Genomic DNA, 131,961 nt, shown 5'->3' with positions numbered 1-131,961 from the left:
AAAGGACTTAAACCAGAAACATGCAGCACTTTAGCCTTATCTGGATCAGATCACTTTAACTAAGGAGCAAGGAGTAGCTCTGGAGCAGGCTGCGTACCAGTGGGATGCATATTCAAAGAAACTGAAAGCAAAGTACAAGAAGTTAGAGAGACGATGAAAGAATTCTTTAGCACAAAGACTTTCATCTACAAGAATGTTTTAACTGAAATAAGTGGGATGGAACTTATCACTGTGCTTCAATTCCTAAAAAGAAGTGGTGCTGCTGATCCAAGGAGAATCCCAGCCCCCACTTCTGGTTGGATGTGTAACTCTGGCCACCCCTCCACCATGTTTTCCTAAACCTGTACCCCCTGGAACCTCTTCTTACTGTGTGCTTTGTTGTGTGCCCTGGACAAATCAGGATCAACCCCATCTAGAGCAGACACAGATGAGAGGCTCTTGTCTCCCTGCCTCCTCCCTTCTTCCCTCTCCCCTAGGCCCCTCCCTTCATAACCTGTTCTTGAACTTAAATAATAAATGCCGACTATGACCCTGAAAAAAAAGGCAAAAATAGCAATCATGATCTCAGACAAAACAAAAGTAAAAATAGACCTAATGAAAAGAGACTTTCAAGGAAACCACAGCTCCCTTTCTTTTCCTTCCCAGATCACTATCTTCTTTCTCACTTTTCCCTCAGCTCCTTGACCTCCCTCTATCTCCTTAACCCCACTTTTCTCTCTATTCCTCAACTCCTCTTCATAGCCAAAGATCATGGGCTTTCTCCTGGGGCCATACTGGAAAATTTTCTGCAACTACCTGAAACTTGAGGCCTTTGTCAACAATCTAGCAACTCAAAACCAGAACTTCCTGGACCCAGCCCATCCTCAGGACTTCATCAACTACTCCCTGCTCAAGATGGAACAAAGTAACACATAAGAGGGAAAGCAATCAAGACTTGCTCCCAGACTTTGAAACAGTCTGAGAATAGACACAGCCTGGGCACAAATTCAACTAGACTTTCTGGAAGAAATAAAACTAGAGTATTTTAAAGAGTTTAAAATATTTTTATAAATGAAATGAGAATGCTAGAGGGAAAACAATGGGAAAGAAATGAAAGCTATAGAAAGGGAATCAAAAGCTTGGCATACAAAACCTTGCCCATGCAACAAACTCTCTGAAAATTAGAGTAGACAAAATAAAAACCAATGACTCTGAGGCAACCAAAAACATTAAATCAAAGTCCAAAGACTAAAAAAAATAGAAGAAAATTTAAGATATCTCATAGAAAAAAACTGCTGTTCTAGAAAATATATTGAGGAGAAAAAAATCTAAGAATCATTGGACTTTGTGAATACCACGATCATAAAAAGAGCCTAGATACCACATTGCAAGAAATACAAAAAGAAAACTGCCCAGATTTCTTAAAACCAGAGGGCAAAGTGGAAATTGAAAGAAATCCACCAGTCATGTCCTGATAGAAAGACCCAAACAAAAATCCAGTACATAATAGCCAAAATCTAGAACTTCCAGGTCAAAGAAAAAATGATACAAGCAGCCAGAAAGAAAGAATTCAAGAACTGAAGAGCCAGAGTCAGGATCATAGAATTTATATATATGAAGGAGCAAAGAATTTGGAATAGAACATTCCAGAAGGCAAAGGAGGTGGGTTTACAGCCAAGAATAACTTATCCAGCAAAACTGAGCATAGTCCTGAGGAGGAGATTGACTTTCAGCAACATGAAGAACTTCCAAGTGGAGCAGCTAGGTGGTGCAGTGGATCGTTCACCAACCTGGAGTCAGGAAGAACTGAGATCAAATCAGGCCTAAGACACTTACTAGCTGCAGAAAGTAACACTGGGCAAGTCATTTTACCCTGTCTACCTCAGTTTCCTTATCTGTGAAATGAACTGGAGAAGGAAATGGCAAACCTGTCCAGCATCTTTGCCAAGAAAACCCCAAATGGTGTCATGAAGAGTTGGACATGCCTGAAACAACAAAACAACAAGACTTCCAAGCATATGAGGTGAAAATCAGAGCTGTGGAGAAACTTTGAAGTTCAAAATTTGAAAAGAGAGTTACATATATTTTTTGAACCTAACAAAAGCCCTTGGGGTAGGTGTTGCAGCTCTTTTCACTCCTGATTTTACAGGTTAGGAAACTGAGGTCCAGAGAGTAAAATAATTTGTCCCCTAGGTCATCCAGATCACAAGGGAGACAGGATCTGAACCCAGTCCTTCCTAATCCCAAATTCAGTGCTTCATCCAGGACTCCATGAGCTCCCTGTTAGTGGAAGCCAAGTGGAAGGTGGCCAACCATGTCTCAGGGATGTCAGAAACAGGGTCCCAGCTTTGCCCTTTAAACTCATTTCTAGCTAAAGGATTCTATGATAATTGATACAACATCGTTAAAGGGTCCTTTCTAGGGTGGAGCCAAGATGGCAGCTGGAAAGCAGGGACTTGCTTAAGCTCACCCCCAGATCCCTCCAAATACCTGTAAAAATGACTTTGAACAAATTCTAGAGCTGCAGAACCCACAAAATAGCAGAGGGAAGCAGGGCTGCAGCCCAGGAAAGCCTGAATGGTTGCTGGGAAGGGTCTATCACACAGAGCTGGGAGCAGAGCAGAGCCCAGCGTGGGTCATGCCAGGACCAACCAGACCAGGAGCCGGGGGGAACAGGGTGTAGTGTCCTGAATCAGTGAGCTGTGACAGTTACCAGACTTCTCAACCCACAAACGCCAAAGACAACAGAGAAGGCTAATGGAAAGACTACTGGAAAGGAGTGAAAAGAGAGCGTGGTTGGCCTTAGCCCCAGGGGCGCAGAAGTGGTGCAGCTCTGGGGCTGCTTCCAGAGCACCAGCTGTGGTTGCTTCTGGCCCCAGGCCCACCAGGTGGGAGGAATTAAGCAGCAGATCAGAGTGGGAGTGCACAGCCTGCTTGGTTCTGGGTTGAAATCCAGGTTAGTTGTTCTTGGGGGAGGAGGAGTGCTGGTGTGGCAGAGTTTGCTGTGTAGAAGTAGTTCTGAAAACAGCAGTGCTTAGCCCCTGAAGCTTGGGACAAAGTACTCTCTACTCCACAAGCAGTCATACATAGACATAAAGCTCAAGGGTCAAGTAGTTGGCTGGGAACATGGCCAGGCAGTGAAAAAGGACACAGACTCAGATTCAGACTCAGACTTTGGAATCTTTTTTGGTGACAAAGAAGACCAAAACATACAGACAGAAGAGGTCAACAAAGTCAAAGAGTCTACATCAAAGGCCTCCAAGAAAAATATGAATTGGTCTCAGGCCATGGAAGAGCTCAAAAAGGATTTTGAAAAGCAAGTAAGAGAAGTAGAGGAAAAATTGGGAAGAGAAATGAGAGTGATGCATGAAAATCATGAAAAACAAGTCAATGACTTGCTAAAGGAGACCCAAAAAATACTGAAGAAAATAACACCTTAAAAAATAGACTAACTCAAATGGCAAAAGAGCTCCAAAAAGCCAATGAGAAGAATGACTTGAAAGGCAGAATTAGCCAAATGGAAAAGGAGGTCCAAAAGACCACTGAAGAAAATACTACTTTAAAAATTAGATTGGAGCAAGTGGAAGCTAGTGACTTGATGAGAAATCAAGATATTATAAAACAGATCCAAAGTAATGAAAAAATGGAAGACAGTGTGAAATATCTCATTGGAAAAACCACTGACCTGGAAAATAGATCCAGGAGAGAGAATTTAAAAATTATTGGACTACCTGAAAGCCATGATCAAAAAAAAAGAACTTAGACATCATCTTTCAAGAAATTATCAAGGAAGATTTCCCTGATATTCTAGAGCCATAGGGTAAAATAGACATTGAAAGGATCCATCAATCACCTCTTGAAAAAGATCCCAAAAATAAAACTCCTAGGAATATTGTCACCAAATTCCAGAGTTTCCCAATCAAGAAGAAAATACTTCAAGCAGCCAGAAAGAAACAATTTGAGTATTGTGGAAACACAATCAGGATAACACAAGATCTAGCAGCTTCCACATTAAGGGATTGAAGGGCTTGGAATATGATATTCTGGAGGTCAAAGGAGTTAGGATTAAAACCAAGAATCACCCACCCAGCAAAACTGAGTATAATGCTCCAAGGCAAAATACAGATTTTCAATAAAATAGAGGACTTTCAAGCTTTCTCAATGAAAAGACCAGAGCTGAACAGAAAATTTGACTTTCAAACACAAGAATCAAGAGAAGCATGAAAACGTAAACAAGAAAGAGAAATCATAAGGGACTTACTAAAGTGGAACTGTTTTGCTTACATTCCTACATGGAAAGATGATGTGTGTAATTCATGAGACCTTTCTTAGTATTAGGGTAGTTGAAGAGAATATACATATATATAGACAGAGGACACAAGGTGAATTGAATATGAAGGGATGATATCTAAAAAACTAATAAAATTAAGGGATGAGAGAGGAATATATTGAGAGAGGGAGAAAGGTAGAGTTAGAATGGGGTTAATTATCTCACATAAAAGTGGCAAGAAAAAGTAGTTCATTGGAAGGGAAGAGGGAGAATGTGAGGGGGAATGAGTGAATCTTGCTCTCATCAGATTTGACGTGAGGAGGGAATAACACATACACTCATTTGGGTATCTTACCCCACATGAAAGTAGGGAGAAAGGGATAAAAAAGGGGGGATGACAGAAGGGAGGGCAGATAAGGGGAAGAAGTAATCAAAAGCAAACACTTTTGAAAAGGGACAAGGTCAAGGGAGAAAATTGAATAAAGGGGGACAGGACAGGATGGAGGGAAATATAGTTAGTCTTTCACAACATGACTATTTATGGGAGTGTTTTGCATAATGATACATGTGTGGCCTATGTTGAATTGCTTGCCTTCTTAGGGAGAGTTAGTAGGGAGGGAAGAGGGGAGAGAATTTGGAACTCAAAGTTTTAAAAGCAGATGATCAAAAAAAAAGTTGTTTTTTCACACCACTGGGAAATAAGATATACAGGCAATGGGGCATAGAAATCTATCTTGCCATAGAAGAAAGTAAGGGGAAATGGGATGGGGGGGTAGGGGGAATGGGGAGACAGAAGGGAGGGCTGACTGGGGCACAGGGCAATCAGAATATATGCCATCTTGGAGTGGGGGAGGGTAGAAATGGGGAGAAAATTTGTAACTCAAAATGTCATGGAAATCAACACTGAAAACTAAAAAATATTAAATAATAAATTATGGAAAAATTTTAAAAAATTTTAAAAAATGTAAAAAGCGTCCTTTCTGGTTTGGTGAAGGAGCAGCCAAAAAGTTGTTCATTGACTGTGTCACAGGACACAGGTCGTTGGGCCCCTTCTGAGGCATCTTCCCCTTTCTGGCAAGCTGCCCCCCCTTTCAGTTCTCTCCATCCTGGAGCTAGGGCCTCTCCCCTTTGTCCAGGAAGGCTCAGTCCTATCCTGACCCCTAGGTCTCTCTCCCCCTCCTCAGTTCCTCCAGCCTCCAATGTGAACCTCACAGTCCAGTCCTGTTGTCTCCTCACACAGATGGTTTCTAGAGTTGAAGGGGGAAAATCTTATTTTACCAGCAGGCCTAAACATAAGATCATAAGATCAGAGACTGAGAGTTGGAAGGGCCCTCAGAGGCCATCTGGTCCAACACAATAGAGGAAACTGATAGGCTGAGTATGGGTGAAGGAGCTCAGTTGATCTGCCCAGCTGATATCTAATACCCATGGATAATAAGAGTCCTTTCCTGGACTGAAAAGGATTTCAGTTATGAAATGTCAGCCAAGACCCCTTACCTCAATCACTCCATCTGCAGTTCTGGGGCAAGCTTCACTTCTCCCCTTCCCCCAACCTTTCCCCTCTTGCCCACATCCTCACTCTCCTCAAGTTCCCTCCCCCTCCCAATCGTCTTAAGGTTTGAAAAGGAAGAATAATCTTTCTGTTTATTACCTGCAATGGACACAAAAGGTGGGGGAGGATGGAAAGCAGGGAGGAACAAAACATTTTGAGCTGAGACATACTCCCAAGTATAGAAAGCCAAAGTTTTCACCCTCCTGAGCCCATGATTTCTACCTGGGAGGTTTGATTAGAGATTACCCAGTCCAACTCCCTTCTCATTTTACCGATAAGAAAATCGAGGCCCAGAGATGTGTGATTTGTCTAACTGGAATTCAAACTGAGGTCCCTGAAACTCTGACCAAGTTCAGCACTCTTTCCATTGCCCAGTGTTGCCTTAGGTACAGGGCTCCTGTGTTCCACAGGCAGTCTCTGGTAAAGCAGCAGATTTAGGCGGCTGTGAAGTCAGACCCTTTGATCCAACCGTATCTCACTGAGGTCAGGGTCAATGGGCATCGGGGCAGAAATGACTGCCCTTCACTGACTCACATGATAGCCTCACATGTGTCTGGCCCCATGCTCAAAGACTGTGCTTCAGAGCTCTGCCAGATCTCTGATTCATTTCCGACTCTGACTCCAGGGCTTTTCTTTCTGGGGTCACAGACTCCAAAGTTGATCCATTCTCTATTCACACTCACTGATAGCGTATATACAGTCCCTCTTCAACAACAACTCCCACCTACCCTGGGCTCCTCTTGCCAACAATAGATATGAAGAAAGTTGTCCTGATTTCTGAGGCTCCTCTCTAACCCTGTGTCCCTCAATACATGGACTTAGAGAGGGGGGAACTAGGGATTTCACTGGAAGGATAAGAGAGGAAGGGCCATTGGGACCTGGGCCAGAGCAGGTGCAAATAATTGGCAATCCGGATTAGTTTCCCACTCTTACCTAATCCACCACTCCTCTCCCCACACTCTCCGCTAAAAAAAAAAAACAGTCAACTTCCTTCTGCTCCCTCCCTCCTGCCCAGACCAGTTGCCCAGAATAACACATGGCAGATATCCCTTCTGGGGATACTTCACAGGATGACCTGCTTGGGTAGAGAATCAGAGAAACTGGGTTCAAATCTCAGTTCTTAACACTGTCTGATGTTCATGTCTGCCTGGGAAGGGAGTTGGACTGGGTAACTTTCTTCATTTGCAAAACAAAGAGGTTGGAAATGTTCATATTTGTTGATAATCATTAAGTTTATAATTTTTTTTAAATGGAAAGTTTCAAAGAAAAAAAAGGAATGGCCAGTTAGAGGATTCCAACTCTAAATTCTAAGATCTAATAATTGCCTCCACCCCTCCACCAACAGATCAAAGCAGAAATGGCTCATTTATGGAAGTTTGGGGTAGAGATTTATTTATCCCATGCTTGGAATGCTCTCCCTCTTCATCTCTACCTCCTGGCTTCCTCGACTGCCTTCAAAGCCCATCTAAAATCTCGCCATGTTTATGACTTCGGAAATTTCCTCATGTGATCACAGTCTATCCACCTGTCCCTCTTGCAACCCAAAATCCCAAACCCTGTTCTTCATCAACACCCTGATTTCCAATCCCTTGACCTCTCAGTTCTTTCCCAGGCCATCACCTCTCCATGAACAACACTCTCCTCCCTTCTCCATCTTGACCCCTTGGTGAACCATTTTGACTCTACAATGTGCTCCTCTTGAGTCCTTTTCCCTTTATTGTATTACTGATCTTGTCTTACCAACCTCAGTCTTGGATAACTCCTACCATCTGTTACTTTCCCTCCTACATTCCTGTTGCTGAACAAAGCTGGAGAAAATCTTAAAACCCTGATGACTGGACCCACTACATATTTTATTATTATTAGTTGTTGTTTGTCAGTTACGTCTGACTACATGACCCCCATGGACAAATAACTGGACAAAGTGCATGGGGTTTTCTTGGCAAAGATACTGGAGTGTTTGCCATTTTCTTCTCTAATGTGTCCCCATTTTACAGATGAGGAACTGAGGCAAATAGTGAATTGTCCAGGATCAGACAGCTAGTAAGTGTCTGAGTCTGGATTTGAACTCAGATCTTCCTGACTCCAATGCTCTACCCACTGAGCCGCCTAGTTGCTCCTTAACTAAAAAATTTAGTTTACGTAACTTCAACTAGTTCCTCACTGCTACAAGGCAATTCTTTTACATCTCCCTAATTAACTCACACTCCTACTCATCACAGAGGCTGTTCCAAACCTTTTCATCCCTCCTTAAACCTCCCTTGTCTCCCCTGCCTTTACTCTTTCAGCTAAGATTCTTGCCTCATATTTCACTGAAAAAAACTGAAGCCATTCACTGAGAGCTTCCTCATCTCCCCTCCTCCTATTCTCACATCACCCAGATGCCTTCTGCTACTTTATCTCCTCCACTCCTGTCTCACATGAAAAGTTGGCTCTGCTGCTTAAATCCCATTCCATTCAGTCTTCTCTAGCAGACTTCCATATCTATCAACTCCACTCTCTCACTTATCTTCAGCCACTCCCTGTCTACATGTTGCTTTCCTACTGCCTATTAATACACCCATGTCTCCCCCATCCTCAAAAACAGTCACTTTATCCATCCCTTCCTGCTACTTATCATCCCATAGCTCTTTTCCCTTTTGCGGCTAAACTTCTTGATAAGGCCATCTACAATCAGTGTTCCCACTTCCTTTCCTCTCAGTCTCTTCTAGCCTCTTATAGTCTGGCTTCCACCCTCATCATTCAACCAATATTGGTCTCTCTTAAGTTACCAATGATCCCCTATTTGCCAAATCCAATGGCCTTTTCTCAACCTTCATCTTTCTTGACCTCTCTGTAGTCTTTGACACTGTGGATCATCCTCTTCCTGATACTCTCTTCTCTCTGGATTTTCTTGACACTCCTCTCTCTTGGTTCTCTTCCTACCTCTCAGACTGTTCCTTCTCAGTCTCCTTTAATGCAGCTTCATGCAGGTTACTCCCCCTAGCTTTGAGTGTCTGCAAGGCTCTGTGCTAGATCCTTTTCTTCTATGCTGTTTTGCTGGTTGTCTCATTGTTCCCCATGGATTCAGTTATCTTCCCTATGCTGATACTTCTAGGTCTACTCATCTGGTCCCAATCTCTCTCTTCCAACCTCCAGTCTCATATCTCCAACTGCCTTTCAGACATCTTAAACTCAATGTGTCCAAACCCAAACTTATTAACTTTCCACATCAGCCCTATCCTTTCCCAAACTTCCCTGTAGAAGATGATACCATCTTCCCAGTACCTCAGGCTCACAATCTAAAAAGCATCATGGTCTCCACACTATCTTTCCCCTCCCCCTCTCCTATATCCAATCTGTTGCCAAAACCTGTCAATTTCACCTTTGCCACATTTCCCAAATATGCTCCCTTCTCTCCTGTGACATTGCCACCCCTCTGGTACAGATCTTTATCACCTTGCACCTGGATTATAGTAATACCCTTTTGATGGGTCTGCCTGCCTCAAGTCTCTCCCTACTCCAATCCAGCCACCATTTAGCCACCAAAGTGATTTTCTTAAAGCACAGATCTGACCCTGTTGCCTCACACTTAATAAATTCCAGGGGTTCTCTATAACCTCCAGGACCAAATTATATACCCCCAGTCCTCACGTGCTCTGTGATTTAGTGATGCTAGCCACCTTGCCGCTTCTCAGACAAAACACTCTATCTCCCAATACCAAGTATTTCATTGGATGACTGAAAAACATCAACACATATATGATCCCATGTCTCAAAAGCACATAGAATGGCAAAACAAGGAGGGTCCTTGGGGTTCATCTAACACACCCTCTCCTCAAACAAAGGGGGAATTGAGTGGACTAGAGAAAAGGAGAGACATTCTAAAGTCACATCCAGTAAAAGAAGAGACAAAGCTGGAAGCTTCTTATCGGTTCTGGGACCCCCTACAGACCCATCTTCAGGCTTTGAGACACCACTCCCCCAAGTCCTGTTACTAAACATTGAAATCCCCAATCCCATCTCTTCTCTTTGAGACTGCCCAAGTCTTCATCTCTGCACACAGAAATCCCCCTAACTCTATCTCTGGCCTTTAAGACCCCCTGAACTCTTATCTCTGAGCATAGAGTGCCCCCTCCAACTCCCATCACTGGACCCCAAATTGCTTGACCCCAATTCTGGATCCTGAGAGCCTCCTGCAACCCATTTCTGGGCTTTAGGACCTTCTGAGCCCCCATTTCTGCACTCGGAGACCCTCTGAACCCCTGAAACACTCCTCAATCCACATGACTGGGTCCTCAGGCTATCAACACCATGGCTGGGATCTGAGAACACCATAGCCCCATCTCTGGGCTCTGTGATCCTGCTAAAACTTATATCTCTAGACTCTGGGATTCTCTGAACCTCCATCTCTGGAACTTGACTCTTCTCTGGTTTACTTTTGCAATGGGATCCTCAGTTTCTGAGACCCCACCTCACTCCACTCCCACTCTGTTTTCCCCTTTGATCTTAAGCTTTGACTACAGTCGTGGGGCCCAGGGGAGGAATGTGTTAGGATTGAGAATGTTATATAAGAGGGCTGGGACCAGTGCCAGGTGACAACCCCATCCCTGGGCATAAAAGGCAGGGACAACACCACCTAAACCCTACTCCTGATTCAGCACTTGCCTAACCCCAGACAACACTGCAGTTGGGGCCTCTGCCACTTCCACCATGCTGGCCTCCGGACTGCTACTGGCAGCCCTATTCTTTTGTCTCTCAGCCCTGGTGGTGCTCTCTGTATGGAAACAGAGGAAGGTCCGCAGCACCCTTCCCCCTGGGCCCACCCCCCTGCCTTTCATCGGCAACTACCTGCAGCTCAACACCCAGCAGATGTATGACTCCCTCATGAAGGTACTGAGGGTGGAGGGGCTGGAGACAAGAGGGAAAACATGGAGAGACTGAGGCAGAGAAACAGATTGAGAGAGACATAGAGAGAGAGACACAAGGAGCAAAAAGATAAAGAGACTGGGCGGGGAGGAGGCAGGTGCTCAGATAGACACAGACAGTGAGAGCCATGAAATCACAAACACAGAGATTGAAATCGATGGTCACCAAGGGTGGCAGAGACCGGGGATGATGCACAGAGATGAGGAGACAGAAAGGGAGAGAGTAACAGAGGAAGAGACTGACATGGATACTAACAGACACAGAGAGAAGGACTCAGAGACGTAGAGAGAGACAGAGAAACACAAGCACCAGAGAGATAGAGGTATCTCTCTCAGGTGCATAAGCAGGTTCTAGGGTGGCTGGAGGGAAGCTCTGCAATGGTCAGAGAGAAGGAGACATGGAGAAAGACAGAGAGATGGAGACAGAAAAAAGTCTCTGCTTCTCACTACAGATTTGAGAAAGGTCCTTTCCTCTCTCTGGTCCTCAGTTTCCCTCTCTGCAACATGTCCAGATTAGGCTAGATGGGCTCTAAGGGCTAAGTTTTATGATCTTTTGGGAAAGAGTCTCCAGGAAAAGGACAGAACCTCTTTGTGGGGAGGGATGGGCAGAGCTGGACTGCAAGAGACAATTCAGAGGAATGATGGAGAAGAGGCCAGAAGAACTGGAGAGCCAGCCTGAGAGCCTGAGAGAGAAGACCCGAGGGAGAGGGCAGGAGGTGGAGATGTGAGAGCCCAGAGAGATCTCTTGGCAAATATGGGGACTAGAGGTACAGCATCAAATGTGTTCTGTCTGGCTTGGCCACGGGGTTCATTTTTTGTAACTTTGCAGAATCGTTTAAGGAAGCCCAGTGTAGGTGAGGGGCTTGGAATAGATAGGCCCCATTAGACTGTCAGCTCCTTGAGGGCAGGGACTGTCTTTGCCTTTGCCTTTCTATATACAGTGCTTAACACACAGTAGGTTTCTAATAAATGCTTGTTGCCATGACTTGTCACAGAAAAAAAAAAGGGCAAAGGAGGAAAAAACCCAGCATTTTTTTAAATATCTTGTTAAACAGAGGGTCATGTGTTCAGAGCTGAAAAAAACACAACAGGCCATTAAGTCCAAACCCCTCACTTTACACATGAGGAAACTGAGGCAAAGGTTAAGTGACTTGCTCAGGGTCACACAGCTAGCATGTGAGGAAGGATTTAAACCCAGGTCTCACCATACTGCCTCTCAAAAGAAGAAAAATGTATATATAATGTATATATACATATATGTGTGTGTGTGTGTGTGTGTGTGTGTGATTCCGACTTCTCCGTCTCCTCCAGATTGGGCAGAAATATGGGCCCGTGTTTACAGTGCACCTAGGCCAGAGGACCGTTGTCGTCCTAACTGGGTATGAGGCCGTGAAGGAGGCACTGGTGGACCAGGCAGAGGAGTTCTCTGGGCGGGGGGAGCAGGCCACCTTCGACTGGCTCTTTAAGGGATTCGGTGAGTGTCTGGGGAGGGACACACATGCACACACACATACATACATACACACACACACATACATATGCACATGCACACATGCGTGCCTATCCCCAAGCCAATGTGGCTTCCTCTAGGCTGCTGGTCAGGGTTCCTACATCTTCTGTCCCTTCCCCTGACTACCATCGCCTCCCTCAACCATCTGCTCCTCCCTCTTTCTCCTTCTTTCTGTTTTTCCATTTCTGTCTCCCCCTCTGTCTCCCTGTCTTTCCATCTCTCTCCATTGCTTTGTCTCTTCATCTTTCTTTGTCTCTCACTGTCTCTTCATCTCTTTGGCTATTCTTGCATTCCTTTCTCCCTGTGTTTTTCCTTCCCTCCTTTGTCTCTCCTCTCCACACTTTTTCTTTCTCTTTCCTTCACCTTTCTCCACCTACCATCTCTCTCTTTCTTTCAATATCTCCCCTTGACTCTCCATCTCTCTCTCAACTTCCTTATCTTTCTATCTCTGTGTCTCTCTCCATTTCTCCCTCTATCTCTCTTTGTCTAACTATCTCTCCTGATATCTCCATGTGTCTGCCTTTCTGCTTCCCTCCCTATCTCTCCATCCTTCCCCGTTTCTCTTCCTTTTCTTGTCTCCCCACACCCCTCATCTCTCAAGCTTTCTCTTTTTTGTTTCACGATCCCCTCCATCTCTTTCTGTCTGTCCCTTTCTCCATATCTCCCTATTTCTCCATCTCTGTCTTTCCCTAACTGCCTTCCCATTTCTTCCCTCTCTCTCTCCACCTGTCTTTTCCTCTCTCCCCATCAGCCCAGTCCTTCTATATTTCTTTGTGTCTCTTCTTATCTCCCCATTTCTCTTTGTTTCTCATTCTCTCATTATGTTCCCATCTCCTCCACCTCTTTATCATTTTCTGTCTCTCCACCTTCTTCCCTGTCTTTCCATCTTCTGCCTTCCCATTTCCCCCCTTATTCCATCTCTCTGTCCCTTCTTGTCTCTCTAATTCTCTCCTCTCTCTTCTCCATTCTTGCTATTCCTGTCTCCTCACCTCCCCCATCTCCCTATTTCTCTGCCTCTCCCTATATCCTTCTGTTTCCAAACCTCCACTTGTGTCCTTACTTCCCCCATCTCTCCATCTCTTTGTTCTTCCCTGTCTCCATAACTTTCCTTGTCTTCTCTCTCTCCTGTTTTCTCCCTGGATATCCACCTCTGATCCCTTACCAGGACCTGGGATCCTGCAGAATCTCCAGTCTTCCCTGAGCTCCTTCCCTCCTTCTTGCCAATGAGCAGGTGTGGCCTTCAGCAATGGAGAGAGGGCCCGACAGCTCCGACGATTCTCCATCACCACCCTTAGGGATTTTGGCATGGGCAAGAGAGGCATTGAGGAGCGCATCCAAGAAGAAGCTGGCTTTCTCATTGAGGCTTTCCGAGGCACAAAAGGTGAGTGGGCCTCAGAAATATTCCAGAACATTGGGCCTGGTCAGCATCAACTATGTTGTTGCTCAGTCATTTCAATCATGTCCAACTCTTCAGGGCCCCATTTGGGGATTTCTTGGCAGAGATACTGAAGTGAATTGCCATTTCCTTCTCCAGCTCATTTTACAGATGAGGAAACTGAGGCAAACAGGGTTAAATGACTTGCCCAGGGGGTCACATAGCTAGTAAGTGTCTGAGGTCAGATTTGAACTCATGAAGATGAGTCTTTCTGATATCAAGTCCAGTGCCTCATCTGTAAAATGAGCTGGAGAATGAAATGGCAAACCAGTATCTTTGCCAAGAAAATCCCAAATGGAACCATGAAGCATCTGAAATGACTGAACAGCAATGACTTCAGGTCTGTGATCTATCTCTGTGTTGTTCTACATTCTCAGTCACCGAATATGTGATCTTGGTAAGAGTTTTCCCATCTGTAAAAAAAAAAAAAGGTTTTGGACTAGATGGGCACAAAGGTCCCTTCCGGCTAACATGCTAGATAAGGGGAAGCAGCCTGGGATCATGGACAGGGCCCTGAACTTAGAATCAGGAGAGCTGGGCATGGATCCCCACTTTACCACTTGTTACCTGAGCAAGTTACCTTCCCTGTCTAGGGTTTAGTTTTATTTCATTTCAGGTCTCAGGGCAACCCAAGAGTTCAAAGGAGGTGGGGGGAGATGAGAAAGATGTGTGTATATGTGCCTGTGTGTGTGTAAGTGTGTTTGTGTATGTGTGAGTGTGTGTGAGAGAGATTGACAGAGAGAGGAGAGAGGGAGAGAGAGATAGAAGGAGGAAGAGGGAAAGGGAGAGGGGGAGGGAGGATGGGGGAGGGAGGGAGACAGACAGACAGAAGGAGAAAGAGGGAGAGGAAGAGGGGGAAGGGAGGAGGGAGTGAGAGATGGGGCAGGGAGGGAGGGAGAGGGCAACTGCTCCTCTAGCATCTAATCTCCCTGCTCTATGGGATTTGGGGATGAGTCATTGACTGTCCTTTGGAGGAAGATATAAGAGCCAGAAACTGAGTCTATCTATCTGTCTCTCCCTTCTCTCTCTCTCTCTCTCTCTCTCTCTCTCTCCCTTCCTCCCTCTCCCTCTCTCTTTCCCTTCCTCCCTCCCTCCACTATCCCTATCCATCCTCTATGGATCCCCCTTCCCACAAAAATGCACCACCACCTCTTTTCTTCAACTTCATCTCTATCTCTATCTTTCTCAAATACTGCCCCCATGTCTCTTGGTCTCTTTACCTCTGTATGGGTCTCTGTTCCTTTTTAACACTGCTTCCTCTTTGACCCCTCTCAATCTCTCTACCTTTGTTCTCTTTCTTCATCATTCTCCCTCTGTGCTTCCTTATCTCTGTGTCTCTGTTGATCTGGCTGGGTTACAGGAGCTGCCATTGACCCCACCTTCTTCCTGAGCCGCACAGTCTCCAATGTCATCAGCTCCATCGTCTTTGGTGATAGATTTGAATATGAGGACAAACAGTTCCTGTCCCTGTTGCGTATGATGCTGGGGAGTTTCCAGTTCACAGCCACATCCATGGGACAGGTGACCCCCAAGACCTTCTCTCTCACCCACTTGAGTCTCAACTCACCTTCATCCCTTAATTCTCAGCTTTCTTTTCTTTCCTCTACTTCCTGTACCCTATTCCTCAGTCTGACTCTCTGCTCCCAATTTAACTCTGTACCCTGTTCTGACCACCCATTCTCCATTATGACCCTTCTTCCCTATCCTTAACTTTCATCTTTCATGATGATTACCACCACCACCATTATCTCCGCACCCCTCAGGCACCTACCCCTGCACCCTGTATCCCATGACTTGTTTTGTGCCCTTCCCAGCTATATGAGATGTTCTATGGAGTGATGAAGCACCTGCCAGGGCCTCAGCAGCAAGCATTCAAGGACCTGCAAGGACTGGACGATTTCATCACTGAGAAGGTCCGGCAGAACCAGGCCACCCTGGACCCTAACTCCCCCCGGAACTTCATTGACTCCTTCCTGATCAAGATGCAGGAGGTACTAGCCCAGTGGGCAGGTGAAAATGGAGGGGATGAGCTAAGACCTCAGACCAAGGGTGTTATGGATCCCTTGTGGAACCCCCAGACATTGGGAAGTGGGCTTCACAGACATGGGCAGCAGGTCTCAGAGGTTAGCAGGCAGACTCAGGCAGCGCAACTCTTCACTATGGCTTCCTTCTGCTAATAAAGCATCTACAGGTAGAAGGAGAGCCCCCCTCCCCTAGTCCCCTTAGAAGTCCTTTGGTGCCCTAGGAACTTGCCACATTAGGTGGCAAGTCTCTGCCTTCCAGAGGCAAGGCTCAAAGGTACCCTGTGGCACGTGTCAGGAGGTAGATCCAGAAACAACCCAGGGTCAGGCAGTAACCCAGAGCACAAATTCAGATATACCTAACACTTCTGAAGGTCATTGCCAACTTGGGGGTAGAATGGCAAAGAGAGAAAGACTGAATGACAAATGGAGAAAGTGAGACACAGAGATGTGGGATAGAGAATAACAGAAACAGAGAGACAGACAGAAAGATGGAGATACAAAAACAGACACAGAAAATGGAAAACAGAGACACAGGAAGACAAGGCCAACACAAAGAGACACAAATGGACGTTCCCCATTCTCCACGCTCCCTACCCGTCAGACATTCACAAGCTGGGAATAGGGGCTGGGGTGTTGGAACCCAATAATCTAGTCCCAGCAACCTTGCCTAACTCTACATAAGACATTGGGAAGTCCTTTCCTCTCCCTGGGTCCCAGTCTCTTCATCTATAAAACATAGGATGGAGGATATTAGATTTGTTTTCTTGGTCCTTGAGTGCAGAACCAGGAGCAATGGGAGAAATGGTAAAGAGAGGAATTTAGATGTCGGGGAGAAAAGACTTCCTGACAGTGAGAACTGTCCAAAAGTGCCATGGGCTACCCAGAGAACTGGTGGCTTCCCCCTCTTTGAAGGTCTTCAAGCAGATGCTAGACCACCACTTGTCAGGAAGTTCAAGGTGGGGGTTTCTTGGCTGCGGAGGTCTCTCCCAGCTCTACCATCCTGGGATTCTGGAAGGCAGCATACTGCAGTAGAACCCAGGCATTCCTGGGTTCAAGGTCCACCTCAGACACTTACTATGTTCCTCTGAACAGGTCTTAACCTCTCTGTGCCTTAACTTCCTCATGGGACTGGTTGGATTTGACAGTCTCTAAGGCCCTTATCCACACTAAATCTATGTTCATCTAAATTCTGAGGAGAGTAGATATGCATTTGGATCCCTTTCAACTGAGATATCCCCAGCTTAGGTGCCATTGATGGATTTCCCTTCCACCCCTGCACATTGCTAAGACTCAAGGAAATTGAGTTGGCATGAGGGGAGAGGAGGCCTTGGGGCTGAAGAGTCTAGAGGTGAAGAAAGTGTATGTATATAGGGTTAGAGCCCTCTGAGCCCTGTCTACCTTCTCCTCCCAGGAAAAGAAAAATCCCAACACAGAATTCTACATGAAGAACCTGACCATGACTACCCTAAACCTGTTTTTTGCGGGCACTGAGACTGTTAGCACGACCCTTCGCTATGGCTTCCTTCTGCTAATGAAGCATCCAGAGGTGGAAGGTAAGCGCCCCTCCCCTAGTCCCCTTAGAAGTCCTTTGGTGCCTGGGGAGCTTCCCAGAATATCTTACATGTATGCAGATACACATGTGAGCATACATGCACACATCACCATCATCATCATCATCATCATCATCATCCCTGGAATACAGATTATCCCCTTTGCTCCTCATCCCAGCATCCTCTTACCTAGCAGAGGTAGGGAACCTGCTGCCTCGAGGCCACATGTGGCCCTCTAGATCTTCAAGTGCAGCCCTTTTGCTGAATCCAAACTTCATAGAACAAATCTCTTTAATAGAAGTCTTTGTTCTATAAAACTTGGACTGGGTCAATGGGCTGCACCCAAGGACCTAGAAGGCCAAGTGTTCCCCACCACTGCCTCAGGGTATACTCACCTTCCACACCCCATCTGCTCTCTTGGGACTTCCCCAGGATCTCTCTGACACTCCTGAATCCTGTTTCCTTACCCCCACCAACCACAGCCAAAATCCATGAGGAAATTGATAGGGTGATTGGGCGGAACCGATCACCCAAGTTTGAGGACAAAGCCAAGATGCCTTACACAGAAGCAGTCATCCATGAGATCCAAAGGTTTGGAGACATGATCCCCATGGGTCTGGCCCGAAGAGTTACAAAGGACACCAAATTCCGGGGCTACCTTCTTCCCAAGGTAGGAGTCTCTCACTCTTAGCTCCCCCAACTCCCACACCTCCATCCTTCTACTCCAGAACCATCTCCATTGCTGTCAGCCACGAAATGCTCCTCTACCTTCCTGACCTCTGAGAGCTTCCCCATTCTCTTTCCCTAAATGTCTCCTCATCCTCCCTTGTGTCTCCTGGAACCCCCCTTGCACCCTAGATTAGAACGTCCATCCATCCATCCGTGTTCCTCCGATTCCCGGTATTTTTCTGTAATTTTGATATCCCTACTCAATTTGATGCGTGTTTTCTCAGTTCATTGTGATTTATGGCTCTCGGTGATTGTCTGCAAGTCAGATAAATAGTATAGAATTAGGTTTAATTGTTGGCATAAGAATTATGTAGGTTGGAATGAATTAACCCACTAAGTATTGATGATTATGTTGCTTTTAGTTGGTAGAGCTATACTACATTGATTTACAGTTTGTTATTTAGGCCCATATTAACCCGTGTTAGGAATGGACTGAGACTTGGTGTATTACCCCTCCCCCAGGCACCATAAGAGCAGCTATATACCGGAAAACACAGATTCTCCATTTTACTTTGTTCTTCTGCACTTAATATTCAGAATATGCCAGTGGAAAGTCCCAGAATCCTGCTGCTTATTGGGGAACCTGCAGCCTCAAGGCAACATGTGGCCTTCTAGGTCCTTGGGTGTGGCCTTTTGACTGAGTCCAAGTTTTACAGAACAAATCCTTTTATTAAGGGAATTTGTTCTTTGAAGCTTGGATTCAGTCAAAGGGCCATGCTTGAGGACCTAGAGGGCCGAATGTGGCCTCCAGGATGCAGGTTCCCCACCCCTGGACTAAACAGACATGATTGATGATTTGTGGAAGGCCTAATGACTAACCTTTGGTGACTGATGGATATTTCCCTTTGACCAGTCATTTAGACTGCCCCCTTTGGAATTGACCAATGGAAGAATTGTACCACCTCATTCTATTTTTAGTGCTGTCTCATTTCCTATAAATATTTGGAGCCTTCAAGCAGAGTCTTGGATCCAATTCATTAAGGATAACCAGTCTCCCTAATGGACTGATACATGCGCAGAGTTTTGCCTCAGTTTCCCTTTATTGCAGATTGGGTTTTTGTGGACCATACTTCTAATAGACCCTCAACTAACTTCTCTCTCATTCAAGTCATTTTACATACTTAAATTCAATGACTTAATTTCCTCATTTGAAAAGAAGGGAAAAATTATTTATTAAATGCCTACTATATGTGTTGGTCACTATGCTAAGTCCTTTACAAATATCTCACTTGATCCTCACTAAAACCCTGCAAGGTAGATGTTATTATCTTTGTGATGAGGATGACAGATGAAGAAATCGAGACAGACTGAGACTAAGTGACTTGCCCAGGGTCACACAACTTGTAAATGACTGAAGTAGAAATTGAATTTGGGTCTTCCTGACTTGAGGGCCACTATTCTACCCACTGCACCACTGCCTCTAAAATTCTGCAATATTCTCCTTTTCAGAATTAGCAAAAAAAAAAAAAGTATGAACCTCAGTGCTATCAAGTCAAAATGTGTGGTCATGAATTGTATTTATCCTAAAAGAGTCTTTACTATAACTAAAGGAAGATTGGTTGCCTAGGAATGATACTGCTCTCCAAGTTGTACTGATTGGTTGTCAAATGAGACACATTTTAAGTTTTGTCCATTGCATTTTTTATATAGTAAACTTAGCCTGTCTCCCAAGACACTTAGTTTCAGGATGTAGTAACAAAAGCTTTCTTAATAGCATTTCTCCTAGGAGGTAATAAACCTAAAATGTCATCAGTGTAAATGAACTATGAATTTGGAAAGAACCCAGGATGGCAAAGGATATTTAAATGAAGAGGAAGAGTGTCTGAAAGAAAGCCACCTGGTAGCTGAAAAATGAGGATGATAATAGCACATATTGTTGTGAGGCTCAAAGGAGATAATTTATTAGCATTTAGTACCCCCTCCAGGCTGCCCCTGCAACTTGAACTAATAGGTTGGGTCTCCAGGGAACCTCTAATAATACCCCAGGGTTCAAGATACTTTGTGAGTCCACATTCCTAAAACTAGAGCTCACAAGCCCCCACTGGTACACTTACCTCTTATAGTCTGCCAGTAGACAGTTAGCTCAAAGCAAAAATGTTTACTGAAATGATATCATAAGAACAATAGTAATAAAACATTCCCCACCCCTCCATGAACCTGGGACACACTCTCCCACAACCACACCTAGTTGTAACTGGAAAGAATGGCTATGTAATTAGAGTACATTGGAGAGACACACAAGCTTAGAGAACACACATGGCCAAGACAATTCACACCTCTGAGGCTACAGGGCCCCATTATCCTTTCCCTTCTTGTGGCATCTTCATGTTGCTCCTCCTGGGCACAGAGTGTACCATGGGGTCTCCTGAGGTCTCTGGAATGGTTCGTCTCTGAAGCTTGACTCAGCTCCTACCTTTGAGTTTTCATTCTAATCCTCTCTGCTCCCATCCTCCTACTCACTCATTAGTTGTGATACAAATCAATACGACCAAGGGGGTTGTAGGGAAGAGCAATATATTCCCTCTCCCCCTCCTTCTCTTGCCCCTTACCCTCTGGTAGAGGTGAAATTGGAAAAGCAAAGATTCTTAAGAGCTGGGTTATTTCTTCATTGCTGTCTCTCCTCTTGACTGCCAGAGCTCACACTCCTTGAAACTACTTCCTGTTTCCAATGTGTCCAGAGCAGAGAAGCTCCATTTTTACCACCAAGGGCATAGTTGTTCTTCTATCACTCAAAGGCCAGCTGCCTCTCCAAAAAATCCAAAGACAAATGGGTAACAAAGTGAAAATCCTTGTTGTCTTTGTGACTTGCCCCTTCTGTTGCAACTGAACTGGAGAAGAGGGAAATCCATGGATTAGGGGTGATGGCACCAAAACCCCCTCCCACTACACTTACCATCATCATTATTGGTGTTACTATAATTCATTATTATTAATTCTCTCTGCCAATCAACCATTCAATCACTAGCATTTCTTATGGGCTTACTATGTGTCAGGCACTGGAAATTGATGATGGGAATACAAGACAAAGAGGAAACAGTCCCTGACCTCAAGGAGTTTACATTTTACTGGAAGGGGACAAGTTAGGGCAAACAACATGTGTCTGTATAATTGGATACTAAATACAAGGATAAGGACTGGACTTAAGAGTTCATTGATACAGGGGCCTCGATGAACTGATTGAGGTTGGCACCTTCTCTGCAAATTACAGTCCTAAGGTTAAGTGACTTGCCCAGGTCACTTAGCTAGTATATGTTGGAGACAGCTTTAACCCAGGTCTCCCTGCCTCTGAGACTACTTTTCATTCTACTGTATAACCTTACCTTTTCAGAAGCAAAATATTTTCTCTCTCTCTCTCTCTCTCTCTCTTTCTCTCTCTCTCTCTCTCTCTCTCTCTCTTTCTATCTCTATTTCTCTCTTTCTGTGTCTCTCTCTGTCTCTATCTCCATCTGTCTCTCCCTCTCTGTCTCTGTTTTTCTTTCTCTGTCTCTATCTCTGTTTCCCCCCCTCTGTGTCTCTCCTCCCCCACTTTCTCTTCCTCTTTCTTTTTCTCTCCCTGTCTTTGTCTCCCTTCCTTCTGCCTTTCTTTCTAAACTTCATCCCTGATTTTCTTTCTTGTTCTCTCCCACCCCCAACTCTAGGGCACAGAAGTCTATCCCATGCTGGGCTCAGTACTGAGGGACCGCAACTTTTTTGCCTGCCCTGAAGCCTTCAACCCCCAACACTTCCTGGATGAAAAGGGCCAGTTTAAGAAGAGTGATGCCTTTGTCCCCTTCTCCATTGGTGAGCAGGAAAGCCCTTTCTCTTCCCCTCCATGAACCCCAACTCATCCCTAGTACCAACCAGTGTGGCCTGAGCTTGGTAAACCCTTCCTTTCCTCCAGTCTTCTCTTAATTAATTCTGCTACTCCTCAGGTCAATTTCAGTTGACCAAGCCTCTTAAGTGAGAGTAGATGATTCCAGAGAAGCTATGGATATGGGGCTAAGGGTTCCAGAAAATATACCCTGCAAATCTCCCCAGTGTCCTGCCTTCTTTAAGAAAGAAGCACACGCTAGAAAGAGCCCTGGCCCTGGAGTCAGAGGTCCTTGGTCAAGTGCCATCTCTAAAGCTTCCTACCTGAGTGACCTTGGGCAAATCTCTTCATCTCCCTAGGCCTGTTTCCTCAACTGTGAAGTTCAGACCTGGGATTCAGGGGTATCTGAGGTCCCTTCCAGATCAGCATCTATAATCTTGGGACAATATGAATCTGTAATTTTGATCAAGTCCCTTCCCTTTCTCTGGGCTTCAGCTGCTTCATTTGTAAAATGAGAGGTTGGACTAGATGACATTTAAGGTCCTTCTCAATTCTAACATTCAATCCAATAAGTACTTATGAGGTAGGGGGCAAAGACTAGGAAAAACAGTCCCTGCCCTCAAGGAGTTTACATTTTACTGGAAGGGGCCAAGTTAGGTAAATAAGAGAAGATAAGACAATTTGCAAATGAAGAGCACTGACCACTAGGAGAATCAGAGAAGGCTACCTATAAGAGGTGGTACCACTTACTTTGAAGGAAGTTAAGGAGCCTAAAACAACATGTGTCTGTATAATTGGATACTAAATACAAGGAGGGAGGGCACTCCAGTTTAGGAGTTTCTTTGATGAAAATTGAATGACCAATTTAGGCAACAGCAAATAACACCAATTTGTTTAGAATGTAGAAATCCTGATGAGGAATTCGGTGAGATTGAGAGGGATGGAATCCAGGGAACAGGAAGGAGGAGGGCCACCAGTTTGACAGACCATCGAACAAAGACAGAGAGAAGAGAGGATATTTTAGACAGCTTTTGAAGTGTTCCATAGGTTAGAATAGGGATCTCACAAGGGATGGCTTACATTTTCTCTTCAAAAGAGGCAAAGTACTCTGCTGAGAAGGCGGTATAGGAAGGTTGAGGGAAAAAAAGCTCCATGTTGCAAGGGCCCTTCTACCTCTGATATCCTGTGGTCTATACACACCCATACCTAGGGTGTGATAATGGGGCATTGACTTCAGGCATCAAAATTTAGTAGAAATTTATGGCATTCGTGGTCCTTCATTAGCTTAAAAACAAAACAAAAAAAAAAGCATAACAGATAATTACCAAGAAGAATAAGACAAAGTAGGAAGATTTCAGAATCTTTACTTGCTACAGATGAGTGCCTCCTAGAGGAAGTCTTTTGTGGCACAAGACTCAAACATGTTCTGTGCGACTTGTCTTTTTCTAAGCTATCTACCAATGCTGACATTCTCCCAGCTATGATTTTTCTGTGTTTTAAGGTCCCTTACAGGTCTGGCATTTTTTTTGTCCAAAAAGACTATAGACTTAAGGCCAGGAGTGACTTTAGGGGCCATAGAGTTTATATCTCTCATTTTGGGGCAGAGAGAGGGAAAGTGATTTACCCAAAGTCACACGATTAGTCAATATCTAATTTACTACCAGCCAATTCTCCATTGTACCTTCTAGTTTCCTCTCAGCTCTGACATTCTTCCCTCTAAGGAAAGGTCCTTAGCCCCTAGGAAAGCCCAGGACTGACATTCTGGCTTCTAAGGCCCCTCCCAGCTCTGACAGTTCCTGCTCTAAGGGCCTTCCCCACCCTGACCAGCTCTGACTCTGGCTCCTCAGGCAAACGCTACTGTTTTGGTGAAGGCTTGGCCAGAATGGAGCTGTTCCTCTTCCTCACCACCATCCTACAGAACTTTCGCTTCCAGTCTCCGCTCCCAAAAGAGGCCATCGATATCTCCCCCAAGATGGTGGGCTTTGCCACCATCCCCCGAAGCTATACCATCTCATTCTTGCCTCGAGGATGAGGATGAGCCCAGGCAGCCACAGCAGAAGCAAGAGGAGCCTGCAGTATTCCTGGGTGGGGTGGCTTAGGATGTATTAATAAAGTCTGAGTACCCAGGCAGCTCTCTCTGTTACTCTGTTTGGCTCCTGGAAGCTGGGCCACAGCTTTGATGTCATTGAATACAATCTCTTCAGGTCACAGATGAGGTAACTATGGGGAATTGATTTGTTCCAGGTCAGAGAGTCAAGAAAAAACTGAGAGTGGAAGTCTCCTAGCTTCCCAATGAGAGTTTTGCTTTGCATCATACCACCCACTTGTGGCCAATTCTACCTTAGTCTCTGTCTCTCTTTGTCTCTTTCTGTCTGCCTCTGTCACTCTGTGGTCTGTCTTTGTCTCCCCTGGCTCGTTCCTCTGTGTCTGTGTCTCACTGTCTATGAGTGTTTTTCTGCTTCTGACTCTTTCTCTGTCTCTCTCTTTCCCTATGTCTGTCTCTCTATGACTATGCCTCTGTCTCTATTCCTGTCCCTATATCTCTGTGTGTCTCTCTCCAGCTCTCCTATCACAGAGTAGATTCCTTTGGGAAGAAGAGTTAAGTCATAAATGTTTATCAACAAACATCTGACCACTCAAAGAATGACCAATACCTCTATATACAGACAGAAAAATTGAGGCCAAGAGAGGGGAAGGGATTTACTTAACACCAAGGGGGAACATAGGGTGGCATAGTGGATAGAGTATCAGATCCGAAGTCTCATTTTCCCGAGTTCAAATCCAGCTTCAGACACTCACTAGCTGTGTGACCCTGGGCAAGTCACTTAACCCTGTTTGTCTGTTAAATGAACTGGAGAAGGAAATGGCAAACCATTCCAGTACCTTTGTCAAGAAAACCCCAAAGAGGGTCATCAAGAGTTGGACACAACTGAAACAACTGAACAACAAAGGGGTCAGTCAGGCTGTATTACGTAGCGAGAGGGTTGAAGGAATGATTCTAGGTAGGGGAAAATATGAGTAAAGGGAGATGTGGGCTAGATGAGAGAGCAGCCAGGTAGACTCAGCTCTGGGTTAGAGGCAGGGTGGTGTAGTGGGTTGAGCATAAGACTTGGAATCAGGAAGACCAGAGTTTGAATGTTCCCTTCAGTTTCTGCTAGCTATCTGACCCTAGGTAAGTTACGTCCCCTCTCTGGGCCTCAGTGTCCTCATCTGTAAAAGGAAAGGGTTGGATTCAATGACCTCAGGTGATTCAGTCACCTCCAGCTCTAAATCTATGATCCTGTGATGCTCTGAATGCTTGGACCCAAAGAATAGTCATTAATAAGTACAAGTCACCTTGGAGGGATGTCTGCACTGGAGTGCCCTGGGGGTCTGTTCTTGTCACTGTACTATTAACATGTTCTTCAGTGACTTGGACTGTGACTCCCAGGTTTTGAGAAGACACAAATTAGGGATAGAGAGGTAACCAGTTGGATAGCAAAGTTGGGATTCAAAAAGTCTCAACCAGCTGAAATGTTAGTTAGGAGAAATCTATGATGATGAAATTTAATAAGGACAAAATATTATGTCCTGCACTTTTGTTTAAAAAAAATCAGCTCCACGAATACAGAATAGGGCTGATAAAATAGTTCATGTGAAAAAGATCTGAAGGGACTAGTACAAGTTCCAGATGAGGCAGCAAGGTGTCACTGCAGCCCCAAAGAAGCTGATTAGGACTTAGATATGATTAACAAAGACGTAGTGTCCAAAATGAGGGTGAAAATAGTTGGTTCTCTGCTCTACTCAGACCACAGCCAGAGTGTTGTGTTTACTTCTTGGAACTATAGTTTAAAAATATAACCTGTGGCCCAGCATTACAGACTATGTACTTAAATGGACTGAATCCAATCTTGGGATAAAAAAAAGTTGTCCCTGTGACTCATTTTGCCCCCAGATAGGGTTGCTTTAGTCAGAGCAGTGATTTTGAACCCAGGGACTCTAACTCCAAATCCACTTTCCATCAAACCACATACAATTCCATTCAATGCAACAAATAATGATTGAAATCCTACCATTATAGGGATAAGAGCAGCCACGTGACAAAATGGATGGAGCGCTGGGGCTGGAGTCAGGAAGACTCATCTTCCAGAGTTCTGATCTGACCTCAGACACTTACTAGCTGTGTGACCCTGGGCAAGTCACTTCAACCTCTTTGCCTCAGTTTTCTCATCTGTAAAATGAGCTGGATAAGGGGAATTGACAAGCCACTCTAGTGTCTGCCAAGAAAACCCCAAATGAAGTCATAATCAGAAATGAGCAAACAAGAGTTTCTTTCAGAAATCATAGATTATAGGATTGATAGAGCTCTTAACTATTAGTAAAAGGTTCCCAGTCCCTATTATTGTTGTTTGTCCTTCAATCTCAAAAAGAGCCATGACATCAGGAAGATGATGCCATGACTTGCAAGTGAATTGGATTTAAGTGAGGGAGGGCTGTGCAAGGTCACTGGCCTCACTTTCTTCTCCAGCACCATCTCAGTTCTGTGGCAACATATAGAGCAGGACAACTGGAGATAGCCCCCTCCCAGACCGTATATAAGTACTCAAGGTAAAAATACATAGCTGGTATAGGAGGGCATTTATTTCACCAAGTATCATGTACAAAAACCAGAAAGGATTCACATTAGCCTCTAAATAATCAAGACAACTTTCTACCCTGTCTAATAAGTCCTACCAGCCCCTCAGAGTCCTCCCAGACTCATAACACTACCTTGTGATTTGGACTTCCCTTGAAAGGGAAATGAACTTAGTGTCACTTGAGCAGCAATTCCTTCCAACATTCCAGTGAGTCTCACTTATACCCCAAAGGTGTCTATAGGCCTCTAGCCTTATGGAATTACCCTAAGGGCTTAGACTTATCCCAGAATAAAAATGATCTTGAAGTTGTGAGAAAGGTAAACCCCCTCCCTTGGTCTTGTGCTGGCTGAACTACAGGAATAGCAGAGGTTAAAGTCCAGCCCCCATGTTGTGGCTTTGTCCCTTCCTGCTCTTCCAACCCATGGGGCTAACAGAGTGATCCTCTCCTCTCCAAGGGGCTACAGGATATTCTCTCTCCTCCCTCTAGAAGAGTAGGTCCTGGCACTCTCAAAATACCCATTGCTAAAGAATTCCCAACAGTGTTCAGGATCTCCTCTCTTCTCTCTATAGAACTAGGTTCAGTAATCCTTACTACCTGACTGTGGGGATCCCCTCTCCCAGGCTGCCATCTCTGGGCATGAGATGATATGCAACTGCCATGTATCTCTATCAGTCAATCAACATTTATTAAGTGCCTACTATGAGCCAGGCCCTGGGCTAAGCACTGGGAATACCAAAAGGGCAAAGATAGAACCTGCTCTCAACTCTCAAGGAGCTCACAATCTAATGGGTTAGACAATAAGCAAAAAAAAATTGTACAAACGAGCAATATACAAGATAAAGAATACCTCTGTCCCAAGGGAGTGCCTTCATAGAGCAGGATTCTCCCCCACATTCCACTCCCTCTCCAATATGGACCCATGTCAGTTCTTAGTTCTGCTGTTCTCTGCCCAGAAAATGAAACAGAGGAGGCAAGTCTGCAACAAAAACCTCTTTTGTAGGGTCTCAGGACAAAGGAGAGAGAGCTCTGATCCATACCATTGAACCATACCAAGCTGAACCAGACTAAGATAATACTGGCAGGACCCAGTAGAAGTTCCCAGTCCTGTCACCTAGGCTGTCCATCAATGGGTGTGTGCACAGCCTCCACAAGGAGATAACAAGTAATCCAAAAGGGTCTCCTAATTATAAAAGACATCGCTAGGCTGGGGAAGATGGTGAGAGTGGTGAGGGGACTGGAGGCTATGAAGGAATGGGGGATACTTAGCTTGGAGAAGGGACAGGCAGACCATGGTAATTTTTATGCTCATACATTTAGAGGTGAAAGTCAATTATGAGGTCACCTAGGTCAGGACTTGTCCATTTTTGTATCCTGAATTCCTTGGACAACCCGGTGAGATTAATAAAGGTTTGTTTCCTTTACTTCCTAGGGAGGAAAAGAAAAAAGGTCTTAAGAGCTGAGCTAGAAAGGATCCTGCCTATGTCAGGCTCTTGGGAGATGGTAGAGGTGCCATTCCTCTTCCAGAGGACCCCCTCAGAATCCCAACATTTGAAAACTGGAAGGGACACCAGAAGTCAGACCCCTTCACAGATCATGTTTTAAATGCATAAAATACACAGAATTACGAAAGAGATCAATTATATTGAATTCCATATGAAAATATATTTTTTTAAAAGACAGATTTGTAGACTCCTTAAAATTTCCCCATGGACCCCAGGTAGCATGCTGGCACAACCTACTCATTTTGCAGACAGGAAAACTGAGGCCAAGAGTAGTAAAGTGACTTAACTATGGTCACATGGGGAATAAGGGACAGAGCTGGGATTTTTATCCAGGTCCTCTTGGTGCAGAGCACTGATCCAAGTATTTGAGGGGCTGCCATTTGGTCAAGGGACTGGAGTCCTCCAGAGGCAGTGCCTGGACCAGTGGGTGGAAGTGACTAATAGGGAGGCAGATTTAGGCTTGGCATGAGGAAACTCTTCCTAAGGATGAGAGCTATCATTTCAGTACAAGTGTTCAAGAAAAAGTTTGAGTGGCCCTGGTTTGGGATGGGGTAGGGAGCATGCTTGTTCAGGCACAGCTGGATTCGGTGACTTCTGGTGTCCTTTCCAGTTTTCAAATTATGAGATTCTGAGAGGGTCCTCTGGAAGAGGAATGGCACTCTCACCATCTCCCAAGAGCCTGACGTGGGCAGCATCCTTTCCAGCTCAGCTCTTCAGACCTTTTTTCTTTTCCTCCCTAGGAAGTAAAGGAAACAAACCTTTACTAATCTCCTTCCATGTACCAGGCACTGGTTCTAAGCCCAAATATTATCTCATTTGATTCTCACAACAACCCTGCGAGGTAAGTGCTGCTATTATACTCCTTTTATAGTTAGGGAAACTGAGGCAGACAGAGATTAAAGGGACCCTGATCATATAGCTAGCTGGTAAGTAGCTGAGGTGGGATTTGAACTCAGGTCTTCCTGACTCCAGGTTCAGAGCTCTGAGCCCGCAGTGGCATGAATATATGATGAAGTAATTGACCCAAAAAGACAAAGACATGGGGCTAGGTGAGTCGTATAGTCAAGCTATAGACTGACTTTAATGGATTTACTGACAGTATTTTATACAGGTTAATTACTGAGTCATCCTGACTTCAAAGAAAAGTACAATAAAGCATCCATTAAGTTTTTAATCTCCTTGTTCCTAGGAGTGAGACACTATTTTTCCTCAGGGCTAACCAAATTGAAACATTTATGTTCTCTCGCATATGGATAACCAGACTGAAACATTTCTGTCATCTACTATGTGGGTAATCAGCTACAAAGGCAGGTTTTCTTTGCCAAGTCTTCTTATCCTAAAACTGGCCTTGCCATGCACAGGCCCATTTTCAATTGACCCTGCCTTGCAGAGGTCTAAGAGGCCTAAACAGGATATAGCTGACTCCCCACATCTCCCCCGTTTTTATTCTGTAATTTTAAGTGGCTTAAACATAGCGTTCATTATCCTAAGGACACAAGGTAGACAAAAAATTACTATGACCAAACAAAGAATATAAGGTAGTATATGGAAAATAGTCAAAATATGTTATTAAATGGGTTAAATTTTTTGAAAATACCGATAATTGTTTTTGCTACCCCCTCTGGATCAATGCCAGGAAGAGGGGCATTTCACTCTTTCAGCATTCCAATCAATCCCCCCTTTCTCTTTTGTAGACACTTCACCATTATAGATACACGTGAATTCTTCCCCTTAACCATCACCCATTTAAGTAAATATGGGAAGGACTGATCGACGCATTGACAAATCAAAGGGGGTAGTCCCCTGTATGAATATAGATACATAGACTCAAAAAGAAATAAAAAATGCAATTGTCTTTTTAAAATTCAAAAAGTCCTTTCTTATACAGCTGTCTGGCCAGGAACATCGTTAATGAAACCCTCTGGTCCTTGGTATCTGTTCTGGCCATATCCAGCACAATACCTTCTTCTTCTTGTCTTTCTATAGGGATCAGCTTTCTGTCCATTGTCCTACAAGACTGATCTTAGCACAATTTTAAATTACCATTTCTAATCCTTATAATTCTGATCATTTTTACAAACTCAAAATTTGAACCATGGCCAATTGTCATATTTAAGAAATTCACATCAAAAGCCAGTGTCTTATACTTCACATACATCCATTATTAATTTCCTCACTAGGAGGATGAGATCTCACTTAAGGAATTAATAACAGGCTTCAATACATACATAAATACATTAAATTGTCAATTTTTAACACAATGCATATAGAATCTTAACCTTTTAGTCATGCCATGTTTCTTTGATGGCATTTACAAAGTATATCATAAACCCCTTTCTTTTTTTTAAGCATCATTAGTTGTAACAAAACTTTAGACAAGCATGATGTTAATCAAATAACAAAATAACATTCTCACATTGCTTAAGGAACATTTACAAAGTGAGCCCTAAGTGACTCGCATGCATTTCTACCCTTGTTCTTAAAGCTTTACTAAGTTGGTGAAAAAGTCCTTAAGTAACACTAATTCCAAAGTATTGTAACAAAGTTTCTAGTTATCACAAAATTCTTAGATATCACAAAGTTTCTTAGTCAAAGAGGTGTTGTAACAGAATCTCACATTGTTAGCAGTGAGAGACTGTTCACAGGAAAAATACTACTACTCTTAGAATCCTTTTTATCTATTGTACATAAACTTGCAGTTTCTCAGCAAGCCAAGTTCATTGTTTAGAATTTACAGAAATCAAACAAGTTCTTTTCCAGGGCTGATGAACTAGCCCACAAGGGTCTTGGCAATTTTACAAAATAAGGAGAAGTAGCATGAATCTCAGGAAGGGGTTAATAGAAAAACCTTGGGCCTGTCTGCTATCTTTTGCCTTTTTTTGGAGCATAATTATTCAAGGTCGAGGCTTTCTAAAAATCATGCATAGGATTTTACAAAACTTTTCTTCATAAAAATATGTCTCTTTCTCAGAAACAGCTTACAATTTATCCTGATATTATTATTGTTAATTTCTAAGTACTAAACAATTTTTAAATTTGATCACGAAAACTTTTCCACATAATTGAAGAGAAAAAAAAGAGAGAAAACTAAACACTGTTTTGTAAATACTAGACTTAAGCTTAATTAACAATCTCACAAATTCCTAAATGATAGCAAAACAATTAAAGACAAAATTTGCTAATTTATGATTTCTTAAATTACAACACTACAAAATATTACAATACATGGTCACTTAGAATGATTTAAAAGTTTTCTAACTCAGTACAATTCTTAGCCTAACAACATTTAGATTATAAAAGAAATTGCTTTTCTAACAACACAGATGATACAGTTGCTTACCAAGTTATACAACAAGGAAAATTTTAGAAATGCAACAATATCATAAACAATTATCATCAACTTCAAAACCAAAACCAATTAATTACCATTCCGGTGGCTTTACCTCAGTCAGATGTGATCCCAAATTGCCTGATACAGAGAATCATTTACCTCACATTGAAGAAAATTCACATAAAATTAATGAATATGAAGCAATTATATTTAACTTAAAACAGTCTACATTCAAATAGCATTTATTTTATGACAAGCATTGTGCTAAGCACCTTTATAATCATGTGATCTTCGTAATGTCCCTGGGAATGAATTCCACCACCATCCCCTTATTGAACAGTAAACTTAAAGTAAATAGAATTTTCTTGGGGCTGTATAGTTAATAAATTTCTCAATGCCAAAGAACAACATGTACCCCTTTTTTAATTATTCAAATATACATTTCTAAGTTCCATTCACATTTTTCTTGGGAAAGTTTTACAAACACTTTGGAATCAACTATTATAAGCAGGTCGGTTTAAAATGTGCTGGGCTAATATTCTAACTACTTCTTTTGGCCCAGGTAAAAAGGAAGCCTAAGGAATTTGAATCATTGCTAACAAGGTATGGTCAGTTTCCCCTCCAGGCAGAGGAGTTTGACAATTAATTGAACATTAATAATAATAATTCACAATAACCAATATCTTTACCATAGCTAATATTCATATTAGATTTAATAGAACCTACCTATGAATCTAGCCCAAAAGGTGGGAGGACATAATTCCTTCTCTCTCTCTAGAACTTTACTGGTTTTTAACATTAAGGCAGTAATCCCAAAAAACCTAGTTAACAATCTTACAAGTTTCATAAGTGCTGGCTGAATTGTTTTAGCTGTGACATTCTATTAAGTACAGGTAAAGGCAGGAATACCTGGTTTTTTAAATGTCGATTATAAAACATAAGACAGGGTTAGCAAGGCTGAGAAAGTAACTTAACCCAGTTTTACACAGTTGTTTCCATTTTTTAGTTTCAACAAAATTCAGATTAAAAATTGCTTTGTCTAACACTAATTTTAGCTCACAACATTCACTCAAGTTTTACAATACAGGAGAATTTTACTACAATTTAGAAGTACAATAATAATACAAACAGAAAAATTTCAGATGACATTAATTGCATTCCCAAATCATTACATATATTGGGCTTACCAAGCATAGAGGTTTTTCTTCTCTCCCCACAGTTGCAGAGTTTAGCTGTGGATTGGGAGTGGTCGAGCCAGGGATTTGGGAAAGGGGAGGAGGACTAAGGACCGGGGAGTGCTGGGAAGCTGTAGAGTCCAACACCTGAATTAAAGGTCTGAGGAGTCATTAAGGAGGGTCCCTGAGGAACCTTTGCTTCCTAATAGGAGTTGCTGGGCTTTGGGAAACTTGGAGCAAAAATTCCAGGTTCTGGTGGTGTGGGAGCAAGGACTTGGGGGCTTGAGAGGAGAGGTTCCTCTGCTTGCCTAGAAGCATGGGTGCCAGGGTGCCCAAGGGTCCAGGGCTGTTGTCAGTGGGGTATGAGAGGGCAACAAAGTAGCAAAGTAGAGAACAGGGAGTAGAGCTTTTGTTGCAACATGTATTTTCATTTTTGCAGTTTCAATGTTATTATAATTTAATTTACATTGAGGCTTTAGGTGAAAAAACATCAAAATAAAGGGCCTAAATAAGAAAAAACAGCTAGTAAGCGCGGCAATTTTGAAAAGGAGTCAACTCTCTATTGTATATTCACAGTTGAATCACTTTTTAAACTTTCCAAGTAGCAAACTTAGGAAGACCCCAGCAAGCTAGAAATATCTATTGAGATAATTCCTATTCTAAGAAATATTTTTGTTTTCTCAGGAATATAGTAAGTAACAGTCTTTTGGGTAAGATATGCTCAGATTGGCTCTCATTCTCTGCTTTTATTTCTCTATTTTGAAGGCTTTAAGCCACTTTTTTCAACTCAAATAGGAATGAGGGTCACTAAATTGCACATAAGGATCTCTGTAGTTGTATATTAAAAAACTACTTATTAACTCTATTGATTTATTTAATACCTTTATGTTATTAAATATTTTCCAGTTCTGTTTATAAGATCATTGCTGAAGTTCTTAATTCTACAAATTGGGAAAGCACATTCTAGATTTTTTTAAAGTCCTTTTCCCAGTTTTTTATTTATACTAGTCTCATGGTGATTCTTATTAACCATACAAGAAATAAAACATCTTTGTATATACTTCTGACATTGAGCTGGAATTCTTAACCCCCCAAGGAGTCTACAGATGGATTGGAGGGGGATATAGAAAAAATATATATCTTTTGTCATTTAAACTGAATTTTCTTCACATTCATAAGTGTATTATTATTTTCAAAAAAGTTTCATATGCTTCACCAGATTATCTATGGTTAACAGAATCTGCTAAAGAATTTTTAGCTGCTCTAACATTTATTGCAGCCCTGAAAAGATCTTAATAGTTCTAATTTTAACTTGAGTAAATTTTACTTCTGTGTTCACTCCTTAAAAACTTTTTTGAAAGTAAGAACCTTGAATCCTCCAGCCAAGGTGATTGGGACTCTGGAAAAGATCCAGTGGCACCTTGTCCCTTCTCCCCCATGCTGGGAAACTCAAAGTGTCTCTTTTTCAGATCTATACATTTTCCAAATTTGTCTTAATGCCAAATAGTATAATAAATTCTGACTTAAACATCAAATTTAGGAGTAACACATTTCACTTAACTCTAAGGGGAAAAGATCCCCGTTTTCTTTCTTATCTCTCTTCACATTCCAAATTTGGCCAGAATTGGAATGAAGGGAGAAAGAAAGAGCATTTTCTTTATTTCAACAGCTTTAACAACAAAGAGTCAGATAACATACTCTCTTCACACAGAGACACATAACACAAAACAAATACAGACAGAAAATTGACAGGATACACAAAAAGGATTTCTAGAAATCGGGCATTTTTCTTTTCCCTTTCTACTTTGGTAACTCCCAATTAGCTAGTCTACCCCCAGTGGGTTATTGTCATCCATCCCTGGGCTGAGGCTCACAAGATCTCTCCACAACTCCAACATCATGCTTAATTGTTCTTTGTACCATAGGAACTTTTCCTTCTGGAGTAAGACATATTTTTAAAATGTTCCATATGGAAAAGGCTGACATTGGGAAGTGTTCTGGTCCATCTTCCCTTAATCTTTTACAAATTCGTTTTCTGATAATTTCCCATCTTTCTGAATCAATTGTACCTTCTTGTTTTTGCTTTTCTGTTATACAAAAACCTCTTTGTTATAATTTTTCTTAATACTTGCAGATACAGATCCCTATCTTTAAATTGTATCTGTCCCATAGTTAAATTTGTGAAATCTACTTTTCTAACTCTCTAAATCTCTAAAATTTCTACAATCCCCCAGTAAGCCTAGTGGAATATTCCTCTTACCTCTCATTTGAATGTGCTCTAGAGCCTGTATTGGTAAGACATTACTTCATCTCAAGTCCTCAACTTGTCCCTACTCCTGGCGCCAACTGAGCCCACAATGGCATGAATATATGATAAAGTAATTGACACAAAAAGACAAAGACATGGGGCTAGGCGGGTCGTATAGTCAAGCTATAGACTGACTTTAATGGAGTTACTGACAGTATTTTATACAGGTTAATTACTGAGTCATCCTGACTTCAAAGAAAAGTACAATAAAGCATTGATTAAGTTTTCTATCTCCTTGTTCCTATGAGTGAGACACTATTTTTACTCAAGGCTAACCAAATTGAAACATTTATGTTCTCTTGCATATAGATAACCAGGCTGAAACATTTCTGTCATCACCCATGTGGGTAGTCAGCTACAAAGGCAGATTTTCCTTGCCAAGTCTTCTCATCCTAAAACTGGCCTTGCCATGCAGGGGCCCATTTTCAATTGACCCTGCTTTGCAGAGGCCTAAGAGGCCTAAACAGGATATAGCTGGCTCCCCACAGAGCTCTATCCACTAGCAGCCTTCATTTCAACAAGCACCCTTTCCTCAGCCAAAAATAATTATTACCAGATATTGTGAGTTCCTTGAACTTCTCCCCCCACCCCACCCCCACCTGACAGAGGTCAAGAAAGCCTATTACCAGCTTGCCCAATACAACCCTGACGTGCATATGGATGAGCCCAAGGCTAATGAGCTATTTTTAATTGACAAATGCCTATGAGATGTTTATTAAGTGATGAAGTGAGACAAATACAGTAATTACTCATCAACAGATTTTGACTCTGAAGTGGGAAGTTCCAGACAGAGCACTTGGCAAGGCGGTACCCCTATTGACCCAGAGGAGCTTTCTGGGTCCTCATTTGACAGGATGTATTCCATCAGCCTCAGGAGTCCCAACATGGGATCAACATCAAAGAGTTTCTAGTCCATATTTAATGACTTGGATGATGGCCCCAAAGGTCAGCGGTGCCATTACCGCAATGACATAGGGATGGGAACCGTAAATCCAGGTCCTTTTGTGAGGTGCTCAGCTCAAAGGCCATGTGGAATCCTCCAAGGATCTACAATTACTAATTACTAGCAATTTCTTGCCTGATATGTAAGGGGAACAGGCAAGCCAAATTAAAGAAGGCGGTGGTCTCAGTATCTGCAGGAGTGGAGGAAGGCCACCCTATCGAGGAATGTGCCTGTAGGGGAAAAAAATAAATTTTTATAACATTCAAGTCCAAAGAAATTCTGTTAGTTCAGTGGGATAGAGCAGAATTATCTTTTTCCATAACTCAATCTCTTCTTGCTGGAGTAATCAGAGCTCAGACATTATATGAGACCCTCAGTGTCATGATCCTCCCATGGAGTACAGGCTGAGCAAAAGGTCTTAATGAGTTATCCCCTGGATTAATAGCTATGATCAAGGTGATGGCTCCATTCACCGATGGCTCAGAGTTCCCAGAAGATGTACAAACACGATGCAGAAACTGACACTAAGCTATGTATAGGATGAGACTGACGTAGTGGGAGGGGCAGTAAATGATGTTACAAATCCAGCTGCTGGTGATTGTCCCCTGGAAACTAGGCCACAGGAAGTCACAAGGCCTTTTGGGCCCCAAGACGGAAGGACTCCAGAACAATAGCACAGTGAAACTGAACCCAGAGGCTCCCTGAAATACTGAAGGATTTCCACAGCAAAACACGTCAGATTTTCCTTTAAAGTAGGGTTAGGATATCATATTTTCCCCCTTTCCCTAATCTTCTTTTCTCCAAGCTAAACACCCACAATTCCTTCAACTGATTCCCATCTGGCCTGATCTCAGGCCCTTCCCAGTCATTCTTTGAATGTTCTTAAACTCTTAACAGAAGATGCAGCCTTCTCATGCATGGGAAGGTAACTCTGATCTTTCTGTCTGCACACAGAAGGACAGTGGTACTCTCCTCGTGAAGCCAACGTTTTCATTTGGAGTTGAATGTGATGAAACCATAGATGTGAAACTCAAAAAACCAAAAACTAATCAACAGCTTAAAATAAAGCCTTAAGCTACATCCAGCTGTGAACTAATTAACTTCTCACTTAGAAGGTTTTCTGAGTAATTGTCCAAATGGCTCTATACCTATAGGCTCTCTTCTCTAGGACCTCACATTCAGCATGCCTTGACAGTGTCTTTTTCCTTCTATGTCAAAAGCTATTCATTTTTCTCTTCATGGAAACCACTTCAGCACACTAGGATGGGTTTGAATCTGACTAGGCTGGAAAGGATCCTGCCCATGTCAGGCTCTTGGGAGATGGTCCAGGTGCCATCCCTCAGGGGCCGAGGTCGGGGTACCTCCCCAAGCCTGATGCAATAAGACCAGAGCAGGGCATACAGGGTCAGTGACTAGCAAAGGACCTTGGGCTGGCATGGGGCCTAGCCTTCACTTCCTACCTTCTGCTCAGCCTGTGGCACCACCAGATCTCCAGGGTGACCTTGGCCAAGGAGTGTGTTGGGTTTTTTTTCCAGAATCCTAGGGGGTGTGGCACATCTTGTAAAATTAGATTTTCAATCAGCCAGTCAATTAAGAAACATTTATTAAGTGCCTATTACATGCCAGGCACTATGCTAAGTACTAGGGATACAAAAATAGGCAAAAGACAATCCTTGTCTTCAAGGAGCTTACAAGGGTGGGGGGGAGTCGTGGGCAGGAAGAGGGAAGAACATACAAATATATGCAAAATGAGCTATGCACAGGAAAAATAGGAAGTAATTAATGGAGGAAAGGCACTAGACTTAAGAGGGGCTGAGGAAAGCTTCCAATAGAAGGTGGGATTTTAGTTGGGAGGGAGAGAGCATTCCAGACATGGAGGATGGCCAGAGAGAAAGCCCAAAAGCCAAGAGAGCAAGTGTCTATGAAGGTATAGGATGCTAGATGGTCTCCAGGACCTCAGAAGATTAATTAGGGGAGGAGGGTATAAATTTACTGATCACTTGGCACAATTAGCATTGTGAGAATGGGCCTTACAAGGGTATTCCTGTCATCCCTCCCACTTCCAGCCAGACTGCAAACTCAAAATACTGTCTGCATACTAAATGAGGCTATCCCATGCCCTCTAAGAGGGCCACAGTAAAGCTATGCCATTAAAACTGCTAACTCTGGAGTAGCATTCTCGGATCACCCTATTGACCTTGTCGGCATCATCACATTAGTATCTCGACTCTTTTTTTTCTTTTTCTTTTTTACATCATAACTTTATTATATATTTAAAAGTAATAGCAAGTTATACATAATAGATTTACCATTTCAAATACAATCATCTTTTTTTTCTATTCTACTGTGTTACGGAAATGCTTGTTTTATTTCTTTTTTGTTTAATTTATTTAATATATTTAGTTTTCAGCATTGATTTTCACAAGAGTTTGAATTACAAATTTTCTCCCCATTTCTACCCTCTCCCCCACTCCAAGATGGCATATATTCTGGTTGCCCTGTTCCCCAGTCGGCCCTCCCTTCTGTCACCCCACTCCCCTCCCATCCCCTTTTCCCTTCCTTTCTTGTAGGGCAAGACAAATTTCTGCGCCCCATTGCCTGTGTATCTTATTTTCTAGTTGCACCCAAAAACTTTTTTTTTGTTTCTGAACATCTGTTTTTAAAACTTTGAGTTCCAAATTCTCTCCCCTCTTCCCTTCCCACCCACCCTCCCTAAGAAGTCAAGCAATTCAACATAGGCCACATGAGTATCTTTATGTAAAACCCTTCCACAACATTCATGTTGTGAAAGACTAACTATATTTTGCTCCTTACTAACCTATTGTCCTTTATGGAATTTTATCCCTTGACCCTGTCCCTTTTCAAAATTGTTTGTTTTTGATTACCTCCTCCCCCATCTGCCCTCCCTTCTATCATCCCCCCTTTTTTATCTTCTTCCTCCTTCTTTGCTGTGGGGTAAGATGCCCAATTGAGTGTGTATGGTATTCCCTCCTCAGGTCAAATCTGATGAGAGCAAGATTCACTCATTCCCCCTCACCTGCCTTCTCTTCTCTTCCTACAGAACTGCTTTTTCTTGCCACTTTTATGCAAGATAATTTACCCCATTCTACCTCTCCCTTTCTCCCTCCCTCCATATATTCCTCTCTCATCCCTTAATTTGATTTTATTTCTTTTAGATATCATCCCTTCATCTTCAACTCACCCTGTGCCCTCTCTCTGTCTCTCTCTCTCTCTCTCTCTCTCTCTATATATATATATATATATACATATATACACATACATATATACATACATACACACACACACACATATATATATATATATATACACATACATATATATATGTATATATATGCATATTCCCTTCAGCTACCCTAATACTGAGGTCTCAAGAATCATACACATCATCTTTCCGTGTAGGAATGTAAACAAAACAGTTCAACTTTAGTAAGTCCCTTGTGATTTCTTTTTCTTATTCTTTTTCTTGATTACCTTTTCATGCTCCTCTTGATTCTTGTGTTTGAAAATCAAATTTTCTATTCAGCTCTGGTCTTTTCACTGAGAAAGCTTGAAAGTCCTCTATTTTATTGAAAATCCATATTTTGCCTTGGAGCATGATACTCAGTTTTGCTGGGTAGGTGATTCTTGGTTTTAATCCTAGCTGCACTGACCTCCAGGATATCGTATTCCAAGTCCTTCAATCTCTTAATGTAGAAGCTGCTAGATCTTGGATTATTCTGATTATGTTTCCACAATACTCAAATTGTTTCTTTCTAACTGCTTGCAATATTTTCTCCTTGATCTTGGCTAATTCTGCCTTTCAAGGCATTCTTCTCCTCATTGGCTTTTTGGAGCTCTTTTGCCATTTGAGTTAGCCTATTTTTTAAGGTGTTGTTTTCTTCAGTATATTTTTCAGTATTTTTTTGGGTCTCCTTTAGCAAGTCATTGACTTGTTTTTCATGGTTTTCTCACATCCTTCTCATTTCTCTTCCCAATTTTTCCTCTACTTCTCTAACTTGCTTTTCCAAATCCTTCTTGAGCTCTTCCATGGTCTGAGCCCAGTTCATGTTTTTCTTGTAGGCTTTTGTTGTAGGCTCTTTGACTTTGTTGACTTTTTCTTGCTGTATGTTTTGGTCTTCTTTGTCACCAAAGAAAGATTCCAAAGTCTGAGACTGAATCTGGGTGCATTTTCACTGCCTGGCCATGTTCCCAGCCAACTTACTTGATCCTTGAGTTTTTCAGCAGGGTATGACTGCTTGTAGAGTAAAGAGTACTTTGTTCCAAGCTTAAGGGGATGCGCCAGCTCTGCCACACCAGCACTCCTCCTTCCCCAAGAACCCCAACCCAGACTGGACTCAGATATTCAGCAGGCTCTGCACTCCTGCTCTGATCTGCCACTTAATTCCTCCCACCAGGTGGGCCTGGGGCTGCAAGCAACTGCAGCTGTAGTTCTGTAGCTGCCCCACCTCTGCTGCTCCGGGGACGGTGGCTGAACTGGGAACTCTATCACCCTGTCCCCAGCAGCTTTTGCCACTAACCTTCTCTGTTGTCTTTGGTGTTTGTGGTTTGAGAAGTCTGGTAACTGCTGCAGCTCACTGATTCAGGGCGCTAGGGCTTGTTCCGCCTGGCTCCTGGTCTGGTTGGTCCTGCCACAGCCCACACTGAGCTCCACTCTGCTCCCAGTTCCATGCAGGATAGGCCTCACCCAGCAACCATCCAGGCTGTCCTGGGCTGGAGCCCTGCTTCCCTCTGCTATTTTTTGGGTTCTGCAGCTCTAGAATTGGTTCAGAGCCATTTTTATAGGTTTTTGGAGGGACTTGGCAGGGAGCTCACACTAGTCCCACCATCTTGGCTCCGCCCCCCCTCAGTATCTTGACTCTTAAGAATCATTATCTCTGTTTTTTCTCTTCCAGGAGTCAAAATGATGGAATAAGCAGTAAATTGCTATAATTCTCCCATGTTCACCTCCAAAAAGCCACAAAATAGCACCCCAAAACAAATCCTAGAACAACAGAACCAGCAAAAAGCTGGGGTAAAACAATCTTGTAGTCCAAGAAACTTGGAAGATCAGCAATAAAGGTCCATCTCACTCAGGCAAAGGGAGAGAAAATTCCAGGGCAGGAAGTGTCCCAGCAAGCCAGCAGCAAGCCCCACCTCAGCAAACCAGCAGATCCTGAGCCCCAGTGTGGTAGAGCAGGCAAACGCCAACACCAGGACCCGCCCCCTCCACATTCCTTAGCATAGCCAGGGGAACCAGCAGAATCCAGCTCCAAGAATCATCACATGCTTCAATGTAGCCCAGGGCAAACAGGCATCCTCCAGCAGCCAGACCTTCATGGGCTAAGCTCTGGAGAAAGGCAGAAACACCCCACTGGGTCTGGCACATGCCACATACCAGCACTAGGACCCCAAGCTCAGCATGAGGTAGGTAAGGTAACAGAGCCCTATGGCCTCCAGCAGTGCAGGAGCAGTGCTCATGTAGAGCAGATGTTGGTTTGTTTTTCTTTTAAAGAGTAATGTAACCAAGAATCAATCCCTACTTTCAGCTCTGGGGCTAATGCTTAAGAAAGCAGAGAATCTGGGGGCAGAAAGCAGAGAATCTGGGGGCAGGATGCAGAGAAAGGGGGAGGAGACAGGCCTCCAACAGTCAAGATGAGAGGGTGAAGCAGATCTGAGATTGGGGAGCTGAGGGGAGATATAGCACACTAGTGGATTTCAATCTGACTGGGCCACCCCCAGGCCCTGGTAGGAATTGGCTGATTTGCACACCTACCCAAGCCTGACGCAACAGGCTGGGACAGATAAAGGGGCCAGGCCAGGACATACAGGGCCAGTGCCCAAGCTAGAGTTCCCTGGCAATGGAGCTGGGTGGGGGCCTGGGGCTGGTGCTGAGTCTGGTCATCGCTGCCTACCTTCTGCTCAGCATATGGCACCATCAGTTCTCTGGGCTGCCCCCTGGCCCAGCCCCTTGGCCCTTCTTGGGAAACATTCTGGGGCTGGATGTGGTAGACCTGCTGAAGTCTCTGAAGGAGGTGAGTTTAGGGGCCACATTCCATGAAAGAGTGGGAAGGGCCTGAGATTAGGCCAAATGAGAATTAGTTTAAGGAACTAAGGGTATTTAGCCCAAAGAAGATAAGATGGGGGGGGGGGGGGTGTGTGAAATATAATAGCAATTTTCAAGTGTTTGAAGGACTGGCTGGTAGAGGAGGGATTAGAATTCCTGAAGAAATCAATTTCAGCTTGATGTTTTGGGAAATTTTCCTAACAGTTAAAACTACCCAAAAGGAAAATGAGCTAACTCAAGAAGTTTTGTATTCTCACTTCCTAGAGGTCATAGCTTCATAGATAGGGTGCCGGAGGGGGCCTTGAAAGGCATTTCATTCAAACCCTTCCTTTTACAGATAAGGAGACTGAGACGCAGGAAGGCTGAGTAACTTGCCCAATAACAGGCAGAATTGGTATTTGACTTCACAGACAAAGTGATGAAAAGGTCTAAATCCTTCAACCCAGACATTCCACTGCTGGAATGACTTTCCCAAGAAAGTCAGTGATAAAAAGAAAATCCCCACATAAAACAAAATATTGATAGAAGCACTTTTGTGGCAGCAACTCAGAGGAAACAGAGTAGATGCCCATCAATCATTGTTGTTCGGCTGTTTTGGTTGTGTCTGACTGTCTTTGACCCCATTTAGGGTTTTCTTGGCAGAGATACTGAAGCAGTTTTCCATTTCCTTCTCCAGCTCATTTTACAGATGAGGAAACTGAGGCAAACAGGGCGAAGTGACTTGCCCAGGGTCACACAGCTAGGAAGAGGCTCAGTCCGGATTTGAGCTCAGGTCCTCCTCTCTTATCTACTGCACCACCTAACTGCCTTACAACAGTTAGGGAACGGCTAAGCAAAGTGTGCTACCTGGATGCAACGGAACATGATAGTGCTGTAAGAAACAACAAACATGATGAATTCAGAGGAGCATGGAAAGACTTACATGCAATGGTGCAGAGGGAAGCAAGCAGAGCCAAGAAAATAATATACACAATGACCAAAACCACGTAAATGAAAAGAACAAGGACCACAAAACAATCAAAGGTGAGTGCTGCGAATTACCAAGAACACACATGGCCCCCAACAAGTGGTATGAGGAGACACTCCGACCCTGCAGAGACTGCAGAGGAGGGGAGGTCAGGAGGAGTGGAACATTGCATGTATTTTCAAATTGTTTGATATATTGATTGGTTTGTGGATTTTTTTCTCTTCTTCCTCTTATAAATTTTCTCTTTTAAAAATTCCCTGTTACAAAAGAAGGCTCTGTATGAGGGAGATTTACATTCTTCCCTACGCTAAGATCTTTGGGGCAGAAATACATCACTACCACCACCAACCCTAGACAAGATTCAGTTCACGCATTTCTACCTTCCTGGGTCCCTTGAAATAGTCTTTAAAAGTTTCTGTGGACTAAGGTCCTCAACATGCATTTATTAGACAATCATCCATTATATTCAAGGTCATACAAATCTAACCACCAGGTGGTACTGCTAACCAGTAATTTGATCTAATTCAATGGGAAGTCTCAAATGTTGAGCTAATTTTATGCTAATCCCAATATTTATGGTTTTGTGCTCTGCTTGGGCAGAGTGGGGTGAGCCTGGAACAAGTTAGGGAAGTGACAAGCTTCCTATGGTTCTCAGAGAGTAGGTGATATTTTATCCCCCAGCTCCAATTCTTTATGGGTGACTGCACTGATTGTCTAAGTCGAAAGGACATGATTAGGGTGGATTTACCTAGTCAGAACCATCTCCATGCTACCCCACCCTCTCCTTAATATCTTCTGACTTTCAGAACTAGGAAAACAATTTATAAAAAGGGAGAAAATAAACAAAAACCTTTGAAAGACTTTAGAACTCTAAGTTATGCAGTGAGGAACCATAAGTTCAGGGAATTCAAGACAAAACATGTCATTCCATCCTGGCATAGAGGTGATGTATTTAATGTAGTATGAAGCACACATTCTTGGAAATGGCTGAAGTAAGGATGGGAGGATAGGGCAAATGATGCAATTTGTTCATTTTACTGTTCAAGAGTGGTAAGGAACAGATAATAAATGCTTGTCAAAAGTAGTTAATTAGCCTCTCTTCAAAGCTCAGCTCCAGTATCACCTCCTATAAAAAGCCTAGTCTGATTCCTCTCTTACCCACCTTTCCACACTGTTGCTAATGCCTTCCTCTGGCAAATTAATTTGTGTAGAATTTGTATTTAACTTTTTGTGTACTGCGTTGTGTTAAACCTGAAATTTGGTTGAAGGAAACAACAGAGCTAGGTGATAGAAAAATCCATATTGTTTATTATTCTCCCTTAAAGCATAGCGGAGCTAGCTTACTTGTACATACAAGGAGTCAGAGTATAAACTCTGGCTGCCTGAACAAAGCAATGAGAAAACTTATATACGTTATTTTAGCAGAGCTAGCAAGCCTGTATGACCTCATTTTTATGACACCCATGTATGTTTAACCATGATACAAGAAGAGGATTTTCCTTAATGGAATAGAGTTGTAAAGGATGTTGACAAAAGTCAGTTGAAACTACAGCCCAGCATCTCTGTGTCTCATTACATTCCATAACATAGTATATACTTGTAGAATATTAAGCAAGGTAATCTCTCTTGGGGTTAGGGTAATGTTCTTAGGTCAGTCTAATCTGGCCTTGTTGACAGAGGTAAGGGTATTTATTACCTGAGCAAACTTTTAGAGGAAACAAAGAAGCCCAGGTCCTAGATCTTCATCCAGTTACTCATTAAATCAGGCTCTGGGTCTACTTGAAATTAAAAATGATATAAAATAGTATAATATTTTTCACATTTCCTCCTTTTGGTCAAAGGTAAGCTGAAAGCTTCACCTGAAGACCAATTAAGGTATGGAAAAACCTCTATCTTCCTCAAGGGTGAAGGTTCTTAAAATCCTTATCTAGGTGGATTCAGGCTTTTTTTTTTCTCTTTCTGTGTTTGGACATCCCCAGAGATGGACAGTAATTGTAAACTACTTGTAAACAAGCAGGGGAAGCAAGTTACAAGGGGTATCAGTAGGGAGCACAATGGGGAAACTAGAGCACCTAAGTAAAATAAGCTAAGACACCAAAGGTACAACAAGTAAACAGTCTTGGGAACGCAACGGACTCAGGAAGAGAGTTGTCCTTCGTACAGGTTCTGGTCCACAGTCTCTTGGTAAAGTTGCCTGTGTCTGATGCTGTCCCCTTCAGGCTCTTTGAAACCGGAGGGCAAGGTGTCCTATGGGCTCAGATGTCCACTCAGGATCAGGGGCAGATGTGACAGAAGGATCAAGGAGTCCATATCCACAAGTTGGCAGCTGTAGAAGTAGTCAGATCCGACAGGAGCTCCCAGAACACATATAATTTGATAATTGAGAGAAAAACAGCACAACATAGGTCCCAGCCATGCAGGGCTAAGTTCAAACAAATACAATAAACGGTTCAGTATCCCAGTTACATATTTCCAATATCCATTTAAAGTCGCACTTTTTTCTTGAATCCCAGATGCCTGATTGTAGTTATCTGGTCCCTAGATAGTAAAAGAGAGTTCTGCTTCTCTGGTTCAGATCTAGAAATCCTCAGACAATTCTAACTTAATATAACTTAATCACTTAAATTTGGCTCTCCTTCTTTTAACTTCAGAGTATTTCAGTTCATATATCATCTACTGTTTCTGTCCTTACCTAAATTTTGTACCTGGTATAAGAGTCCTTTAAAATATAAAGGTCCAACCATAAATTGAACTCATCTTCCTTTTAAAATCATCAGACAGACACCTTAATAAAGGAGATATAATTTCACCTGTACCACTATCTTATACAATTTCCTTGTATAAAAATCCACATTTAAGATCTTATTACCAAAACAGACTTATTAGCTTGGATTTCCATGACTGATAAATTTTGGAGCCAATCATACACATCTGTATATAATTCTTAGAGGAATCAATTTGATCCTATTGCTTTTTCTCAAAATTTGCTATCCTATTTATTTAGACATTTATCACATTACATCTTTGCCTTATTACTTTGTCTAATCATTTCCTCCTTTTGGAGGATGTTATCTCTATATCCTTCTACTCTTTATTTGGTCATGAACATAGGTTAAAATTGTAAGCTATTCATTTCTGTATCCTATTATAATAACTCAGAGATATTCCAATATTCATCTATTACCTAACAGATTTAGCATAGTGCTTACAAAACTTCTTGATAATATAAATTTGCTATGAAAGAAATGAGGGACTATGTCATATATCTTAACAATAGGAAAGAACTTCCTTAGCTCTGTTTGATTCCAGGCATGAGTCATATCTGATAGCCCATCTTATAGTCAGCAGGTGCTAAAAGCAGTGCTTAGGAGTAACCAGGTGGGGATTTTCCTTTTCAGAAAGGAAATAGCAGAATTGGGAAATAGAGTCAGGAAGCTCCTACCTAGGTTGTGTCCAAGGTCGTCTTCAAGACTTTCTCCCAGGCATAGATATCCACCTTTAAGAATTCTCAGTCTGTAATGCTTGCCATTCCACTACTGGCTTCATGTGACCTATACCTGTAATCAGAGCTTAAAACAATATTAAATTGCAGTCCCATAAAATCTTAAATAGCAAATAAATATCCTTCAGATAGGACTGTCCCAAATTTCATTGAGCTAATAATTATCAAATCAAGCTACATAACTTTTCCATCTTCTAAATACTTTCTCACACTCTCAACTTATTTAAACCATTTGAAACTAGTATTCCTTTGGGACATGAGAGGCTTAGCAAACTCCAATTTGTCCCCAAACTTTCTTATCTGCCTTTTGTATTTCCAATCAAACCTTTCCAAATCTTTCAAACCCATTACTCAGCCTTCATTTCAGCCATAAGACAAAACAACTCATAAGTTAGTACTTTCATTGTCATAACTGTGTATACTGGAATCCCATTCCAGCTTCTTAAACACACAAAGACACAAAAAAAAGAGGGGGATTTGTTTTTCATGATAACTCATTCTAAAAAAAAAAGGAACACTTATTAGAGAGATCTGCCATCTCATCTCCCCCTGAGGGTGGGTTCTTTTCCATCAGAAAGCAAGCTTCACTAATAAGAACTGTATCGTTAAGACCCACATCCTCCTCGAAACCAAATCTTATCCTAAAAACGCATCACTTTTGCTGACTTTAAAAAGCCAGGTTTTTTTAGGCTTCTGACCCGTACTGTTCTTTCTTTCAGTAAAAACTCAAATCCCAGTAATTGTTGCCCCTCCCCTTTCCTTCCCCTCTGACAGGTGGGCTAAGGTGAATCTTCTTATCTAAACTAAGGGCGGGGAGGAGTAAGGAATTCAGACTGTCGTTTCCAACCTCCTTACTCAAAAAAGAACCTTGAATAAGACATTGAATGGGCGCTTCTATAGATAAGCATTAATTCTAGTAATTCTAATAAGGTTCTCACCCAGAAACTCTGAGAACTCACAATAGGTTTGAACTGCAACCAATTGGCTTACAGGTGGAAATTCAGCAGGCCTTCTAAAATTATACAAAAAGATTTTACAGAACATTTTCCAAAAGTATTTTCCTTAAAGCAAATTAACCCTTAAATACTGGAATTCATTAACTAAGTTGGTGCCAAATGTCCTCATTCTCAAATATTGCCCAGAATTCCTAGATATTACAAGTTCCTTAGTCAAAAAGTGTTATAATGTGGAGGACACTTAGTTTCTAAAAATTACATACCCAATTAATTAGCCTTATCACAATAACAGAGTTTACCAGGACTTTAAAAAAAAACTTTTTCCATAAGAATTCCTCTACACAGAAAACCACACAAGATTGATAAGAATTCATGACTAGATGGCTTCAAAAGTTCTTGTTTCACTTAAAACCCTCAATTTCTTAATTAACTACAATTCCTAATCTAATAACATCCAGATTATAAGAGGAATTATTTTAATCACTAGTGGTAACATTTTAATTTCTAAGGCCCAATACTTAGAAAAGATTATTGCCTTTAAAACCATATTTTTTCAATATTGCTGATACATCTGTTTGTCAAATTACACAATTTGGAAATGTAACAGTGCCCTAAACCTAATTATGCATTTTAAAACTTGAAACAACCCATTTATCAATTTAGGTGAACACATTTCTAAATCTCCATGCACAGAGAATCTTTCATCTCATCATTTGAAACTATAACCTTAAATCACCAGATATATTCTCATAATAGAAAACTTTTTCACCCAGAAAGTCTGTTCTTATGGTTAAATATCAGTATTATTAATTATTTACTTGTTATAACCACATATAACAGTTCCAAATTTTATCACATCCCTTTGGAAACCCAATTCACATATATCAAAATCAGTTTAAAATTGCTATGATATCATTTCTTACCACACAATGGTCTTCTCGAAGTCCACAATCTAAGAGAATTTTGGGAACACAATGCAAGTTTAGAAATACAGAAACAATAATTTTCAGATGACATCTATTGCATTTCCAGATTACCACATATAGAAATTATTCAGCTTATTACTTTTGGTATTTAAAAACCACTTCAAAAGTTAACAATTACATTAAATCAGAGAGAGATAATAATAATGTTGTATCTAACATATACCAGACTTTATGTTATGCATTTTACAATCATTATCATTTTGATCCTGTAACAATCATCATTATTACTTTCCCTTTAAAACTCAGGAAACAGGTCAAACAGAGATTAAAATACAGTTTTGCAGTTGGAACAAGAAGTGTGAAGTTACCTAGAGCAGAAGCTAGTGTCCCAGTGGTGACAATTCTGGGAGTCAGAAAGTCCAAATCCATCTACCTCACCCTTCCCCCACAACTGCAGAAGTTACTGAGCCTAGGGCGGTTTGCAGCTGCTGGGGACAGAGTGGGCAGAATGCATAGGACCTGGTGACATTTCCAAGCTTTGCCAAAAAGAATGGGCTACAAAGGTACCCAGGGGCACAGTACTGTCAGAATACTGTCAGTCTGTGAAATTCTGTCCTTCTCCTCCTTTTGCCAGGTGGGGAAAGATGATTTAAGTTTTCCCTACAGTTCTCCTGCATTCTCTTCTCCTAATCTGACCTGGGAGGAAAGGAGTTTGTTTTAGCTGCTCAAACTTTTACTGCAGCTCTGGCTTGGTCAGAGACAAGACAATGGTGAAATATCTCAATGATTGTAACTCAAGTAAACTTCATCTAAGTGATCAGCAAGAGTGAGCTCCTGGAGGGATTTTACAGTCTCAGGAGTTCTGTACCAAAATCCAACTAACCAATTTCCAAACTTTTAATGAATAATCAATCCCAGAATATGCTAAAATGTTTCAGCTCTATTTTTTTCTTCAAGTTTGGTTGGCCAGGCCAAACATTGAAAAAGGAAATAGAGTCTCTGTTTCCCTAACTGCAGCTTTAGAATTCTCTGGCTACCTGCATTTCAGATTTTACCCGGTATAGACATTTCACAGCACACGCTCTCACACAGACAATTAACAGACAATTAACAAAACAAATACAGAACAAATACAGACTGAGCTCAGAGTTTAAACAACAGAGAATTAGAAGCTTTCATGAGTTAGCTATTAGCACCCCTATGGTTTTTGGGGAAGCCTTGGCATTCCTGATTTTTCTGACTCTCCATATCCTATCCCTTAGGAAGGGGGAAACGGGAAATGGAGGAGGACTAGGACAGGTAAAGGAAGGCGAGGAGTAAGGATAAAATGCATTTATCTTCCCCATAATCAGAGCCTTCAAGGGAAGGAAGCAGGAATAGGGCAGAAGGCGAAAACAGAGCCCTTAAGGGAAAAGGGGAAAGGGGGGGAAGGGAGGAGAGAGAGGAGGCAAGGGTAGCAGAACAGAGTTACCTCCCTCAGGATCAGAGCCCTTCCTGGGAGGCAGAAGGGGAGGGAAAAAGCAAAGTGCAGTTTTTCTCCCCAGGACCAGAGCCTCCAAGGGAAGGAAGGAAGGGAGTGGAGGAACGGTTGGACTTCTAATTCTAGTTTTTGACTGATCCATAGTTAATTTTCTAGATCAATCAGTGTTTCCAGGGGATCTATGTGCGTTTGCCTGCAGATCTGATCCCTGCCCCCAGAGCTAGCTTAAAGGGAATTTTCAGACTTCAACCAATTTTGTGGGAGTTCTTTTTGGAAGCTGGGAAGAGAGACAACTTACCCCCACCTTGTCAAGGCCAAAATTCCAGGAAAAGTTAATCCTATGGCATCCAAAAGCGTTGGCAAGGTTGGGCTGCATTGTCCCGTTTCCATCATTTCCATCCGAAAGTCACGGCACCATAACTGTTAAACCTGAAATTTGGTTGAAGGAAACAACAGAGCTAGGTGATAGAAAAATCCATATTGTTTATTATTCTCCCTTAAAGCATAGCGGAGCTAGCTTACTTGTACATACAAGGAGTCAGAGTATAAACTCTGGCTGCCTGAACAAAGCAATGAGAAAACTTATATACGTTATTTTAGCAGAACTAGCAAGCCTGTATGACCTCATTTTTATGACACCCATGTATGTTTAACCATGATACAAGAAGAGGATTTTCCTTAATGGAATAGAGTTGTAAAGGATGTTGACAAAAGTCAGTTGAAACTACAGCCCAGCATCTCTGTGTCTCATTACATTCCATAACATAGTATATACTTGTAGAATATTAAGCAAGGTAGTCTCTCTTGGGGTTAGGGTAATGTCCTTAGGTCAGTCTAATCTGGCCTTGTTGACAGAGGTAAGGGTATTTATTACCTGAGCAAACTTTTAGAGAAAACAAAGAAGCCCAGGTCCTGGATCTTCATCCAGTTACTCATTAAATCAGGCTCTGGGTCTACTTGAAATTAAAAATGATATAAAATAGTATAATATTTTTCACAATTGTTTGCTTCCAATAGAATGCAAGTTCCTTGAAGGCAAGTGCTATTTAGTTTTTGTCATTACATGCCCAACACCTAGCACAAAGCAGGCATTTAATAAATATTTATTGACTATTATGAGTATATTACAAAGCACAAGTCATGTGACCTTGACATAATGGAGCTAACTCCCCACAGGAACAGACAGGAATACTTTGTTACTATCTACATAACGGCAATTGACTGTTGACATGGAATTAATGAAGGGAATAAAATGAGGCATATTAAACCATCTACCCCATGACTGCGAGCCTGTAGGGTCTCATCTTCATTCATTCACTTACTCATTGACTCATTCTCCCTAACCCAGGCAGATTTCCAGACAGGTCACCACAAACCTAGGTGTTCTAGAAAATGCACAGTTCAGTTTGCTTAACACCAACAGCAGCTAATGTTGGACTCATTACAATGTCAGTCAAACAGACTATACACAAATTAATTTCAAGAGGGAGAGATTGATAACAATTAAGGGAGGGAGTCAGGGAAATGCTTGTAAAGGCAGTGAGTGGCACCTGAGCTTTGCTCTGAAGGAAGCTAAGGATTCCAAGAGGGAGAGCATTGCAGGAAGGAAGGACAGTCTAGTCAAAGACTCAAAGGTCAGAAGGGGAATGCTGAACGTGGAGCTAACTTGATAGACTAGAATGGAGAATGTGGAAAGTGTGGTAATAGGAAATTAGACTGGAGATGCTGGCAGAAGTGCACTTGTGGCAGATTTTGTTGGTCAGCCTAAGGATGTAAAAATCTATCCCAGAAATAACAGAGAGGCATTATACTTTCTGAGGGGTTTGTGGGGGGGAGGCATTCGCTTCACATCAACAAGCACCTACTATGTGCCAAGCACTGTGCTAGTGGGGAGGAGGACACAAGGGGAAAATAAAATAAAATTGATCCACTGCCTTAAGTAGCTTATATTCTATGGAGAAAGATAACATAAAAAGAAATAAATGAATTCAAGATAATCAGAAGAGGGAGAGAGTGTTATCATGGCCAGATCTCCAGCAAAAACAGAAACCACTTTGGCAGTTATATAAAAGGTGAATTAGGGAGGGGAGGGACTAGAAGCAAGGTGGCCAATTAGAGGGCCGTTGCAATGGTCCGGCTGAGGAAGGACTGAAATAGGTTAGTGGTTTGTGAATGGAGAAAAGGGAACAGATGCCAGAGATGTTGGAGAGGTAGAACGGGCAATACTTGGCAACTGATTGGGCGTAGATGGTGAGGAAAGGGGAAGAACCAAGGATGACCCTGAGTTCATGATTTAGGAAACTTGAAGGATGAGATTTAGACCTTGGAATCATGAAGATCTGGGTTCAAGTCCCACCCCAGACACATAATGGCTCTGTTACCCTGAGTAAGTAGTTTAACTTCTCAGGGTCTCTAGGCATCTCTCTAAGACTGTAAATTGCAGAACAATTGTCAACCTAGAGTGTAAGAGTCCTCTCTTCTCTGACTAGACTTTGAGGGGCTGGGGGAAGTCTGAGCCAGGATTAAAAGAAGGTAAGGATGAGAGGAAAGTATCTCTGAACCAGATCTTTCTCCCCCCACCCCAATCAGCTCAGTGTCAAATATGGCCCCATCTACACTTTTCATCTGGGCTCCCGCCCATGTGTGGTGATTGCTGGGTACCAGACCCTGAAGGAGACACTCATCGACTGGGCTGAGGAGTTTGGGGGCCATGGAGAGTTCCCTGCTGTGCAAATGTGGAGCTTTGGGGATGGTGAGTCAGTTGTTTGAGTCGGTGAGAGGGTTTAAACTCAGATACTTAGAGATCCCCATTAGGGAAAAATAATCAATCCATTAGTGGATGCTGCCTCATCCTCCACAATGCCCAGCTCTGAACCTGGCCAGGGAAAGATTCCAATAGTCAGAGTAGGGGCAGCCCTAAGCCAGACCCTCAGCAAGGAAGCTTCTTGTCTGGCTGGAGAAATGAGGCCCTCCCTTCCATAAAGTGAACTGACTGAGAACCCTCCAGGTTGGAAGAGATGTCATTGCTGGAATGAGGGCTTGAGACAAAGAAAGGTCACTGCTATTCAGGCAAAAAGGTTTCCTGGAATGGGTGAGGGGAATGACTTAGAGGTCTAACTAGCATTTTGTGTTCAGAGGGCAACAAAACACAGCAAATCTGGAAAGGAAGAGAGTCCTTCTTCCACTGTGCAACAGAATACCCTGGGAAGAAAGAGACCACAGACACAAACTCAGTTGTGGGGAAAATAGAGGTGACGGACACCTGCTGAGGAGTAAACAGGGTGGGGCCAAGATAGCAGCAACCTCACAAGAGGTTCAAATTATTCTGGCAAGCTAGGTGCTCAGTTCAGTCCTTTTGTTAGCAGCGCCTTCCCTATTCCGCTGTCCTGGACCAGAGCTCTCGTTCTCCCCCTCCGAGTCATGGCCCTGTACTAGGTCTCCAGGTTAGGAGAGGCAGGGGAGGCTTGAAGGTAGAAATGGAGCTGGACCTCTCTGTCTATCCCCTTCTCCACCTTAGGGATTGTGTATGGAAAAGAACAGTGGAGGCAGCTCTGGAGATTTGCCATCTCCACCCTGAAGAATTTTGACATGGGGAAGCACAGCCTGAAGGAGCGAATCCGAGAAGCTCAACACCTGTGTGAGGAGTTCCAGAAGACAGGGGGTGAGACCCAGCCTAGAGACCCGCAGAAAGGGGGCACATGGGTGCCCAACAATCCCTCTCAGGAGAGGCAAATGCCATTAGAATTGTCAAATTACAGATTTAGAGCTGAAAGGGCCCTCAGGGGCCATCTAGTCCAAACCTATAGATAAGGTATTACAGGTAGAAGAGAGATGAAGTGATTTGCTCCAAGGCCCTCTGGGCTCTAAGTGGCTGAGCCAGGAAGTATTTGCACCCAGATACTCTGACTCCAAACCACACCAAACACACTTTCCATCAAACCACATGCAATTCCATTCAATTAAGGTCAATTAAGGGATAGGAGCAGCCAGGCAATAAAGTGGATGGAGTGATGGACCTAAAGTCAGGAAGACTCATTTTTCTGAGTTCAAATCTGTCCTCAGACACTTCCTAGCTCTATGACACTGGCAAGTCACTTAACCCTCTTTGCCTCAGTTTCCTCATCTGTAAAGTGAGCTGGAGAAGGACACCACTCCAGTATCTCTGCCAAGAAGACCCCAAACAGGGTCACAGAGAGTCAGACACTACTGAAAAATGAATGAACAAACAAAAAAATAGGGATGGGGAACTCCCAGATGAGGAAATTCCCTTGGGCAAAGCAGGATGCCACCCTCTCTGCAAATTAAAGTCTTGGAGGGTTGCCCAGGGTTACAATCTAGCAATGATGTATCAGAGGCAGGCCTCAAACTCAAGGCTTCTTGGCTTCAAGGTTCTCTTGCTATCTACTATGCCATACTATGTACAGTAAGGCAAAAGTCCCTTGGTATGGAGGGTAGAAGCCTGCTTTGGAGTCCAGAAGTCCTGGCTTCCAGTCTGACCTCCAACGCTATACCAGCTGTGCAACCGTAGTTAAGTTCCCTGGATTTTCAACGACCCTAAGAAACTCACTAAGACTATGTTCTACTGCTTATCTTTATCCCTAGGAAGGGCTATGAAGTACTTAGAGTCCTCATAAGGAGAAATCAGTGGGTAATTAGAAATCCTCTAGAGGGAAAGGGTACTTAAGTGCTTAGAGTTCACCAGTTACCAAAAGACTTTCCCTGATCCCTGGAACTTCTTCCAAAAAGGTGCTCCCTTTGAACCCACCTTCTTCTTAAGCTGTGCTGGCTCCAACATCATCTTTTCATTGGTCTTTGGGGACCACTTCACTTATGGTGACCCTAAGTTCCTGGAGTTAATGACTCTGCTCAGTGGTAACTGGAGGATCATGAGCTCCTTCTGGGGACAAGTAAGTTGGGGAGCAGAGACACTGCCAGTGCAAGTCGCTTGATTGTGCCTGCTAGGTCCCAGTATACTGGGAGTGAGAGCCTTCTCTCTGAAGTGCCTGTGTTTTCTCTCTCATCCCTACCACTTCACTGGCCTCCCTTTCTTCTCCCTCCTAGTCCCCTGATGTAATAGAGCTTACTTTGCCTCCCTATATATGCCTGTTGCATAGATGTGACTGACCTCATATTTAAAATTCTTAAAGCACTCCAGCATTGGACAAGGCCTGTGTAGACTGTTTATCCATCGTTTTCAATGGAGCTTAAAGTATAAAGCCTACAAGACTGAGGGAATGGGACTCAAAGGTCCCAGAGAATGATAAAGGTTTTAAAAATTGTTCAAACTTTGCTTTTTTCTTAGTTTTGCACTTTTGCTGACCTTGCCTTTTACTGATCCTTCTCTCCTTTGTGGCAGACTACAGAACATGCCACCTACTCTGTAGATAATCCTCTCCTTTTACTTTCTGGGAAAACTAGGTCCTGATCCTATGTTTGCTGAATGATTGGGGGCAGTCTGGAATATTGTGGGGGGAGCGCCTTTAAAGTACAACAGAATAAGTATCCTGGGGCATCTCCACAAAAGTTAGCTAAGATTGCCATTTGGAGAATCCTCTGCACTTTCCTGGGCCATTGGGAAGATAAGAGTGTCTTCTTCAAGACATGGGGGTCCAGTTTTCTGAAATCAGAATTACTTTATAAATGGAAATCCAACCCCTCCTTGCCCCATCTTGGGAGAGATGCTAGAATCAAGGAAAATTGATGAGGGCATCAGTAGGCCATGTCTTCCCCCAGATAAAAGGCGCTACTCTCTTCAGGATTCTCTTCCTGACTTGTATCCCAGCTTGTAAGTTGGCACTTATGCAAGGTGGATGAACAACCAGCCCAAATCCACATACTTCACAAGCCAAGAACCGCCCCAGTTGGAAGTGCTGGGGGCCTATCTCAGAGGCTGTGCTTGTATCTTGACAAAACCTGACTGCATCTCAAAATGTCATTGCAATAAATTTAGATTTAGATACATAAGTTATCATCTTTCAAATGAGACAATTGCCTTGCAAAAAGAAAATAATAATACTAAAGTCACCTACTTGGAAATCATCTGCTCTGTTAAATAGTAGGGAAAACAAATGGGGAAGTCTGATCAGTTCTTGCCTCCAGTGCGTCCTCCAAACCTCCATCACAGGGAATAGGGACATGGCCTTGAGGGAGCCCATGACTGTCTTTCCAGGGCCCAGCTCTTTGGGATTAACAGCCTTCTTCACAACTCCCTCCCTCTTCCCTGCCAGATCACTATGGTCCCTCTTGCTCTTCTGCCTACTCCCTGACCTTCCTCTCTCTACCTCTTTCTGCACCCCACAGCTCCTCTTCATATTCCAAAAGATCATGGGCCTACTTCCAGGCCCACACCGGCAGATTTTCTGCAACTACCTGAAGCTCTAGGCCTTTGTCAATAACCGTGTGGCTCAAAATCGGAAGTCCTTGGACCCAGCCAATCCCCGGGACTACACTGACTGCTCCCTGATCAAAATGGAGCAAGTAATGCATGAGAAATAGTTCAGTCAGAACCCCCTGAGAGACCTTTTTCCCCATGTTCACGGGGATGAGTCCTTAGAGAAACAGGGTTTGCCCTACTAGAGAGCTCACCCACTGGAGAACAGGTCCACACCCAGGAGATGGATCATGCTGCCCTCAAACCCATATCACTCCTCCCTAAAAACAAAGTTCTGCCCCTTATGACAGAGTCCACCGCTTGATTCTAAGCCCTCTTTCTCCAAGTTCAACCTGTGTCTGATTCGTATTTCCCTCCTTCAGGAAAAGAATAACCCCCAGAGTCACTTCAATGCTCAAACTCTTTCTAAGACAGCAGTGAATTTGTTCTTCATGGGAACAGAGACCATGAGCTCGACTCTTCTCTATGGACTCCTCATCCTTCTCAAACACCCTGATCTGCAAGGTGAAAAATCCTTCCAAATCCAACTTCTTCTATGTGCCAGACCCCGTGCTAAGAGCTGAGGATATAAAAGAAAGGCACAAAACAGCCCCTGCCCCCAAGGAGAATACATTCTAATGGGGGAGGGGAGACAATTTGCAAATAATTAGGTACATGCAAGATCTATCCAGAGTAGATGGAAGGAAATCTGAATGGGGAAGGCAGTAGTGGTTGGCGGTCCTGGAAAGGGATCCTGCAGAAGGTGGTATTGGAGCTGAGCATTGAAGAAGTCCAGGAAGCTAAAAGGTGGAAGTGAAGGGGCAGATCATTCCAGGTGTGGGGGACAGTGAGTGCCGAGGCGAGAGATGGAGAGTTGTGTTCAAGGAACTTCAATTAGGTCAGGGTAGCTGCATCCTGGAGTTCATGGTAGGGGGCCAGGAGTAGGTCTGGAAAAGTTGGAAGGGACCAGGTTATGAAGAGTTCTAAATGACACAGAAAGGATTTATTTCACTTATTTATTTAATCCTGGAGGCAATAGGGAACCAATTAAGTACTTTGAGCAGGAAGATGCATAAAACTTGCGTTTTAGGAACATCACCTGGGCAGCCGAGTGAGTGAAGAGAGATTGGAGGGGGAGAGGGGAGACGAGGCAGGGAGACCATTTAAGCAATTACTGTAGAAGTCCAGGTGAGAGATGACAAGGCTATGAAGTAGGATTGTAGTACGTACAGTTTATTAGATGGTGCTGTGCTGGGTTTGGAGACAGGAAGACTTGAGTTCAAATCTTTCCTCAGACATTTACAAGCTATGTGACCCTGGGCAAGTCACTTTACCTGTTCGCCTCAGTTTCCTCAACTGTAAAACGGGTAGAATAATAACTCTTACTTCACAGGACTGTGGTAATGAAAAGATGAGATAAATGGAAAGCTCTTTGCAGATTGTATCAATTACGAGTGAGGAACTCCTATCTTGGCTCTGCCTCTGGGGCAATGGAACAAATCTTTTCTGCATGATAGGCCTTCAAATGTTTGAAAAGACCTATCATGTGCCCCAGAGTCTTCTCTTCTCCAAGCTCCTTTGGAATCAAATGCTCATATGGTGTGTGGGATGTATTTGAGGCCCTTTACCCCCTGGCTTTAATGCAGCCTCTTAGCTTCCCTTTCTGCCACAATTGCCCTGTTGTCTCATATTGAACTAGTGGTCCATTCCAACCCCCAGATCTTTTTCCATAAAACTGTCTAGCCGTGCCTTCCCCATCTCATGCTTTCAAAGCTGATTTAAGCACCTAAACTTTCCATGGGAAGACTTCTAGACATGTAAGTGTCATTCTCTGTTGGACAGTCCTAGGATCTTAGATGTAAAGCTAGAAAGGGACCATTTCGTATACAACCCCTTTATTTTACAGGTAAGGAAACTGAGGCCCATAGAGTCAAGAAAGTCAAAAGACTTTCCCAAGGTAGTGCCAGGGGTGGGATTCGAATCCAGATCCTCCAGTTCTGCTGATGGTTTAACATCACTCCATTTCACCACAACTTCCCCAAGCAAGTGAATTGGGAAATCTCTCCAGCTGCTTTACCTGGATCCCCAAGCCTATCTCAACGTCTCAGGTCCCAAGTTCTGTGTTGGGATTGAGAGTAGATGATATAACAACTTTGAAAGACTCGGGCATTCTGATCGGCATAGTGACTGGCCATGATTCCAGAGGACTAATGATGAAACATGCTACCTACTTCCTGATACAGAGTTGAAGGACTCAGAGGACAGAACAAGACAAATACTTTATTTCTGGACTTGGTCAAAAGGGAAATTTGTTTTGATTGACTCTACATGTTTGAAGTGGGTTTTGTTTTTCTTCTGTTCTCAGTTGGGGTGGGAGCGGGGAGAAGGTAGGTTTTAAAACATAAAATTTTAAGAGTGGATGACCCCAATCATCTCCTCTTTTCATATCTGTCCCCTTCCCTAGCCCAACTCCACAAGGAAATTGATGAGGTAATTGGGTCAAGCTGGCTCCCCAGCATGAAGGACCGGGTTAAAATGCCCTACATGGATGCCATCATCCATGACAGCCAGTGCTTCACAGACATTGTGCCTGTGTCAGTGCCCCACACAGTCACTCAGCCCACCAGGTTTCATGGCTACCACCTCCCCAAGGTAGGACCCCAGGGTGGGGAGAGGGCTCTGTTGCTTCCCCAAAACTCACTACTGGCTTCCCTGCTCAGACTTTATCACCACAAGCTCCCATCTCTCCAGGAACTCTGCCAGTAATCTATCCCCAATCACAGCCCATCCTGCTGTACCCATGACATCCCAATATCCCATCACAAGACTGAAGAAGGCCAGAGCTAGAGGGACCCTTATAAACCATCTCGCCTTGCCCCCATTCTTTGTTTTTTACTGAGAAGGAAACAGGTTCAAAGAGAGGAAAGGAGATGCCCAAAGTCGAACTTGCAGTAGTGAATGGCAAAGCTGGAATCTGAATGCTGGGTCTTCTAACTCCAGTGTACTCCAGTACACCACACTGCCAATGCACCTTGGCCATTACCCCTCACAGAGCCTCAGACCACTGCATCTGGGAAGTTGATCACCCTCCTCTGTGCCCTGGTGGCTCTCAAGAAGCTACTCAGACCATCTCTCTGAGCTCCCCATCTCTCATTCTCTGTATGCCCAGGATTTGAACATCATTCCCCTGCTATGCACGGCTCACTTTGACTACACCCAGTTCAAAGACCCAGAGGAGTTCAACCCTGGACACTTTCTGGATAAACAAGGAAGATTTAAGAAGAATGAAGTTTTTCTGGCTTTCTCTGCAAGTTGTAGCTGAATCTCTCCCTCTCTGAGTCTCCTTCTCTACTCCTCAGTCTCTCCTCTATCTCTCCCCTCTCTCAGCCCCCATCTCTGCCCCTCAGTCTCTCCCTCTCTCAGTCCCCCTCTCTGTCTCTCAGTCTCTCCTTCTCTCATCCCCTACTCTGTCCCTCAGTTTCTTCCCTGTCCTTGCCCCTCAGCATCTCTTCTCTGTATTCCCCCTCAGATCCCATGTCTCTCCCTCTATTTCTCAGCCTCTTTGTCCCTGTGTCCTCTCCTGCACCCCTCAATCCCTCCTCTCTGTCTTCTCCTCTCCTGGCTCCTGTCTCTTTGCCCTCCCTCTGTTTCTCAGGCTCCCCTTGCCCCTTGTCCATTAGTGTCCCCCTCTTCTCTCCCCAGGGAAGAGGCTATGTTTGGGAGAAGGCCTGGCCCTCACCAAGCTCTTCATTTTTCTCACAAGCCTTCTGCAACGCTTCTCTCTAAGCATAGATGGCCCCAGGGATGCCCTACACTTATCCCCTGAATCCCAGGGCTTGGGCAGTCTCCCTAGGCCCTACAAACTCAGTCTACTGCCCCATCGATCTGGGACCCTGGGCCTCCTCACCTCTGGATGCCCCTTCATTTCCTGGGACCTGGAACTCCTCAATTACCTCTAGAGACCGCACTTTCCCTGGGACCTCCTCATAAATCCCAGGGAGCCCCCAGGAATCCACATTACTGCGGGACCCTCACTTTCCATAGGAATCTGGGCTCCTTTAGACCCTTGGTTTCACTTAACTCCAGCAGTCTCTAACATTATGAAGATTTCCCAGTCACCCTAGGTATCTAAACCACACTATTTCCAACTTCCCTCTCAGTTCTGGGGACACACTTAGAAATTCCTATCACGGTGGGCCACCCTCTCAAATTACCAAGCTTCTGCTGAATCAAAACTTCCTCTCTACCCCTAGAAGGTCAGCAGCTAGATAGCCAGAAGTACCACTGAAAGCCAAGGGACTTTCCTCCTCATATTGAGCCCTGGCAACGCAGGCTCTCCACCCTCTGCTTCTCTGCCAGGATCAAGGGGTGGCCATGGGCTGGGAGGAGAACCCAAGAGTAAGAGGATAGTTGGGAGGCTCCAAGAGTGGCCTCAAGAAGGCTCAGAAGACTCAAAGAACCTTCAGTCCAGCCCTACCAACTCCTCCTCATCAAGTTCCACTCCCACTGCCCTGCCAGAGGAGGTAGATCTGAGACACTTAATCCAATAATCTTCCACATACCCCTCCATGGCCTGCCCTGTTCTATATCCCATCAAGGGATTTGGGGGGAATACCCCTCCCACACCACTTCAAGGATCCCCCTCTTTTGATATCTACCCCTTTTCCCAGCATCTGCTCCCTGCAGCAAGATGACAGTTTGAAAATAAAAAAGGAATTCTTCCTAAAAGCAACATGACCCTCCAGCCCAAGCTGCTGTCCAAAGGCCCCACATGTTAGAGGGGAGAAAGGCAGAGGAGGCACCTGGACTCTATGGGGATTGACAAGGACACATGTATTGTTCCAACGCCTCACCCACCCATCTCTCACATCCACCCTTCTACCTGATCCTGGGAATGCTGGCTCAACCAACCAGTCTGGGTATTAGCCAAGCTTGGGAGTGTCTGCTCCAGGGACAGTATAACCTTTTGACCCCTTTATTGTTCCCTACCCCTCTGAACCCCCCTGCCAAGACTGACTCTCTCCCTTGGCCACTTGGACCCCAGACCTCCCTTCCTGCCTTGGAACTCAGACCTCAAGCTGCCATCCTTCCTTCCCTTGGACCCCATACCTCCAACCACCATCCCTCCCTCCCTTGGACCCTAGATCCCTCAACCTATGTGTGTCGGTATCTATGCATCTCCAATATTCTGGCCCCAGAGCTTGAGTCAAAGACAAGATCCAGCTGTGATGGAGGCAACAGAGGCCTGGTGTGGGTCAGTGGCAATTCTTGCTTGTGCAAAAATAAAAATCCTTATGTTCCACATGTATCCGAGTATTTTGTTTCATAAGTAAGCTTTGTCTGGCATAGGCCAAGAATTCACCCACATCCTTCCTCTCGCCATGTGTCTCTCTAACGAGGGACTGTAGATTATCCAGTCCCCCTCCCCTATTCCCACTCCCAACTGCCTTGAATCTTATTGAAAGTCCTCAAAGGGCATCTAGTATCCAGTTGGGAGAGACAGAAAAACAGAGGGAAGCTGAGAGAGTGACAAAACAGGGAGACAGAGTGACAGAGATGGAGAGAGACACAAATGAGAAGAGACAGGGTAAGGCTTAGAGAGAGAAACCCTTTGAGAAACACAGAGTGAGAGACAGAGACAGGGAGAGACAGTGTGAGGCTGAAGGAGTGACAAAGACAGAGGCAGAGACAGATGCACCTAGAGAGACAGACTGGGACTGAGTTGACAGAGACTGAGAGACAGGGAAAGAAACACAGGGAGTGACAGAGCGGGACTAAGAGACAAAGAGAGACAGGGAAAGACAGTAAGGCTGGGAGAGAGAAAGGAAAGGCAGAAACAGAGAAGGGAAAGGGAAGATGGAAAAAAAGGAGGAAATGGAGAAGGAGAAGGAGGAGGAGGAGAAAGAAAAGGAGAAGGAGGAGGAGGAAGAGGATGAGGAAGAGGAGAAGGAAAAGGAGGAGGAAGAGGAGGAAGAAGAGGAGAAGGAGGAGGAGGAGGAGGAGGAGGAGAAGAAGAAAGCAGGGATAACTCCTTTTTCAGTCCCTAGTGAGAAGGAGCCACCTCCATCACGTAATAGCAGAGACATGGCTCATCCAAGAAGCATGAACCATGCAGTCAGAGCTGGAGAGACCCTTGGAGACAATCAAGACCAACCCGTTCATCTTACAAGTGGGGAAATTGAAGGCCAGAAAGGGATCTTGGCCAAGGTCACAGAGCGAGTGAGAAGGCAGAGCCTTCTTAGGATCCATCGGTCCTGAACTCCCACCAAAGCCAGACAAACCCGAGCTTGCACGATGCCTTCTCCCCCATCCCCCACCACCCCCAAGCCTGTGCTTGACTTTATTTCCCTGGTCTTCAGCGCCACATTATAAGCGCTAATGTGGAAATATTTTTGTATGGCTTCATACATGTAATGAGCATCACATTTCTTTGCCTTCTTGATGGGTGGGGGAGGGAGTAAAGGGAGGGAGGGAGAGATTTGGAACTGAAAATAAAAGTTTTAAATTAAATTTTAAGTAAGAAAGGGAAAAAAGCATCATAAGCCTCCAGTGGCCCTGGGGAGCCTCCTTCTTCTTTCTTCTCATCCTTCTCTCCTACCCAAAAAGAAGTCAGGAAGGAAGGGGACTCCCTGAGACCCCTGGCATTGCATGAACAGCTACAGCAAGCAGGCCTAAGTTAAAACACAAGCAAGCCTTCCAAGTAGGGTTGGCGGAAGGGGTACGGAGTGGGGCAGGGTAGAGTGCAGCAGAAATCAAGGAAAGCTCAAGGGCCAAAGAGCCAGGAATGGGGATTGAGTCCAACAACTGGCTAACGGCCTAAACCCCCAGGGTGGGCTACAAGGGCTTAAGGCAATTGAAGGCAGGATTAAGGGTCAGCATCTAAATAGATAAAAGTGGATGGAGAGAAGAGGAGGGGAGGACCGCCTTAAGAAGGGTGGCCTCCTAAAGCCACACCCCAGACATGCTGAGCCTCATATAAGACATAAAACAGCTTGGCCCCAACACACCTCAGTTCCTCCTTCCCTCGGCACAGCAGGTACCTAGGATCGGGGGCAAGGACAGGGTGAGTGGAGAGGGAGGAGTATCACTTGGTCTCTGTCTCCCTGCTTCTGTGTCTCTGCTCTGTGAATGAATCTTCTGTCTTCTTTTCTCCTTGTATCATTCTTTTTCTCTGGGTGTCTTGGTCCTTTTATCTCTGGGCTGCACAGCATTTCAGCAACTCATCAAACTTAATGAAGACTGAGTGAGTCTCTTTGTACTTTTGATTCTTCTGCTTTTTTCTCCTGCTCTGAGTTTCCTTCTGTTTATCTATCTTGTGGACTCTGTCTGTCCCTGTCTCTCTCTGTGTAACCTCTACCTGTCTCCTCTCCATCCTCTCATTTCTTTCTTTTTCCTCCTTCCTTCCTTCTTTATCTTCATCTTCTTTTCCTCCTCCTCCTTCTCCTCTCTGTCTCACTCCTCTCATCTCTCTCTGTCTTTGTCTCTCCCCTGTTTTCTGTTTCTGCTCCGTCCTTTACCTGTTCTTGTTCTTTTCTGTCTCTTTTGCTGCCTGTCTCCCTCTGTCCTTGTCCCTTTGTGTCCCTTTTTATGTCCTTGATTGTCTCTGTCCCGGTCTCTTTCTGACCCTCCCTCTTTCTCTCTCTTTCCCATTTCATCTCTTTCATCTCCCTCTTTCTCTTTTCTCCAAGTCTGTCTCTGTCTCTCTTTAGTTATCTCTTCCACAGCTTTCCCTGTGTTTCTTCATTCCTGACTTTTCTTTTCTCTCTCTCTCTCTCTCTCTCTCTCTCTCTCTCTCTCTCTCTCTCTCTCTCTCTCCCCCTGTCCCTCCTCCCTCTCCTCTCCTATCCTCTCCCCCTCTCTCCTCTTCCTCTCTCTCTTCTCTTTCCCTTCTCTGCTCTCTTCTCTCTCTCTCTCATTCATCTCTCTCTTCTTTGTCTCTCAATGTACCCATCTCTCTTCCCTTGTGTCTCCCTGTTTTCTCCCAGTCTTTTTCTATCTCTCTCTTTTTTCTTCCATTCCCAAACTCCATCTGTCCAACTCTCTGTTTCCCTCTATCTGTCTCTCCCTGGGTGTCTGTCTCTCCCTGTTAGTCTGCCTCTCTATGTCTGTCTCTGACTCTCTTTTCCCCTCTGCCTTCCCGCCTCCCTTATTCACTATCTTCCTGGGTGAGTGTTTCTCAGTTCCTCTCAGCATGTCTCCATCTGTCCAGCTGTCTCTGTCTCTCAGGATCTTCCTCCCTATTCTCTCTGTCTGGCTCTGTCTTTGTGTGTTTCCAGGCTCTGGCTCTCTAGGACTCTGTGCCTAGAGGCTCAGGCAACCTCTGGGGAGGGAAAGAAGAGGTCTGTGAATGAGGTGAGCTGGCCAGTGACACTGGAGTGTCTGCCTCTGCCCTCCAATATAAACAGGAACCTCCAACATGGACTGGATAGGCACAGTGCTGCTGCTGCTTCTGCTAAGCATCACCTGCCTGCTGCTGGCCAAGGGAGCCCACAAAACCAAAGGTCACCTGCCTCCAGGACCCAGACCCCTGCCCCTGCTGGGTAACTTACTGCAGCTCCGATCTAGAGACATGCTGGCCTCACTCACCAAGGTCAGGGTCAAAGTTGGGCAAAGGAGGGGTTTGGAGGACAAGGTAGAGAGGTTGGGATGGAAGGAAGGGAGGCCACCAAGGAGCCCAGAGAGCCTGGGAATGACCAAAGGCATCTGGGTCTCTGCCACATTGACCTTCTGTTTCTACTTTCCCCAGCTGAGTCAGGAGTATGGTCCTATATTCACTGTGCACCTGGGCACTCGGCCTGTAGTTGTCCTAAGTGGGTATGAGGCAGTCAAGGAGGCTCTAGTGGACAAAGCAGAAGAATTTGCGGGACGTGGGGAGTATCCAGTTTTTAATGACTTCACAAAGAGCAATGGTGAGGTTCTCTCCCCCTGCTTCCCTTCAGCCCTTTCCTGCCCCTCACCAAACCCTAAGCCTAGCTCCAATCCCAGCTCTCCCCCTTTCTTAAAAGTCCTCAGGACTGGGAACTGGCTGAGCCAAGCCCCACCCCCTTCTCAGGCATTGTCTTCTCCAATGGGGAAAAGTGGAAGGTCTTGAGGCGATTTTCCATCCAGAGCCTTCGAAATTTTGGGATGGGAAAGAAAAGCATTGAGGAGCGCATCCTGGAAGAAGAAGCCTTCCTTCTGGAGGAATTGAAAAAAACTGAAGGTAGGTGACACACACACCCTAGAAGGGCATAGGACTCAGCCTGGCATTCACCAAGCCCCTTCCCCATCCTCCTGCCTGCTCTAGGACAGCCTGTCTGTTTTAGAGTGGGTCCTCTAATGAGAACATTCTGATGTTCCAAGGGCTGCTGCTATTTGCCAACATATACAGTCACTGTACATGTTACTACATGGTTATAGTATTGTGGGAAATACTATACAGAGGTCTTTCAGAGCTGTTTGCTGTATTTCATTGGTTATCAGGTTCCTTCCTAGGGGAAGTGGGGCATGGTGATTGCTTTTGCCAGAGATGAACAGTCAATCAACTGATAAGCATTTATGAAGCACCTACTATGTGCCCCGCACTCTCCTAGGTGCTGGGGACACAAATGCAAAAAAAAAAAAATACATACTCTCCAGAAACTTGCACTCTGTGAGGATTTCATGTTGCTTAGCAGCCTGCTGTCCTATGGTTTGGGTTCATTTTTGCCTACCTACAATGAAATCAATTGTCTTGTACCTTATTGGTGCTTCTGTCTCTTCTGTTATATTGCATAATGTTCATGTCCTCGTGTTCTTGCTTGTTGGTATCTGCTGTGTTTTGGGACAAGATTTGTTATCAGGTGGCATGTTGCAGTTAGACTGTGCTGTTGTATGGTGCAGTAGTCTGTTGCATTGTTTTGTGCTGTGACTCCTCATCTAGGGTAGTGTTGGGTTGAATCAAGTTAGTGGCCTATTGTCCTCTGATAAATTATTGCACCTGAGTTGCCAAATCTTGCTGTGTGCCAGAGAGTGGGGAGGAATGCTGGGAAATCACTCAACAGACAATAGGCAGAAGCCCCATGCATCTTCCATTTGGCTGCTTACGGTTCCTCCAGCTCCCATCACCCTGTCCACCCCCACTCCTCCAGTCGCTCTCTGACTTTTAGACTCCCCCAAACGCTGCTCTCCAAAGATGTCTTAGCTCTACCTGGCTTCTCATAACTTATTCAGAACGCCAGAGGAGGCAGTTCAAAGTCTCTCCATGCATTTTAAAGAAAGATGACAAAAGTATACATGTACAGAAGGGAACTTAGAATATAGAATGTCAGACCTGAGAGGGTCCTTAGGACAGACACTCTTAAAGAAGAAAGGGCCCTTAGAACATGGAATATTAGAACTTAGACTATGGCATGTCAGAGCTGGGAGGGATGTGAGGACACAGAATGCCACATGGGTCACCATGTACCACCAGCATCTCTGCTGACCTTCAGGTATCTCTGGCCCCCAGGTGCCCCCTTTGATCCTACCTTCATGATTAGCCGCTCAGTGTCCAACATCATCTGCTCCGTCATCTTTGGCAGCCGCTTTGACTATGAAGATGAGCGTCTGCTCAACATTATCCACTTCATCAACGACAACTTTAAGATCATGAGCAGCCCCTGGGGGGAGGTGTGCCTGGGCAGACACAGTTGGTGGGGTGGGGGGGTGGAGAAGGTGGAGCCTGCAGAGGCCACTGAGGGCTCTTAGGGGATCCAGAGGACAGAGGGACAGGGAGGATGGGGAGACCTCTCTCTGAACTGGAGTCTTCCTCTTCCTCCTTCACCCCAACTCAGATGTACAACATCTTCCCTGGCCTCCTGAAATGGATCCCAGGCCCCCACCACCGCCTCTTTCAGAACTTTGGAAGCATGAAGGCCCTCATCGACCACAGCGTTCATGAGCACCAGGCCAGGCTGGACTCTAGCTGCCCCTCGGATTTTATTGACTGCTTCCTTATCAAGATGGCCGAGGTAGGGCCTTCTCCAGATCCCCTTCCCAGCCCCTGCAGGGTTCCTGGAGGAACTTCCAGGGTCTTCCCACATACAGCACCTGAGGAATCTAAGATTCTGGTCTCTAAGAGATTCGTGTGCTTCAATTCTCTATGATTCAGCTCTCTCAGAGACTCAAATCCCCTTTTAAATTTCCCTTTCGAAGGGCCTAATATTCTATGATTCAGAGCAGGGTTGTAAGAAGAAACATTTCCACCTATGGCACAAGCCACTCTGCAAGAGGCATGGATTTTTGGTGGGATGGATCAGAGTGGCTAGAAAGAAACTCCTGCTAGCAAGCTACCCAGTAGCTCATTAGTTTAATTTTTCTTGCTTAGCGCTGAACAGTGTTGTTCCCATGCTGCTGAAAGGTTGAAAGTGTCAGGCACCCTCTAAATCTGACACCTAAAAAAAGCTTCAGTCACCATACCCTAGTAACATCCGCTGAGTCTGTTTCTGTGTTTCTCTGCTTCTAAGAATCAAAGATCTGAAAAGTCTAACATTCTATGATTTTAAGACTCTAAAATTCCAAAGTTCTATGGGTCTAAGTTTCTATGAGCCCAAAGAGTTTCAAATTCTGTTAATTCTGAGAGCCTACCACCCCACTGGGCAGCTAGGTGGCACAGTGGATAGAGCGCTGGGCTTAGAGTCCAGAAGACCTGAGCTCAAATTCGCCCTCAGACACTTACTAGCTGAGTGACCCTGGGCAAGTCACTTCACCCTGTTGGCCTCAATTTCCTCATCTGTCAAATGAGCTGGACAGGGAAATGGCAAACCACTCTAGTATCTCTGCCAAAAAAAACCCCAAATGGTGTCACGAAGAGTCAGACACAAATGAACAACTACCACCATCCTATTATTCTATAAACCTCTAAGTTCCTAGGAGATTTTCTCCCAGAATCAGGGAAGTATACCAATTGTCCACCTGTCCCTTCCTTCTCTTCAGTACTTTCCACCCCAAAATGCAATGCCTTCATTCACTCATCTCTAAAATGAGGGGTGGAATTCAATTTCTAAGATTCCTTCCAGCTCTGCCATTTGCCAAGTCCATAAGAAAATCACCGAATTTGTGATTCAGACATAAGTAGGGATGGCTTGGGTGTAGGAAAGAGGGGACATGGAGCCAGCAGAGGAGGAGAATCGGGCAGGAAGGTCACCATGATGAGGAGAGGAAAGGAGCAGAGGCTGGCTGAGGCAGAGGCCCTAAGGTAGAAGGATCCCAGAGAGCCCTTATACCCCTCCCACTACCCCCCACCCCACCAACTGATAGTGACATGAAACCTAGATATTATCAAACATTTAGATCACAGGACTTAGCACTGAAAGAGACTTTTGAGTTCAACCAGTCCAACCCCCTCATTTTTTAGATGAGAAAACTGAAACCCACAGGAAGGTAAGTGACTTGTCCAAAGTCATAAGGGCAGTAAATAGTTAGAATTGAAACCCAAGTCCTCTGACTCAACTCAATTCAGTTAAACAATTTATTTAATGCCTACCATGTGCCCAGAATAGTAAGAGGCACTGGAGATGCAAAGTCAAAAAATGAACAATCCCTGTCTTCAGAGAAGACAACATCAACCCCGTGGGTATTTGTGGTGTCTTAATTGCTTTTCTTTACCAATTATTTGAGGTTTAAGCAGGCCCTTAGGCCTACACAAAGTGAGTACCAAGTAGGGGGAGCCCTCATTAACTGGGGAAATTAGGAAAGGCCTCCTTGGAGGTTCCCTGGAGCTCAGCATGGAATGCAGCAGCTAGGATCTGGGAGGAAGGGGTAAGAAGGAAGAGCACTCCAGGAGTGGCAGACTGACAGCCTCAGCAGGAAGGCATTTCAAGTGAATTCACGAACATAAATCAAGCCATTTTCTTTCTCTAACCCACTTCATCCAGTGGCAGCTTCTTCTCCCTCTGGGGTCTGTCAGGCTCAGAGCTGCTTCTATACTGGCCATGTGCCCATCCCTACCCTCCAGCCCCTCAGAGGTCCTTTCTGAAGCCTGCTTGGGCCAGACGGGAGATGTTTCTTGGCCCAGGACCCAGAATGGTGTGTTTGAGGGACCTGGGGGTAACAGAGCAGGGTAGAGCTGGTTCTTATTGCAGTTGAAAGGGTGTTGAAAGCGTGAGGCAGCTTGAAGCAGTTTGCCTGGCAAAGAGGAGAGATGGGGTGGGGGGAGAGTGGAGGGAATGTCAAGCATGAAGTTGCTGCAGGGAGGTGGAGAGAGACAGAAGACAGAGGTGCAGAGACAGAAACAAAACCAGAGAAAAAGAGCTTAGGAAAGAACTGAACAGTCCATCCCACCAGAGCTTTGAATCGGACCTCACATCTGCCCCCACCCCCACCCCTGCTGGAGAAAGGAATGGGCTTCCATTGTCTCCCTGCCACTGGGCCACTGGGCCACTGGGGTGGGGGAAGGAGCAAATCAATGGCTTTAGAGGTTGGAGGAGAAAGGGAAGGGGATGTGATGCCTGGGCCTTCCCTCCACACCCCTGTGCAAGCACAGGTTGCATTCTGGAATGTGGTTATTAGTGGTCCCTCACCCCCACCAATCTCCTCCCACCATCCCCACCTGCCCCAAGTGTCGGGATGACTATTTCTAGGGGCGGGGGGTGGCCCGCGGATTGTGGAAATCAGCCTTTCTCTGTCCCCAGGAAGCCAAGATCCCCGGCAGTCACTTCCACATGGAGACGCTGGTGAAGACTACGCACAACCTCCTCTTTGGTGGCACAGAGACCGTGGGCACCACGCTGCGCCACGGTTTCTTACTTCTCATGAAGTATCCGCACATTCAAGGTGCGCTCCCACCTCTGTCAATGACCGTGAACCCCGTGGCCCCTGCCCCGCCCCGTCCCCGAGCCTTTTCAGGCATTCCTTCACTCCCCTGCCCCTAGCCGTATACCCCTGTCCCCGCGCCTCCCCAGACACCGAACCTCCGTGCACAGTCGCCTGCCTCTGGCCCTAGACCAGGAGAAGAGGGAAGAGGGGGGTAGAGAGGCTGGGAGGGAGGGGACAATCGAGGAGGAGAGAGGGAAGGGGCCATGGCTCACTGGCGCGTCGGGCTTGGGGGGCCGTGCCTCCCGCAGCCCGGGTACAGGAGGAGATCGACCGCGTGGTGGGCCGGGGGCGACGGCCGGCACTGGAGGACCGTTCGGCCATGCCCTACACGGACGCCGTCCTGCATGAGATACAACGCTTCGCAGACGTCATCCCCATGAACTTGCCGCACCGGGTGACTCGCGACACGGCCTTCCGCGGCTTCCTGCTACCCGAGGTGGGGCCCCAGGGCGTCCCGGAGCCCAGTCCCGACCTCCCAACGCTTCCTTCCCAGCTTTCTCCTCCCTTCCGCTCCAGTGAAGCAGCTTTCCTCAGCTTCTTGTTGCCCGAGTGGAGCCCAAGCCTCGGACCTCTGGGGGACCCAGGAGTTCGAGAACCCAGCCCTGACCACCTCACTTTTCCCTCCTCTCCCTTCGCCATCCTTTCCCCTCCCCCACCTTTATTTCTGCTCCGCCTTGCTGGGACAAGACTTCTTGAGCCCGTCTGTGGGTCCACCCTTTCGCCCTAATTCCAAAACCCAGACCCCGGTCTTTCTGCCCTGAAACCCTACCTAAATGAACTCCCAGCCAGGCTATCACCTCCAGCCCAGAATTCAAAGCCTGGCAATGCCAACCCCGGGCCCCCAGCTTTCTGTAGCCTGCCAATCAATCGAGTAACTTGCTTACTGTATGCCTGACCCAGTGCCCAGCACTGGGGATGCCCAGAAAAAATGAAAACCTGGCCCTGACCCTCCCATCCCCCAATCCTTCCGCCCTACCTAAGCCTCACCAGCCCTGAACCTGGACTGTTCCTATTCCCCCTCCCCCATGGAGAGAGACCCAATTCTTCCAGCTCCCAGCCCTTCCCCTCACCTTCCAGGGCACTGAGATCATCACCCTCCTCAACACCGTTCACTACGACCCCAGTCAGTTCCAGACACCCAATGAGTTCAACCCTGCCCACTTCCTGGACGCCAAGGAAAACTTCAAGAAGAGCCCAGCTTTCATGCCCTTCTCTGCTGGTGGGTGTCTCACTCAAGGGCCCAGCCTCCAAGCTCCCCAAAGCAGCCATGGTAAAATGCAAAGAGTGCTAGAGCCAGAGGTCCTGGGTTCAAATTTCAGCTCTGCCAGTTACAGCCTGTGTGATTTCCAGGAGGTCCTTTCCCTTTGACAGACTCAGTTCCATCATCTGTAAAAATGAGGGGGGTGGAAGTCCCTTCCCTTTCCCACTCTATGATCACCCATGATCCCAGCTACCTGAAGCTTCTCCCTCCCTACAGGACGACGCCTGTGCCTAGGGGAGCCCTTGGCCCGGATGGAGCTGTTCCTTTACCTGACTGGCATTCTGCAGAACTTCACACTACAGCCCCTGTGCCCTCTGGAGGAAATTGATGTGACCCCCCTCAGCTCTGGTCTGGGCAACGTGCCTAAACCCTTCCAGCTCCGAATGGTGCCCCGATGAGCCCAGGCTGGCACCCAGCTCAGCCCACTCACCAGCCAGAGGCCACTCACTCTGTCTCCATCCCTCTCGTTAACGCTGCCTTGTCTCTGTTCATCAATTCTCCTTCCTATACCCTCTGGTTTCCCCCACCTCTCTCAGTCTGCCCCCTCCGTTAGTATTCACCCTCTCTGTCTCTGTCTCTGTCTCTCTCTGTCTCTGTCTCTGTCTCTCTCTCTCTGAACCTCTGCTTTCAGTTGCTCTCTCTGTCTCTCTCTGTTTCTCTCTCCCCCTCTCTCTCTTCTTCCCCACCTCTGTTTCTCTGTCTCTTTCTCTGTCTTTCCCTCCCCCCCCACCACATTCCCCCCCCCATACATGCTGGCCATCTGACCCTAGGCACATTATTTTACCTCACAGTGGCCCCTAGCCAACTCTCTAAAGACCATAGGACAAAGAAGCAGAGCAGGCGCTGATCTGCCCTACTAAAGAGAGTTTTCTCACAAGCCCTGACAAAAAAAATGAGCAGCTGGAGAGTGTCCAAAGAAGGGCAGCCAAGCTAGGGGAGGGCCCCGGGATCATGCCATATTAATCCATTTTGATAGCAGCTCCCCATATTGAGCCTGGAGCAGAGAAGGCTTAGGGGGAACAAGATAGCATTTACCTTGTGATAGAAGGATTGGAATTGTTCAGCTTAGCCCTAGGGGGCAGAACACAGAGTAACCTGTACTTATTGCAAAGAAGCCAATTTAGATTTAATGCCAGGAAAAGTTCCTCCCAGCTAGAGCTACCCACCAATGGAAATGGGCTGTCTCCAGGTCCTCGCTGGGGGTCTCGAGGGCAGGGCAGGTGGATGGCCAGTTAGGGAGTATATTGGAGGAATGTGGAAGAGAACAAGCACACATTCAGTGGCTATGTGCCAAGCACCTTTCTAAGCATTTTACAGATATGATCTCATTTGATCCTCATAACAACCTCAGGAGCTAGGTGCTATTATCATCCTCATCTTGGCGAACCTGAGGCAGACAGCAATGAAGTAACTTGCTCTGAGTTACACAACTAGTAAGTGTCTGAGGCTGGATTTGAATTCAGGTCTTCCTACCTCTAGGGCCAACATTTCTATCCATTACACCACCTAGCTGACTCAAACAAATGGCATCCTTTTTTTCTTTTTTCGGGTAGAGCTAGATGCCTATAAAAACCTCTTCAAACCACCCTCAGTTTGCCTCTTTCTCTGTAATTCCCTTTAGCTTCCCACTCTCCTTCAGTGTTGCCATTTTTCTTCACTGTCTTCCCATCTCTTATTGTCTCTCCTCTTTGTCCCTTCAGTTTCTTTGCTGTTTTTCTGTCTCCTCCATCTCTCTCTTCCTCATTTTCTCCATCTTTCTCTTAAAGCTTCCCCATTTCTGTCCCTCAGGTTTCCTCTCTTTTCTTCAACCAACTCATGTCCTTGAATCTTCCCCTTTATACCCATGAGCCTCTGCTAACCATCTCTGTGTCTCCCCAACCTTTTCAAGTTGTCCTCTCTGCATCCTTTAGACCACCACCCTCTCTGTCTCTCAATATGTATCCTCTGTTCTTCACACCCTCTCACTTAGTCTCCCTCCTCTCTCTGTTTATATTGTACTCCCTTTCTCCGTCTTCCTTTCTCTCAATGCCTGTCTACCTCCACTCTGTCCTCATCTCACCCTACCCTTAGTCTCTACCTCTCAGCCCTTTTTTCTTCCTCCTTTTTGTCCTTCAATCTCTCTGCCTCCATCCTTCTATCTCTCCTCCCTCACCACACACACACCTCTCTCCCTCAGCCTCCTCTACCCTCTCCCTGTCTCTCCACCCTCTCTCCCTTATTCTCCCCGTCTCTGTCCTTTTGTTTTTCAAGATCTCCCCCATCACTCTCCTCCACCCCTCTCACCCTTAATCTTCTTCAGTCTTCCCTGACCCTCATTCCTTTAGTTTCCCTCTCTCTGTCTCTTGATCTCCCCATTTGTCCTTCATTTCTCCTCTCTGTTCCTAAACTTCCCTCCCATTCTGACCCCAGCCCCCACATCCTAGGCCATGGCTCCCTGCAGTCTGATCAGGGGCCCAGAGCTTGGACCCCAATCTGCCAAGATCTAGAGCAGATCCTCTCCCTGCTCTGAGCCTCCATGACTCTTCCCTCTATCCTTCACCTCTCATTCCCTATCCCCACCCCAAGTACTGGGCCTTGTGCTGGTCCCCCTTACTCCAGCAGCTTCAATGGCACCAGGCAGTTGAGCTTGGTCTCCCAGCAAGGCTGTACTTTTGGCTATCTGAGAATAAACAGTCCATTTCTGAGCAAGAAGTGTCCAAGAGATGCAGTGTATGGGATCAGGGTGGGACCTGGGTCAGAGAAGGTTGGCAAGCACCTGGAAGCCCCCAGACCATGGATTTGAGGCTGGGGCCTAGGAATGAAGGCCCATGGAGGTCCTGGTGGGGAAGTCAGGGAATCAGTATGATAACCCTCTTACAACCTTCAGAGGCTCACTAATTGTAGAGTGAGTCTCAGGGCTAGGAACAGAAACTCTTAAAGAATCACAGAGACAGAGATCTGCCAAGGCAAGTAAAAGAGGGGCAGCATGAAACAGGGGATGGAGAGCTCCCATTTCTGACACACTGGCTGGGAGACACTGGCCGAATTGCTTAGCCTGTGCCCCCAAGGTGAGTCCATGTTTGTAGAGGTTTTCTCATGGGAAAAGTCCCTACAGTAACAAAGTCATAAATTTGGGCTTCAAAAAAAAAGCATGCTCACATATAGATAGAGACAGAGATCTGCTGAGATCACTGAATGAGAGAATTTAGAGCTGAAAGGGACCTTGGCGATCCACTAGTCCAACTTCCGGCCCAAAGGACTCACCATGGAACATCACCAAGTGGTTGCCCAGCATCTGCCTAACAATCTCCCAAGCCCTCTCCTCAAGGCTGCCCATCCCACTTCGGAACAGCTTTCATTGTGGGGAAGGTTTTCTGGAATTTCTGCAAGTTCCACCCTTTACTGCTGGTTCTGCACTCAGGGGCCAAACAGAGCAAGGTCCATCCCTCCCTGACATGACAGCCTTTCAGGGATGTACTTGGAGGCAGCCATCGCACTCCCCTCTAAGTCTTCTCTTCTCCAGGCTACACATGCCCAGTTCCTTCAGCGCATCTTCATACAACAGAGATACAAAGAAAGAAATAGAGCTAGAAACACACACGAACACAGTCCGTGGCAAAAACAGAGACAGAAATAAATCCAGAACTAGAAAAGCAGGCAGGCAGATACAAGGGGGAGCAGGTCCAACAACCACTTCATTAGACTTTTCCTGGGTTCCAGGAAGGATCCAGGCCCAGGTTTTCAGTTTTGACTTTCCTTGGCACTGTCCGTGGTCCTCTGCCTTCAGCACCAGAACTATCTTCTAAACCTTGCCATATGCCTGAAACCTCATCCAGCCTTGAAGCATCCTGGACTACCCAGCCCTTGAGCCTGCTTGGCCCTGTCTGGGAGCTCAGAAATAGCATGCCCCCTACCTTGTCGTCTCCCCTGTTCTTCTATGGCTACCGCCACCCGCAAGGCTGAATGAAGAGAATCTACACATTCAGAAAGACCACAAGAGCAACTCAGTCCAGATGAGGAGGCAATTAAAAAGAAAAAAATCTCAGTGCTTAGACTAAGTGGCACCTGAGTTTTTTCTTCATCCTGAGCCCAGATCTAGTCCCTCTAAGATGGACATGGACTTTTAGCTTTCTCATGGTCTCAGACAAGAATCCAACCAACACTTTTGTTGTTCAGTCATTTCAGCCATGTCCAACTCTTTGTGACCCCATTTGGGGCTTTCTTAGCAAAGATACTGAAGTGGTTTGCCATTTCCTTCTCCAGCTCATTTTACAAATGAGGAAACTGAGGCAAACAGGGTTAAGTGACTTGCCCAGGATCACCCAGCTAGTAAGTGTCTGAACCTGGATTTGAACTCAGGAAGGTGAGTCTTCCTGTTTCCAATGCCAGTGCACCACCTAGCTGTGCTTACCATGCATAAGGGACTACATCCCTCTCAGAATACACTTGTCACCTCACCTGACTTTATGCTAGGTTGGGAGATTATTCCCTAAGATCTGGTCTGACTCATTCGTCCATTCTTCAGACTCCCAGGATCCTCAGCAGTCAATTCCAAAGCACTTATGGTTCTATGTTCTAATGTCCAGGTAGAAGTATAAGTGATAATTCCGGTGCCATGAGGCAAATTCAGCTAAACATGACAGAGAATCAATTGAAATCTATTTTTGAAATGTTAGGATTGGCAGGAAACATAGAGGACAAGGGGACAGTTCAACCCTGTTGAATGAGGTAACAGCAAATGACCCCTTAGAAAAAGTGGAGAGAGATGGAAGGCAGGCATGGTGGTGGGGACAAGACAGAAGGCAGGCCCAGAAAAAGGAGATGGTTCTCATGTTTCAGGTACATCCATCAGATGTTAGGGACCTGGGGAAAAGCCCATACCTCCCTGTCCTGGTTATGGCCCAAATCATTGTCCCCACATCCTTTCCCACATAAGGCCCTCAGAAAAGCTACCCCAGGTTCAAGACACTCTTAAAGTCTGCACCAACTTAAGACCATAGCTCACAAACCCCCAAAGTAACAACTTTGCCGTTATTAGGTAAAGTACACAAAGAAAAGACATATGATAGACTAGGATAATAAGGAAAATAATCATGGAAAATTCTCTCCACAAACCTGGGGGCACAGTGTCCCATAAATCTACATAGTATCATTGGGGAAAGTGGACACGTATGTGGGGGCACATGTAGGGGACATGTGCCAGGGCAATACATGCTGCCACCACTGCAAAGGCTTCTATATCTTCTGGCGATGTCATCACTGAGACCTTTACTGAGTCTGCACATGGGCATTGTGTGCTTTGTCAGGCATCAGGTCTCAGATGAGCATCCCCACTATTCCCCACAGAGAATCTCTGAGGGATAAGTCATTTTCCTGGTACTTGCTGCCACTTTCTGGGATTCCTCTCTTCAGAGCCACATGACCGTCATCTCAGATCCAGGCAATTAAGCTGGAATGAACCATCTTTTGTGTTATAAGCAGAGTCAATTTCTCAGAGCCAGCTTAGTGCTGAGCCAGAATATCCAGTTAATGAAAGCCAGACCACATGACCTCAGGCTAAGATTCCAACTCTGAGCATCTTGCCTTATACTTCATACTTAACCTGAACAACTGAGAACATTCTAGAGAAGTTCTATCTTCTCTCTTCAGCTTACATCAGTTAGATATCTTTTCCCACTATCTCTTCCTTTGCTCCCATGTCCCATAAAGAGGTGGCCTTTCTCTTTCCAAAGCAAACTCTTGATCCTATCCCATTCTGTCTTCTCCAGGAGGTGGCCCCTTCTCTCACCCATGATCTCTCATTAATCCTCAATTTTTTCCTTATCTATTGGCTCCTTTCCGGCCCCCTGCAAATGCATCTGTGTATGTCTCCAATAGCCTTAAAAAATACTTAATTAAATCTATCCATTCTCACCAGCTATCATTCTATATCTCTCCTCCCTTTTGTAGCTGAACTCCTTAAGCTCTCATTTCAGTGTGTCCAACTCTCCCTGATCCCATTTGTGGTTTTTGTGGCAAAGATACTGGAGGGTTTTGCAATTTCCTTCTCCAGTTCATTTTACAGATGAGGAAACTGAGGCAAATAGGGTTAAGCAACTTGCTCAGGACTACACAGCTAGGAAGTGTCTGAGGTTAGATTGAACTCAGGAAGATGAGCCAAGCATTCTATCCATTGCACCACCTAGCTGCCTCAGAACTCCTTAAGGCTATCTACAATGGGTGCCTCCATTTCTTCTCCTTTCACTTCTTAGTTTGGCTTCCAACTTCATCATTTATCTGAAACTTCTCTCTCCAAAGTTACCAGCGATCTCTTTTTCTCTAGTACCTTTTTATTTTTTATTTGGATATTTTATCTTTCCCAAATACATGTAAAAACAATTTCTAACCTTTCTTTTTTACAATTTTGAATTCTGAATTCTCTTCCCACTCTCCCTTCCCCCTCCATTGAGGGGGGAAAGCAATATGATAAAGGTTATACGTGTGCAGTCATGAAAAACATATTCCCTTATTACTCATGAACGAAAACACAGACCAAAACACAAACACACACACACACACACACACACACACACACACACAACTTAAAGTAAAGACAAAAAATATGCTCCAATGTGCATTCAGATTCCATCAGTCCTTTCTCCGCGGGTAGCATTTTTCATCATGAGTCCTTTGGAATTGCCTTGGATCATTGTATTGCTGAGAATAGCTGAGTCATTAATAGTTGATCATCATGCAGTGTTGCTGTTACTGTATACAGTGTTCTCCGTCTCTCACTTCACTTTGCATCAGTTCTTGTAAGTCTTTTCAAGTTTTTTTAAAGTATCCTGCTCATCATTTCTTATAGTCCAATACTATTCCATCAGGGTTGTTGTGAAGATCAAATGAGATAATATTTGGGTTTTTTCAAGTGCTTGGCACAGAGGAGAGACTGTATAAATGCTCATTCCCTTCCTTTCCCTCTCATTTGTTCCCCTCTTCCAAAATGCCCTATTTCTATCAAAGGCACCATCTTCCTTCTGGTCACCCAGGTTCACAAACCTAGATTCCTCACTCTCATTCACACTCACCCCATGTAGCCAATCTGTTGACATGTTTATTGCTTCAACCTTCACAGCATCTCTTGTATGCCTCCCTTTCTCTACACTCAAATAATCACCACCCTGCTACAGGCTCTTATTATCTCGCATCTGGACTATTGTAATAGCCTGCTATAAGCCTCTCCTCACCCTGGTCCATCCTGCACTCACCTGCCAAAACAGAGCTTCCTAAAGCACAGGTCTGAGCATATCACTCTCCTACTCAATCAACTTCAGTGGCTCCCTATCACCTCCAGGATCAAATATAAAATCTTCTACTGGGTGTTCAAACAAAGCCGTCCATAACCTGGCCCCTTTCCACCTTTCTAGTTTTCTAACACTTTACTCCCCTCTAGGGATTCTGTGATATAGCAAACAAAGGCCTCCCTGCTGTTCTTGGCATTTGGAGTTTGGACACTCCATTTCTCAGATTAGTGCCTACTCACATTGGCTGTCCCTCAGGCTTGGAAGGTTCTCCCAGTTGATCTTTGTGGCTTGGCTTCCGTCTGCCTTTTAGACTCAACTCAACCTGCTACTGGGTCCTTTACTGGACCCCTTGGAACAACTAGTACCTTCTCTCTGAAATTACCTTCTATTTACAATATATGTGTAACAGGGTCTGACTCCAGCAGCTCATTTGACTGACATAACCTCCATATAGAGAACACTGGAGAGTTGTTTATGGGAGAATCGTGATGAAGTGTTTCTACCTGGCTGGCCTTAATTTCTGCTTTTTTCATGTATGTCTGTCCGCAGCAAGACTGACTAGGTTTGATGTTACCATTTGGCTACTGATAAGCCTCTTTATCACATAGGTTCTAGGTGCAGCATCAATCAATCCATCAATAGTTATTTCTTAAGTATATACTATGTACCAGGCACGAAGGTGATGGGAATATATGGACAAAAATGAAATAGTCAATGCCCCCCCAAGAAGTTTAGCTCCAATTAATCAGGAGAGACAATATGTATGTTTATAAGTATACACAGATATTAAGCACTTACTGTAAAGTGAACTGGAGAAGGAAATGGCAAACCACTACAGTATCTTTGCCAAGAAAACTACAAATGGGGTCATGAAGAGTCAGATGTGACTAAACAAAAACAAATGTAATTTTGAAGGAGTAGTTGCTGGTGGTTTGTTGGGGGACGGGAATCTGGAAAGGCTTTATGTCAGAGATGGCACTTGAGCTAAGTGTTGAAGAAATCTAGGGATCCTAAGATACGGAGGTTAAGAGAACGGGTATTGCAGGCATAGGAAACAGCCAGCGCAAAAATATAGAGGTGGGAGATGAAGTGTAATGTATGAGGAATTTAGTAAGATGGCTACTTTAACTGAACTTTAGAGTTTGTGAAGGAAAGTATTGCAAAATACAGACAGAAAGGTAAACTGGAGCTTGACCCTGGAACCTCTTGCTTTCCCAAATTCAATGGAGTGCTTGGAGTAAGTATAACTAAGCCACCATGACTGAAGCCCCCAATCGGTTGGATACCAACAGATCAGGAACAATAAATCAGATAACAAAGTACTTACATAAAGCATAATATCAAAGTTTAAAAAGGAGAAATATAAGAGTAAAATAATGGTCAGCCCTCCCCCAGTACACACACACACACACACACACACACACATACACACACTTTCCTTCAGGCTCCTACACTGTAGGGAAAGGAAGAATCACATTCTTAAGTGAGGAAGTGTTGTATCTCAGCTGAACTCCTTTCATGGCTGTCTCCTGACAACTGGCTGTGTCCTAATGCTTATCTCTGTCACTCTCAACTTCCTTAATGTGATTCTGGTATAATTCTAATGATTGCTTCTACTGTCCTGCTCGCCTTATTGTTTGTCCCTTGTTTTGGAAGAGGAACAAAAATAACACAGGTAAATTTGAATTGAAGTGAGGCAAAGTTGCACAAAGCCTCATCAGCCTCACTCTCTCTTCCAAAGTCTTTAAAGTCACCAATGGCCCAGAATGCAATAGGTGACCTTGGTGTCTTTGACGACCGACTAAGCTCTAAGCACTCCACAGTACCTGCTTCAATCGCCTTCATGGCCAGTGAACAAATAGTTTTCATCCACCCATTCCACCAGGGAAAGTCTTCACATCATGCTTGAAGTAGATATCCATGTAACTCACCAATGTGTTTGAAGCCCTCTGACTACCCTCCACCTGGTTTAGCCTATAGGCCAAGACAGTTTTACTAGGGTGTAACTACTGCACATGCTACAGCTTGTTGGAGCCCGCCCCACTGCAACATACCCAATCCACTGCTTCTCCACTAAACTAAGCTGTCCTCTATTAGAGAGGTCACTTCTTGCTTATATCATATAGGTATCCATTTATGTACATGCCACCTCCCTCAATAGAATAGAAGCTCCCTGAGGCCAAAAATTTATTTCAATCTTTCTTTGTATCTCTAGTACATCACCTGAGGGGGCTTGCTGGATTCAGTTCAAACTGCCTTGGTTTTTCTTTTTGTTTTTTAATTTTTAAAATTTATTTTAAACTTAAGTACAAAATAAGAAAAGAAAAAAAACTTTGCCATGTACATAGCAGAACATAAGAGAGGATTCATTATAAAGCAATAAATGTCCATTTCAAGAAAAGCCATATAATAAATACTACACATTATTTTCAAAGCTGTCCTGCTTTTCCTTGCTTCCTCGTAAGTTTTCTTTTGTTCTTTGCTATGCACTTTTTACTTTTTTTTCTCCCTCCCTCCAAAGAAGTCTACAATTAAGCATGGGTATGTGTGTTTACATATAGATATATATATACACATACATATATACACATATAATGTGCATATATACATGTATACATATATGCATACACATACATAGATATCTATAAACATATCACATACACTCATACACACACACACACATACATATATGTATGACCATGCTATGCTTCTTTCCACTTGTCATCTGTTTCTCTGAAGGTGGTTTAGCATCTTCCTTCATCCAAGTCTTTCCATGGTTTTCTAAATTAACAAACTCATCATTTCCTACTCTATAGCAATATTCCAACCCAATCCCAGTCTATCTGAGAAATTGTCTATGAAAGTTTCTTCCCCAATTTTCTGCATTCTTTCCACTCTTGGTTGCATAAGTTTTATTTCTACAAGAAAATTTTAATTTAAAATAATCAAAATTTTCCATTTTATGCTTCAGCAATGCTCTCACCTTATAATATAGTTTAAGGTCTGATACTACTGAATCTGCTCCCTTTACATCTTTTTCTCCTGGTTTCTTTGAAGTTCCTGAACTTTTGTTCTTCTAAATCTGAGGTTCCCAAACTTATTTGGCCTACTGCCCTCTTTTTGAAAAAAAATTACTCAGTAGCCCCCTAGGAATCTACTTTCTTTAACCCTTTAAAGGTTTTTTTTTTATTTATGTCATTTCAAAAAAAAATAAAGTATTTTAAATGACATCTTAAATTTAATAGTTTATTTGTCAATTTGTGGGGTTTTCATGCATTGAAATTTTGATGACACAATATTGTGTCATATAACCATATAGTATTGTATTGTAAACAAGTGATTAAACACACATATTCCTGCTGATAATTGCTGGAGTTCCCAACAATGCTCAACATGCTCACCTATCAACACTTGCTTGTTAAGACTTGTCAGAAGATTTGACCACTGATCAGTTATAACTTGCATTTTGTGTGTTTATTTGGCAAATAATGTAATCACTACGACTTTAACTCTGTTGCACAACAGAAGAAACATGCACGAACACTTTTTCAAAATTTTCTTATCTTCCCTTCTTTCTTCATGCTTCCACTGTCCCCTTATTTTTATTCAATGCCCCCCAATTGCACCCAAGGCTACTACCACTCCCCTGGATCATTCCAGCACCCCTCAGGGGGTAGTATTGCCCACTTTGGGAACCTCTAAATGAACTTTGTTATTAGTCTTTTCTAACTCAGTAAGTTAAATTTTTAGTAATTTAATTAGGATGGCATTACATAAATAGATTAGCTAGGTAAAATTGTCATTTTTATTATATTGGATTTACTTACCCATGAATAAGACCTATTACTTCAATTATTTAGATCTAACTTTATTTGTATAAAAAGTGTTTTATGTTTATATTTGTATAGTTTCTGTGTCTGTTTTGGCACTGTCTAGTTATACTGTCTAGTTATTTTAAATGGTCTAAAACCATATTGAATAATGTGACTGACATAGTGTAGTTTGCCTATTTTTCTCTTTTGATTAAATCTATTTTGGCTTTAACTTTGTCTGAAATCATGGTTGCTACCCCTGATTTTTTGTATAATAAATTCTACTCCTGACCTTTATTTTATGTTTGTGTGTATCTCTCATTTTTATTAGCATTTCCTAAAAGCAACATATTGTTGAATTCAAATTTTTAATGTGTTATCAGTTTCCATTTTATGGGTAAATTCATCCTATTCACATTCTAAGCTACAATTACTTATATATTTTCTTCCTTCCTATTTTTTTTCACTATCCTTCTCACCCTATTACTATCCCTCCTCACTCCTCTGCTTTACTTCTACCCACTACCTTGTCCTCCTATTCCTTAACCTAACCACCCCTCCAAGAATCCCTCCCTTATCCTCTCCCTCCACCTTATCCCCTTGCCCTTTTATTTCTTTCTGAATTTAAAAGACTTTTATACCCTTCTAAATACATATGTTGTTCCCTGTTTAACCCATTCCCAATGAGAGTAAGGTTTCAGGACTACCCACCCTCCCCCTTACTAGCTTCTTCTGTATCAGTTTTTCCTTTTTTTGCCTCATTTGTGTGAGATGATTGCTTTTTTTTATTTCTCCCTACAGTTTTTTTAACCACCCCATCATACCCAGCTTGGCCCAAACCTTTCTTTCGAACTACCCAAATAAAAATGACAGTCACAAAAGAACTGATAATATTTTCATATATAATAAGTAAACAATTTGACCTTATTGTGTCCCTTATAATTGGTCCTTAATGTTTACTTTGTATTTCTCCTGGATATTATGTCAAAGTTTCCCTTAAGTTCTGCTGCTTTTGTCACAAATACCTGAAAGTCTTTCAGTTCGTTAAGTGTTTTTTTTTTCATTCAGGGTTATACTTAACTTTGCTTGGTAAGTTACCCTTAGTCATAAGCCTAGGTCTTTTGGTCTATGAAATATAATATTCCAAGTCCTATGGTCCTTCAGTGTAGTAGCTGCTAGGTCTTGTATAATTCTTACTGTAGCTCCACAATATTTAAATTGTTTTATTTAATTGCTGCTTACAATATTTTCTCCTTAACCCGGGAGCTTTGAAATTTGGCTATGATATTCCTATAAGTTTTTCTCCTGAGATTTATTTCAGGTGGTGATTGGTGGATTTTTTTTTGTACTTCTGCTTTGCCTTCTTGTTCTAGAACTTCAGGCCAATTTTCACTGATAACTTCTTGTAATATTGCGTCAATATTCTTTTTTATTATTGTTTTCAGGCAGTCTGAATATTTTTATTATTATTTCTCCTTGATCTGTTCTCTGGGTCAGTTGTTCTTCTGATGAAATGTTTCACATTCTCTTCTATTTTTTTCATTCTTTTGATTTTGTTTTTGTGATTTGTGTCTCAGAACATCATGTTAAACCTGAAAATTTGGTTGAAGGAAACAACAGAGCTAAGTGATAGAAAAATCCATGTTGTTTATTATTTTCCCTTAAAGCATAGCGGAGCTAGCTTACTTGTACGTACAAGGAGTCAGAGTATAAACTCTGGCTGCCTGAACAAAGCAATGAGAAAACTTATATACGTTATTTTAAGCAGAGCTAGCAAGCCTGTGTGACCTCATTTTTATGACCCCCATGTATGTTTAACCATGATACAAGAAGAGGATTTTCCTTAATGGAATAGAGTTGTAAAGGATGTTGACAAAAGTCAGTTGAAACTACAGCCCAGCGTCTCTGTGTCTCATTACATTCCATAACGTAGTATATACCTGTAGAATATTAAGCAAGGTAATCTCTCTTGGGGTTAGGGTAATGTCCTTAATGATCTGGCCTTGTTGACAGAGGTAAGGATGTGTGGGATGGATTTTACGAATCCAAAAATTAACAACAGAGGCATCTCAAGGTGAAAGTAGAAAGGAAAATTTATTACGATCCTGCAGGAAAGGGCAACCCGGACATTGAGAGGACTGGGGGTCCTCTCAGTGTCAGAGCGCACTGGACACAGAAAATTGGGGTGTTTACATAGGTCCCTAACCGCAATTCCCCCTCCCAACCTCCTTCCTCTCAGCTTGCAGACGTAAGCTTTGAGGGTACAATCTAGACGCGATAAATCTACCCAGGGACAATGGCAAGGAACAAACAGTATGGTTATTTTTTACAAGCAGGAGACAGTCATAAACTTCCCACCATCCTTGTTTCATTCTACTATCAATCTCAAGGTAGTAAATCTGTCTTAATAACAATGACAATGACGATTGAACAAACAGTTCGGTTATCGGTGACAGGCAGGAATTAGTTGTTAGTTATCTCATCTTCACATCTGTGGCTATGGTGGATATCCCCAGTATCCTTACACCTTGCCTCCCATCATTCTTATATCTAACTAATCTTGCACATCTATACTGCACCTGGCTTTTCGGCTTTTCATCCATTCTTCCCCAAACGGAGGTTCTCTTATCTTGGGGTCAATGTACAGGGGGTGAGTATCCTGTGTCTTATCCTTATCCTCAGAGAATTTTATGGTTGCTGACTTATTCACCTCAACCCTTCTTTCTTTCAGGCCTCTCACCATTAGGTAAATACACAGGACCTGTTCTTAACCTCGGGGGCCTTACGGTCACTAGCTAAGCTTGTGGAGGGGAAAATATCTAAGTAGAGAAATGGGACTCACTATCCTACTTATTTCTATTTATTTAATTTGTTCCCTTTTATGAGAGGTCTTCACTCGTCCCACACAAGGGTATTGCCTGAGCAAACTTTTAGAGAGAACAAAGAAGCCCAGGTCCTGGATCTTCATCCAGTTACTCATTAATGGAGGCTCTGGGTCTGGTTGAAATTAGAAATGATATAAAATAGTATAATATTTTCCACAATCATTAGTTTCCCTTTGCCCAATTCTAGTTTCCAAGGAATTATTTTCTTCCTTAAGTTTCTGGTTCTCTATTTCAAGTTGGTTAGCTTTTCTTGATTTTCTTAGATAGCTCTTGTTTTTTCTAATTTTTCCTCAGTCTCTCTTATTTGATTTTTAAAGCCCTTTTTAAGTTCTTCTAAGAAATCTTTTTTGTGCTTGGGACCATTTGATGTTTCTCATTGAAAAAGGAGTAGCTTTTTTTAGCTTCATTATCTTCCTCTGAATATGAACCCAGATCTTCTCTTTCCCCCTAGTAGTTATCTATGGTTGGCTTCTTTCTCCTTTGCTCACTCATTTTTATTTTTATTTTATTTTTGTTTTATTTTTAGCAACTATTAGTATAATCAAATTATAGTCCCAAGGTATAGGGAATAATGCCCCAAACCTCAGATCATTCTTACTGTTAAGAAGGACTCCTCCACTCCTAAGCCACAGCTAGAGCCCTGAGTCAGGCTGTCCTACAAATGATCTTACTCCCTGTGGTCCATCTGGCTGCAAACTATAGCTGTCCTCTTTTCCCTGGAACTGAAACCTGGAACTCTGCTCTTCTGCAAGTGCCCACAGCCAGCAAGGTCCCTGCACCTCTGCTGCTGCACCCCACCCCCAGGTGTGTACTAGCTCCTTCTCCCTAGCATTGACAGCCCAGCACAGCTGTGCCTGGCATCCCTTGACAGTGGAAGGTCCTTCAGTCTTCTCCTACTCAGCTGTCAGGATGGGTGAAATGAAAGTTTCCAAGGGCGAGGCTGCCTTCCCACCCCAGCTCCCCCCAGGGCTTATAATTTGTTGATTCCACAGAATTGGCCTGGAGGTGTTTGCACTTCACTCAGGCCAAACCTCTGCCCCTAGAGGTCAGGTCTTTCCTGGGGTTCTTCTTAAGTTGTCTTAGGAGAACAACTGCTTTACCCTGACTTTGTTTACTTCTGTTGCTCTACGTTCCCTCTGAGGCGATGTTCTGTCTTTTTCTGTGGAGGAAATTTGGAGAGCAGAAAGTTTTCTGACCTACTCTGTATCTTCCCAGAATTCTCTCTCAAACTGCTTTGTGATAGCCTGCCTCACTGATGTCAGGGTCCTTTTCAAGAATGAAGGACAAACAGCAACCTCTGTGAGAAGAGAACTTCCAGTCGGGCAACAGTGCTGCTTTCTTTCTTTCTCTCTCTTTCTTTCTTTCTTCCTTCCTTCCTTCCTTCCTTCCTCCCTCCCTCCCCCCTCCCTCTCTCTCTCTTCCTTCCTTCCTTCCTTCCTTTCTCTCTCTTCTCTCTCCACATAGGGTATCACACCCTTACCCACTCATGCTCTGCCCAAAGAGAATGTAAATTTTAATCTCTGAAAACTTTTTTGTTATTTTATTAACCCCAAATCACCCTGGTCCCAGACTAAGCTCTACTTGGTCATTGTTTGGGCCCTGATTGGCTTAGAATGAATGCAAACAATTGTTTCTGTCTTGTCCAGAAACCCTGAGGTTCTTCTCCTCCCGGATCTTTTTTTTTAAGAGGCCATTCTTTGCCTCATTTTATTAAGCCTTAATCATTGAATGGATGCTGCCTCAGTCAAACTGAGACCTATTAAAGACCTTAGCTTGAAAAGGCCAAGGTCTCCCCCTGCATCCTGGGCCATCTCCAGTCATCCTGATCTATATCTTGCCACTAGAACCGAATGACTCTGGTTAGGAGAAAGTGAGGCTGGTGATCTCGCATGGCCCTGCCTCACTTAAATCCAATTCGCTTGCAGGTCATGGTATCACCTCCCTGATGTCATGGTCCTCAACAAGAATGAAGGACAGTTTTTTTTCCTCTTCTGGTGATCGACCTGACAGAAATTAAAAATGGTTCAGCGTCTGACATATCGCCATAGGCTGTCCTACAATACAGCTTCCAACAAAACTTAGCTGTCACGAACCCCAGGTAACAGAATTGTTCACCTTTATACCAAGAAAGTTGGAAAAGCACCAAAATCAGCCTGTGGTGTATGCCCAGGAAGACTTTGAGGTGTTTGTGCAGTGAGACCTAAAGTTTTTATGAGGCTATCAAAGACAAAAAAGTGTGTCAGCAGGGCTTATGGTGGCTCCGTGTGTACTAAGTGTGTCCGTGACAGGATCGAGCGTGCTTTCCTGATTGAGGAGCAGAAAATTGTTGTGAAGGTGTTGAAGGCACAAGCACAGAGTCAAAAAAGTAAATAAAAAGGATATGTTTTTGAATAATAAAGAAAATTAAAATTAAAGAAAAAGAATTAAGAACAAACAGCAACAGCAGTAGCAAAAGCCAATTGTTTAATTTTCAATGTGAACACTTACACCTTAGAAATCTACACATTCTACAAATGAACTTCTTGATTTGTTGTTTTATTGATTGTCCAGACTTTAGGAAGTGGTGAGGAAAATGTCAATAATGAAGATTAAACTTAGAGGTGTGTCATGAGTACATTTTTTCCTGGAGAGCTGGTTGTTAAACATTTACCAGCACACCTCTGACTGCCACATACATGCATACATACATACATATACATGTATATGTATATATAAACATACACATATATGTAGGGTAGGGACTGGACTTGATGTCAGTGGTATAAGGAACTTCTTCTACCAGTATACATCAGCACCTTCTCTGCTACTTATCACTTTAACAAATTGCCTAGAGTAAAGGAGTCAACCACAAGCAATACTTCTGAGTGTGGCCTAGCCCAGATTAAAATGTAATTGGAAAGTATTTAACAAAATAAATTAAAACACAATAAAATTTAGATAACTTTAAAGTATAATTGTCTAAGTCAATATGTAATCACCCCTACTCCCAGAGAATTCTTATGTAGGCTTTAGTGGACCTCCATATCTGTTTGAGTGGTCAGCTGATTTATTCAGGTTCACACAACCAAGATGTCAGAAGTGAGACTCATTTCCATACCAGCTTTCTTTTATGCCATGCTGCCTCTCTACATACAGAGTAAACACTTAATGGCTTAATAAATCCTTGTTGATTAATCGATTGATGGATTAATTTTTATGACTCCCTGCTGGGCAAGGCTTGGGCAATCCACTCTTTTGTGCAACTCCCCATGGTTAACAAATGTCATTTTCAGTTGTCTTCTTAATCAGATTTATAGCCACACACAGCCAACATACAATCGGTGCTCTTGGATTGCTATCAAGATAATTTTACATAATAGGAGAGTTGGAAGAGATCTCAGAGGGGTCTAGTTTAACTAGTACCCAAAAAATAAATCCCTCTATAACATACCAAACAAGCATTCATTCAGCATCTCCTTGAAAACCTCCACTGACAGGGAACCCACTTCTTACAAGTGTGTCTCACCTGCCCACACAGGTAATGTATGCCCACGTGGGTATGTTAAGATGTGGCTCACAAAGAGGTATGAATACATACATATACATATACATACACATATACGTACATATATACATATATGTGTGTGTATGTATAATCTCCTCCATCCACTCCTCTCCAAGAGAAACTTTGATTCCTGCTGGGAAAGGATTGGCACCATAAAACTAACCACTTTGTTCTCCTCAGAGAGAGCAGACCAGCTTGGAATTGCATCTATTTGCTTTCCCTGGATATTGTTTGTCCAGGAGAAATATTTTTTTAGTTTCAAGCCGTACTCCTTATCACTGTCCCTTTAACAAGAAAGGAATGTCCCAAGCTATGTATCCAAAGGCTAGACTCCCTCCCCAAAAGACCACGAGACCTAGTGAAGAGAAAATAAACCCATTTGTCCAAACTGATAACAAGCAGAAATCAGATAAGTTATACAGATGACACCATACCAGACAATCCACAGAATGAATGAGCTTTCTCAATGGGAAGAAGATATTTCCATTCAACCAAGAGAAAATCCCACACCTCCCCCAAGGGGAAATTCTCCGAAGTCTCTAACATAGTAAGCTGAGGACTGGGACATGATTGGCACTGGCTTCTCTACATGTCAGTTTGTCCCCAGTCTTCCTCTCCCTCAAGGGACCTCTCCCCACAGAGATCCTGGAAACAAGTATCTGCTCTTTCAAAGCCAGAATAAAGAAGAAGAAAAATCTCTCTCAAGTTCTCACCAATTCCATCCATTGAGCAGGCATGGACAGAGAATCAAGTAATCATTTTCCTCCAGTGAGGAGAGTCATATGCAAATGGACTTGAACCCAGATTGCACAAAGAAGCCCATTCCATTTAAGGACAACTCTAATTGTTAGGAAGTCTTTTTTTTCCTGAAATCAAGGCTACATTTGCCTCTCTGTGTCTTCCATCCATTGCTCCCGGCTCTGCTATCTGGGGCCAAACAGAATAATTCTAATCCTTCATTAACAAGACACTCCATGAAATACTTGATCATGTATATTACATCTCCTCTGAATGTTCTTTTCTTCAGACCAAACATGCTCAGTTCCTTTCATCAATCCCCCTACAGTACCAAATTAATTGTCCTTCTCTGGGTGCTCTTCAGCCTATCAATGTCCTCTTTAAACTGTGGCAAGCCCAACTGAATAGAAATTACAAATGTAATCTTACCAGGGCAGAAGACAGAGGGTCCTCCAGTTCCTTGTTTTTTTGGAAAATCAGCTTCTTTTAATACAACTGAAGATCAAATAAGTTTTTGTGGCTGCCATATCACACTGCTGACTAATGTGGAACTTGAGGTCCACTATGACCCATGGATCTTTTGCATACAAACTTCTAACTAATTCTGCCTCTTGGATTTGTGAAGTTGATTTTTTTTATCCCAGTGCAAGACTTTATGTTTATCTTTATTGCATTTCAACTTCTTCAATTCAAACCAAAGATCTAATCCAGGGGTGGGGAACCTGCAGCTTCCAGGCCACATGTGGCCCTCTAGATCCTCAAGTGTGGCTCCTTGACTGAATCCAAACTTCCCAGAACAAATCCTTTTATTAAGGGGAAGAGGATTTGTTCTAGGAAGTTTGGATTCAGTCAAAGGGCCACACGAGGATTTGGAGGGCCACATGTGGCCTGGAGGCAGCAAGTTCCGCATCCCTGGTCTAATCTGTCAAAATCTTTTGGGGATCTTGCCTCCAAAATCTCATGCTGTAGCAGATCTTCCCAGCTTTAAGCTTCTGTAAATTTGATGAGCGTATGTCTATGCCTTTATTCAAGTCACTGATAAAAATGTTCAACAGTGCAGGACCAAGGACAGATCCCCACAGACTCTTCTGTAGACATCCCTCCAAAGATGACATAAAACTACTAGTGACTCTGAATCTGGCCATTCAACCAGGTGAAAACCTATCAAATTATATACTCACCTAGCCCTCATCTTCCTATTTTTTCCCAAAAAAGAATAACATGATACTTAATCAAATGTTTCACTAAAACCTTGGGAAATGAAATCTACAGTATCCCCTTGATCTGTTAGCCTGGTTATCTCCTCAAATAGGTTTCATGCAGGCTGATCTGTTCTTGATGCTGAGATTATCACTTCCTCAGCTAAATGTTTCACTATCTCTTTAAAAATTTGTAGCCTTCCTATTAGGTACAGATCTCCCCTCCTCAAAGGGCGTTACCTAGGGATGTTACCATGGAGTCTTGGTGAGCTACAAGTGTCTGCCTGTGGGAAAGCAAATATATGCCCATCGTTCTCCATATTCCTGTGACTTTTGAACGTAATGGACTGCCACAAAGAAGCAGTGACCATAAAAGAATGATAAACAGTCAAGATCAAGTGTCCTTTGGGACTCCATTCTGGACTGACCAAGTATGGAGCAAAGGAATGACTCATGGGTGTTACTAACCTGGCAGCTTTAAGGAAAAAGCAAAGTCGTCCAGAATAGAAGTGGAGGGGAGTTACTGACTAGGTGGGAATGAGAGGTGGTGATTGAGCTGGATTGGCCAGAGGAGAAAAGAGCAGTACATCATGTCAGAACAGCAGAAGGCGAGACAAGCTAGGTCACAACCACAGCACCTTCACTAACTACCTCTGTCATCCCTGGAACAAAGAACTGACTTGAATTTACCTATCACTCACTCCCTGTTTTCCCACCAAACTGGTGGGATAAAGGGTGAATGAAGGTAGGTAGGGGAGGGAAGGAGAACCTCTTTTGTCCCCTTCTTGGCAGCCAGTCAAACCAGCAGGCATTTAGAATTTCTACTTCCTTAATTAGTTACCCCTACTTCTATTTATTTGAGGCCATCTACCATGAGTTTTTGGCACACACAAATGCTATGGGGCCTGTTTCTCCTGGGCTCCATCCCATTCAATACACACCCTTTGGGGTTTTCAGGGAAGCAATGACAAATATTTTCCCAGGAACCAAAATTAAGCTCACTGGGCTATAATTTGCAGACTCTCTTCTCTTTTCTTTTATGACAATCAAGACTACACTTGCCCTTCTGTGGTACAATGGTCCCTCTCCCCTTCTCCACAAGCTCTGAATTCTCACTGCCATGTATTTACCAATCACATCCAACTGTTGTCAGTAGCTGAGAGAATGTCTTTCATGTGAGGCAGATGACTTTAATTCATTGAGGCAGGAAGGTGGAGAGATGCATAGAGCCCTAGTCCTAGAGTTAGGACAGACCTGAGTTCAAAGCTTGCCCCAGACACTTACTAGCTATGCGATTCCAATCAAATCACTTCATCTCTGTCTGCTTCGGCTTCCTCATCCATAAAAATATCACTTCGATGGTGAGCATCACCTGAGATAGCTATTTGAATGTCAACTAACATCATGGAGGACTAAATGCTCTCTTACTTTCTCTATCTTTGGCTTCACCTCCCCATTAACCCCTTTTGTCTTGTGTGTCTCCTATATGTCCTTGTGCTCGGCAGAAAACAGATATAAAGTCAAGATTATAACTGAGTAGCTATTCCTTCGACCTTCATCACCCCATGCACACCAAGAAGTGGTCCTTTCATATCCTTGATACTGCCCTTGCCCCCAAGGCTATCCCAAAGACATCCCCTTCCCTTAAGACTTTTGGAATACCCTGTATAGCTTCTTTGGTTGTCTTGATTCCTCCTATTCTAACTATGACTTTTGAGAGTAGCTCAAGTGAATTTTATGAAAACTCCCATCATCCCTCTTACAGCATGAATCCAGGTCAAAATGACTGGAACCAATGATAAGCCTCAAGAGGGCACTTTTAGCAGCACTAGAAGGAGCCAGTGACTCTGACTTTGAATCCTTGACACCATAGCAAAGATCCCTGTCCTTACCTAAGGTCCTCCTTCCCCTTCTGACAGTACTATACACTACAATACAATAAAACAAGACCAAATAACACAATACAGTATAGTACAACACAACACAACAAAAATACAATACAATCTAATTCAACACAGTGCAGTATAACATAAGGTACCATAACACAACAAAATACAATACAATATGGTACAACACAATACAATACAGTACATTATCATAGTGCACAGTCGATTATACCTATATTACAGTAGATACAACACAACAGTACGTTACCACACAATACAATTAGTGATTATTCAGCACTAGGAAAGGCACAAAACTTAGACAAGCTGTGGTCTCTGCCTCCATGGAGCTCAGTCTGTTAAAGAGGCATGGTTACACAGTCTCATATGATGAGTGCATCAGAGAGAAGTGTGTTGGGGAGGAGTTGAATATGAGGAAAGGCTTCATTCCCCTGTTTGATAAGCCCAAGTATCTCCCTAATATCTCTAGAATTAAATATAGGGTTCTTTGGCATTTACAATCCTACACAACCTGGTTCTAACCAACTTTTTCAGTCTTCTTACATATTATTCCATTCCATGAACTATATGGTCCAGACAAACTAGACTTCTTCCTCACACACACACCACTCTATCTCCTATCTCTGTTACTTTTCCCTGGCTGTCCCCGATACCCACCATGTTCTCTCCTCGTCTCTGCCTCTTGCCACCCTGAATGTCACCACAAGTGTTCTACTTCACCAGTCAGAATTCTGACTGTCCTCTATCTAACCATGACCCTCTATCATTCCACCTCTCCCTAAGTCTTACCCCTCCTAAATCCATTCTTTATCCTTCTTATGACCTCCTGACTAATGAATGTCTGTCAAGAAACATTTACTAAGTGCATACTATGTGCCAGGCATTGTGCTAAGTTCTACGAATAAAGAAAGGAGAATCCCTCCCCTCTCCTCTCCTCTCCCCTCCCCTCCCCTCCCCTCTCCTCTCCTCTCCTCTCCTGCCCTCAAGGAGGGGAGGGGAGGGGAGGGGAGGGGAGGGGAGGGGAGGGGAGGGGAGGGGAGGGGAGAGGAGGGGAGGGAGGGGAGGGGAGGGGAGGGGAGAGGAGGAGATGAGGGGAGGGGAGGAGATGAGGGGAGGGGAGGGGAGGGGAGGGGAGGAGAGGGAGGGGAGGGGAGGGGAGGGGAGGAGATGAGGGGAGGGGAGAGGAGGGGAGGAGAGGGGAGAAGAGGAGAGGAGGGGAGGGGGGAGGGGAGGGGAGGGGAGGGGAGGAGAGGGGAGGGGAGGAGAGGGGAAGGGAGGGGAGGGGAAAGTCCAGAGGAGCACAGTCTGGTGAAAAGCCAGCTGGCCTAAAATGGAGGCCCTTAGAGGAGCCTTCCATCTCTACCCTCTCTAATCAGAGGGAGGGACCCAAGGAACAGGGGGTACTGATGAGCTGTGAGGTGAATGACACTGAAGTGAAATGACATTGAAGTGGAATGATACTGAAGTGAAATGATATTGAATTATCCCTCAGGATGATGAAGTTCTTCGGGTACAATGGCAAAGTCCAGAGGAGTACAGTACTTCCTCAGGCTGTTACCCCTGCTTTGACTTCACTTCCCTCCCTTTCCAGTCTTGACCTTCTTGCTAACTAATTCAGCTCTACACTGCCTTCTCATCTCGAATCCCTTGACCCCTTGTCCTAGCATGGTTTAGCCCTTGCCCTGATTATTCCAGTCTTCTCAAACAACCCTTTTATTCCTGCTCAAGTTCTGCTAAACACCTGGAGGAAATGTCACTCAGCCAACAAGCATTTATTAAGCACCCACTGTATGCCAGGCACTGTGCTGAGCACTGAGGATACCAAAAAAAGCAAGACAGTCCCTGCTTTCAAGCGGTTCACAGTCTAATAAGGGAAATAACTATGTGTGAACTATGTACAGACAGGTTAAATTGGAGATAATCTCAGAGAGAAAGTACTAAGATTAAGGCGGACAATGGAAAGGCTTCTTGTAGAAGCCAGTAGGTAGAGATGAGAAGGAAGGACAGTCCAGGGCTGGAGCAAAAATAGCAAGTGTTTCAAACCACTAATAAGAGAAGTGTCCATCCAAACACAACTCAGGTTTCAACTCGAATCCAACAAATGGGCAGAGGTGACAAAAGATAGAAATGGTCCCCCTTCCATGAGGAGGAAGCCGCCAGCTCCCAAAGCTGTTGGTTCCACTTTGGGCCAGCCCTAATTGTTGGGAAATTGTCGCTGATGGGGAGCTAGAATTTGCTATCCCCCATTGCTCCTGAGACTGACAGAGATGAAGTGACCTACCACAAGGTCACATTTTCCCCATGGGACTGAAGAGAGCAAGGCCGATTCTTCTTCCTGACAACTTTTTAAATACTTACATATGGCATTTAAATACTTAAATGCTGTTATCACATCCCCCAATGAATTTTGCCTTCTCCAAGCTAAATATCCCCAAGTTCCTTCAGCCCCTTCTCATATGACATGAACTCAAGGCCTTTGGCCATCCTGGTGGCCTTCCTCTGACACTCTCTGACTTATCATATCATTTTTAAACAGTGTCACCCTAAACTGAACTGAGCCCAACATTCCAGGAATATTTTAAGGAGGACCAAGGAAGACCAGAGGTCATGACTGGGACATTTTTATTCCAGAAAGCTCTGACTCTCTCAATGTGGTCCAAGATTACTTTTGGTTTTATAGCTGCTACATCAAGCTGTTCTCTCAGGTTGAGTTTGTGGTCCACTAAAAGCCCCAGGATCTTTTTCAGATGGACTGCTGTCTAAAAAAGCCTTCTTTATCTTGTATCACTAGAGTTGATTTTTTGGACCCACCTGCAAGCCATTGCATTTGATCCCTATTGGATTTCAACTTTTTGGATTCTCAGATCCTGGCTCTGTCTTCAGTATGTTAGCTTTCCCTCCTAGCTTTGTGTCGTCTGCAAATGTTATAGGTCACTCAATCAAAAAACATTTATTAAGTGCCTAATATGTCGTAGGCACTATGCTAAGCACTGGGATTACAAAAAGGCAAAAGACAGTGCCTGCCCTCAAGGAGCTCACAATCTAATAGGAATGCCATCCAAACATTTATTCAGCTAACTGATAAAAGATCATCTGGTTCATTTTTTTATTTTCCTCAATTCCTTCTCTTCCTGCAGCTTTGGACTTCCTCAACTCCAACCCTCCTTCTTCAGCCTGAACCTGTCTCCTGGCCAGGTTCAAACCTCACCTTTGATACTTGACACCTGTGGGACCTAGGGAAAGTCACTTCTCCTCCCTGGAACTGAGTTTCTTTATCTGTCAAATGAAGGAATGGGTTGGACTTGATGGCCTCTGAGGTTCTTTACAGCTTCTGCTTCTGCTTCACCTTCTCTTCAAATGTTCCCAAATCATATCTCCCCAAATTTAATCTCTGGGCTTCTTCACAATCACAGAGCTCCATCAATTATCTCCACAATTCTTTCTCCTTCTTCCATTCTGGTCCTTCTGCCACACAGCCTTTTCTGTTGGGAGCAACGAACAGAATTACACACACCCCCCTTGGAATCTTACCTTAGCCTAGTTTCTGGCATTAGATTGTGATGTCCTTCAGGGCAGGAACTGTCTTTTGCTTCTTTTTGTATCCCCAGCACTTAGCCTAGTGCCTGGCATATAGCAGGTGTTTAATACATGCTTATTGGTTGAATAGCTGGAAGGTCTGGACACTTCCACCATGATATTTTGCCACTTCACACTGTTTTGTCCTTCAAATCCTGGTGGGAGAGAAATTGTCTTCAGGCACATCAGCCACTAGCTTGAACTTGGGACTGGTGGAGAGCTGAGAATCAACAGTGCTATCACTTATTCTGGGTAAATAGACCACCACCTGTAGCTTTTCTCTCACTGAGACCTTCAGCTGGCTCAGCACTGAGCTTCACAACTCCGTCAAGGTAAGGATTTCCAACAGGTTGATGAGCACGGTGGTGTTCCACTTTTTCCATTAATGGATCCACCCAGGATAGAATAATTTTGATCACAACCTCGGTCCTAGAAATTATGAAGAAAAAAAGGAAGAAAGAAGTCTTGCAATATCCAAATTCGAATGACAACCCTGAAGCAAAAACCATCAAATTATCTGGTAATCATAGCTAGCATTTGAATGACATTTTAAAGATTGCAAAACAATGTACGTGTGTTATCCCATCTGGTCTTCACAATAATCTTGGGAGGTGGATGCTCTTATCTTACAGAGGAGGAAACAGACTGAGAGATTAAGCGATTTGCCCGGGATCACAGAGTGTCTGAAGCAGAATTTGAATTCAGGTCTTCCTGAGTCCAAATCTTGCACTCTTATCCACTGTGCCCCTGAATTGGTATTAGATAAATAGATTGTGTAATAAGGAAGTAGAACAAACTACATATTGAACTTTATTCTGTAACAAACCTAGGATCATAAAATACCAGAGAAAGTTTTCATGATTCAAGATTATTCAGCCAAAATTGCTGTAAGAACTGGATTTTAGTTTGGCAAAAAATGGATAGAGATGAACATCTCCCACTTTCTACCACAATAAATTCCAGATGGATCCATGGTCTAAAAACATTTTTAAATATTATTAAATCACAACAAAAATCTGAAAGCTGTGTAATTATAATGACAAGCTTGGCCCTAAAGAAGAGACAAGAAAATATACTTCCCTCCTTTCCTTGCAGAAGTAGGGGCCTGTGGGTATGGAACATGGCATATACCATCCATCTCAAATGATATGTTGGTTGGTTTTGTTGAACTTTCTAATTTCAGTTTTAATGTTCTTTGATAAAAGGGGTCACTTTCTAGGTAAAGGAGTCCAGAAGGATAGATTTGGAAATGAAGGGTGATTTAAAATCAAAAGATCAAAAAATCAAAAAAAATTTAAATAGTATTAGAAAAACTAGAACAAAGGATGATGTCATACCTTACACAGCTGTGGAGAAAAGATGGATTTTTAATCAGCCATGGCTTAGAGGAAATTATAAAAGGCAAAATAAATGATTTTATTACGTAATCCGTGACCAAGAACCAAAGCTCTGGGTTTACACGGATTAGTTGAAATCTTGGGCGTTTCTCACAAAACCTCTTTTTTGGCTCATGACCCAAAATAGGCAGCCTCTGGGAACCTCAGAATTTGGCACCCAACAGAAGAGACGAAGAATTAATACTGAGCTGTAATTAAGACCACGTTCCTTCTTTTTCCTGTAGCTGTCCACATCCCCCAAGGAAATATATGATTGCCTAGATGCATTATACTCTTTTGGGGTTAAGGCATCCTCTAAGGGAAAGGCTTTAGAGAGTGAGCTGACTCCTCTCCTCAGACCTGTAGGGTCAATAAAATTCACAGTATTAGTGAAGTACAAAGTTTACTAGCTTCATTCCTCCATGTCAGGGTTCCCACAGGCATACATAGCATGGGGAACCTTGTGTTCCATCACACCCTAAAGTCACATTCCCATTGGCACTCTCTTCTCAGGACAAGGGCCAATAGTAATGTTAACCCAGGATAAGCCAGCATATTTGACACATGTGTTATACATACCTATGATGGTTCCTTCCTGTGTTATTCCTTGGCCCCAGCCCCGGCTGGTCTCGGATGTCCTCTACCAGGTCTGGAAAGCCCAGTCCAGGAACTCCCCAATACTCCATCACTTTCTGTTTTGGTGCCCCCTCTAGAGCTAGAGGAACCCCAGAAGAAACATATTAGCAAAGGTGATCAGAAGAACCCCTGTTCAGTTTGATCAGCTCTATTATTGACTTGATGTGACTACAGGGTGTGGACTTTTGTCAGAAAGGAACATTTCCCTTGGGGACCAGCCTCTCCTGAGTGACAAGTGCATGAGGTTATCCTTCTGAGAAGACACAGAGAATGCCTCTGAATGATTCCCAACTGTAATAAAAATAATTGATGACTGAGAGTCAAAGGGGAGCCATTCTTGTTGAATGTCTATAGCCTAGCAGAATGAGACTTCACTCTCTTTTGGACTTTCTCTCCTGGGAGGACTTTTTTCAGTACATTATCTCCCTTGAACTTCCCCATGGCAATGGCAGCTTGCCAGAAATACACAGCAGCAAGACTGAGACTTGACCTCAAGTTCAAGGCTGTCTTTTGCCTGAGATGATATTTGTAAAGATTGTATCACAGTTCCTGGCACATAGTAGGTGCCAAATAAATGCTTACTTCCTCCCCCTTCTCCTTTCCTTTCCTGCCTTTTCATGTCCTTTTCTGAGCACAGGTCAGCAACTAGTGATCCTGAGAAATGAGCAACATATAGGCAACTAACAGAAAGATATAAAAGCGAAAGCCATTCCCCAAAGATCAAAAGATATAAACAATTCTCATACATTAATTTCAAACTATTAACAACCATATGAAAAAATTTTCCAAATCTTGAATAGTGAGAGAAATGCAAGTCAAAACATTTCTAAGTTTTTACTTTGAATGCAGCAAATTGACAAAGATAACAAAAAATGAAACCAGTCAATGTTGAAGGGGTTGTGAGCAAACAGGCACACTAATGCATTTTTGGTAGAACTATGAATTAGTTTAATCATTCTGGAAGATAATTTGGAATTGTGCTAAAAAAATTGACTAAAATATCCATGTCCTTTGACCCAAAGATCCTACTACTAGGTACATATTCTGAGGAAAGGAAAGACAAAAAGGCATCATATGTATCAAAATATTAATCCAATACTTTTATAGTAGCAAAGAACTAGAAGCAAATGAACTGGAAATACATTGACCAGGTTGTGGTACATGAAGGTAATGGAACAATATTGCACTGTAAGAAATTGTGAAGATGATTATTATGGAGATATACAGGAAGACATATGAACTGATGCAAAGTGAAGAAAGAAGAACTGAGAAATCAGTATACACAGTGACTAAAATATATAAATGAAAAGAACAACAAAACAAATCAAAAAGAATGCTACAAAATTGTAGTTACCAAGCATGACAACGAATAAGAGCTATGAGAAGGCACCAGCCCCTCCGATTAGAGGTATGGTAATGTCGGGGGCAGTTTGTGGTTCAACAGTGCACAGAGCACTAGGCCTGGAGTCTGAGTTCAAATCTGATCTCAGACACTTACTAGCTGTGTTACCCTGGACAAGTCGCTTCACCCTGTTTGTCTCAGTTTTCTCATCTGTAAAATGAGCTGGAGAAGGAGATGGCAAACCATTCCAACATCTTTGCCAAGAAAACTCCAAATACAATCATGAAGGGTCTGAAGTGACTGAAAATTACTGAAAAATGCAATGTCTTGTATTGTTCAGCTTTTCCGAACTGGGTTTTTTTTCCTCCTGTTTGGTCCTTTGTTATAAGGAATGACCCTCTGGAAGAGGTGGGAGATAGTGCTGTAATGAAAGTAGATTCAAAAACCAATTCTTAAGTTTTTAGTATGAGCATTTGAACTTTGGAAATAGGCAAAGGCTCCAAATCAGGACTGGATTTATTGTTTTGTTGATTCTCTAGACTCAAGAATGTGATGGAGAAAATATCACTAATACATATTAAATTTACAAGGGTGTTGTGTATACTTTTTAAAAAAGGGAACTGGTTGTTAAAAATTTACTCACACACCCTGGGTTGTGGGGGCAGGACACCTATTAGGAAATGTAGGTGATGTCAAAAACCATAAGAAACCTATTTTAAAAAAGAATAGCATCAGGAATGCTAGGAGACAGTTAAGGACAACTGAAAGGGGCATCACAAAATGGATAGCACTGCCGATCCATGTGGATGGTACAATAACAAGACCTCTGCCCTGGGCAGAACAGAACAAAAAAAAAATGGCTTATACAGAGTAAATGCCCAAGATAAGGGAGGAGATAGTAAGAGAACACTTAGCTCCCACCTAATGAATTGAAGTTGCCTCACCCAAATGAACCATTCCTCAGCCATTGGAACAAGTGTTTTAACAACCCAGCTAGCAGCTTCAGTGGGGGCGTAAGATCCCCCCACAGCCAGGACCCAGGAGGCTGCTGGGAAAGCACAGGTTCTTTTTATCTGCTTAAACAAGGAAAGCATGGTGAAGGGGTTGACCAGCTTACTTTAATCTAGCATTCACTTAGCATACAGACAACATTCATTTAGTTCAGAGGAAAATGCCAGCATTCAGTTAGCATTCAGTTAGTTCAGGGGAGCATACAGACAAGCATGAAGAGACAGACCAAATACAGATTCATTGGCTTACTTCAGGGGAAAAAGCAGCACCCTGAGGTTCAAAACATTCATTTAGTTCGGGGGAAAAACAAACCAGCACCCCAAACCTCAAAACCAAAACACAAACAAATTACAAATATCAACAGACAGACCCAATACAATTCATAGTTACCAACATCTGGGCTTGGCCCAAGAGCAAGGGCTGGCCCAGAGTCACGCTTGCTTGCCCCTGCTTCCCACACCAACCGGAAAAGGAAAAAGAGAGCTTCAAGCTGTCCTCTCCCCTCTTATAGAGTTTTTGACATCATCAAGCACCGCCTGAATGACCAGGGCCGATTGGTTCTTGACTTGGCCCCTCCCCCTAGCGTAGACATTAACACCTCCCCTCAGCCAGCCCCATGACTCATCACACGGGAAGTTTTCTGCTTCCTGACATGCTCTCTGGGCTTCCTGCCCCGGAAGAGCAAGCCACAGCATCCAGAGGCTCAATGAGGTAAGCTGAGTCATTCAAAGAAAACAAAGGCCATTCTGGTTACAAGTGATGACTGTGATTGCTAAATGTCAGGGACATTTCAAAGACTGGAGAGCAGGAGAGGAGACATTGCTGGTCTGGAGGAGAGGACATGTCTCATTCAAAAGAACAAAGAAGATGGAATCTGGAAATTATAGACCTATGATGATTAACTTCAAGTCCTGGGGGAATTGTTGAATGTCTTATGAAAGAGATGATTCTTGATCATAGATAAGGAAGCAGAAATCATGGCTTCATCAAGAACAGGTTGTGTCAGACAGGGCCCTTTTTTCTTTTTTTTATAATAGAGTTACTAGGCTGATAGATCAGAGGAATACAGTAAATATAGTTTACCTGTGAGAGTTAACAGACTTTTTTGTACGAATAATAAGTAAAACTTCTATAGCACTTTAAGGTTTGCAAAATACTTTACAAATATCTCATTTCCTCCTCAAAATGACCTTGTGAGGTAGGTGCTAATATTATCTCCATTTTAGAGATGAGAAACTGAGGCAGAGTAAAGTGACTTGGCCAGGGTCACTCAGCTAAGAAGTGTCTGAGGCTGGATTTAAACTCAGGTATCTCTAATTCCAGGTCCAGAGTCACATCCAACCAGCTACTTTTGAGCAGTTTGGTTGATGAAACAGTAGAAATAAAAATTTTGTGAATGAAAAACTGATAAAAAAAATCAGGTTGCTTTCTGTTTTCTGTTAAAATGTTAGGAGAGACACATGTTGTAAGGGAGATGAGATAAAAGTTCATCAGATGAAAAGACTAAGAGAGACTGAGAGCAGAGGGTTCCCTCAGCTCATTTGCATGTAACTGTTTTTAGAGTTTGAGAGACTGAAACTCACAATGTGCCCATTCACATAACTGCTTGGATCCTATGGGAAAACCAAATAAGTACTGTTGGTTTCATAACTGACAGAAAGTTGGTCTTCATGAGTTTCAACTCATAAGGAAAAGATGAGCCACTGACCCCCAGGAGACTGATTTGCGCCATTATAGAGAGCACCCGTCATGGAGTCAGGAGGACCTGAGTTCAAATCCGGCCTCAGACACTTGACACACTTACTAGCTGTGTGACCTTGGGCAAGTCACTTAACCCAAATTGCCCTGCCTCCCCCCTCCAAAAAAAAGAATCTAGCAGGAGAGGAATTAAGAAAACAGTAGGATTGACTAGGAAACCAGCAGGAAAGGAGTAGAAAAGCCAGCTGGGAGAGAGAGAGAGAAAGATAAGAGCCCAGCAGGGGGTAGCTGATAAGAAAACTCCAGCTATTGTACCTGAAGCCTGCTAATTTGAAGAGATCTGAATTTTGCTGCAGTTTGAGTTACTGTTCTCTCCTGGCTGGCTCTTATTTCTGAGGGAGAAGCCAGCGTACAGTGGGAGAGAGGCTTCAAAGCTGTTTTGCTTTAAGCATAGGTTTGAAATTGATTGGATAAAACAGAATCTTTTTGAAGTCAAGTTAAGAAGCATTTTTTTCAGCACATAATAGGTACCAGGCAGTGTGCTAAATGCTAAAGATACAAAAAAAACAAAAAAGGCAAAAACAGAACCTGCCCTCAGGGATCCTGTTCACAGTCTAATGGGGGAGAAAACATGCAAACAAGGTATAGATAGAATAGATTGAAGATCATCAATATAGGTGAGGCACTACTATTAAGGGATATTCTTATAGGAGGTAGAATTTTAGCTGAGAATTGAAGGCAGGGGGACAGCAACTGAAAATGGGAGTTTTCCAAAACTGAGAAAGCTGGGAGAGGGAGTGTCCTGTTCAAAGAACATCCAGTTAAGTGAAGAACTGGCTTGACTTGTCTTCCTTGCCCAGAAACCCAATCTGATGAGCTTTGCAGTTCTCTGCAGTAAGAGAACTGCTTCCCGCTAGAGTGACCTTACAATTTCTGAACCTTTTGAAGGGTAATTATCAATTAAAAGGGTTTGTCATTGTGCAAGAGCAGGAGAGATGTGGATCTGTCCAGTAAAAAGTGGTGAAGGGAAGTCACTAGGAAAAAAAATTAGTTTAGCTGATATACATTATTCCTAAAGGGACGTGAAAATATAAAGCTTATGGTCCAGAGTTGGTACTTGCTTCAAATTCATAGGTTTTGCTCCATAGGTTTCTGAGGGTGTGTTCCCATTCCCTACCATGGACTGTGTCCATTAGTGGGAAACTGTGACCCCAGTTTAGGATGGACTGTGATGTATCGATTATTCCTGCCTTTACTTTATATGATGGTATGTACTTTAGCACCAATAGGCTCTGCGCCAAGTGCTAAAGATACAAAAAGAAAAAGGCAAAAACAGAACCTGCCCTTAGGGATTATGTGTTTCTGTGATGTTATGGCTATTCTTGCTTTTACCTCATCATTTAGTAAATGTTTATACTTAAGAATTAATGATATCAAATTATATCAAGTATCAAATTATATTAAATAATGTCAAATTATATTACATTTTTCAAAATTTCCAAAACACATCCAAGATATATAAACAATTAACAGATATTTAAGATAAAAGCTATTCCCAAGAGATAATTGCTCAAACAATATGAACAAGTAGTTCTTAAATGAAGAATTGCAAACAAGTAATAATTATATGAAAGAATTCCCCAAAACACTAATAATAAGAGAAATGCAAATGAAAACAACCCTGAAGTGCCACCTCACACTCTGAAAATTATCAAAGATGGTGGGAGTTAATGTGGAAGGAGGTTGGGGAAAACAGGCACGCTAGTGCATTGTTAGTGGACCTGCAAATCCGCAGAACCATTTTGGAAAGAAATTTGGAATATGGTAATTCAAATAAAGCAACTGAAATGTTCATACTCTTTGGCCCAGAGATTCTACTACTGGGCTTATACCCCAAGAAGCCATCAGTAAGAGAAATATCCCCAGATGCACCAAAATATTTATAGCAGCATTTCTGTGATAGCAAGGGAGTAGAAACAAAGCAGATGTTCATCAATTGGAGAAAGGCTAAACAAATTGTGGTAATGAATGTGATAGGATATGCTGTAAGAAATGATGAATGTGGGCATCTAGGTGGCACAGTGAGTAGAGCACTGGCCCTGGAGTCAGGAGGACCTGAGTTCAAATCCTGCTTCAGATAGTTGACACATGTACTAGCTGTGTGACCTTGGGCAAGTCACTTAACCCCAATTGCCCTGCCAAAAAACAAAACAAAAAAAAAAAAGAAATGATGAATGTGATGAATACAGAGAAACATGGAAAGATCTACATGAACTGACACAGGGAAAAGAAAGCACAGGCAAGACAACAATATACACAATGACCATAACATTGTAAATGGAAGGAACAACCACAAAAACTAAATCAAAAGCTATTGCTACAAAATTTCAAGGCTCAAAAGAAAAGATATGAGAAGACTCTACCACTCCACTCCTTTGCAGAAACAGAAGTACACAAATATTGTACCTTGCACATATTTCAGATTTTTTTTGATGAGATGATCTAATATTAGGTTCATTTACCTTTTTCTTTTGTCTTTTAAAATATTATTTGTTATATAAGATAACTCTCTAAGAGAGCGATGGGCAGGGACACTTGGGGAAATTGTGTTAATGTTTCAAAAAAAGACGTCAATAAAAACATTTTTAAAAAGAGTTAATCATACAGATGATTTTGTGTAAATGGGAAACGTTCCAGTGGGGATTCAAGAGCTACAATGGTGAGTGGCAAGAGAATGTTTCCCCACAACTCACAACACAGTTACCTCTAGGATTCTTTGTGTTTGAGATGTCCTAGCTCTGGGAACCACAGACTTGAAAATATGTTTGAGGTGAGTGAACCAGCACACACAAAGAGGAGGTAACCGTGCACAAGCAGAGGCTGCTCCTGGGTTTTAGCAAAGCATGTGATAAGTTGCCTTGTGCTATTGAAAAGGATGCAGAGATATGGCTTAGGAGACTGGACATAAAATGGATCAAGAACTGGTGGAATGACCATGCTCTAGAAGTAGCTATAAATGGTTTAATGCTACCTTGGCAGGAAATCTGTTAAGTGTCTGTGATCTGTTTGGCTCTATATTATTAAATGAATGAATAAATGAAATGGCATTTACTAGGCACTTGCTGTGTGCCAAGCACTGGGATAAGCACTGGACATACAAATACAAGCAAGCACGGTAGTTCCTACCACCAGGTAGTTCACATACTAGTTGACAGACAGTATACATAGGGGAATGGTCACCAGGGGAAGGTCTTTTGGCCTTGGATAAAGGCGTTATTCAATTTACAGATATCCCAAATCTGGGAGGGAGAGATGACACATTCATTACATTACAGAATATGGAGCTAAAGATATCTTGACAGACTAGAAAATTGACCTACTAGAATTAATTTAATTGGGATAATTATAAAAATTACTTACAATGTAAGCTCCTTGAGGTCGGGGTTTTTCTTCATATCACTGCCATTTAGCAAAGTGCCTGAATACAGTGGTGCTTATTAATTGATGTTTTATTGGTTGATGATCTTCAAAAAATCAACCTCCTAAGTAAAAAATGGGGGGAGATGCATAGTTAGATATCAGTATGTCTTTTTTAAGGTCCAGTGTATTTCATGCTTAAAATGCATCAATAGCTAATAGTCAATAAACATTTATAAAGTAGCTACTATGTTCCAGGCACTGTGCTAAGTTCTGGGGATACAAATAAAAAAGGAAGGAAGAAAGGAAGGAAGGAAGGAAGGAAGGAAGGAAGGAAGAAAGAAAGAAAGAAAGAAAGAAAGAAAGAAAGAAAGAAAAAAGAAAGAAAGAAAGAAAGAAAGAAAGAAAGAAAGAAAGAAAGAAAGAAGAAATAAAGACAGGAAGGTAGCAAGGAAGGAAGGAAGGTAGGAAGATAAAGAAAGAAAGAAAGAAAGAAAGAAAGAAAGAAAGAAAGAAAGAAGGAAGGAAGGAAGAAAGGAGGGAGGGAGGGAAGAAAGGAAGGAAGGAAGAAAGAAAGAAAGACAGACAGACAGAAAGAAAGAAAGAAAGAGAGAAAGGAAGGAAGGAAGGAAGTAAGAAAGAAAGAAAGAAAGAAAGAGAGAAAGGAAGGAAGGAAGAAAGAAAGAGAGAAAGAAAGAAAGAAAGAAAGAAAGAAAGAAAGAAAGAAAGAAAGAAAGAAAGAAAGAAAAAGAAGGAGGGGGAAGGAAGAATGACAGTCTCTGCCCTCAAGGAGTGTACAATCTAAGGGGCTTCAACAGTATGACATGGCCACCAAAAAAAGTAAACAGGATTTGGGCTGCATTGAGTGGAATAGAGAGATGATTGTCTCTGGTACTCTGCTCTGATCGAATCCCATCTGGAATACTGAATTCAGCTTCACCCATCACAATTTAGAAAGGACATTGATAAGCTGGAGAGTACCCAGGAGGCCAACCAGGATGAAGATCCTCAAGTCCATGCCATGTAAAAATTAGTTGAAGGAACTAGGGATACTTATCCTAGAGAGGAGAAGGCTCAAATGGAACATGATGGCTGTCTACAAGAATTGGAAAAGATGGTATGTAGAAGAGAGATCAGTCTTGTTCTGTCTGACCCCATGGGGCAGAACCAGAAGCCATGAGTGAGCTGCAAAGAGACAAATCCAGGCTCAATATCCAGAAAAACTTTCTAACAGTTAGGGCTATCCCAAAGGGGAAAGATTGGGTGTCCCCTTGGGGTATCTTCAAGAGAAGGTCAGATGACCACTTGTTGGGTAGAGTATGGAGGTGGTTCCTTTCTGTGTATGGGTTGGCCTTGATGGCCCCCTGAATGGTCTCCAAAATTGTGCATCCATGAAATGCCTGAGGAACTGAATAGAACAAACACTATGGACCTTCTTTTTTATGCTATTCACTTTCGTTGTTGTTATTCTGTCATTTTCAGTCACATCCGACTCCCTGCCACCCCATTTGAGGTTTTTGTGACAAAGATACTGGTGTGATTTGCCATTTCCTCCTCCAATTCACTTTGCAGATGAGGAAACTGAGGCAAACAGGGTGAAGTGACTTGCCCAGGGTCACACAGCTTAAGTAAGTATCTGAAGCCAGATCTAAACTCAGGGATAGGAGTCTTCCTGACTCCAGGCTGGATTCTCTATGTAGTATGGTGCCACCTAGCTGCTCACAACTATCACCAAAATGACTAAACAGGAAAAGATCACCAGACAGAGTTTATTCTAGTTCAACCCACCCCCACAGTCCAATATACAAACAAAGACCACTATGAGGCCCATAGAAATTTAACGATTTGTCCAAAGTCACACAGGCAGTGATTGGTGGAACCAGGTTTCTCACATTTAGCTCTTTTGCGCTCTAAATCAAGCTTCTTTTCCAATGTAGAAAAGGTTTTGAGCAGACAGAAGCACTGTCAAAAGCCCAAGCATCTCTCCTGAGGGGAACAACCTTCACTCAAAGGCACTGACTCTTGTTCTGCCCACACCACTAACAAAAACCAGGTATTCCACGCTCTGATCTACCGCACATAGAAACAGGGAATTGAAGGGGGAAAGTAGAGTGGTCAAAGAAGGCCACTAGGGGGCGCAGAGGATAGAGCACTGGCCCTTGACTCAGAAAGATCCCAGTTCAAACATAGATCAAATGAGATAATACTGTATTTGTAAAGTGCTTAGCACAGTGCCTGGCACATGGTAGGTGCTTAATAAGTGTTCATTTCCTTTCTTCCTTGAGCGTCAGCCAGGGGAATTAATGGAAACTTGAAGCAGCCAAGGGGCAGGTTCTATTGAATACCTCTGGAAAAAGCAAAAGCACTTCTAGCCACTACAGCACGCTGCCTTTTGGGGGAGATGGCTCACACAGGCAGTCAACATCAGTGGAAAGGTTTGAACCCTGAGCTCATAGTCAGGACACCTTAGCCCCCTCGGGGTGAGCCCGACTTTCTCAGGTACCTGTCTAATCCTTGAGACTTATAGTACTGCACTGGAGTCGAGGGCCCACCCACAAGGGGAGAGCGCTTGGGTTTGCTAATGAATCTACCTATTTCCCCAGAGACCCAAGATACTGGAGGAGGTAGAACTCTGAACCTGGCTTCAAATTCTGCCTCATACTCCCTGTAGGACCCTGAGCAAGTCACTTAACTCTCCTGGGCCTCAGTTTCCTGATCTATAAAATGAAAGAATTGGATTCAATACTCTCTAAGGCTCCTTATAGTTCTAAAGCAAAGATCCTTCCCTCTTCCCTCCATCCCTCCCTCTCTCTCTGCTTCCCTTTCTCTCTCTCTCTCTCTCTCTCTCTCTCTCTCTCTCTCTCTCTCTCCCTCCCTCCCTCCCTCCCTCCTCTCTGTCTTCTGTCTCTCTCTCTGTCTCTGCCCCTGTGTCTCTCTCTCCTTCTCCCTATCCCTCTCCCTCTTCCTTTGCTTTCTCTCCCTTTCTTCTGTCTCTGTCTCCTCTCCTTCTGTCTCTCTCCTCTGTTTCTATCTCTGGCTCTCTCTGGTTCTATCTCTCTCTGTCTCTGTCTCTCTCTCCTTTTCTAAAAGCCTAGCATAGGGGAAGCTCAGATATTACCTTCCTCATCAATGAGGTCTTAACTTGGTGATAAGCTCCCATCAGGTTGGATTTAAAAGGGCTCAAAGAATGAACCTTCTCAGGTGACCCAAGAGGGACCTTAACTGGTTACTCTTCACAACTGTGATTTAACAGGTATGTGCATACCCACCAAATTTCAGGAAGCCCAGTGTTCTGAGCATCAGCCTGTTTGTTTGTTTTAAGTATTTTGATTACTGTATTTCAATGTAATTGGTTTCCTTTTTAATCCTAGGTATTTGATGCAATTTAAAATATTATCCTGAGAAGAGGTCCATAGGCTTCTGCAGTGATCAAAGGGAGATCAAAAAAAGTTAGGAAGCTTTGTCTTAGGTGATCGATATTTTTTAATCGTTGCTCAATCATTCAGTGTGTTGGTTATACCTACTAGCTTTGTGTCAACTGCCAGTCTGTGATTGGACAGGCATGCTTTCTATATTTTTATCCAAGTCAATGAAAAAAAAAGCACAATAACCTCCACACAGCACTGGAGCAAGGACCAACCACCAGAGAGCACTCTGCTAAAGGTCTTCAAAAGCTACCATCAAACTAATGACGGCTCTTTGGGTTGGATTATTCAACTAGTCTGGGATCCACCCATTTGTAACATTTTCTAGCCTACACGTTTCCATCTTGTCCTCAAGAAGAGCATGGGAGACTTTGCTAATAGCTCTGGCATCGCCTTAATCTACCAGTGCAGAAAGTCTGCCCCCACTCCCCAAATGGGACAAATATCTGATGAGACACATTCTTCCTAAAACCAGGCTCCACCAAGCAGTATCTATCATCATGCAAAGTGACACTTAAGGACAGGCACCTACAGACAGTCCAGGGTCACACCCTAAACCATTGGTTCTTTGTCTTCTGAGATCTTTGCAGATCTAGCAATGAGGTCGTGTGGGGGAGTCCACACCCCTAAGGAGTTCCTATCAAGACTTGCACTTTCATCTGGAAAGATGACTCTGATTAAGAGGCTACTTCCTGGAGTATGTTAAACCTGAAAATTTGGTTGAAGGAAACAACAGAGCTAGGTGATAGAAAAATCCATGTTGTTTATTATTTTCCCTTAAAGCATAGCGGAGCTAGCTTACTTGTACGTACAAGGAGTCAGAGTATGAACTCTGGCTGCCTGAACAAAGCAATGAGAAAACTTATATACGTTATTTTAGCAGAGCTAGCAAGCCTGTATGACCTCATTTTTATGACCCCCATGTATGTTTAACCATGATACAAGAAGAGGATTTTCCTTAATGGAATAGATTGTAAATACAACAAATTAGATAGTTGTCAAAGTGTCAATTGGATTTGTAGCCCCAGGATCTCTGTGTTTAATTGGCCATTAACATTCCACAACATAGTATATGCCCATAAAATATTAAGATAAGGAAAAGTCACATAATTCAAGATAGTGTCTGGGCTCAAGGTTTTCACCCTTAATGGCCATGGACAGAGCAAGGAATACTCCATCTGGATTTGTTGATACAAGATAGAGATGTCTCTGAGCTTACTCAGAGAACAAAGAGACTGTTAGGATCAGGCTTTTCTTCTGGTTAAGTAGTTCAGGCCCTGAGTCTTATTGAAATTACAAAAATGATATAAAATAGTATAATATTTTCCACAAGTACTTCCTAGACTGACATGGAAGAGACCTCAGAGACCATCTGGTCCAACTCCTGAATTTCAAAGATAGGGAAATTGAGGCCCTAGAAAGGTAAATGACTTTGCCAAATGAGGCAGAATTTGAACTCAGGGCTTCCTGACTCCTCATCCAGCACTTCTAGCCACTATAGCATGCTGCCTTTTGGGGAAGATGGCTCACACAGGCAGTCAACATCAAGGGTAAGACTTGAACCCAAGTCCTCTACCTCCAGAGGTACTCTTCTTCAGCCACACCACAGTTACACACAGAGGAAAGACACACTGAAGGGGCAATGATGGTTCCGAATGATACATCTGGCTGTTGAATTGGCCTGGAGTGTCCATAAAAGAGTGGCTGTGGGACACTGAGAAGCTGCCTCACAAAGGGAGCCAGTACTGCTCCAAAGCTCTGGGTGTTTTCTTCCCTTGAAGGGGGAAGATTCCCTGCCCCTCACTTCCATCCCCATCCCCTTGCCAGGCTTAACTATTACCCCATTCAGATAGCAGGAAGCAAGGTAGTACAGTGGCTAGAGTGTTGGACCTGGAATCAGGAAGCCCTAAGTCCAAATCCTGCCTTTAACACTTACCAGCTACATGACCCTGGGGAAGTCACTTAGCCCTGTTTGCCTCAGCTTTCTCATCTGTGAAATGAGATTGAGAAGGAAATGGCAAACCACTCCAGTATCCTCACCAAGAAAACCCCGCATGGGGTCACGGAGAGTCAGATACAACTTAACAACAGCAACATCTACTCCTGCAGCCTACTTGAATCTGTGGGTCATGCAGAGCTATTTATTCAGTCTCCTAGGCTTCAGCTACCTAGGAGGGCAATGTTGCCAAAGTGGGAATCTAAGGAACACAAAAGGAACTCAAAATCACAGAACATCACCTTTGGAAGGGACTTCGAAGACCATCTAGTCCTACTATTAACTGTTTTTTAAATCCCCACAACAACAGATTCTACAAACAGCCTTTCAAATACTTAAAGCCACATTCCTAGCCTCCTCTATCTACCAGCCTTCTCTTCTCTAGGCTAGCCATCCCCAGCACTTCCCACCAATCTGAATGTGGAATGGACTTGAGTCCTTCCGTCGTCTGCTAGACATTCACTGACTCCAACTTATCAATGACTTTCCTAATCTCTGGTGCCCAAAAATGAACATGGGGATCTCAGTGTGGAAGTTATTTGCCTTTCTTGGTCTCCTCAGCACTTAGCACAGGGCCTGGCACATAGTAGGCGCTTTAATAAGTGTTTATTGACTGACTGGGGGTATATGGGGTGTTCAGGAAGGATGGGGAGGTGTGAGGGCTAGAGGATCCCTTTTCAGGGCTGCTCATGTACCTCTGGGGTCCACCTGTCACCCCACTCTCATCTGCAGCTCCAAGAAGCTATAGTGCATGCAGTGGCCACAGCCCAGTAAAACTATCTTGGCAGACAGGCTAAGCCAGGTGAGGATACCCAACAGGACTCAAACCCCACTCAGGGAGTTAGGGGAATGTCTATCCCAAGGAATGTGAAGACTTCCTCCAGTGGAATGGGTGCATGAGAACAACTTGTTCCAACAGCCAGGAAGGCGGCTGAAGCAGGTGACACCAAGGTCATCCCCTGCATCCAGGGCCATCATCAGTCATCCTGACTTTTGTCCTGCCATTGCCCTTCAATGACTTTGGAAGAGAGAATAAAACTGAGGACTTTGTGCAATGCTGCCTTTATACAATTCTGTCTCACTTAAATCCAATTCATGTGCAAGTCAAGACATCACCCCCTGATGTTATTGGTCCTCTTGAAAAAAGAAGGATAAACAACAGTGATTGACTGACTGACTGACCTCCTTATTCCTTCAACCTATGCTACTCTTGATATAACCAAATATTACATTAGCTTTTTTGACTTACTATATTATATTACCATTTGAGCTTCCAGTCCACTAAAAACCTCCGATCTTTTTCAAACTGCTATAACCATGCCTCCACCATCTTGTATTTGGAAAGTTGACATTTTATGAATCAAGTATAAGAATTTGTATTTATCCCTATTATAGAACCTAGTTGGGACCCCCATCCTGCAACTTATATGTGGATCCTTCAGGTAAGGCTACCCCAGCTTTAAGGTACTCTGTGAGTCTGCAGTGACTGAAAACCATAACTCAAAAGCCCCTACCAATGTACTTATCTTACTTATCAGCCATAGGACACAATTCATTCAAAACAAAGGCATTTAATGAAACAGCATAGTAAGATGCTGATCCCACTCCATTATACACCACAAGTGAAAAAAAATGGTAGATACAGGGAACACGTCAAGTCTCTGATGCAGCAGGACCATTGATGTACTATGCTGACTTCTCTACCCTTTATGTTGTAAACACATACTACATGTTTTAGGCTATGCTTTCATACTAAAGTTTCTGTTTCCTAGGAATCACTCTCCTGTAGTTTCTATCACCTAGTTAGTCAACAAACATTTATTAAGCACATGCCAGGCACATACCAGCTGTACAGAGAAAACTGAAAGATGGTGCCTTTTCTCAAGAAGTACACAGTCTAATCAGTAGATAACTATGCAAACAAGATGAATGCAGGCTAAGTTGGAGATAGTCTGAGAATGAAAGCTCTAAAATTAAAGAGTATTGGAAAAGGCTTCTGAGAAAAGGAAGACATGTACACTTTCCCTCCCAGTGCCTTTCTTGTCATTCATCCTTAGAAATACCCCAAGAGTCTCTCTTAGGAGAAGCAATCCATATAATCAGACAGAAAACCAATTTGTGGACACCCCTGTCTAGTCTTGAAGTGGTTCCTGAAGTGGGATAATGGGTAGTAAGATATACCTTTCTTCTCTTTCTTAGCCAGAACTCACATCTTGTTCAATGGTACAAGCAAAACTCGCTAAGTTGGGTACTCATTTGGCTGCTCAGGTCTGTATCCCAAAGAGATCATAAAAAAGGGAAAAGGACCCACATGTACAAAAATATTTGTAGCAGCTCTTTTTGTGGTGGCAAAGAATTAGAAAGTGAAGGGATGCCCATCAATGGGGCATGGCTGAACAAGTTGTAGTATATGAATGTAATGTAATACTGTTGTTCCATAAGAAATGATGAACAGGAGGATTTCAGAAAAACCTGGAAAGACTTACATGAACTGATGCTGAGTGAAGTAAGAAGAACCAGGAGAACATTGTATACAGTAACAGCAACACTGTGCAATGATCAACTCTGATAGGCTTAGCTCTTCTCAGCAAAAAAAAAAAAAAATTATCTAAGGCAATTCCAAAATACTCAAGATGAATATGCTCTCACATCCAGAGAAAGAACTATAGAGTCTGAATGCAGATGAAGCACACTATTTTCTCTTTTTCTCCTTTCTTGTGGTTTTCCCCTTTTGTTCTGATTCTTCTTTCGCAACATGACTAATGCAGAAATATGTTTAATATGATTGTACATGTATAATCTATATCAGGTTGCATGTCATCTTGGGGAGGAGGGAGGAGAAGGAAGGAGGAAAAAAACTTGGAACTCAAAATCTTATAAAGGTAAATGCTGAAAATTATCTTTATATGTAATTAGAAAAAATAAAATACTATTAAGGAAAAAAATTTTAAAGAATTAAGTGCAGGCATAAAAAAAAGAATAAAAGGATTCAGGAGCCCACTCCTCAATGACCTCAGGACATAGTCCTGATGTAAAGTCATCATGGAGTCACTAGGCTCCAGAGACTGATCCAGTCACCACTTCACCAGGGAATCTGAATGAGCAGAGGTTGTCCTCAGGGCACTTCTTGCCCCAGTAAGATTATAAGAAGGGTGGGCAACAAAGAATGATAACTTCAGGGTTAGAGGGACTAGCCATGAGACTGATGATTTCTACCTGATCCTGTGGATCTGGGTTTGGGGGAAGGAAAGGAAAGGGGCTCATACCTGTAATTTCAATGGTGTGTGGCTTTGCTGAAATGGAACCTCCTCCTCTGATTCATATCAGTGACTCATCTGTAGCTTATAGTTTTAGAGAATCTCCTAGGGCACTGAGAGTCTATGTGACTGGTCTAGTACCAATCAATCAACAAACATTCACCTGGGAACACAAAGGCAAATATGAAATAGTCTCTATGGCCAAGATGTTCCCATTCTGTTGAATGTGATGACAGGTAAAAGAAGACGTGTACTAAGAATAAGTGTGTAAGGTACATGTGTCTACATGGACAATATGTGGAAATGGCTCCCAGGTAGCAAGGAATGCTGTCTTTGACATCTGTGACCCTCCCTTTTCCAACTGTGATTTTTACCTTCAGGGGAGCAAGAGAAAAGCCATGGATAGGCATTTGCTCCTTCCCTTGTCTATCTCTAAGAGGAGTTTCAACCCAGAATTTTTACCTAACCCCTCAAATTTTGTTTCATTTCTAATTCATCTACGCCCTCTAATACCCTTGGTCTAAGTCAGGGGTATGAGATTGAGTTTGGAAGGAAAGCTGATTCCTTGGCACCACTTAAGGGAGAGGGCAGCCCTTAGCTTATACCCTCCAGTTTAGCCCCCGTCTGCCCAATGCTGGTTACGTAACAGACCAGCACAACTAGGAAATAAACCCGTTTATCGAAAACAATAGCAATTAGGAATCAAAGAAATTCTATGGGTTAGTATGCACCAGAAAATACACAAGGGTGAATGTGCTCACAACATGACTAATGTGAAAATACATTTAATATGAATGTATATGTAGAGCCCATATCAAACTGCACACCATCTTGGGGAGGAGGGAGGGGAAGCAGTGGGAGAAAATTTAAAACTCAAAAGCTTGTGGAACTGAATGTTGTAAACTAAAACTAAACAAATAAATAAGTAAAGTGTTTTACAAATTTTTAAAAAGAGTGAATGTGCTCTTTAACCAGGAGAAAGATGAAATCTCAGCTCAGACCAAGAGCCAGCATCCAGTCTCACCAAGGAGAGCCATTCCAACAGTCACAAGCTGGAAATGAGTGACATGCTAAGAAACCAGCTTCCCTTACATGATTAGAGCTTCTCTCACTGTGTGGCTCTGACAAAGAGGTTCTGGAACCATCCTAAAGAAGCTCTGGCATGTCACATTCATCTTCCTCTCTATGGGTCAGAAGTCTTATCTCTTTCTGCATAGACAGTGGCAAGCAAAATGCCACAGGCTTGATTGGAAGCCTAATTACAAATTCAAGATCATTTATGGAAGGTGAGCATTAGCAGCTGAGGGGGATCTGGGAATATTCCTTATAAAAGGTACAGCCTAAGTTAAGTCTTGTAAGAAGTAAGGGATTCTACAAGGTAGAGGGGAGAAGAGACAGCATACCAAGCAGTCTGTGCAAAGGTAGCCAAGGGAACATCATGTGGGGAGACCACAAGATCAGTTTGACTAGAATATACAGCTCAAGAAGGGAGTTGTGTATAACAAAGTGCCTGGCACACAGTAGATGCTTAATAAATGCTTGTTGACTTGACCTGGCTTGAGTAGCTATGGACTTGAACCCCAATGTCTGGAGACATGGCAATAGACTGAGCTGGTAGGGTACTCTCCTATTCAAAGAGTTTTTCCATATTGAATAGACATCATTCTCTCTTCTTTAGAAAGGTCAGATTTTTTTCAAAAATATAATGTCAATACAGAAGGTTTTGTAATCATTTTCCATGCAGCCCCTCCTCAGGAATCCTTCTAGAGAATTTTCAGAGTTCTACTTACCAAAAGGAAACTCATAAGACAGTGTTTTCACTATTTTGTTGTTGTTCAGTCATTTCAGTCATGTCCAACTCTTTGTGACTCCTTTTGGGGTTTTCTTGGCAAAGATACTGGAGTGTTTTGATATTTCCTTCTCCGGTTCATTTTACAGGAGAAGAAACTGAGGCAAACAGAGTTCAGTAACTTGCCTAGGGTCTCATATCTAGTAAGTATCTGAGGTTGGATTTGAACTCAAGTCTTCCTGACTCCAGGCCCAGAGTACCTAGCTGCCCTAGCATTTTCATGATACAGGATCAAATATAAAATCCTCTGCTTGGCATTCAAAGCCCTTCCTAACCTGACTCTCTCCTACCTTTCCAATCTTCTTAGACCTTACTCCCTATCCCACCTACTCTTAGATCCAGTGACACCCGCCTCCCAGCTGTTGCACAAACAAGATACTTCATTTCTCAAACTCCAGGCATTTTCACCCGTTGCCCTAAGCCTGGAATTCTCTCCCTCCTCACCCACTCCTTTTCTGGCTTCCTTCAAGTCTCAGCCAAAGTTCCACCTCCTGCAAAAAGCCTTTCCTGATCCCTTTTGAAACTGGTGCTTTCCCCCTGAGATCATGATCTATCAGCCTGTTACATTTCTTTTCTGTACATAGTTGTTTGTGCATTATTTCCTCCATTAGACTGTGACCTCCCTGAGGGCAGGCACTGGGTTTTTGGGTTGAGTTTGGTTTTTTGTTTTGTTTTGGGTTTTGGGTTCAGGGGTTTGGGGTTTTGTTTCGTTATGGTTTTTTGCTTTTCTTTGTATCGGCAGGGTCTAGCACATGATCAGGACTTAGTAAAAAATTGTTAACTGCCTGACTATCTCTGGCCTGTCTTATCCACTGTGTTATACTTTCCCAGAGACTCCAAAGCAGCTGGCAGGGTCTTTGCACAAGATCGCAGACTCTCAGAACTGGGTAGACAGGACTCTCTGAAGACCTGAATTTTTTTTTTGGACAACATTCCTGACTGGTGGTTATCCAGCTTTGGCTCAAAGACCTTCACTAAGCAGTAAGCCTTTGATTTCTGAATCTGCCCACTCCACTGTCCCAGAGCTCCCAAGGAGGAGACTTTGCATTTATCCCTCTGAGCTGGAAAAGGAAATGGCAAACCACTCCAGTATCTTTGCCAAGAAAACCACAGTGGAGTCACCAAGAGTCATATAGGACTGAAAAGACCAAACAACAACAAAGTACAGTTGTATTGGATCTGGGCCATCATTTGAGCCTGTGAGGATCTTTTAGGATTCCAACTGCCACCCAATGTGCCAGCTTACCCTCCCACCACATGTAGCCCCTGGAGCATTGCCTCCTCTGTGAACCCCAGAAAAGTTGCCTAAATTCAAGACACACCTGGGATTAGTACTTCCTCAAAACCAGTTCAACAGCCTCTGCCATTGTTTTCAGTTTAACCAGAGGAAATATTTGTTCAAAAGAAAAGATGCTGAATCAAACCAAATGCAAATAAAGAGGCAAGGAAAAAATTCCCCAAAGCCCAAACTGGGTACTCTCTTTCACACACACATTATCACACTTGCAAAAGAAAATGCATGACCAGGGAACACATGCATGTATCTACCTACATATGTAGGTGCAAATATGGAACACAGGTGGTCCAGAAATATATGCAAAGGGCATATCATGTGGAGGCAAGACATGGGCCAGAGCAACCCATGCCTCTCAAGTTCCTGAGCAGCCAAAATCCCCTGGTAATAAAATCACACTACTCTCTGCTGTGTGTCAAATTGTCTCTTCAGGATAATAATAATTAGCATTGATAAAGCACCCTAAGGTTTGCAAGCACTTTACATAGGTTGTCTCATTTGATCCTCACAACAACTCTGGAAGGGAGAGGCTGTTTTTATACCTCGTCTACAGTTGAGAAAACTGAGGCAAACAAGGCTAAGTGACTTGCCCAGGGTCACATAGCTAGTAAGTGTCTGAGGCAGGATTTGAACTCAGGTCTTCCTGCCTCCTGACCCAGGACTCTGTCTACTGCACCACCTAGCTGCCCCAGAATTAGGATTCCTAATGACTCCAAAGCTCACTGCTCCCCCTCTCCCCCTCCTCCCAGCTGCTAATGCCTCCCTCCTAAGTTACCAAACATTTATTTTTTTTAGACTTTTTTATTTTTAGTTTACAACACTCAGTTCCATATGTTTTTGAGTTCCAAATTTTCTTCCCCTCCCTCTCCTCCCCCCTCCCCACCAAGACAGCATGGAGTCCGATATACGTTCTACATATACCTTTGCATTAAACTTATTTACACAATAGTCAATTTGTAAAGAAGAATTATGACCAATGGAATGAACCACGAGAAAAAAGAAACAAAACCAAAACAGAAGAGAAAAAAAAGAGAGAGCAAGTAGTTTGCCTCAGTATGCATTCAGACTCCATAGTTCTTTCTCTGGATGTAGATAGCTCTCTCCTTCATGAGTCCTTTGGAATTGTCTTTGAACCTTGTATTGCTGAGGAGAGCCAAGTCTACCAAAGTTAGTCATCACAGAAACAATATGACTGTGGTTGTGTACAATATTCTCCTGGTTCTGCTCCCCTCACTCAGCATCATATCACATAGGTCTTTCCAGGTTATTATGAAGTCCATATCTTCCCCATTTCTTATAGCACAATAGTATTTCATTACATCCGTATACCACAACTTGTTCAGCCATTCCCCAATTGGTGGGCATCCCCTTGATTTCCAATTCTTTGCTACCACAAAAGAGCTGCTATAAATATTTTTGTCCATACGTGTTCCTTTCCCACTTTTGTGATCTCTTTAGGATACAACCCTAGAAGTGGTATTGCTGGGTCAAAGTGTATGTATATTTTTATAGCCCTTTGGGCATAGTTCCAAATTACTCTCCAGAATGGCTGGATCCATTCACATTTATTTTGAATATATATGGTGTAGGCAGCTGGGAAGCTAGGCCTGGTATAATCACACCAGGGATTCCTTCCTCTTTGAGAAATGCTAAGAAAGCATTTTTTTCTCAGTATCTTAGTCTGAAGTCTTTGGACTTATCTGAGCAAAATAAGCCCCGTCAGGTGCCAGGGAGAAGAACTCTGATCTCCCTGAAGACAGAATTAGGGGAGTGATAAAACAAAGGCAGAAGACCCTTTGACTAAACAGTATGTTATAGTGCAGGGGTGGGGAACCTGCAGCCTCCAGGCCATGTGTGGCCCTCTAGGTCCTCAAGTGCAGCCACATGGCCACATGTGGCCTCTTTCTGTGAAGTTCAGGTTCCATTAAAGGCCTGCATTTGAGGACCTAGAGTGCCAAATGTGGCCTCAAGGCTACAAGTTTCGCACCCCTGGAAAGTGGATAGGGTCTGGATTCAAATCTTGCCTCTGAAATATACTAGCTATGTGACCCTGGGAAAGACATTTTAGGGTCTTAGTTTCCTCATCTGTAAAAACAAAATTTCAATTTTTAAAGACTTCAGAGGTTGCTTTCAGCTCTGAATCTATGATCCAGTATAATCCTATAATTCTTTTAAAAGCAGTCTCCCTTCTCTCTAGTTTCCTTGACTGGATTAGGGAGATGATCCTCCAGGATGGCCTACATTTCAGATTGTTCTTCTTCTGTTTCATAAATCCAAGACTGTTCCTTAATCCTGACTTGTGGAATCTTGTTCTTGTTTCTGAGTGCTATAAGAGTATGAAGGACGGTTAATCAATGTTTTGCCTATCTATCTATCTATATCTATCATTCATTCATTCATCTATCTATATCTATCATCCATCTACCTATCTCTCTATATCTATCATCCATCCATCTATCTATCTATCTACACCTATCATCCATCCATCCATGCATCTATCTACACCTATCATCCATTCATCCATCTGTCTACATCTATTATCTATCCATCTATCCATCTATCTCTCTACATCTATTATCTATCTATCTATCTTAATAAAATGCCTCTGACAAGATGCAGAGGACCCAAGTTTTTCTTCCACAGTAAAATGGCACCTTTGAACCTTGATTTCTATCTCCTAATAGAAGTTAAGCGTGACCTGGACCACCTCACTTTGAAAGACTTCCACAGATCTTTTAGGAAATTGTCCTTAGGAATCGCTGCCCAGTCTTGCTGGATTCTCATTTGGGCTCACAGAATCTAATTTTAAAAGTAACTCAGCTGTTGGTCAGTTCCTTGTCCTTCATTTTCAAAGAGGACCAATGACATCAAGAGCGATGTCTTGAGGGGCAGTGAGGTGGTGCTGTAATGTATAGAGAGCCTACCCTGGAGTCCGGAAGACTCCTCTTCATGAGTTCAAATCCAGTCTCAGACACTTCCTAGCTGTGTGACCCTCGGCAAGTCACTTCACCTTGTTTGCCTCAGTTTCCTCATCTGTAAATGAGATGGAGAAGAAGACAGCAAACCAGCCCAGTATCTCTGCCAAGAAAACCCCAAATGGGGTCATGGAGAGTCAGACATGAATGAACAACAACAAGAAGTCTATTCTTTGCCACGATCATCATCATAGCTGTGGCCATAGTTGGAATGGTTTTCTTTTTAAGGCAGAATCATACAGACATTTGCTCCTGCTCATGGAAGCAGCCAAGGAGCAAACTGGACCCAGAGTCAGTTCTAGGTTCAAATACAGCCTCAGACACTTACTGGCTCCATTTGGAATGACTGGAATGACTCAACAGTGACAAAAACATGAGAGAGAAAAAGCACACTAGTCTAGGAACTTAATGAGGACTGTATAAGGATGCTCTTCAAAGTAGAAAAAATTTAAGCAGAGTTGTGCTTAAGGCAAATATTAATGCTAGATCATCTAAAGACAGTGTCTTTGACTTTTGATTCCCCAATAGCAGCAAAATAGAACTAGAAACTCCTCATATGGACAAAGACCAGTCTTCATTTTATGTCAGCTCTGAGCTCCCCTTTAGAAGCAGATGACAACAATTTTACTCTGAGTTTAAAGGCATTTTAGACCTCATTGAGACATGAGGAGAAGAGCAAGCTAGAAAGAGATTACCTTACCAGCAGAGGTAAAGAGATGCTGGTTTCCTCCCTAGGCAGATGTAATTAGACCTGGAATGTCTAATGATTTCCAAGCTTAATTGCATAGATGCTAATATTTGTGGGGCTTTGGGAAAACATCTTAAATCGTGAGGTAATTGCTGAAATTGAGTAATTTAAAACTCATGTCCATCTTGGGCAGGATAAACTAATTGGGGACAATAATTATCCATGGCATAGTTAAGTTGTGTTCTCTCCAGTAATTGATGGTGCCACACCCTTGTAACTGAGATTTAAAGTGCTTTCATTCAGCACAAAATGCATAGAGTGACAAAATTAGCCGAGAGATAAATGGCACGTTTTTCATTTAGTTTGTTGGGGGGGGAGGCCGGTGCACATGGATTGGTGTTATTAGATCAGTAACAATGAGTTCTGTTTTTATATTTATGCTTTAGCTAATAAGATTGTTTTCTATTGGTGCTGTGTATACAAGTTTATTGCATTATAATTTAGGAAAATATTATAGACGCATAGAAATGCTGTTAATGGGCAGTAAGGTGGCACAGTTGATGTAATATTGGACTTGGAGTCAGGAAAACCTTAATTCAAAACCTGCCTAGGGACATTAACCAGCCACTTTTTGCCTCAGCTTTCTCATCTGTAAAATGGAATAATAATGGCCCCTACATCATAGGCTTGTTATAAGGAACAAATTAGATATGTAATTTATATATGTAGATTATGTAAAACTCATTGCCTACCTTAAAATGCTATATAAATGCCTGTATTATCACTATGGCAGCTAACTGGCACAGTGGATAGATCATGAGGACTGGAGACAAGAAGACTCACCTTCAAAAAAAAAAAAAGACTCATCTTCCTGAGTTCAAATCTGACTTCAGACACTTAATGAGTTGTGAGATGAGACAGAGAGAAAACAGATTTACATTCATGGAAAAAAATTAGTCTAACTTTCAAAAAAGAAAGACTGTTCTAACTCCAACATTCTTTGTTCTCTATTCTAGGCCTCACCATCCTGTTCAAGGAACATTTGAACTAGCTCCTAGACACTAGCATTCTGTCTTCTGTGTCCTAAGGACCCTTCCATTTCTGACACTCTCTGTTCTATGTCCTGAGGTCCATCAAGTCAATCAACAATTGACAAGTCTTATTATTTCTACCTCCCCCAGCATCTTTCATGTAGGTCCCCTCCTCATTCCATTCACAAAGCCACCACCCTCGTTCCGTCCCTAATCACCTTTCACATTGACTTATAACAGTTTGCTAGCATGTGTATAATGACCCTCTTTGGGGCTCACTCACCCAACTTACACTGGCACTGATGTTGGGTTCCCAAAGGACTGGTTCCTATTACTTTCAACATTTTAGGAATAACCCTCTGGGTAGCCATCATAACCATTAGCTCATGGGCCCCCACGAGGGTGCTTCCTCTTAACAATCAGCCAGTACACTCTGTTATTTAGCAGAGGCATTTACTCAAATGGTAGAGCAAGATCATAGTTATAAGCATTTTCCCCAACACTGGGTGCACAATCTCCCACAAATATGCCCAAAGTCCAGGAGCAGAGAAAGAATGGGAACAGCAATGGTAGTGAGGCACACAGGCAGAAAACGCATATGGCCAAGGGAGTTCAGAACTCCAGAGCTGCCAGGCTTCAGTGTCCCTTCTCTCTCCAGAGGATCCTCACTACAGACAGCAGAGTCAGTGATAGATGATGTTAGACCTATGTCAATCCCTCCAACAGTTAATGCTTTGCCCACCCCACCCCCCAAACTTTTGTATATATTTAGGATTACACTGCCTTCAATAAATGTAAACTCCCTGAAGTCATGAGCTACATCATTTTTGTACATATGTCCCCAGCAAAAGGGTGATCAAGGATACAAATACTCGAGGTGGGATGGAGAGGGGAATAAGCAACCAAGGATATGTAAGGCCAAGGGCCTTAGAGGCAGAGGAAGGAAGGGTGGGGAGCACATGTGTTTCTCATCACAGTTTTTTCTGGTCCTCAATGGTTTGGGAGAGTGATGGACTTCTTTCTGCCCTCCATTGGAGGGGCGCAAGGGCATGGGCTCATTGCTTTGGGGCAGGAATTCACAAAGATTAGATTCTGTTTACACTCTAAACAGAAGTAAGGTCTCCTAGTTGGGTGGGGTCCTGCCCAAGATTGAGGAGCGTATTCCCCAAGGATCAGGGCAATCTCATCCATCAGTCATGTCCTTCAAAGACTGACTGACCCACGGGAACTGGGCCCTGAATGAGAAAATAAAGGAGTAAAAAACTGGAATCTTAGTAATTAGTTATTAATATAACAGGAAAAGAATAATTTTCTCAGCATTTAAATGGTTTCTGATTCAGTAATTATCAACCTTTAAGCAATGATGAATATGAAGAATTCAGAGAAATTTCAGAAGACAATTGTCACAGAGCAATAGAAGTAAAACTAGGAAAATCTTTCACTAAAATGAGTCCCTGGTGAGTGGCAAATATTGAAGTGGGAGGGGGGAAGTGGAGAGAGGAAAAGAAAACATTGAAAAAGGAAGGAAAACAGTGAAAAATTTCAGAACTCTTATCAATGCAATGGTCAATTCATAACTTCAGAGTGGTAATGTAGGCTTTCTGACTTTGAGCAGAGAGAAGGAAGGCAGACAGAAACACAGAGAGAGAGACAGAGAAACAGAGACAGAAAGAGAGAGAAACAGAGACAGAGAAAGAGAGAGACAGAGAGAGAGAGATAGCGAGAGAGAGTGAGAGAGAAACAGAGACAGAGACAGAGACAGGCAGGCAGGCAGACAGAAAGGCAGACAGAGACAGAGAAAGACAGAGACAGACAGACAGATAGACATAGAGACAGAGAGAGAGACAGAGACAAAGAGAGACAGAGAAACAGAAACAGGGAGAGAGAGGGAGAGAGGTGGGGTGAGAGAAGGAGGGAGACAGAGACAGAGACAGACAGAGAGGCAGGCAAGCAGGCAGACAGACAGAGACAGAAAGAGATAGAGACAGACAGCCAGAAAGAGAGACAGAAACAAAGAGAGAGAGAGAGACAGAGACAAAAAGACACAGAGAAACAGAGATGGGGGGAGAGGGTGGGAGGGAGGGAGAGAGAGGGAGAGGGAGAGGGAGGGAGACAGAGACAGAGACAGAGAGAGACAGACAGGCAAGCAGGCAGACAGACAGAGACAGAAGGAGACAGAGAGACAGACAGACAGGCAGGCAGGCAGGCAGACAGAGACAGAGAGACAGACAGACAGATGGAGAGACAGAGACAGAGAGAGAGAGAGAGAGAGAGAGAGAGAGAGAGGGAGAGGGAGGGGAAGGGAGAGGGAGGGGGAGGGAGAGGGAGAGGGAGATTGACAGAGACAGAGAGAGACAGACAGGCAAACAGGAAGACAGACAGAGACAGAAAGAGACAGAGAGAGACAGAGAAACAGAGGCAAGGAGGGGAGAGAGAGAGAGAGGGAGGGAGAGGGAAAGGGAGAGGGAGAGGCAGAGGGAGAGGGACAGAGAGAGAGACAGACAGGCAGGCAGGCAGACAGACAGACAAAGACAGAGACAGAGAGAGAGACAGACAGATGGAGAGACAGAGACAGAGAGAGACAGACAGATGGAGAAACAGAGAGAGGGAGGGAGGGAGAGAGGGAGGGAGGGAGAGGGAGACAGAGGGGGAGACAGAGACAAAGAGAGAGACAGAGAGGGACAGAGAGGGACAGAGAGAGAGAGAGAGAGAGAGAGAGAGAGGGAGGGAGGGAGGGAGAAGAAGGGAGAGGGAGAAGGAGAGGGAGGGAGACAGAGACAGAGAGAGAGAGACAGAGAAACAGAGACAGACAGAGAGAGGGAAGGAGGGAAGGAGGGAGGGAGGGAAGGAGGGGGAGGGAGGGGGAAGGAGAGGTGATGAGGGTTTGGGGTGAGAGGTGCTTGACACCCCAAAGTACCGACACGCCGGGTCCTGCCGAAAGAATTCGACTCAAACCTCCTCAGCCAAGGGAAAGGACAAAGTTTATTAAGAGTTAGCCAAATAAGCCTGCCCCGAGAGATCCCACCCCTTGCGACGCCTGTAAGGAAAAAGGGCCAGACCCATCTGAGCTAGATTGGTTCTGACCACCTTCATGGAGGCAAGATGGAGATTATATACACAAAGGTTGTGGGAGGGATTGAGGGGTGGTCTGGGGTGACCAGAAGAGGGGTCTAGGGAGGGACTTAAGGATGAGGTCAGACTCCAGGGTGGGGGAAATAGCTGAAGGCTGTATGGAAATGACAGACCATAAAGGGCTAGGGTAACAGAGCTAGGGTATAGATATTTTGATCAGGATTAAGGATGGGAAACAGGATTAAGGGTGGGAAACAGCTGGACAATAGAGGACTGGGCAAGGTAGGCATTTGGGCTTAATGGTTATAGCCTCAGGCCAAGGCCAGGTCCAGTGGCAAGATTCAAGGAGAGTTCAAGGGTTCAAGGGGTTCCCAGAGACTGTGCCCTCATCAGAGGGAGGGAGGGAGAGAGGGAGAGGGAGAAGGAGAGAGACAGAGAGGGAGACAGACAGACAGACAGGCAGGCAAACAGACAGAGACAGAGAGAGACAGAGACAGGAGGAGAGAGAGGGAGAGAGAGAGAGAGAGAGAGAGAGAGAGAGAGGAGAGAGAGAGAGAAAGAGAGGGAGACGGAGATGGAGACGGAGACAGAGACAGGCAGGCAGGCAGGCAGACAGAGAGAGACAGAGACAGAGAGGAGAGACAGGAGGAAGAAAGAGACAGAGAGAGAGACAGAGAGGAGAGACAAACAGACAGATAGACAGAGACAGACAGAGAGACAGAGAATAAGAAACCCAATAAGAGAGACCCAAGAGAGGCAGAGAGATTGACTGAGACAGAAAGTCTGGCCCTGGAGCCCCTCCCGGCCCTATGGATGTTGCCTTAGTGGTCCATCTTGCCTAGGCCTGCCCCAATCATAGATCATTTCACAATCCCCTGTGATCTTCTCATCAGATGCTGAGCTACTGTTTACTGTTTGAGTCACCCCATCCCCCCTAACTTTCCAATTCTTAAACAGTAAATAAATCAACCCTGCCATAGTTTCTGGAAAGGGTGTGGGTTCCTGGAAATCCATACTCTTCTCTATGGCTCCAATCACCATTCCTGTGACTTTTCAAACCACAGTCCCCTTCCTTGGCCCCCACTGTCCTTTATGAGTTGTTTCCAGGTTAGAAGGTGTTAAACCTGAAAATTTGGTTGAAGGAAACAACAGAGCTAGGTGATAGAAAAATCCATGTTGTTTATTATTTTCCCTTAAAGCATAGCGGAGCTAGCTTACTTGTACGTACAAGGAGTCAGAGTATAAACTCTGGCTGCCTGAACAAAGCAATGAGAAAACTTATATACGTTATTTTAGCAGAGCTAGCAAGCCTGTATGACCTCATTTTTATGACCCCCATGTATGTTTAACCATGATACAAGAAGAGGATTTTCCTTAATGGAATAGATTGTAAATACAACAAATTAGATAGTTGACAGAGTGTCAGTTGGAATTACTACCCCAGGATCTCTGTGTTTAATTGGCCATTAACATTCCACAACATAGTATATGCCCATAAAATATTAAGATAAGGAAAAGTCACATAATTCAAGATAGTGTCTGGGGTCAAGGTTTTCACCCTTAATGGCCATGGACAGAGCAAGAAATGCTCCATATGGATTTGTTGATACAAGATAGAGATATCTCTGAGCTTACTCAGAGAACAAAAAGACTGTTAGGATCAGGCTTTTCTTCTGGTTAAGTAGTTCAGGCCCTGAGTCTTATTGAAATTACAAAAATGATATAAAATAGTATAATATTTTCCACAAAGGGGAGCTCCTTGTGGTCAGGCTCGGTCTTCAACCTAGATTTGGTTCCCAGGACTCAGCCTGGCCCATAGTACATGCTTAGTTAAGCCTTCTCCTTCCTTTCCTTCATTTATTAATTCACCTGATGGGCCAGTTCTGCATTTTCCTGGTCCTGCCCAGGTCTTCCTGCTGTAGCCAAGAAGGGAGACTAGCTGCCTTTGGGAGCCCACCCCTGCCCTGTCTATGAACACGGAAGCTGTCTGTGGGCAAGGACTGATTGTGAGCAGGCTCCAGATCAATACGAGCAGTGGGATCTCCAGAGAAATAAAAAGAGAAGCAAAGACATTCGAGAAAAAAAATGACATTCAAAGACAAAAGGCTCAGAGTGACAGATGCGCCTAGAGGCGTGGGAAGAGACAATCATGGAGAGAGACAGGGGCTTTTCCCAAAATAATTAGAAGAATAGAATAGAATTAGAGAGAAATAGGAGTGAAAGAGATAGAAAACAAGGACCGTGACAAGACAGACAGGGATGGACAGAGTCGGCAGAGGCAGAGGGATATGGTCCAGAACACCCTAGACCAGGAGCCGGGAAATCTAGCCTCTAGCCCATAAGTTCCCCTCTGGTCCTCAGCTTTCCAGCAAGTAGAAGTGCTAGGCTGGATTTGATTACTAGTTCCAATCTCTTCTAGCCATGTGACCCTGAGTAGATCACTCATAGGAGCCTCTATGAGCCTCACTTTCCCCATCTGTAAAAAAATTGGAGTCATTGTAAGAATCAAAGGGGCATGTGTGAAAAATCACTTTCCTTTAAGTATTATGTAGATAGCTGCTATTATCAGTAGTAGTATTATTTCACTCTCAGGTTTTCTTTTTAAAGGGTCTGAGGACAAGGGAATTAATAGCTTGAGGGGAGAGAATAAGCATTTATATCACTGCCAGACACTGTACTAAGCACTTCACAAATTTTATCTCATTTGATCTTCACAACAACCTTGAGAGGTTGGCGCTGTTCTTATACCCACTTTATAGTTGAAGAAACTGAGGCAAACAGAAGCTAAACCTGGAGTCACACAGCTACTAAGCGTCTGAGCCAAGATTTGAACTCAGGTCTTCTTGACTCCAGGCCCAGTGCTCCGTTCACTAGCCGCCAAGTGACTAGCTTGGTGCAGGAGGTACAAAACCTTGCCCAAGTAACAAACGTCATAAAAATGAAAAAGAAGCAAATAGAAGCCAATAACTACATGAGATAAAAAAAATATTAAAACAAAGTCAAAAGGTTGGAAAAATAGAAGAAAATTCTTCTAAGATATTCCATAGCAAAAGCAACTAACCTGGAAAACAGACAAGGAGAAAAAACTTAAGAATCTACTTAATTTAAGGACTAACTGAACACCATGACCAAAAAAAGAACCTAGACATCTTATTTCAAAATATCTTAAAAGAAAACTGCCTAGATCTCTTTGAAACAGAGGTCAAAGTAGAAACATAAAGAATTTACCAGTCACCTCCTGAAAAAAATCTCAAAATGAGAAATCCCAGGAACGTCAGAGCCAAGATCTAAAGTCTGCAGGTCAAGGGCAAATACTGCCAGAAAGAAAGAATTCCAGCACTGAGAACCCCAGTCAGATCACACAATATTTAGCAGCAGCAACTATAAAGAAACAGAGAAGTTGGAATATGATATCCTGCAAGGCAAAGAATTTGGGCTTACAGCAAAGAGAAACACAGAAAAACTGAGTATAATGCTACACAGGGGAAGAGGGTGAGAGAAATAGACCTTTAATGAAACAGAGGATTTCCAAGCATTCCTGATGAAAAAAATCAGAGCTGCAGAGAACTTTGAATACCTGTTCAAACAAAGGAGTGCAGAGAAACAAAAAAAAAGGGCAACATGAATGAACAATAATAAGTGATTTAACAAAGATAGATGGCTTACACTCTAATATAGGAAGATGCTACATGTGTCACCCCTGATTCCCCTCTTCATCAGGGTTCACAGAGGGAGTCTAATTAGACAAGGCCTGGAAATCATTCTGTTATGTCCTGATGATCTTAAGAGAAGAATGGGAAGAGAGCGAAAGGAAGGTAAGGGGAAGTTACCTCACACAACCAGAGTGCACAAGAAGACATCCAGACAAACTACAGACATCTATACAAAGGGGGTAGAGATGAGTGGCTTCACTTGAACCTTACTCTCATCTGAACTGGTTAAAGGAAGGTTGTCTGCTATCTGTCCATCTGTCTGTCTCTCTCACTCTCTCTTTCTCTCTCCCCCCTTTCTCTCCTCCTCTCTTTCTCCCTCTCTTTTTCTGTCCCCCTCTCTTTCTCTCTCCTCTCCTCTCTTTCTTCCTCTCTCTCTTTCACTTTCATTTTCTCCTTCTCTCTTTCTCCCTCTCTTTTTTTCTCTCTCTTCCCCTCTCTTTTTTTCTTTCTCTCTCTCTCCTTCTCTCTCTCTCTCACACACACATACACACAAATTTCATTCAACAGAAAAATAACAGGGAGGGTGGAGAAAGTATGTGTGGAATTAGAGAAATGGTAGATTAAGAGAGGGATTCGTCTTAAGAAAAATAAAATCAAAAGATGTACAAAATTAGGTATAGTTCTTTTAAGGTGACAAAGAACAGGAATCTCAGGGGGTACCAATAAATTGGGAAATGGATGTAAATATGAAGAAATATTATTGTGTTGTAAGAAATGATGAAAGGGATATTTTCAAAGAAAGCTGGGAGAATGTGTATGATATGTTCTTATATTTGTTATTGTATAAATAGGGGGAGAGAGACAGAGATAGACACAGAAACACAGAAACAATATGGTAAAGACAAACATTGTTGAAAGACTTGGGAATTCTGATCGGCATGAGGACCAGCCATGATTCCAGAGGAATAATGATGAAACAAGCTACCTATCACCTCACAGAGAGGTAAAGGACTCAAAGTACAGAAAAAGACAAATATTGTTTTACAACATGCCCAGGGTAGAAATCTGTTTTGATCGATTGATTTCTCTTGATATGTGTTTGTAACAGGATTTCCGTTGGTTTTTTTTTTTTTAGTCTCCAAAAGTTCCTGGGTTTGGGGTGGGAGGGTGAAAAGCCAAATATTACTAATTGAAAAAATAATGCAATTAAAAGCAATCAAAGGAAGCAGAGAGGCCTGTGGAGCCCCAAGAGCTCAGGGACTGGGCTCAGAGGCTCGATTTTATGCCAGGAGGCTGGGCAGGAAAAATCCTTATTAAGTAGGGCTGGGCTGCTTCTGACGCACACTTGTGGGCTCAGGTCTTGCAATGCTGCTCCTAATCTTGCTTTGTCTCCTGCTTCTTGCTCTGGCCCTTCATAGGAGGGTCTCGAAGAGCTCTCGGGGCCAGCTGCCCCCTGGTCCCACACCCCTACCATTGCTTGGAAACCTGCTACAGCTTGGCCCTTCCAGTCTGGACAAAAGACTCATGGAGGTAGGAGATAGCACCGGGAAGGCAAAAGCTGGATTGCAAGGGGGCCCAGGTAATGGGGACCCGAGCGTAGATTCCTCTGAAAGAAAACAGGAAAATGCCCAGTTAGGTAGAACAGAAGCAGACACTGAAAGCCCCAGAGACAGAAAGAGAAGAGATATTTAGGGGGTCCTAGAAATTGCAGGAACCAGATCCAAGTAGGGGCAGGAATTGGAAAGTCAAGACATGGTGACCCCTGGGGAGTAGGGTTGAAGATACCCATGAAGAATCAGCATCCCACCCAGTGACCAGGATTGGGGCAGGGGGAACTGGAAGACCCAGACTTCTTTGTCTCAGGACATGGGTTGCTTCCTAGAGGTCATACTGGTGGGGAGAGTCAAGGACTAGGCTGAGGGCTTGGCACACCCAGAGGCTGGGTGCGAATGAAGGCTGGGGTCTCCAACATTGAGGTATCAGGGGTCAGAAGGTTCCTGGGCAGCTAGGTGATGCCATAGTGCATAGAACGTAGGCATGGAGTCAGGAAACTTCATCTTCCTGAGTTTGATCTGACAATTACTAGCTGTGAGACCCTGGGCAAGTCACTTACTCTGTTTGCCCCAGTTCCCCAACTGTACAATGAGTTGGAAAAGAAAATGGCAAACCACTGCAAGTATCTCTGCCAAGAAAACCCCAGTTGGGGGGAATATGATTCCCAGAGGGGCTGGGGCTGGGTGCAGAGAAGCCAGGAGCCCTCAGACTGTAAGCTGGGAGTCTGATTCGGGTCCCTCTCCCTCCTGCAGCTGAGCAGGCACTTTGGATCCGTGTTCACAGTGCACTTGGGCCCACAACCATTCGTGGTGCTGAGTGGAACCAGCACTCTCAGGGAAGCTCTGCTTCTGCAGGCAGACACCTTCAGTGGTCGTGGTGCCATGGCCTCTTTTGACCGCTGCACCCAAGGCAAAGGTGAGGGGAGTCGAGTCCTCCCTTCATGCTGAGGCCCTGGCCTCCTGTTTTCATTCCTCCCCATATCTCTCTGTTCCCCCTCCAAGAATCACTGCCTCTCTTCAGTCTTCATGACTCACATCTCCCCATTTCCCTCAGTCTCCATCCCACTTTCTCTCTCTCTCCCTCTCTCTCTCTCTCTCTCTCTCTCTCTCTCTCTCTCTCTCTCTCTCTCTCTCCCCCCCCCCCATCCCCTGGTGACAGCTCTCCCAGTCTCTGCTCCCCTTGTGACACTCCTCCCCACTCTGCCTCTATCTTTGTTTTCCATGTCCAGGTCTCCATGTCTCTATCTTTGCTCTCCACATCCCTGTCCTGCTCTATCTCTGCCATCCTGGCTCCCTCCCCATTGTCACTCTGTCCCCTCTACCTCTCTGTCTCCCAGGTTGGAGTCTCTGCTCACTCCCCCATATCTTTGCCCTCCATATCTCTGCCCCCTCTTGTTTCTGCTCTCTTATCTCCTTCCCTTGTCTCTCTCTGTACCCTGTCTATCTCGTATGTCTCTGTCCTTCATACAACATCGCTTCTCTCTACCTTCTCTGTCTCTGTCCCCATTTCTCTGCCTTCCATCTCCTTATCTCTTGTTCCCTCTCTCCCTTGTGCAGGAATTGTATTCTCCAATGGCCACCGTTGGCACACACTCCGAACCTTTACTGTGGGAGCCCTGAAAAAGCTGGGCATAGGGAGCCGGAGCATTGCCCAGAGGATCCAAGAAGAGGCAGCTGCCCTCATTCAGGAGCTCAGCCTCACCAAAGGTTCAGACCTGAGACCTCAAGAACAGAGATGGACAGGGAAAAACAGAGTAGCGGGGATGGTGGTGGGGACAGGGGCACAGAGAGCCATTGGGAGTAGA

General features: G+C 43.6%; 4 protein-coding genes and 1 pseudogene across 4 annotated transcripts in view; all 5 read left to right on the top strand.

Moving 5' to 3' along the window:
* Positions 1-10,447: 10,447 nt before the first annotated feature.
* LOC118840336 (cytochrome P450 2A13-like) lies at positions 10,448-23,876 on the top strand. The gene is made up of 9 exons (XM_036747817.1): positions 10,448-10,673; positions 12,020-12,182; positions 13,450-13,599; positions 15,014-15,174; positions 15,468-15,644; positions 17,089-17,230; positions 17,710-17,897; positions 21,595-21,736; positions 23,594-23,876. The coding sequence occupies exons 1-9, from the start codon at positions 10,494-10,496 to the stop codon at positions 23,776-23,778; spliced, it is 1,488 nt and encodes a 495-aa protein (XP_036603712.1). The 5' UTR covers positions 10,448-10,493; the 3' UTR covers positions 23,779-23,876.
* Positions 23,877-41,480: 17,604 nt separating this feature from the next.
* LOC118836336 (cytochrome P450 2G1-like) lies at positions 41,481-59,209 on the top strand. The gene is made up of 8 exons (XM_036743658.1): positions 41,481-41,654; positions 52,107-52,269; positions 53,035-53,178; positions 54,264-54,424; positions 55,899-55,994; positions 56,271-56,412; positions 58,352-58,539; positions 59,057-59,209. The coding sequence occupies exons 1-8, from the start codon at positions 41,481-41,483 to the stop codon at positions 59,207-59,209; spliced, it is 1,221 nt and encodes a 406-aa protein (XP_036599553.1).
* Positions 59,210-64,303: 5,094 nt separating this feature from the next.
* On the top strand, positions 64,304-71,361 carry LOC118838324 (cytochrome P450 2F5-like). The gene is made up of 9 exons (XM_036745572.1): positions 64,304-64,477; positions 64,634-64,796; positions 64,940-65,089; positions 66,356-66,516; positions 66,681-66,857; positions 69,519-69,660; positions 69,951-70,138; positions 70,780-70,921; positions 71,180-71,361. Exons 1-9 carry the CDS (start codon positions 64,304-64,306, stop codon positions 71,359-71,361), a joined length of 1,479 nt encoding a protein of 492 aa, XP_036601467.1.
* Positions 71,362-86,941: 15,580 nt separating this feature from the next.
* LOC118835933 lies at positions 86,942-87,295 on the top strand (annotated as a pseudogene).
* A 42,426-nt stretch (positions 87,296-129,721) lies between these two features.
* LOC118839610 (cytochrome P450 2F2-like) overlaps positions 129,722-131,961 on the top strand; it is an 8,684-nt gene continuing 6,444 nt past the window's right edge. The window contains exons 1-3 of the mRNA XM_036747098.1: positions 129,722-130,133; positions 130,910-131,072; positions 131,714-131,863. Coding sequence (XP_036602993.1) covers positions 129,969-130,133; positions 130,910-131,072; positions 131,714-131,863 — 478 coding nt within the window. The 5' untranslated portion in view covers positions 129,722-129,968. The remainder of the gene's footprint in view (positions 130,134-130,909; positions 131,073-131,713; positions 131,864-131,961) is intronic.

Source organism: Trichosurus vulpecula, chromosome 2 (genome assembly GCF_011100635.1).
Source record: "Trichosurus vulpecula isolate mTriVul1 chromosome 2, mTriVul1.pri, whole genome shotgun sequence".
Taxonomy (NCBI): domain Eukaryota; kingdom Metazoa; phylum Chordata; class Mammalia; order Diprotodontia; family Phalangeridae; genus Trichosurus; species Trichosurus vulpecula.
This window is presented reverse-complemented; position numbering and strand designations above follow the sequence as displayed.

Coding starts and splice junctions, on each gene's coding strand:
- LOC118840336 (XM_036747817.1), top strand. CDS start 10,494: ATGCTGGCCTCCGGACTGCTACTGGCAGCCCTATTCTTTTGTCTCTCA. Junction 10,674..12,019: donor TGTATGACTCCCTCATGAAG/GTACTGAGGGTG, acceptor CGTCTCCTCCAG/ATTGGGCAGAAATATGGGCC. Junction 13,600..15,013: donor GGCTTTCCGAGGCACAAAAG/GTGAGTGGGCCT, acceptor GCTGGGTTACAG/GAGCTGCCATTGACCCCACC.
- LOC118836336 (XM_036743658.1), top strand. CDS start 41,481: ATGGAGCTGGGTGGGGGCCTGGGGCTGGTGCTGAGTCTGGTCATCGCT. Junction 54,425..55,898: donor TGAGCTCCTTCTGGGGACAA/GTAAGTTGGGGA, acceptor CTGAAGCTCTAG/GCCTTTGTCAATAACCGTGT. Junction 58,540..59,056: donor ATGGCTACCACCTCCCCAAG/GTAGGACCCCAG, acceptor CTGTATGCCCAG/GATTTGAACATCATTCCCCT.
- LOC118838324 (XM_036745572.1), top strand. CDS start 64,304: ATGGACTGGATAGGCACAGTGCTGCTGCTGCTTCTGCTAAGCATCACC. Junction 64,797..64,939: donor TGACTTCACAAAGAGCAATG/GTGAGGTTCTCT, acceptor CCCCCTTCTCAG/GCATTGTCTTCTCCAATGGG. Junction 70,139..70,779: donor GCGGCTTCCTGCTACCCGAG/GTGGGGCCCCAG, acceptor CTCACCTTCCAG/GGCACTGAGATCATCACCCT.